Genomic DNA, 144,179 nt, shown 5'->3' with positions numbered 1-144,179 from the left:
AGAAGACAACTTCCTTCTGCAAGTAATAGAGCAGCCAACAAGGAGAGGTGCCATGCTTGACCTGGTGCTCACCAACAGGGAAGGGCTTGTTGGAGATGTGACGCTCCAGGGCAGCCTTGGATGCAGCGATCATGAGATGCTTGAATTTGAGATCCTCAGGACAGTGAGAAGAGCGAGCAGCAAGCTCACTGCCCTGGACTTCAAAAGAGCAGACTTTGGCCTCTTCAGGAACCTGCTTAGTAAGATTCCATAGGATACTGCCCTAGAGGGCAGAGGGGCCCAAGACTGTTGGTTGATATTCAAGGATCACCTGCTGCAAGCTCAGGAGTGTTGCATCCCAACTAGAAAGAAGTGCATCAGGAGGGCCAGGAGACCTCCTTGGATGGATAAGGAGCTCCTGAGGAAAATTCAAATGAAAAAAGAGGCTTATAATAAGTGGAAGTAAGGACAGGTGGCATGGGAAGAGTACAGGGATGTTGTCCGAGAAGCTAGGGACCAGGTTAGGAAAGTTAAGGCCCAGTTAGCTAGAGGTATTAAAGATAACAGGAAGGGATTCTACAAGTACAAAGCAAATAAAAAACAGACTAGGGAGAATGTAGGCCCCCCTCCAGAAGCTCTCAGGAGAACTGGCTACACAGGATTTGGAGAAGGCTGAGATTCTGAATGACTTCTTTGCCTCGGTCTTCACTGGCAAAGGCTCTGACCAAACCACCCAAGTCTTGAAAGGCAGATGCAGGGACTGTGAGAATGAAGACCTTGGGGCCACTGTAGGAGAGGATCTGCTTCAAGACCATTTTAAAAATCTGAACGTGCACAAGTCCATGAGTCCTGATGAAATCCATCTGCGGGTCCTGAAGGAGCTGGCGAATGAAGTTGCGAAGCCACTGTCCATCATATTTGAGAAATCATGGCAGTCAGGTGAAGTTCCCGACTACTGGAAAAAGGGAAATATAACCCCCATTTTCAAAAAGGGGAAAATGGATGACCCCGGGAATTACGGACCAGTCAGCCTCACCTCTGTGCCTGGCAAAATCTTGGAGCAGATTCTCCTGGAAGGCATGCTAAGGCACATGAAAAACAACGAGGTGCTTGGTGACAGCCAGGATGGCTTCACTAAGGGGAAATTCTGCCTCACCAATTTGGTGGTATTCTATGATGGGGCTACAGAACTGATGGACAGGGGTAGAGCAGTTGATGTCATCTACCTGGACTTGTGCAAAGCGTCCAACACTGTCCCATATGACATCCTTGTCTCTAAATTGGAGAGACATCAATTTGATGGATGGACCACTCAGTGGATAAAGAACTGGCTGGATGGCTGCACACAGAGAGTTGTGGTCAATGGCTCAGTGTCCAGCTGGAGACCAGTAACGAGTGGTGCCCCTCAGGGAGCGGTGTTGGGACCAGTCTTGTTTAACATCTTTGTCGCTGACATGGACAGTGGGATTGAGTGCGCCCTCAGCAAATTTGCCAATGACACCAGTCTGTGTTGTTCGGTTGATAACGCTGGAAGGAAGGAATGCCATCCAGAGGGACCTCGACATGCTTGTGAGGTGGGCTGATGCCAACCTCATGAAGTTTAACCATGCCAAGTGCAAGGTCCTACACCTGGGTCGGAGCAATCCCAGGCACAGCTACAGGTTGGGCAGAGAAGACATTCAGAGCAGCCCTGCAGAGAAGGACTTGGGGGTGTTGGTTAATGAGAAAATGAACATGAGCAGGCAGTGTGTGCTTGCAGCCCAGAAAGCCAACCGTATCCTGGGCTGCATCAAAAGGAGCGTGACCAGCAGGTCGAACGAGGTGATCCTGCCCCTCTACTCTGCTCTTGTGAGACCTCACCTGGAGTATTGTGTGCAGTTCTGGTGTCCTCAACATAAAAAGGACACGGAACTGTTGAAACAAGTCTAGAGAAGGGCCACAAGGATGATCAGGGTACTGGAGCACCTTCTGTATGAAGACAGGCTGAGGAAGTTGGGGCTGTTCAGCCTGGAGAAGAGAAGGCTGCGTGGAGACTTCATAGCAGCCTTCCAGTATCTGAAGGGGGCCTATAGGGATGCTGGAGAGGGACTCTTCATTAGGGACTGTAGTGACAGGACAAGGGGTAACGGGTTAAAACTTAAACAGGGGAAGTTTAGATTGGATATAAGAAGGAAATTCTTTCCTGTTAGGGCGGTGAGGCACTGGAATGGGTTGCCCATGGAGGTTGTGAATGCTCCATCCCTGGCAGTGTTCAAGACCAGGTTGTACGAGGCCTTGGGTAATATGATTTAGCGTGAGGTGTCCCTGCCCACGTCAGGGTGGTTGGAACTAGATGATCTTAAGGTCCTTTCCAACCCTAACTATTCTATGATCCAGCTTTGCCATAGTTATTCCCTACTCCACAAGATTCTTCCTCTTTTCTGAAAGCATTGAGACGTATTTTTTTTTTTTTTTAGTACAGCTTCTCAGATAGTCCTTCCCACTGATCTCCCCTTTTAATCTGAATGTATTTATCAGTTTGGAGGCTTCCAGGAATTGTTTCGTGCAGCAGGAGTCTTGGGTCAGCTACTTCATAGCTGCCGGTCCATCTCCATTTAACTGGCTGAAAATGTCCTCTTTCCATTGGCTTTCTGCTTTGCAGTAACCAGCAGAATATGTCTTCTGCCATCTGTGTTCCTAGCTGCCTTCTTGATCCCAAGTACAAATGAAACAATCCACTTTTAAAGCTCATGTAATCTACTACATGTAATCTACTATTTCAGGAGAACATACCTACTTTTATCACTGTACTACTATATATATATTTATTTTTATTTTTTTTTTACTTCAGGCTAATCTAGAGCATTGGTTCTGTCTGGAATTAGCATCAGCTTAAGTAGAGTTGCTCAAATGCAGCCTGGCTATTGCAGGTGACAAGTTTATGAAAGACACTGATACTGAAGTGCTGCAAGTCCAGCTAGTCTAATATGACATTTATTGTGTTTTTATAGATATGACAGAGGATTTGAGGGTGTTCCTAGGTCTTTTGATTTGGGCTGGAATTTCATACAGTATATCTGGAGAATATGGCATCCTACAGATAGTACCATTCATGTGTCATATAGATTTCCAGTGCTGTACATGAATCTGATGAACTTTGTTTCATATTTTTTAACAACCATTGGACCTCTGAAAAGTTCAGCAGCTGCTTACCTTTAGCTGGAGATGAAGCAGTCTTTCTTCTGTAATTTCCCCTTAGAGCTAGTCACTAGTAAGTGAGTAGAACTAAAACAGATGCCAGAAAATTAAAATCAATTGATTTTATGCATAACATTTACAAGGCATTTTATCTTGGCGACAAACAGTGCTATCTTAAGTAAGCTTTCATTTGACGTAGTGGTTTTGATATCGTTGCTATTAATATCCACCTAGAACTCATTAACAAGTCTGCAGCTTTCAGAGATTTAGCTGAATAGTAAACAAAACTAGGTGTGAAAATAAACTGACCTGTAAGCAATAATCCTCTCGGGGAGGAAAGAAACAAACAACCCCCCCCAAACAAACAAACAAAATAACTCCACAAAAACCCCAAAGGAAAATATATTAAAGCTAGTCCAACATAATATAGGAGATTAATAACCTTAGGGGTTTAATGAATACCACCTAATAAATAGAAAATAGATATTAATGATGAAGAGTTTCTAACCGTCCAGTTGTCTCAGATGAGATATTTAGAATAAGTTTATGGAGGTCCTGTTATGTGGCCATAGGAACAAATCAAACAATAAATGGATGACCATAAGAAATGCATAGTTAATGCTGTGCACTGAAATGAACTGTACCAAAGCAGCTTTCATGTTCCCAGAAAACTGAAGGAAGCTATCTAAAAGTAATTAATTTTCAATACAGAGCTGATGAAATAGCATTTGCAAATGTTTCTGCTGTGTTGGAAGGCTGAAAAGATACTAATCAATTCCCCTCTGTTATAAAGTAGGAATTGAAATTATTTCAGTGCCTTCCCCATTTCACCAGCTGTGTACGTAACCTGACATAAGCCCATAAGCTATCTGAACTTCTTCACCTGAAAGTTACTGCAAAAATCTTGTTTGGTCTGTATATCAGATTCACAGCTGTATCAGCAGCCTTGAGTCAGTTTTTATTTACATAACAGGACAGTTTTTTTCTTCTTTCTGCAATATCTCTATTTTAGGCTTTATGTTTTGTTTGGTTTTTTTAATTAACTACAGTAAAATTCAGTAGCTGGATCAATGCTATGTCATTTCAGGTAAACCTACCTTTCAACAGGTTTCTTCATTTCCATTCTTTAGCTTATTATTGTGATGGTACTAGTTGGACAAGGAACATTTTAATTATTGATGCTGTGATCAGTTCTTATGGCACCAGGAAAAGCTAGACCTTTACTTGTGTTTGTGGCATTCTATATGCAAGTAACTCAGCTGTCAGACAAGGAATCTGCATTAGAGTTCATTGGAGAGATCGCTAAGTAAACAGAAGCATTGATATTCTTTTGGTTTTGTTGGTTGGTTGGGGTTTTTGTGAGGGAATAACAGGATGGTTGAGATCTAAGTATTGATTCACAGTCTAATCCTTTTAAGTAACAGTCTGTGGAGAACTTGAAATTAAACAAAGCTGTTAAAATTTTTTAATTTAATGAATGGTAAACAATATTGCATAAGAAGGGTGATTAACCTGATGCCTATTAATGTTGATGGCATGGTCCTTTCAAAGTAAGTGTCAGACTCCCTGTGGTCTGACCAGAGCAGGATTTTTCTGTTTGAAACAGAAAAAACATTCAGTGTTCTTACAAGCAGATCTGATCCAGCTCCACCAAAAGTCATAATTTTTCAGATTCTGTTTAATCTGATTCCTATTCTGTAGCCAGTATTACACTAAAATGGCAATTCTAGTGCTCCTTTAGAGTATAACATCAATGGTCATTGGCATCGATGGACTGAGATTTCTCCTCTGAGGTTTCTCGCCAGATAGTACCTCTATGAACAAACTCTCTGTTATGATATGAAATATAAAACATCAGATAGGCAGGATTGCTGACAGCACTGCAAGATTGAAGACACCTCTCTGATTCATAGATATACATTTGGTTTCACAAAAGCCAGGGAATGTCAGATCACACAAGAATCAGTTCAGACTGCAGAAGTTCAGCACAGTTTTAACTCCAGGGCATCATTTACATCACTCAGTGACATACACATGATCTCTGATCACGTTTGCTTTGAAGAAGCATATATTTGTTGGCTCTTCTTTGTGGAGTACATCTCAAGTCATACAAACTGAACCCTGCAGAATTTGTTAAATTACCAATTCCTCATTATGTTTAGATTATAATAATGCTCAGGGTATTTCTGTGGTCTCTGCTTACGTTTCTGTGGCATTCATGTATGCACATCAGTTACAGCGGAAGTTTGCCAGTTTCAGATAGTTGAAAAATACCTGTATCTGTTTTCGTACCTTAATCTGACAGGTGTTTGTGCCTTCGTTTGAAAGAAGCAGCAGAAGCATAAGACAAATTAGTGTCTGTTTAACTCATTACTGAGTGTGCTGGGCTTCCTTGCAGAAACAACAGTGTAATAAATCTTCTTTGGACCTCATCTTTTGTAAGAGCAATGCTATTTTCCTCTTCAGTGACCATCATCATCTCATTGTGTTGCATCTCATCATGCAACTGTCTCAAAATAACAGAAGAATATTTTTAAAGGCCTGCTGAGTGAAAATAGTTTTAAATACTTGTGTGATCTTTTATAGGCAGGGCTACATACTTGGAAAGCTATGATTCTAGACAAACTTAGGTATGTTTTTGTTTTAAAGGACATAGTAAACAATCGTAGAGCTCATAGAACAGATGACCAAAGATAATAGTGAAAGTGCAGAAAGTAGATACTAAAATTACTGGATAATTATAGGACAGACTATTTCAAAATACTATTTCTTTTTTTAATGAAACTGACACTGGAATTTTTTCCTACTTTTCTGTGAACAGCCGGGAAAAAAGAGGAAGGGGAAGAGTCATTGGAGAATACCTATATTCTAGTGCAATGATTTGGGCTCTTAACAGTGCTTTTATGCCATGCTAATGCTTCCACCTTGAGGAAAAAGACAGGGAAACCACCTTTTAACAGAGAAATGGAGGCCTTCGATCTCATAATTTCAGAGAAAGCTTTCTAAAAGCTCTTTCTAGACAGGATGGAAGAATTTTAAAATTACCATAAAGTGGATCTGTCATCCTTCAATCTGCTTTAAAAGTCACTTTGAGAAAGTAAAATACTCCATGAGATTTGTTACCTTACATTCTAGCAGGTATCCTGAGAAAATCCATCTAGTAACACGGAGTTGGAAGAAAGCTTGTACAGCTAATTTGTAGCCACTCTAAATATCCCCAGGTGAAACACTGCTCTGGTTTAGGAAGATGACTGGTTGACCGTCCCTTTTGAGTAATCATTCACTAGCTGGGTAGCCAGGTTTCTTTTCAATGGCTTACTTCCTACACCTGGAAGTAGCTTCTCCTTTGCAGCAGTTTATTTTTAATGAGATAGAAATACTACTCTGAAATGCTTTCATTATGATAAAATTCTTCTAAATTGCATGGTTTTTATTTGTTTTACATTAGGCTTGTGTGTCCTATAGAGCACTGGGGCTGAACCAATGTCATGCAATAAGAAAGACAGATGTTATTACCGCTTCTGCCTAGACTACTGCAGAATCTGCACAGTGAGTGGAAGAGGAATGTCAGGAATATAGCTAGTTTCATGGTTAAGGCAGTAGAAAGCCTCAGAGAAACAGACTCTCCCTATATCCCATATCAGCTTATGTCACAGCATTCATATGTAATCTAAGCAAGTAATCTGAGCTGTAATTTTCATTTTCTTGACTGCATACTGTTGACTTCTCAGGTGGCCACCTTTAAAGTCAGGGTTATACTTCTGGGAAGTACCAAGCAGAAGATGCATCAGACGAACATTACACCCTAGATACTGGGGCCAGTACTGTAAAATATCTTCATTAATGATTAATGTCCCCTTGGCAAGCTTGCAGAAGGTGTACAGAACTGGGAGGATAGGATGTGCTGCCATGCTGGGGGACCACAGCAGGCTAGAGAGATGGGTTGACAGAAACCTCATAAAGTTCCTCAAAAATGAAATATATTTACAAGCAAGTGAAATCTTGTGAAGTTGAGGAAACAGATCAATATAAGCAGTAAAAAAACCACTGTCAATAGTGGGAAATCTGCTATAATTTTTTTGGAAGGGAAATTCACTGCAAAACTGGTGACTCCTTGAGACCTATCTGAAAGTTGTACTGCAGTATGTATTTTTGCTTTTGACATCCTACATTTTAGATCACACTTTATCATCCAATACTGATAAGCTTTTTGTCCGGTCTTTTCAGGTGCATGTATGAATAATGGTCTTCATTTGATTTCTTTTTGCGTTTCATTAGTTACTATTTTGTCAGGATGGACTGGAAAGTTTTCCTTTTCAGATTTCCAATAGTAGTAGCAATAATCGCATGTGAAATACCTGAAAAGGGGTTACACTGATAACAAGAGGCAGTTGCAGCTCCCATCCCTCATAAGACTCTTGAAATCTATACTAGTGGCTTCCAGAAGAGGCAGACCACGGAGAGGTTGCAAGCATTTCTTCCACTGAGTAGTTTTAAAGAACTAATCAAAAAAATCTCCTTGGATATGAGTTCTTTCTAGATTGTTTTCATCTAGAATAGGAGTGAGTCAGCAAGAAAAAAAAATCTACATAATCTAAAATCTTTACCATATTTTTCAGATCTGCTCCTGGGCAAATAGTCCCACTGTACTGGAGGAAAATGAATAGAAAATGGCCTATTAGTTTCTTTATTTATAGTTCAATACTCAACAACTCAGTGATTTATATTTTCAATTTAATTACACCAACTGATGTAAGAAATAACTGGAAATGCAGGTATGACCTTGCTCAAGCAGACTGTATAAAATTCAATGTAGCAAAGCTTGTATATTGAAAATTGTGCTGTAATAAAATGTTTTCTGCGTTGTGCAGCTTGCCAACTATGTCAATACAATCTAATGGTTTAAGCAAATTGCACAACTAAAGAATTAGAAATGTAACTGGAGAAAGGAAACATAATACTGGGTTTGTGGCAAGAACTCATTTTATGTGATAAAACTAATCTGTAATTTGATCTTTAAAGCAGAACACAAAAAAGTACTGAAGCACTTGAAAAGCAAGGCCTATTATAGAATAAAGGAAGTGTGAAGACAAAGAAATATTCTGACAGCAGCCTGGACAAGGGCAAAGGAACTCCTTTTTGGTCATAGTTAAACATCGTATTCTTAAGAAAATAATTTAGTTATTTGAAATAAGGAGCTGATGAAGTTCTTGGAAAGGAGAACAAGAAATAGTTTAATACAAAGTTCAGGTTTAGAGCTTTCATTTAATTGACTGTATTTTTATCTTCACTTAAATCTTCCTTAATATATTCAGGCAAGAGAGGAAAGGTACTGAACTAGTGGAAGGACAGAAATTCAGCTTAAAAAATATAGTTTGTTATTAAAGAATTTCCTAGGCTCCATGTGTTTATACTGAAAAGGGAAACAAAGGAGTGTGGGCAACTTTGTGCCATAAACGCAGGAAGGTGGGCCCAGTGAATACCCTCCTTGGAACAAACTTCCTGTCTCATGTGGAACATGTGCATGGTCTTCTGTAGGGAAATGAGGCTTTGTTCTGCCTATGCCCTCCACCACATTAGTGCAAGCCAACTCTTAGCTGGAAGTCATGAAAGTAAGTGCTTTAGGTACAGCCTTATGATAACCAAGATTCGAAGCAGGCTTATGTCAAGCTGGCTTGGAGCCCAGGCAAGTTGTGGTTGTACTGCATGGGCATACCTCTGTGCTGCAAGGATGTTATGTATTCCCATTGCATTTGCCTTCATTTCTCTTCTTTCATCCAAGAGTGTTTAGCAGAATAGCTTGGAGTGACGTTGTAGCTCATTCTAATGATTTGTGAAGACTGATGAAGTAGGTGGAGAGCAGTTTCTGATATACTAGTCTACTGCATTATGTTCCCTGTCGGTGAAAGTGTCACTGACCCATCTTGTTGGCCCAGGATGTCTATATGAGGCTTTTGTCTTTAACTCTTGATGAAAGGACTTCTGGTGGGACATTAAGGATTCTACATTTAGTAGAACTGAGTAAAACCTACTCATTCCCTGGAACATGTGAAGGTCATATCCAAATAACTAACTGAAAGTCTCCGAGTAACTAAATGTTTCCACTGGTGTTGAGTACTCTATTAGTAAAAAATAACTTCAGGGATCAAAGGAAGAATGATTGCAGTAGTTTGAGGTATTTCTTACTAGCAACCGTGACTTTTTTTTGCAATCTCCTCATTTACACCTCCATGTTGGGATGAAGAGGACCTAAACCATTCAGTGCAAACATCTTTCATAGAGGTTACATATGTTTTTTCCAAAGGATAATTCCTCTCCTGGTGCATCTCCTCATAAAAATATAAATTCATTAATTTGTTAAAATACCCTAGTGGCCTAGCACAAGTGCAAGAGGGTATGATTATTCCTGAGTTATTAAGGGAAGGCGCATTTAGATGCAAAGTTCACATTGTTTCATTGAAAGATTTTAAAGTGATTGCTGAAATAGGTTTTTGGTCTATTAGGCTCCTCACTGATCTTTTGGGGGACCTCATTAATGTGCTTGAATGATAAAAGGCATAAGGATAGCTTTCATCAAGTGACATTGTTAGTGGTGCATATCATGCATAAGATGCATTATAAGTTATGTTTATGATATGAGAAACCTTGTAATAGCATCTGATGTACTGCATAAATCATTACATTCTTGGGACATGATAAATGCAGAGAAATTTAATTTTGGGGCAGTTCTTAAACAAAAGAAATCAGTCAGTTGTGTACTTTTTTTGGCTTTCTACTTATAAAGTATGAATGGTGTACTCCTTTCCCTTTTCCCACACTACAGATCTTGAATTACAGGGCTTGGGTGAAGAGCAGCAATGTTGAAATGCTTTGGCCTGTGTCCTTCAAGTCAGGCAGAGATAGTTAATCACATGTTAGAAGTGAGCTTTGGGCTATGGTTGATGCCACATGATGAGAATTATCTTTGAAGAAATAGTTTAAGAGAGGGCTCAAGTCTTTTGAAAAAACAAAACAAAACAAAAAAACACGACAGAGATAGCATGCAAGAGTATTTTAAATATCCTGTTTGTTCAACAGATGCCTGATGAGAGAACTCAGCTGAATATGTTTGAAAGAATTATTATTCAGCAAGTGAAACCCTTTCAGATGGACTGTTTTCCCAGTTTGAAATCTGATAATGTATCTTGGAAAGATGAAGAACACTTGGGAGTGCTAAAGATGGCAGGGAATATAGGACATCACAAATTTCTGTTCAAGCATATTTTTCTATATTTATTTCACTTGTGCTTTTATAATGAGCTGACAATTTTAAAAAATCTTTGCTTGTCATTATTTATTTAGAACTAAACTGATGAGGAGAAACCTCTCATAGCAGAGTCCTCAAATTTATTTTTATTTTTTTTTATGTAGGCAAGTATGCTTACAAACCCGAGGTCTGCTCTAACAGCCTATATTTACAGTTCTTACCGATCTAATGAGTAGTCCGTGTGTAAGCTCAACCATTAAATGTCCATAGAAGACGTGTAGAAAGAGGTCTACACAAGCTGCAGGAAAATATTTTAAAAGATTCCATGAAATACGTATGTCTGATAAAACAGTGCAGTGTACTGGGCTTATCTGCATAGACTCCATGTGTTTATTCAAGGATTTACAATTGCTTAAATCTCTTTCATCTCAAAGATAAAACTGCTAATAAGTTTTATTAGCATCATCCCTTGCGTTTGGATGTTCAACCCATAATTCTCATCTAGTCTTGTATGTTCATTGATACAGAGAGATTATGTTAGTGTTGCAAGAGGTAACGTAAAAGCTCTGCTGCTGAAATAAGGAATGCATGCTTTCTAAGCTAGAGTCTAAATTGAATATTTGCCTTAAATATAAATTCCCTCTATGCCAGGAAGTTTGGTTTCTTTTTTTTCATATGAAGAATAATTTTGGTGATTCTCAGACTGTTCTGAAGAATGAATGAATGAAAGTGGGGAGGTAGATTGTATTATCTGTTTGGGGATGATATTACAAACAGGGATAAAGATCTTAACCCTTAGTGAAAAGGCCATAGAGAAAGTAGTAGGATAGTCCAGGAGGAAAGAAGTTTGAGCAAAGTTTGCAATAGTTTCAGTGGTTCTGAAGCTTTTTCCCATGGGCAAGGCTCACTGAGTAGTTTACTTGAAAGTGTTTGTTATGCTTACGGATTGTACTATTCTGTTTAACACGTTTTTCCATTTTTTTCCTGCAATAGTTTTGTTCATTGTGCCATTCAGTGAATGGGACTAGATGTTTGTTACCTGCTTGTGATGTGATCAACAGGCATCTATAATTTATGTCATGGTTAAAACTTAAGAAATAAAAATTTACTTATTTTTTTTTAGTGTGGCTATTACTAAAATTGTTTTGAGCTTGCTTTATAAATGGTGCTGGTCATTTTTTAAAACTAATTTAGAATTCTTTTTTTGTTTGTCCACTTTTTCTAGTCCACCAGAGTGTGTTTGAAACTAGTGTGTAAATAGTAGTTAACAGTAAAATTTATGCAACTTTGACTACTGATATTATAAAACTTGCACAAGGGAAACATGGCATATATTGCCTTCCTCTTTTAGAAGTAGGAAGACTGAAACTACACTATAGCCTTTGAACTCTTGAAGTCCATCAAACTCTTTATAGTTTTACCTTCCCAAAATAGAAAAGAGACAAGCAGCAGAGAAGTACAAACTACTTCCATCTTCAGTTCACCACAAATGTAATTGATAGTCTCCTTCAAAAATAGTAAACCACATGCTTAATTTATGTCAAAACAAAGCTAAGTAGCCTTGGTTCAACATTTCATTTTGTAGATGGAAAAAGATAGATATTGAAATACCATATCTAAGAGTATGAGATCATTAAAAAGTCTATTTACAATACCTTCTTTTGACAGCTCTTACTACTTTTACCCTTGTTCATTGTACATTTGCTATATCAGCTCACATCTCACTGCTGATTTTCCTTTATCATGTTTCTCTAAAAGCTCCCTACCTTTATAGTTCTCAGTAGTTTGAAACAGAAGAAGGAAATATGTTAAATTGAGGGACAATTGCAGGTAACATATTGCAGATCAGAAATATGAGACTAAAGCCCTAATTTCAAGCTCATCGGTCTCTTATATTATTAACATTAACTCTCAGAAATATTTTAATACCAAAGGGACCAAGTCTTTTGATCCCAAATTCATAAAGCTCCATTTATTCCAAAAATGGCAAATAGAACAAGAAAGACTGTAAATGGTCATATGACAGTCGCAGAAGGTGAAATGTGAATTCCAATGCATGAATAAAACACAGCAAGTAAATTGATATGAACATTAAAAGAAATTATAGATATATTGGTAATAACACCTGCACTATTAAAATAAATTTGTGAAACTGTAAAGGTTGGTCCCTGCTTCATATTGATCACTTGTAACGATTCCATTACAATGTACAAAAGTAGGAGGATTTATACCCGCCTGTATAATAAGCAAGAGGCTTAACATGTGAGTGCAATGAATAAATGCTTTAATTAAAATGAATAAGAAGTAAGTCTTTCTTGGTATGTTGCATATTTTATATTGTCTGAGTCTTAGATGTACTTAAGATACTCAGATATTTGTTCAAAGAGAAACAGTCTGTGCCAAAAGAGCATATTTGACTGGTTAGAGGAGAAAAATGATGCTTTTGTTGTGTAATGTCACTGGTGAGGGGTATGTCCTAGTTCTGAGAGAACTGGTGCGTTTCAGAACCCTATAACATTAATTAGATCCTGTTTTTAAAATATAAAACTTACACTAGGAGCCAGAAGAATGGAAATGTTGTAAAAGAACCCAAATGTTCAGAACAAAGCAAGATCTGTGTTATTAAAAATAAATCGTATTTTATTACTGTTGAATTCACTTTAATGTATGTGAAATTGCTGAGGTGAGTAGCTCGAGAGAGGACGCCTTCAACACCGGAGCAAGGCGGGGGAGATCAGCGTCCAGGAGCCCCAACTCAGAGGGGCAAGAGCCACCGAGGGAGCCTCAAGTCCTGGACAGGATCTGCCCGGGAGCCGGCAGCTCAGCTGACGAAAGCGAGCAGCTGACTCACAGGGGGCGGAGCCTGGAGGAGCGGCACCAGCATTGATTGGGTAAAAACCTGCCCCAGGGAGCGCGAGCCACCAGGAGCGCGGCGAACAGAGCGGGTCGGGGCAGTTTGCGCGGCAGTTCGAGCGGGATGGTGAGCACTCGCCGTATGATCAGGGCCCGGTCTGGGAGCTCTGCTCTGGCTGCCCCGGCGGTGGCAGCGTAGGCACCCAGACAGAGCCGGTGAGAGGGGAGGCTGCAGTGCAGAGCTCGGGGTGTAGAGAGTGCCTGCACTGGTCTGGTGAGGGAATGGTGCACAATGGGCAGGGCTGCACTCGGTGCTCCCTGGTGGAGGTCCTCCTGCAGCAGGGGCTGAGCTGCGGGATGCTGTTAATAGACTGCAAGATGTCAGGGAAGCTGAGAGGAAGCAGGAATGCTTGATCCAGGCCCAAACTGTGCAGGGGCCTCGAGCTTCACCTCTAGCTCATGGACGAAAGAAGGAGGCCGTTAATCCAGGAAGCTGAGAAATAGTAAAAAAAAGAAAAAAAAAAAAACAAAAACCACACCCACAACAAAAAATGGAGGAAGCGGACAATTGAAAGCAAGGGGCTTCCTCTTAAGCAAGGGGCTTTCTCCTAAATCTGCCATCCTCACCCAGAACCGCTTTGCTGTCCTGCAGGGGGCTCATGAGGAAACGCACTCACACAATGAACAACCGGCTGGTGCGCTGCTAAAGATCTCTACTGGTGCTGCCAGGAAAAAGTGGCAGGTCGCAGTAGTAGGGGACTCTGAAAGGCACAGAGGCACCCATGTGTTGGCCTGACCCTGTCTCAAGGGAGGTGTATTGCCTACCAGGGGCATGGATCAGGGATGTTGCAGAGAGGCTGCCTGCTCTAGTAAGTCCCACAGACTATTACCCACTTCTGGAGATACATGTGGGTGCTAGGGATATAGATAGCAGTAGCCCGGAGAACATAAAGAAGGACTACAGAGCCCTGGGAGAGGTGGTTAGGGGCTCTGTCTTTTCATCAGTTCTCCAGGATAAAGGGGAGGACCCCAAAAGGCTAGGAGGATTGGCCAGGTTAATAAATGGTTAGAACGGTGCCATAGTCAGGGGTTCAGGTGTCTAGAACATGGGACTCAAATTTTGTAGGCCAGGTCTACTGGGGGCTGTTCTGACGAAGGGGGGGAGCGTGGTTTTGGTAGGAGCCTTGCCAGACTGGTCAAGGATGCTTTAAACTAGATGTGTTGGGGGAGGGGGCATCATTCCATCCCAACATACCCAGTCAGTTGCCAGCACCTATAATAAATGCTCGGAGCAATGTAGAGATATTCCAGCCACTCCAGCCAATGAGCCGGCTTCATTTGGACCTCAGCTCAGATGCCTCTATACAAACGCCCGTGGCATGGGGAGCAAATGAGGAATTAGAGATGTGTGCATGTCTACAAGGGTATGACATAATAGGCATCACAGAAACATGGTGGGATGGCTCCTATGTCTGGAGTGTTGGAATGGAAGGTTACAGGCTCTTAAGAAAAGACAGGCCTGGCAGGCGGGGAGGGGGAGTTGCTATTTATGTTAGGGATAGGCTGGAAAGTATGGAATTCTGTGTGGGGACAGGTGAGCAGTCCACAGAGAGTTTGTGGGTCAGGGTTAAAGGGAGAACAGTGATGGGAGACGTTAGTGTGGGGATCTGTTACAGGCTGCCTGATCAAGAGGAAGCTGCAGATGAAGCAATGAAGCACTCTACAGACAGATAGGAAAAGCCTCAGGCTCACAGGCACTTGTTCTCATGGGGGACTTCAGCCACCCTGACATCTGTTGGAGGGATGGTACAGACCAGCACAAGCAATCCAGGAGGTTCCTTGATTGTTTAGAAGACAAATTCCTTCTGCAAGTAATAGAGCAGCCAACAAGGAGAGGTGCCATGCTTGACCTGGTGCTCACCAACAGGGAAGGGCTCATTGGAAATGTGAAGCTCCAGGGCAGCCTTGGATGCAGCGATCATGAGATGCTTGAATTTGAGATCCTCAGGACAGTGAGAAGAGCATGCAGCAAGCTCACTGCCCTGGACTTCAAGAGAGCAGACTTTGGCCTCTTCAGGAACCTGTTTAGTAAGGTTCCATGGGATATAGCCCTAGAGGGCAGGGGGGCCCAAGACTGTTGGCTGATATTCAAGAATCACCTGCTACAAGCTCAGGAGTGTTGCATCCCAACTAGAAGGAAGTGCAGCAGGGGGGCCAGGAGACCTCCTTGGATGGATAAGGAGCTCCTGAGGAAAATTCAAATGAAAAAAGAGGCTTATAATAGGTAGAAGCAAGTACAGGCAGCCTGGGAAGAATACAGGGATGTTGTCTGGGAAGCTAGGGACCAGGTTAGGAAAGCTAAGGCCCAGTTAGAATTAAACTTGGCTAGGGATGTTTAGGATAACAGGAAGGGATTCTATAGGTATGTAGCGAATAAAAGACAGACTAGGGACAATGTAGGCCCCCTCCGGAAGCTCTCGGGTGAACTGGCTACACAGGATTTGGAGAAGGCTGAGGTTCTGAATGACTTCTTTGCCTCAGTCTTCACTGCCAAAGGCTCTGACCAAACCACCCAAGTCTTGCAAGGCAGATGCAGGGACTGTGAGAATGAAGACCTTGCGCCCACTGTAGGAGAGGATCTGGTTCGAGACCATCTTAAGAATCTGAATGTGCACAAGTCCATGGGACCTGATGAAATCCATCTGCGGGTCCTGTAGAAGCTGGCAAATGAAGTTGTTAAGCCACTGTCCATCATATTTGAGAAATCATAGCAGTCAAGTGAAGTTCCCGACTACTGGAAAAAGGGAAATATAACCCCCATTTTCAAGAAGGGGAAAATGGAAGACAAGGGGAACTCCAGACCAGTCAGTCTCACCTCTGTCCCTTGCAAAATCTTGAAGCAGATTCTCCTGGAAGGCATGCTAAGGCACATGAAAAACAACAAGGTGCTTGGTGACAGCCAGCATGGCTTTCACTAAGGGGAAGTCCTGCCTGACCAATTTGGTGAACTTCTATGATGGTGCCACAGAGCCGATGGACAGGGGCAGAGCAGTTGACATCATCTACCTGGACTTCTGCAAAGCATTCAACGCTGTCCCACATGACATTCTTGTCTCTAAATTGGAGACTCATCAATTTGATGGATGGACCACCTGGTGGATAAAGAACTGGCTGGATGGCCGCACACAGAGAGTTGTGGTCAATGGCTCAATGTCCGGCTGGAGATCAGTAACGAGTGGTGTCCCGCAGGGATTGGTGTTGGGACCGGTCTTGTTCAACATCTTCGTTGCTGACATGGACAGTGGGATTGAGTGCGCCCTCAGCAAGTCTGCCGATGACACCAAGCTGTGTGGTTTGGTTGATACACTGGAGGGAAGGAATGCCATCCAGAGGGACCTTGACACACTTGTGAGGTGGGCTGATGCCAACCTCATGAAGTTTAACCATGCCAAGTGCAAGGTCCTACACCTGGGTCAGAGCAATCCCAGGCACAGCTACAGGTTGGGCAGAGAAGAGATTCAGAGCAGCCCTGCAGAGAAGAACTTGGGGGTGTTGGTCAATGAGAAAATGAATATGAGCCAGCAGTGTGTGCTTGCAAACCGTACCCTGGGCTGCATCAAAAGGAGCGTGGCCAGCAGGTACTCTGCTCTTTGGATACCTCCCCTGGAGTACTGTGTGCAGGTCTGGTGTCTGCAACACAAAAAGGACATGTAACTGTTGGAACAAGTCCAGAGAAGGGCCACGAGGATGATCAGGGGACTGGAGCACCTCCCGTATGAAGACAGGCTGAGAAAGTTGGGGCTGTTCAGCCTGGAGAAGAGAAGGCTGCTTGGAGACCTGTCCTGGGTTCAGCAGTAGCAGTCATTTTTCCCCTTCTTGGTAGCTGGTGCAGTGCAGTGTTTTGACTTTCAGCTCGGGAACAGAGCTGATAGTGATGTTTAGGTTTGGCCAAGGACTTTGTGAGCCTCATGCTCTGCCAGGGAGGAGGGGAAGCCAGGAGGAAGTAGAGACAGGACACCTGACCCAAACTGACCAAAGAGGTATTCCATACCACAGCACGTCATGCCCAGGATGTAACTGGGAGTTAGCCGGAAGGGCTGGGAGACTGCAGGGTTGGAGGAGGTATCGGTCAGAGCTTGGTCGGGCTGGGGGGGCGAGTTATCGGTCGGCTGGTGGTGAGATGATGTATTCTCTTCCCTTGATCATCATTGATGGTAGCAGTAGTGAACTGTGTTATACCTTAGTTACTAAACTGTTCTTATCTCAACCCGTGGGAGTTGCATTCTTTTCGATTCTCCTCTCCGTCCCTCCGAGAGCGAGGGGAGGGCAAGAAAAGGGGGGGGAAGTGAGCGAACGAATTACCTGACTGGGTTTAAACCACGACAAGACCTCATAGCAGCCTTCCAGTATCTGAAGGGGGCCTATAGGGATGCTGGGGAGTGACTCTTCATTAGGGACTGTAGTGATACGACCAGGGGTAATGGGTTAAAACTTAAGCAGGGGAAGTTTAGATTAGATATAAGGAGGAAATTCTTTCCTGTAAGGGTGGTGAGGCACTGGAATGGGTTGCCCAGGGAAGTTGTGAATGCTCCATCCCTGGTGCTGTTTAAGGCCAGGTTGGGCAGAGCCTTGGGTGACATGGTTTAGTGTGAGGTGTCCCTGCCCATGGCAGGGGAGTTGGAACTAGATGATCTTAAGGTCCTTTTCAACCCTAACTGTTCTATGATTCTATGTGTGTTTATATTATTTTGTCTGACTGAAAAGCATTACCTCAGAAGAGACTGAGAACTGGAAGCAAAGCAAAAGCAAGCAATGTATTGAAGCAGTGGGACCGATACACAAAATGCTAAATCCTGAAGTTGAACAATGGGGAGGCTGTTAGATAGCACTGTCTTTTCTTGGGGCAAGATGCATATTCTCATGTGAAAAACTGTCCTGGGTTCAGCAGTAGCAGTCATGTTTCTCCTTCTTGGTAGCTGGTGCAGTGCAGTGTTTTGACTTTCGGCCTGGGTACAGAACTGATAGTGATGTTTTGGTTTGGCCAAGGACTTTGTGAGCCTCATGCTCTGCCAGGGAGGAGGGGAAGCCAGGAGGAAGCAGAGACAGGACACCTGACCCAAACTGACCAAAGAGGTATTCCATACCACAGCACGTCATGCCCAGGAGGTAACTGGGAGTTAGCCGGAAGGGCTGGGAGACTGCAGGGTTGGAGGAGGTATCGGTCTGTGCTTGGTCGGGCTTGGGGGGCGAGTTATCGGTCAGCTGGTGCTGAGGTGTTGTATTCTCTTCCCTTGTTATTTCCTTTATCATTATTATCATTGGTGGTAGCAGTAGTGATTTGTGTTATACCTTAGTTACTAAACTGTTCTTATCTCAACCCGTGGGAGTTGCATTCTTTTCGATTCTCCTCTCCGTCCCTCCGGGAGTAGGGGGAGGGCAAGAAGGGGGGGGGTGAGTGAACGAATTACCTGACTGGGTTTAAACCACGACAAAAACAAAGATTCAGAGGTAATACTTAGGGAGTCCAAGGTAAAAAGGGCCATAAAAAAAAAAAAAAAAAGAGATGTAGAGGCAGTTTCTGTCTATAGCTTTTGACAGAGAAACTGTAGCAAGGTAGTTTCTCAATCAGTTTTGCTGTCCTGATTGTCTGATGTTGCATGTACTAGAAGTGGTGGGAAAGATTACAATTCAAGTGAGGTAATTTTTTTTTTTTCTTTAATCATTATTCTGTGTGCTCTGTATCTTTTGGGTAATAAATAATGCTTTGCTGTTCACTGGTTTTGGGATGCAGTGATCCAGCGTTGTGACAGAGTCCTGGGGAAAAGCTCAGGTAGAATCAAGTGCCTCGGTGTTAACCACTGAAGATTTTAGGAATGCAGAGTCCCTGTTGAAGAGCAGTGACAGTGAGCAGTTCCAAGTAGAGAGAGAGAGGAAGAAACAAATCTGTTTCCAGGAAAATGTATCCAAGTGTTAAAAAAGAAAAAATATACAGCACTGGTAGTGGAAATTCAAAAAACACAGCTGTAGATTTGACGTTCTGTATCATAAAGTGTGCTATCAATTGGGCTATTGCTGGGCTGGGACATGTATACTCAAACCCAAGGTGTTTGGGTTACTACAGGTTAGGAAATATCTCTGCTAATACAAATTTAAAAAGTGTACTTAGGTTTTCTGTGGAATATATGATGAAAAGTGACTTATGTGACAGTGTGTTCTGGGTAGGGCCTCTTTCATGTTTTTATAACTCTTTGGGACAACAGTAATTTTGTTTTCTGAGTTTGAGGTGTTAATAAGACATAAATATTTTGTGCTACATGCCAACGATCTTGCCTTTTATTTCCTTTAAGCTAATAGAAATCACTGTAGACTGAAGATGGTTTCCCATTGCTTATGGCAATCACAGTTTGAAGAGAAATCTCTTAATACTGTTGTTGTTCACGTTTCTGTTCACAGTACTTAGCAAGGAAAATAATACATACAAAAAAACAACTATAACCTCAAAAATGGTTGTGAAGATTTGCAGAGAAAACAATCACCTCTCTGGGTGTTTTCCTCTTGGTCTGAATTTTAGGTGTGAGTATGGTCGGCTTGAGTAAGGTTCTTGTATATGTTAGCTTTTCTTAACTTGTCAGATTAGGAAGATCAAGTCCTGTTAGAGCCAGACATTTCCATTTGAGTTGTGTTCATTTCAGCTGAGCTCTGAGAGGCGTTTGGAAAAAGGCAGGTTCAGTTTGAAAAAACAGCAGCTTCTGTCTTTTGTATAGAGCTCCGTCTGACAAGGAGTGGCACTGTACATGTCTTACCTTCAAAAATCCATTGGGAACACTATCATTTTAGGTTTTTATATGTCTTGACATAGAGTTATCTCTCAGTTTTGCCAGGGGAAATGTATTTATTTCGTGACTGATATCAAAATTTCCTCATGTGTTATCTGCCTGAGGCTGACATGGTATTATTCTTGGGCAGAGGCCTACATGCTAAGGCTTGTAGGACTACTCTCTGGTATTTCTTGGCATAGTGCCTGAAAATTGATTTACCTTGTGGTATTAGCCTCTCATGGCACATCAGCTTTGTGTTAGAAAAGATCAGACCCAGGAGCAGTACAGAAGTAAAAACATTGCTTGTTACTGTTATCTAGGGACAGATAGAGGGTCAAGACAGCAGCCTGAAACTAACTTTCTTACTGCAATGAGCTATTAAAAGCAGCTGCTCATAAAGCTTTAACTGACTCTGCAAACAACAAACTAGTCCCAACCTTCAGTGATTTCAGGTAGGTCCCTCTCAAAAGTCTGTTGGAGCTGCTCAAGATCTTGTTGAATATCTAGTATTTGCTGAAAGAGTAAACATAAATGCTTGTGATGTTTGAGCAGTCACCTAGGAGCACAAACCAAGCAGTTCAGGCCAGACTTTTTGTCAGTACTTGATCATGTATTCACAGGGAGTAGAAGTGATCCCTTTTCTGACAGGCTGGAGCTGGTAAATTCCTGGCCCATGGCAACATTAATTTCTCTAAGATCCAACTCAGATTCCAGCTGGACAATTTTCCATATGCAACTGCCATTATTCCAGAGCTGGTCCAGTGGCCTAAGTACTTTATTAGCTTATCTCTGAGCACACTGTTACCATCATGTTAATGTCAGGCAAGTGGGATTAATTTTCTTTAATTTTTACACATTTACTGCTCAAAAAATATATCCTTTTTTAACAGTTCCCTGTAGTCATTATTCAGCCATCATAATTTCTCCTTCCTCCTGAAAGAGCAGTTAAGCTAACCCTAACTGATTTGGATCTGATGTGTCTAAAGAGCAGACACATGTCCAGCTATTACAGCTCACTTGACACAGAGTAACTTTTTTGCAGTATGGTATGCTGGCCATTTTGTTGAGTTTCCCCTGCCAATAGGACTGCTCTAGGTCCTACTGCTCCCTGGGCAATGAACAGCTTAGAGGAAGAAGAAAAATCCCCATTTGTGTAAAGCAGTGGCTGACTACTTCCTCGAACACGAGATCACACACGTTTTATAAGTGTGAGTGCAGTCACTGAAATGTATAATCCATTTTTAATCTCTTACTCTTCTACTGCAGTGAATTGTCCTGGTTAATTTTCTGTTGCATTAAAATATCCTGTTAATCAGTTTTTAATGTGTTTAAATGTAGCCTCCTGATTTCATTAACTGTATCTTTATCTCTGTATTATGAGAGAGCACTTGATCTACCCAGCCTATACACTTCATTGTTTTTGCTTCTTCAGGCAAATCCTAAATTAGTTAATTACTAATGTGAACTGCATCAGTCTTTCTAATTTTTGTTCATATGGGACTCTCCATTCCCCTAACAGTGCTCACTGAATTCCTTTTAGATTCCTGCTGCTTCTGCTCTTGGAGTTTTGGAAGAATACTTCTGGTTTTATAACATCATTATAATTGTCTCTGTATTCTGTTCTAGTCTTCAGCATTTTTTCACATTCTGACCAGCCTTGCAAATGCATAATTGTTTTTGTAAGATTCTGTTACATTAATACAGCACCGCAAGGAAAACTATTTTGCTTCAGTTTTGCAGGTGGGTGTAGATCTGAATGCTGTCACAACACTAGTGGTTGACTTCTATATTTAGTCTCTGGTTTAGTCTCAAGTCTCCATAGTCACTTCATATATTATTTCATTGACTGGAATCAAAGCTGAACTGAGCCTTTTAATGCAATTATTAGTAAGGATAAAGTAGTTCATACAAGCAGCCTTGTTGAATTCATATTGTCTTGATTTATGATTAATAATCTAGGCACACTCATTTAGACAGACATTTATAAGTATTTGGAGTATTGACAAAATTCTGAAAAAGCAGTTCTCTACACTGAGACTTATGAAAATAATGAAATACAGTTGGTTTAAAAATACAATAGTTTTTAAACTCCTGAGTAAGTAAATATAATAAGAGGATCGGTAGAAATTGCAGCAAGTACTCTATTTCTTCTTTTGTCTGTGGATTGTGTGGTGGTTTAGGCCCAAATATTATTATTTTTCAAAGATTCACAGATTTTAAAAAACACTGACCATATGACATTATATGATAAATTCAATCTAAATCATCTAAATTCTGTGTATGTTAGAACTGTGACAGTCCTATGCCAATCCAATGAAAGACATGAAACAAGCACAGTGAAAATTGTTTTTTAAAAAACTTAAAATATGAAAATCTCTTCACTGTCATGAGGAGAATTGGGGAAGGCAGTATTTTATTAGCATATGTAAATAAATAGGCAATATGTTAAATCTGTAAACTATAGTCATTATTTTGCTGCTGAATACTGCTTTTTTTTGAATGTTGGCTGAACTAACACATTTTTAAGTCAGTTAATGCACACTTAGAATTAGTTCTCCATTTAAAGTCTGAGCAACATGGTCATGCAGAAAAGAGATGATGCTGTAGAGGCTGAGAAGGGCATATAATACTGATATATCTTTTGTTTGAACTCTTGACAACTGAGAGAGAAACATTGCACTTCAGAGAAGTTGACTAGTATTTGTGTGGAACTGTGGTATTTCACAGCTTCACCTGTGAGCCCCAAACTAATTGTTTTGCAGTCCTTCGGAGGAGGACATCCTCACAGAGGAAGAACAGCTGTGAAGCGTCTCTGTGCCTCCGGCAAACTACCCCATTGCAGTTGTGTTTGCATGTCTGCAGCTGGATGCTATGCTGCAAAGTTTCATCTTCCTTTCACAGTATTTATGGCAGCTAACAGCAGTGTGGGGAAATGGGATGTGCTCTGTATAAACACCCTGGAACACAATGACAGGGGAAACAGATTAAGGTCCAAGATTTCTTTGCCAATGCATACTCAATTTAGGGATCCTGATTTCATTTGACCCCAGTGGTTTTGTTTGCAACTGGAAACAATGTTATAATACTCCAGTAACATTGGATCAAAGTGGGCTTTACTGGTAGTGTTTCCAAAACTCGACAGTTTTCTCCTTCTTGTTACTTGTTTCTGTCTTAACAGCATGTTATGCCCTATTTTTCAAACAACATTTTCTCCATTTTTCTTTTGAGTTATTAGTGCTAACTCTTGTTTTAGTCTTACAGCTTTTCTACACCACTTCCTGTACCGCTTCATCAGCTGAATCTCTTGGACAGAGAAAGAACTTAAACTTGAGAAGGAACTTCTTCTCAGTGAGGGTGACGGAACACTGGAACAGGCTGCCCAGGGAGGTTGTTGAGTCTCCTTCCCTGGAGACATTCAAAGCCCGCCTGGACACATTCCTGTGTAACGTTATCTAGGTGTTCCTGCTCTGGCAGGGGGATTGGACTAGATGATCTTTTGAGGTCCCTTCCAATCTCCAGCATACTGTGATACTGTGATACTGTGAATATGTTTCTTTACCCCCCATAATGTGGCTCCAGGCAGCAGAAAGTTTCATACATCCCATATGGAGCTTTATGACTTCAGGTGAGAAAGAAGTAATTAAAGCAGATGAATTTTAAGAGAACTGTTTATATGCAAATCTACTAGTGGAAGTCTTGTGATTCAAATGTCTTTGGGCTAAATTATGGAAAAAGCATTTCTCAGTTAAAAATTTATCATAAAGAACTTTGAAATACATTATGAAATAACTGGTAAAATAAATCTCAAACTACTGTAAAGCAGTTTGAGAGATAACTCTATATTTTGTCATTACAATTATTGTTTTTAATTTTTTAATGATTATTGATTTATATGATGAATTATGTTTTTGTCTTCAGGTCAGTTGTTTTTAGTATCTCCTGGTTTAGCTTTTGCACCAGCTCTTCCAAGGTTTTGGTTGGTTGGTTGATTGGATATTTAAATATCCTAAACCTCATAGGGTATTGCCATGTTTACTTACCAGGAATTTATACTGGATTGGCAATGGATGGAGTGTTTTGAGTCTAAAGGAAAATGTACTCAGCTAATGAGCTCCAGTGATGATTCCTGACCTCCCTGGTTTGTGTTGGATTTTTTTGTTTTGGTTTTCATTTTTTTTTAACCATGGAGCTTCATATCTTGAATGTTGCACTGGTATTTTCTATAGTGGTTTTGAAAATTATGCTAAATTTTCAGCTGATTACATTGCAATGCTTTTTTTTAGATTTTTTTTTTTTTATCACTGCTGGAGAATTACCAAAAAAAGAAAAACTAGACAAGTTGACATCTTTGTTTTTTCTTTATATGCTGCAACACTTGGAAATACTATTGCACATGGGGAGACAGAATACTAACAAGAGCATTGTGTAAAAATGTTGATGGACAGTCTTTCTTTTAAGATTTTGGTGAGTTAGCATGTAGTGTACAAATTACATCATTTCCAAAATAGTTCCTGTTCTGAGCAGTGCATGTTACCTTTTTCCAGAGGTGGTGGTGTTGTTTTTAATAGATGGGAATCTATATCTGCTCAGGTATTTCTCTCTCTCCCTCTATATGTGTATGTAGATATCTGTTTATGTTTACTTGCTTTAGTTAAACTTGCACCTTTTTGTTTTCACTATACTGAAATCTGCTTCACAGCTTTGCCCAGTCATGTCTGTGTAGACTAGCTGTAGAATTGTTTCATCCACAAATGTCAGAGGATTTCCCAATACTGAGAAGCTCCCAGCTGATCTGTGGTTAGCAGATACTTTGCAAAATGCACTTAGTTCATCAACTGTTGTCTGTAAGCCTTTCCTTGAGGGGGTATCATGATATCATATGAATCTGGGGGCAAAGACTGCACAAGGGAGTCTCTTGACTAACATTCAGGAAGACACTGAAAAAACTACTTGATAAAAGACCACTTTAAGAAAAGAAGCAAAAATTATATGTATTTTATTTGTAGATATCACAATGGATGATTTTGGTCCGTTCTGCATTCTGATTCAGTTCAAATAGAACCTGGAAGACTTGTAAACTGTAAATGCTTATAAGGAAAATAGAAATGGAGAGTAATGACTTCAAATACTCAATTATAAAGCAGAAGGCATTGAAACTTATCTGGTTACTCTTAGTAAAAGTCCAGTTAGAACAACAAGGTCATTTGTTTAGTATTTACTGCTGACATTCTACTCTTCCAGTAACCAAGGCCTGAAAGTACAACTCACTGAAATCAGTGAAAATATATCCATTAACTTTGAGGTTACAGATCAGTCTCTGAAACAGTTTTAATGTGATTTGTTACATCTTTCTAGATCTATTTTAGAAAATGATTGATGTAATTTCTTAGAGGAGATAATATACCCGCTTAAGCAGCCACTAATCTTTCAAAACTTATTAAGACCTTTTGTCTCTACTTAGCCAAGAAAGCACAAAATGTAAGGGTAAAATTATCTGTTAAATCTGAGAAAGAATAAGAGGTGCACAATCCTAGTAAATAAAGCTGAGTTCTCAGTAGGCTTCAAATAGTCATCAGAGGTCAGTCACCAAATCCGTTCTCATTGTTAAGCCAGCTTTTGCTGTTCTAAGCCCAAATCAGCCTGAGTAGTATACATTAAACTGAATGCAATGGCTTCATTTGACTATTCTTGTATAAAATTTGGGTAGCAGGATCATTAGTCAACTGATGGTAACTGGTGCTAGTTCCCAGTAAACCAGGAGAGCATTTGAGACTGCAGACTGAGTTACAGTGTAAGTGCATGCCCTTTCTGTGGCACTTAGGGGAACAAATTGTGTGTAAGGAAATTACTATTAAAAAAAATGCTTCTGGAGTTACATAATTCCATAAATCATGGATGGAATCTTGAGATCCAGGATTGATATGACACCACTGAACTCTTGATATTTAGAAGTGTGACAAAAACTTCACATTTTATCCTGATGGTCAGGGTGGCTCCAATGCCTTGTTCTGTTCATTTCAGTTCAAATTAACCCTGTAGCCTGTCCTGAATTAAGTAGTTTATTTGCTGCAAGGCATCTCATGCTTAAAGCATGTGGTAACACTGTCAAGCCAACCACAGAAAATGCTTTGTAGAGGAGCTGTCCATTTTTAAAATGTCAAAATTCAGTTTTATGGCAGTTTAGGATAAAAACTTTGAAATCCTTCTGTCAGAGTGAAGCTCCAACTCAGGCTTTGCTGCAGCAAATGAAACTAAAGATATGAAAAAGAATGAGAATGCTGGGAAGAAATCCCATGAAGGTGGATTGTATCTGGAAGATGCTTCTTTCCAGAGAACTAGGTTTTTAATGCTGTTAAGGTATGGAGTCACAATCTTGAAGGACTTCTAAGAAGGAGAGGTCCCCAGGGCTGATAGTATGTGCTCTTCCCAGGAGCTAGGCTGTTAAGAAGCTAATTAATAAACTCTTCCCTCAAGGCATGAGGAGTAGGGCGGCGGCTTGTGAGCTGTCAGAAGTCTCTAGAGGCCAAGAAATTCAGTTCTCTGTTTTGCACAACAGCTACCAGGTCATAAGGAGACTCTTTTAACAATTTGGTAAACGGAAAAACTCTTGAAGCAGAAGCATTTTCTTGATTTTTGACTTTGCTCTGAAAACAGCTTATTTTTATTTGTTCCTTGCCTTACACTTGGGACTCTTCCATAGTTTTATTAACAAAAATCCATTTTCCCTTGAGAAATAGAACCCACAAAGGGATAATCTTCTTTTATTTTTTAATTCCCTGAGCAAAGCTCTGTTTACGACTCATGTCTCAATTGCTACAACAAATTTCAAAGATCACCATCTCCAGTCATTTAGCACACTTTTTCATTTTAAAAAATAAACATCCTGAAAAACAAAATTCCTGTGCACTATTTTGTTGTCAAAAAAAACGGGAAAATGTAGTTAGTTATTCTGATCTAGGGCTTAGGTTACAAAATTCAAGTCGGAAAGTCAAGCTGGAAATTGGTATATATTGCATCTTATTATATAACCTTAGTTTACCTACTACAAAAATTCTTTTAATTCATGTTATTATTCAAAGAAAGATAACAGTTTAGAACAAAATTTGCCATAATTGTATCTCTTTGCTACAAAGCTTCTCCAGTAACACTGGCATTGCAATGTAATTTCTCATGTTGGTGGTAGATAGGACACCGGTATGCACAGTATAGGGAAAATTGTATGTCAATGGGACAGTGTCTGAAAGCACTGGTCAATCACATGCAGAGTGCTTGACCACTGAACAGCTACATGAACCGCTATGCAGAGAACATAACACTTCCAATAATCTATTTGTAACCAACTTAGTTCCTTTTCTCTTCCTCATGTATCTCTGACTTTCCTGCAATCTATCTTTGTTGTTACAGTTATGTAGTTTATCTGTTACTACTATGTCTTCTTTAATGAGCATTCTTTCTTTGTCAGCTTCCTTTCATTGAGACCATATAGATGCTTACTCTACACCAGATGTGCACGTTATACCTGAACAAATTTCTCTATTTCCAATCTTCTCTAAATTTCACAGGAAAGTGAAAAGGAATGAGTTTTTCACACTTTAAATAAACATGCTGAGTTCTTGTTAAGAAATATCTGCCTTCTACTGAAGCTGCATTGCTTGCAAATGCACTTGGCCTATACGTGCAACTTTGCAAACCTCTGCTCCTGCTGCGGGAGTTTGTTTTGTAGGTTTTTGTTTACCATCTATTTACAAGCACAGATTTGGGATCTTACAAATACCTAACTTCTGGCAAAACCAGAGCTATTCTGCTTAGATAGTTGACTCCAGAATAAACAGACAGTGGTGCAAGATGAGGTCCAAATCCTTCAGAGGTTTATTGGTAATATTATGAATCTTAAAAATAAAGAGTTAAGCCCCATAAATCAAGGACCTTTCTGAGAATGTAAAAATAATGAATGTTGGGTTCTTTAAAGGTCTCTGCTAGTCCTGTTGCAAATTCATTTCTTAACAGGATTTGATAAGTAGATTTAGCAAGATCATATTGGATGGAAAATGTGCATAAAATCCAACTGGACTAGTCAGGTGACCACAAAACCCAAGAAATACGGGATGTCCCACATCAATGTTAGATATATAATCCAGTATTAGATATATAATATACCTAGGAAACTGAGATCTTGAGAAAATACATGCTTGATCTTAAGCTATTTTGATAACTCTGCCTTACAGTATGCTTTGGATAGTGTTTTCCAAGCATCTTTTTTCTTCTCTCTTCCTATTTCTGTATTTTGAAAAATTATGTTCTGACTCTTAACCAGACTACAGTCTCCAGCAACTACATCTCTAAAAGCAGAATATATTTCATTAAGCTTGTAGCATTGAACACTGAGATTTTACTACTGTTACATTAATACAGGCATACAGGTATGATCTTTTGAAAGGTCAAGGCCAACAAGCATATTACATGCTTGTGGATGGTAAAATTTTACATAGATTAAAACCAGTATATGGATAAGGTAGTGGAAGAAAAACATCACTAATAGCAGTTTAAAAAAAAAAAAAAAAGCTTAAATAAATTATCTTATCTCTGAAAGCCTCTAACTGAAATCCATGAGAGAAGTCAGAGAGTAGTAAGTTTGCCAGTGCCAAAGCATCCCTACAGTTTGTAGCACACAGCCCCACTGTATTGTCCCAGCATGCCCTTTAGGCTTGCTTCTGTAAGAAAGACTGCATACAAGTGGTACCAGTCTTCTGCACTCTACATGTACTGACTATTTCTGCCTTTGTTCACTGAACACGCAGTTACCAGTGCAGTGTTTTAAGCTGGTAACTGGCAGTCTGCCCACTGTTTTTGGTTTTCACGTTGAACTAGGTACTTTCTGTGAAGATATTTGAAGAGAGAGTTATTTAATACTAGTCATTAAAAATAACTCAACATCAAAAAGGTTGTAATTGCTACCATGAAAATAAATACTAAATTGCTTGTAAATGTAAAAAGAATTTCATGCAACACTATGATCAAAACCCCATCAATGGATATTAGAAATAAAATGTAATGAAAATGGTAAACAACTATGTTTCTAAAAATCAAGATGAAAATGAACAGTTAATATAAACTGCAGTGCATGAAGAATGACTCTGAAGATGATTACAGTAGTTGTGTTTCATACTTTGAAGTAATAACATCTTGGGTAGTACCTTACTGTTGTTCATAAAAAAACAAAAAAAGATACAGCACAAAATTGGTAGCAACCCCCTACTCACTTGGAAACAAAAAAACCCAAAACATTCAAAATAAGTTTCAGAATAGTATATCTCTGGTCAAATTCTATCAGCAATGTAGCACATAAATTTCTAGGCTAACCTTGAACATTGCCAGCACCAAAACCACTGTCCTTGAGGCTGACTAGTGGCTAATACAAAATTTGGCAGCACTTCTCAAATGAACTGTTGAATTTCTACATGTTTGCAGCTACAAAAGCCTGAGGAAAAATAAAGCTTTACGTGTGGACACTTTTGCTTCCCTGTACGCCTATGTCTGTAACGTATGTTTTATTCTGATAGCTTTCAAATAAAAGAGCAATAAAATTTTAAGCAGCTTCACTTTCTGATAGCTGCTACCTTGGGGCTCATTCCAATGCTCATTGAAAGTCAATAACAAAGATCCTGTTACCGTTAATCATGCAGAATCAGGGCCTTATATGACATGGTCAATCCTGCTGAGTGTTTTTTTCAATAAATACTCACTTGAGTTAGACTGTAATTATGCTTTTGACTGCACTAACTCATTTCTGTATTAGTTCTTCATAAATATTCTTGTTCAGGCATATCAATAACCAGGGATGTCTGTGGAAGCAAAAGTTGTTGAATAAACGTTAGAACAGAGTCTTGAAAACAGGCTTTTAATTTATGAATTTATATATTAAAAAAAAGTCTCTTCCAGAGATGCTACCTTGCGAATCAAAAGCCATAAGTGGGTCATGCAATTAATGGGTTCAGTGATAACCATAAAAGTCTGAAATTTAAACCCCAAATACTTCCAAATAATCGACTGCTCACCTGATATTGTTTGGAACAAAATTAATTGTCAGGCCATTTGCTTACTTGTACTGTCCTGCCATTTACAACAAACAGAAAAAAATAAATCTAACTTTCTAAAAGGTAACATCTTTACTTTGTAACTGTAGATGTGTTTTTGGGGCACAGCCTTTGTCCTTGGAGGTAGCAGATCATGCTTTCTCCTAGTAGAGTCTGCTATATTTTACTCATTTTGATGTTATCCTTCTTAAAACAGCTAAATTATTCAGTCCAAAATGCCTTTACAAGAAATCTACATATGTCACATACATTATTTCATAAGGAAATAGGAAATCAAAGAAAATCCTCAGCAGAATTGCTGCAAAACCATTTTTGTTCTTGGCTTCTTTTTTTTTCCTCTACTGCATTGTGGCAGTAGAACTGAATGCAAATAAGAAAAACAGCCCAATCCCAGACACCAATTTTGTGGGATTTAATTTAGGAATTGAATCTCCAGCTGGAATTTTTTCAAAGAGATTTGCAAGTCAGATTATTTGAAAAATCCAGTCTTTTTTTGTTGTTGTTTTTCCTAAACAGAGGGGCATTTCAGCTTTATCTCCTCTACATTTTTTTTGCAGAAGCTGGTGATAAAAGGCCTCTTGCTTTGGGACTGTTTGTGCAGATGTGACATTATCTCCATTTCTGCCTCCTCTGTGCTGCTGTCTCTCTAGGTTCTAGCAAAGTGCCTTAGAGGTCTAGGGACATCTTGTCCTTTTGATAACATGTTTTCTCTTGTTTTCCTTCTTTTCCTTCTCTGCTTGGTAGAACCTGCCATACAAATACATTACTGCACAAATGAAGGGCATCTTTTGAAATCTGTGCCAATATTTGTACCTTTCATAATTAATTTACAGAAATAATGCTTTCTTGAGGAGAACATCTTTTCACCCTACACTGATAACATTTTATGCTTTAAACAAAAACAACAAAACCTTATATGGGGGATTATTCTAAACCATTACCGGTGTTTGATCATTTCTTCAAGGTGGTTCTCTACATAAGTTTGCATATGCAGCTGTTTCATCTGAAGGGTCCATTAAAATCTTTGCTCAGTTTTCAGCTCTGGGACTGGATGAAATTTTATTCAGGTCTGCTGATCTGGGACAGCTGGGAGGAAGGTGTGCTTTTTAAGTATCTTTCACCAGTAATAGCAGTGAGCTCTGAAAGTATAGAAAAGACATTATCTTAATTTTGTCTAAGTAATCTCCATCATGCAAGTTGATAGCCACTTTTCTTTGTAGCTTTTTATCTGTACTAGACACTATTTACTGGAGTGTGAAAAGCCAGGCTTTCTCATCTGCTGTTTGACAGTAGGCCTGCTCCCACTTCCCTTTCCCTGCTCATTTATTTCTCTATTTTAATGTAAGACCATAAAGTTTCCCTCTAGAAATAATATGGAACCTTCTGTCTGATCCACACACACTTTTTTTGCAATTTTGTTACAGTACCCTCCAGCCAATAATTGATGCAAATATATAATGTGCAAATTGGTTTGGTTTTTATAGAATAAAACCAATTCTACTGTCAATTAAGTGTGAGATTAGGATTATTATAAGGTTCCATGCTAGGAAAAGGTGTTAAATTTTTCAGCAGGGATAAACAAGCACTGAAAAATCTACCTCAGTTGGCTGGGTCCTGTGAAAGCCTGTAAGATACAGGTGAGACAAATCCCTCTCGGGAGTTGTTCCCACTTTTCTGCACAGGGGTGGACCAAATGACATCTAAAGGTTCCTGACAGCTCTAGGCTCTGTTTATTTGATGATGATGACTGTATTTTCATTCATCAACCTGTGGGCTTGTTTATAGGTAAAAGCAACACACACTGAGATAACACAAACCTAGACTTCTGAGCTTTCCTTTCTGAATCAGAGCTAAGATTGGGAATAAACTTCCTTCCCTTTTTAGCTTCCTGGGATGACCTTTATTTTCCCCATCCACACTTACTACCTTTATTAGCTATGCACAGGATAGGATGCCCTCTTTCCCTCCTTCTTATGCACTTGCTTCTTCATGGGCCACCGGCACGTGCAAGCTTGTCCAGTTCTGGCCTAAGAGTAAACAGTGTACTGCTGCACCTGCCCTGCTCATTCCAGCCTCCTTTGCAGCCCTCAGCTTCAGAGGCTTTTGATCTTCTTCAGAAGAGGGAGTGGGTTCTACTTGGACTAATGCTTCATGTGGCTTCTGTGCTCCCCTTCTGTGCTGGTTTATATAAAAATCCCATTTGAAAGGTTGCTTATTCTACCCAGAGTACCTAGAGAAAACAGTCATCTTAGTCTAAAAACATCATCAATAGGTTGGCAAGTATCCTAAAAATACAGATGCATTATAAAAACATTGTCTTGCTTCGTTACCAGATGTTGAAATGTGTTCTATGTTTGTTTTGTTTGGGTGTTTTTTTTTTTTTCCCTGAACAATTTTTAGCATTAAGATCATTATGATCATCACTTAGACTTTCTTTGCACCTCCCAGACACACTGTGTTAGTGTTAGAGTGTTATTAGTGTAGCAGTGGCTCACACAAGGTCCAGAAATTCTCAGACTTGAAATAGTATCTTAGCTGCTGCAGTGATCCCTTTCTGAGTGAAGTACAACTTTAGTTTGCTCATCTAAATTAGACTGCATGCTTATGATATAGGCCTAATTGATAGAATCTGCACTTACGAAACAGTCTTATGAAACTAGTCTGGAGAAAGGAAGTCTCCTCAATTGTATTCTCATTTGGGTTCTTCATACCTCCATCTTTAAGGCAATTTAGTGGGGGTATCTTAAATTTTAGTGTTTAAATTAATCCATTGAGGAAATCCAGAGCCAAATTGTTAGTATAATAAATGTTGAAAGCAGATGATTTTACTCTCTTATTCTATTCCTACAGTGCTATAGAAAGAGTCCTCCTTTGGTTATTGAAGAATTTAGGGCATGGATGGATGTCAGCAGGAGTCCATTGAAATAATTCCATTTACTTCAATTGGATTAGTATCAGTTTCTTATGAAATAATTGTAGGAAATCACTGTGTAGGAACTGCTGCTGAAATGTGTAACTCATAAGAATATCAGACTGAAAGGAATAAATACCAAGGCTGGTTCCTTCTTGTCAGAGACAGGCAAGCTAGGTACCTGCCACAAGCTGATCGAGAAATACTGGGTTTTTTATATAATACATTCAATATAAAAAGCAGCTACTATATTGTTAGCATAATTTCAGATGTGGTGTCTTGGGGAAGAGGAAGTCATCAAAAGTCTCAAGAAATAAGTCATCATTTTTCTTCCCTCTGCCATTCCTTGATGTTTGCCTGCCTCTGGACAGGTTTTTCCATCTTCACATTTGATCTGGTGTAACAAGGCCTCCAAGGAGAGACCTTTTCCCAGTTTCACAGAACCAATGGTCTCATGGTACAGTATCTTCACTGGCTTAGAGAAAACAGTGCCTGTATGCTGAAGCATCACTTCAGTTAAAGGTCTTCTCTCCTTACAGTCTGCTGAATCAATATAGAAATTTTCAAGTTTCCTGTAAAGCTCCTTCTTGGAAATACCCAGACCTTGCAGAAGTTTTTTGGTTTGGTTTGGTTTTTTTCTCAGATGTCTCAAAGGGCTGCTGTGTTCACAGTGCTTGCTGAACTTTTACAGTGGCCCCCAGTATCAGCTGCCCATGTGGCAAAATTTCACTGATTAAAAACCGCAAACCTTGCACAACATTTCCCTCTTGTGGTAAAGATCATCTAGTTCCAACCCCCCCTGTCATGGGCAGGGATAACTTCTACTAGACCAGGTTCCTCAAAGCCCCATCCAGCCTGGCTTTGAACAGTTCCAGGGATGGTGCCTCCACAACTTCTCTGGGCAATGTGTCCTAGTGGCTCACTACCCTCTCAGTAAAGGATTTCTTCCATGTATTTAGTCTAAATCTACCCTTTTTCAGTTTAAAGCCATTCCCCCTTGTCTTGTCACTACATACCCTTGCAAAAAGTCTCTTTATTGCTTTCCTGTAGGTCCCCTTTAGGTACTGCAAGGTGGCTATAAGGTCTCCCTGGAGCCTTCTCCAGGCTGAAAAAGCCAAACTATCTCAGCCTTCATAGGAGAAGAGCTCCAGCCCTCTGAACATCTTCACAGCCCTCTTTTGGACTTGCTCCAATGGGTCCACATCCTTCTTATGCTGGAGGACCCAGAGCTGAATGCAGTACTGCAGGTGGGATCACGTGAGAGCAGAGTAAAGGGGGAGAATCACTGTTTTGAGGGTTATGGTTAAACTTCATTAAGAAGTCAAGTTTCTTCAGGCTGAGTTCTATACTAAAAGCAAGGTTTAATCAGCAATATAGCTCTGCTCAGGCCTGATTGATTGATTCAGCCTTTCATGTACTCCTGAGATGGAGGAAGGAAATAAAAAATGTTCCCTGGAATAAGCAGTGTATGTTCCTTAAACATAAATGGCTGTTATCTCTCCTTCGGGCTAAGCCCCAAGTGCTTATTCATACCATGCTTTATTATTTTACTGCACACTATTTTGTCTCCTAAGACAGGCTCTTGCTTCCCCACATCATCTTAGCGATCGTTCACTTAATATTTTCTAACCCCAATTCCTTTATATTGAATAGTTGAAAACTGAATGGCACGTTCTATTTTAAGTGAGTTTTCTTCTGGTCATGGACAGTGACCTGATCATTATAAACAAAATCTGAGCAACAAGGTTTTGCAAAGTTTCTACACAACAAGGCTCTCAAAACTCAAGCAGGTGAAGTATCAACCCAGCTGTGGATACAGCTTCCTGTACAAGACAGAAATCTTCTAAGATTAACTTGACTTTTTCTGCATGTAACTGAATTCAGCTATGCTTATGCAACCAATTTTTATCCTGAAATATACACATAAACACAATACAGGGAAAAAGACTCTTTCAAAGGGCTTTTGAAGATATGCATAAATTGGTAAGGGCACCCTGAAGATGATACCCACATTATATAAAGGCAAACTGCTAGTTTCCATAACTTTGTATAAAAAGAAATTTTAATGGTTATATTTTGGTTTAGGCTTTAAAATGCAGTTATTAGAAAATGGCATTGCAAATAGAAAGAGGTGTCAGTGAAGTCTACATTAAAAATGTCAGCTGTATGAATCAACATACCTGCTTAATTGGGTTTTCTTTCAAATAAGAGCAATGTTTAAACAAAATATCTTTCATCAGTGCAGACCCATGACAAATCACTACTCATTTTAATGAGGGAGTGTTCTCAGAAAGCCCAAATAAGAAATAAGTTAACCATGAAAATGCTGTATTTCAGAAAGCAAAACTGGGACCTATTTTACTATTGTTTTCCTTTCTGTTTAGGATGCATAGAGTTCTGCATCCTGGGAAGAGGAAATACAGCTTCTGTATTTTGTTCATCTTAACTAGAGAAATACCTCATTTCCACCCTCCCCCCCCAGAATGTCCTGATTATGCCCATGCTTGCACAGTGGATAAGTTCTCTGATTTTCTAACACTTCCCTGACAATGAGGAAAATTCAATGAAGTTTCCAAGTGCCAACAGACACACTTGTTTATTTGCATTGCCTATACCAGAACAAATTGTGACTGAATGTAGCAGGTTGGCATGGAGCCTTGGGCAGGCACAGGTTCCTCCTGAAGAGGTTGCTAATATCCTTGAAGTAAAACGCCTATTCAAAATGTCTTCATGGGGTTGAGAAACAAGTTTCTTTTGGAAAGGTAAGCTTATTTTTTAACCATTTGCTGAGGTATCACTGCTTCCCAAATCTCTCTTGTTAATTGACAAAGCTGGATTTGAGGACAAAAGTTAGTGTTTCAAGTCAGGGATGTTTTCTGTCATCTTATTCCTGACTATTCGTAGAACCTGCAGACATTTTTTTCATATGCAGAAGTTATTCTTTAATAATTTTCTCCTGTATGATACTTTTCTGCAATTTCAAATGTCAGCTATGGATCCTCAGATTCATTTCTAAATTGAATTTTAATGTCTAACTGTTCCTTCTCTTTCTAATTATAGTCTGCTATCTCCAGCACAGAGCCTACAGATACAAGGTATCATGCAAATCCTACTTTTTAATCTGTGTTCATAGTGTCCAATAACATTAAGAAATTCTACATGACTTTAAAAGTACACCTTACATAATCACAGAGTATGTTAAGTTGGTTTTGGGACATTCCTAAACCTTTATTTTTTAGAAGCAAATACTATTCCCCCCCCCCCCAAAAAAAAAAAAATATATATAGACAGGCTGATTATTTCAAATAAAGATACAAGCAACACTGTGTACCTGTGTACACATACATATATATACACACACACGCACTTCTTGTTGGAGCGTATTCAGAACCCTTTCAGTTTCTCCTAACTTTGTGCAAATTTACCTGGTGGGTTGGCATTTTCTTTGTTGGTTGTTAAATAATACTTATATATATATATTTCAGCCAATTTCATGTTTTTCATGAATTGGATGAATAAAAAATAACTTTATAAAAAAATTGGCAGAAATAGGTTCAAGATAATTTACTAAGCTTTAACATTTTCATGTTTTCAATTAGACATATGAAATGTAAGGAGGTGTCAGTTTCCCATATTCATGAAAATATCTGTCCCAATATGGCCAAATTACATTTATAAAAACTGGAGTTTTGCATGCATGATAGAGCGGATTGAAAGCTCTGAGGACTGCCTTTGCTGATCATGCTCCATCCCTCTGTACTTGCAGTGCTGACCAGCTTGTGTGCTATTAACCCACTGAGCAGCACAGCAAGCACTGTCTTCTCATAACTCCTAGGTCTGACTAGATAGCACATATGCTGTGCCCATGTAGTAAATCAAACTTTTCTTGTAATTGCTGTCCCCAGCTGCTCTTGAATATGCCTTATATGCTTTCAGCGACACCCATGCTGGTAATCAAGCTGTGTGGATTTGAGGTTGGCATGTCTAATTTGAATGTAGAGTGGGCTGGAGCCAGACCAAGGACAAAGAAGGAATGTTTTGGAATAACAGTGGTGACACTTGACCCGAGGGGCAGGCAGGAGGGAGAAGAAATAGTAGTTAGTTTGGCAAGTGAGTTTGGCAACTTTGAGCTGAAGTTACAGGAGTAACAGGCAAGGAAGTGGAGCTTTTTGTGTGTTAGAGGAGCTTGGGGTGCAGTAAGCAGTAGACCATGGCTAACAACAAAAACTAGGAGCCAGTGACATGTAGTGGGAGCACACACATTGAACATGATAGTGAGAGGCAACTTTAATTTGGTAAGTACTGTGTAAATGCTACAGATGAAAGTAATAAACAAATTAAAGCAGACATGAGCTTGAGAGAAAGACTGTGATAAGAAGTTGTAAAAAAAAACAAACCAAAATAGACTGGAAGAAGGAGCCAGAGTAGAACAAATGAGGCTGGCATTTTACAGGAGCCCAGAATGGGGAGTGGGGGCAGGCAGCCTTACTTGTCCTCTGCTCTCAGCAACTTTGCAGCTCACCAGTTATGGCAGCTGCCCTCGCATCTCTCAGCAAAGTGGACGAAGAAGTTCATCGCTCTTTAGCCAGCCAGTCTTAATGCTGCTCAGTATTGTGGCTTTGAAGTAGGGTTGAGTTTGGGTTCTTTTCCGTTTTTTTTTTTTTTTTTTTTAATTTATTTTTAAATTCTTGTAGCGCTTGTATTTAACGTTTTTAATATCACATTCTGAAGAACAGAAAGCCAAAATTAGTTCAAGGAAGAGGTGAATCTGTTGAATAGAAAACAATGTTAGATATTTAATATAATAACTTCAGTATGTTTGAGTGGTAGCAAAAGATAGCCAGTCAATGTGTAATAATTATTTTCCTGTTTGTGTTACCACAGCCTTGTACTGTCACAGTTGTAATTAATGTCACTTTTGAGGTGGAATTGTGAAAAGGCTGTGGCAGCCAATTAAAATGGTAATATGGCTTCAGGATCTATTTGTGATCATATTGATTTCTTTAATGGAAAGCTTCTCTCGTGACCTTTTCAAAGCACATACTGTACTTTTACACTTTTATAGGTTAATCTTGTAAACAGTATTTCAAATTGTCGCTTGTCGGATTTTATAAATTGCCTAAAGGATGATAAAAACTATTGTGATTTTGTGGTAGAGCATTAGAGCACTGCTAGCAGATCATGAAAAGTGGCTCTGAAAGTCGTCTGGGAATCCGTATGGCAGAATGAAAATTGCAGTAGAGCAATTAGCAAAAGGAAGATGTCTCTTATTAAGACACAGGTATTTGTTGTGGTAGAAACTTGTTTTTAAAATGTAAAATAGCTATAGCTCAAAGAAAATTTAGGATGTGAAGAAAAGTTCATAAAGTTTGTACTTTATAAGTGTGAGTAAAAAGATTTTTCTGAGATTTGGAAGAAAGCAAGCACTACCGCTGAGTCTGTTACCTCATAAAACATCAGGCATGGGCTTCATTCCTCAGATATTCAGATGTGAGAGATGAAACTAAAGCAAAATTCCAGAGTGGAGTAAAATTCTTCTCAAGCTTTACAAATCTCAGCCTTCAGACAGAAACCAATGAGCAAAGGGTAACGGGACTTGAGTTTTCTGGAGAGAAGAATACTACCTGGGGAGGGGATTGTGTGAGTGGATTTCAGTTGTAATAAAAAAAAGGCTATGTGCCGCTAATTCTACTGAATTGTAAGAGATTTCTTGCCACTTAATGGGAAAATATTAAATCACAATGGACAATTGTTGATGATTGAAAAATTATACTTGATTCAGCCTATTTCAAGAGATAGTTTCCAAACATGTTTATGTTAGCCTTCATATTACATGCCAAAATACGTATGTTGGGTTAGTGATGTGCTGAACCTTGTCAGCTTATAAAAATGAGGAGAAAGCAAAAATAGGCATTGGTCTCATGATTCATTATTAGGGCAAGCAGTGGATTGTATAAAATTTCTCAACTTACTCAGTATGTTTAGACTGCATATCTGTGTAATCCTTTTGCAATTTACTCAAAATCTGTGCTGCTGTCATGTACTCTGTTTATGTAAGTGTGATCTCGCATAAAATTTACAAGTGAGGTCAGCAGTTTTGCTGTGGTATGTGCTAGCTACTGAGACCCTTTTTACTGGCTCTGAGAATCAAAAGGAAGCCTAGGAATGATGCTAACATCTGTTTATAGACATATAAAAGAGGTAAACACAGATGCAGTCCTTAGTGACTACTTGCTTATTTGAGACAGCTCTACCCCTTTTGCAGAAAATAAAAGCAATGTGCACTAATTCCCTAGGTCTTTTTTAATAGGTGATGGGTTTTGCGTTATGCTACCAAAATGGTTTCTAGGTCTCTTGGCCTTTAGACTACTCACACTGCTGTGCACGCTCTTTAACTGTGTAATTCTCAGTCAGATCCTGGATACTACTCAAGACCAAATCAAGGTCATCTCTTCAGAGCTTCCTTAGCAGCTGTTTCTTGAACCAGTTTTTGCTAGTACCTAGCCACTGAGTCTCTTCTTCCCATCCCAGTGACATAATCCATGACCCATCCTGGATGGTGAATGGGTAATATAAATCTAAAGCAAAATTCTTCTGATGAAGGTCTTTGGGTTTATATGGGTTTCATCTTACTTGTTCACTGGGATATTTACTAAATTGATAAAATTCCAAGCTCTCTTAACCATCACAGCCTGCTCAAGCTTTTCTTTGTAATGCCTTGTATCCCTTATCTGCCTATCATCAAATTTCTTTATGTGAAATACACTGATACTAGATAACTGCAGTTAGACCTTCCAGTTCACCACCTTACTGGGTTTGACTATGCTTTGAGTGTTTTTTTAATGATGGAAGTGTTATTCCTGCATGCAGGGGAATAAATGGATACTTAACTGGACAGTATCTGCTGTGAGATTTGTTTGCCCTAGTGTTTCTGCTGCAGGTGCATACTTGCGTGCTCAAGTGGATGGTGATATAAGCCAACCAGGTAGCTGGTTGTTATTTGGAAATGTCCTCAGTGCATTGCTATCCCATTAGTTGGAGAGGCTATGGGAGATTGGTGGTAACATAAGTGGCTCTTCCCTCTGCAGTGCAGCTTTCTGTCATGTCTGATGAGTTGCAAAGACATCAGGCATGTTTTAATACACATTTCTTTTGCAGCAAGGGGACAAAAACCTGACCATAAGGCCTGAATTTTGTCTTGCTCCCCATGGTGAGTGTTTTTTGGGAGAGACTTCATTGGAGGCAACCATTTCCTATACTTTCCTCTTCCTATACCAGGCAGAGGCAAATGAAGAAGCTGCGGTATGTGCCAGCCTGCTTTCCCCAAATAGTAGTACACCTGTCTGGTGCAGCATAGCTTTGTGGAAGCACATTTTCTGTGTGAGTGAATGCCTGAAGGTACACTTCTTGAGTGGCCCACAGAGGCCATTACACTTCTGGCCAAGCTCAAATGGACATAGGACTGCTTTTCTCTGATCTTACTGTAAGATCATATGGGCCTGTGTCAGTGCTCTGAGAAAGGTCAATTTAATTTGCTTTTTGGTGTTGTAGTCTATCATGTAAAATAAAGAGCATGCTGCTGTGCATCAGCGAAAATGGTCTTATAGCTTTGTCAATGTATATTTCATTTGCTGGTGCAGGAAGGTGTGTGTAGACATACAGAAATGTAGGGATTATCAGGATAGGCTTGGGGAGCTGTTCAGCATGGCAGGCACAGAGGCTTATCCCTACCACCCCTGCATAAACTAAATGCTGTGTGGGTTTTGTCACAAAGGGGACTGCAGGGGATGTGGATGATGATAAGACCAGAGCATGGGAGTAAAGAGTAAATCTGAATTAAGCTGATATGGTAGGCACAAACAACTTTTGAAAAAAATCAGAAATATTGGTTCAGTCCAAGGTAAATAAAACTCTCTTAATTGACTGTTCTGCTGGGCTACGTATCTTGGATTTCACTTTACTAGTGGTTCCTTTCAAAGATGCCATCAGATCCACCACTGAAGACTTTCTTCTTCTACTGCTTTCCACCTACTGATTGATTCCAACTGATTTAAACACATGGTAACATGCAGTGGCAACATACAGTACTTCCACACCCTTGCTTTGCATCCAAATGGGAAGCAGGGGAAAGCTAATGAACTGCGTATTATTTTCTAGCAGCTCTCCACCTGTTTGTATGCCCTCTTTACAGTTCTTTCTGCGTCAGTGGTCATTGATGATGGGCAGTTTACCGCAGAGCTAAAGTACTCCAGAGTATCCTGAGTGGACAACAGGTGTACTTTCTGTGGGAGATGTGGTGCGCAGTCTTTGGTTTGGTGATATCATTCCACAGTTATGTGCCTTTGCTTAGCTCAAAAGATCTATTTGAGGCTATCAGACAGAATCTCTAGGTCCACACTACTGTTTTCTTGTGTATGCAACTCATCACTGAAAATTTATGGTAACTTTGTGTAATAACAGAAGCACGAGTTGGCCAGAGACCAGTCTGGTGAGCCACACTTTCAGTCAAGTAGAACTCCATTAAACTATCAGCTTCTGTTTTGAGTATTCCTATATGAAAACAGATTTTCTCTCCAATATTCACAGGTTTGACAGAGAGCAAAATATTTCCATTTCCCCCAGCAAACAGCTTGTCCTCATGTAATGACAGTTTTCCATCTGCAAGAACTGTCTTTCTGATACCACAAACCACCTGAGGTGAAAATGTAACTGACTTGCTTTTCTGTAAACCTGCCAAAACTAAAATTATTTTGCCTGTAGCAAGGACTGTTTTCATGCCACTGTTTTCTCCAACTTTGCTAAAAGTTACATACTTCTGATTTTCTCAGAACGGAAGAATAGCTGTAGTGTATCTCTTGGCAAATTAACCTATTTATTGTGAATCGATGAAGCATTTTTATTTGTGAGTTTGGGTTTCATATTCACTGAAGAAAGCTGGGGTGTGTCTGATTATGCCTTGTCAGTACCTAAGTCTGAGCTTCTAAATCACAGGTATATGTCTAACTGAAAAGCAGACCCATTTCTGGAAATAAAGGGAAATGCAAACACCCATTTCCAGCTCCTTTTGAAGTCAAGGTATTCTGGTTTAGATTTATAAATATAGATTTATGTGCCTAACTTTATGCATTAATTTCAAAACTATTTTGACCTGAAGAGTCACATATTAATTACAAATGTTCCAATCAGAGAGGGGGATATTTCCAGAGGAAGGAAAGGTGACATGGGAGAAAAAAGGATTAAAAAATATGTTTTCTTGAAAAAAAAAGAAAATCTGCATCTTACTGTTGTCATGGTTTAAGCCCAGCTGGTAACTCAGAACCACACAGCTGCTCACTCAGCCCCTTCTTCTTCCCCCCTCTCCCCGGGCAGGATGGGGAGGAGAATCAAAAGAATGTAAAACCCACAGGTTGAGATAAGAACAGTTTAATAACTAAACTAAAGTACAATATAGTTATAATAGAGAGGATACTAACAATAACAGTAATGATAAGAAACAAGAGAAGAAATGCAAGATCAGAAAACACAAGTGATGCACAATACCATTGCACACCAACCACCAACTGATACTCAGCCCAACCCAAGCAGCGATCGATCCCTTCCGGGTGACTCCCCCCAGTTTATATAGTGGGCATGATGTGCTGTGGTATGGAATACCCCTTTGGCTAGTTTGTGTCAGGTGTCCTGTCCCTGCTTCCTTCTGGCTTCCTGTGCCTCTCCTCACTGGCAGAGCATGAGAGACTGAAAAGCCCTTGATCAGAGTAAGCATTACTTAGCAACAACTAAAATATAGGTGTGTGATCAGCATTGTTCTTAGACTAAAGCCAAAACACAGGACTGCACCAGCTACTATGAAGAAAAAGAACTGTTACAGCCAAAACCAGGACAAATGTTTTTATCAACATCATCTTCTGACAGACTCTGAAGCCAATCTCAAGCATAATTATTTATTTTAAAATAATACAGTTTCATAATGTGGTTAAAGTTGACTTCTTGCAGTGACTTACTTTTTTCCACACATTGTGATTGTCCTTATATTGGCAGATATTTAATAAAAAGCATTACTTGTCCCCACCTTGCCAGCATCCCAAAGGACATCTTGCATCATGTGTTACCTAGTCATCCTTTGTGTGTCTGTGCTAAATTTGGATAACAAGGAACTTAACAGAGTAGAATACAAGCCATAGAAACATTCAAGGTCCTTCATACTGTGTGACCTAAACTGATGGCACTGCTAGAGAGTTTTCCTTCCATGCATCTGCAGATTTTGGAGGATGTTGATGTTAGGCATAGCTTCTTCCTTACTGTGCATCCTCTTTATGCAAAGATACTTCTGCTATGATTCCTTTATCCTGAACAACCCTGCCTTTTTCTCCTGTTACCCATGACAGCATCTTAAAGGCTTCTGCTTAGTTCTATTATTTCCCAGGAAGGTTATTATCTTTTAGAAGGCAAAGAGCAATGACTCTGTCCTTTCTGCTGCTGCAAAGCTGCCTGTGCACTTCTTAAGCATACTGAATCCAATTGTATTTATGGTGTGGAAGGTGAGAAGTGCATTCTGTAGTTCTGCCTTTTTTGATAATTCCCAACCTCCTTCATGATCATGGAGGCATTGACAGGAAGAATGGACGTCAAGGAATATTTTATCTAGTTCTTTACTGTTGGAAGGATGGAGATTTCTTTAATGAAGTTTTATGCAGTGTGAAATATAAATTGAGAAAAAGATGAATGCAAGATACCCAAGTATTCATCACAGTTGCTTCCTAGGAGAAAAATGTTTATCCTAGTGAAATCAATATCAATAGCAGTGTGTCTGTTGATTTTTGCAGAGCTAAGAAGAATTTCAAAATGAAATAATAAGCCTTTGCTGGTTCTATTTGCATTCAATCAAGTAATGGACTATCAGCTACAGCACAGTAGAAAAGCCAATCTATATGCTGACCAGCTGTGGACTCAGTAATTTGACAGCTCTTTTAGTTAACATTATTTTAAAATATTTTTAATCACAACAACATAAAAATAGCATAGAGTATTACCCCCCTGGCAAATTAATATAAAAATGTATAGAAGTGGGAGCCAGTTAAAAAAAAAAACTGCTGCTGGAAGAGACTCTCTTTAACAATATGCAATAAAGCTTAACACTTTGACTGTTTAAAAATTGACAGTTGAATAATCTTAAAATAATACAGTCCAAATATAGTCCATCAACAACTGTTTGATACCAATAGCCCTAGAAAAACCACTACAATAACTCAAGTTATAACAGGCATTCAGGATTTCAAGATAAATCAGTGCAGTAGTTTATACATGATAAACATAGACCAATGTCAAATTGTGTCTTGACTTCTATTGAACCAACTAAAATGTTCCAAAAATTAAAACATTTAGAAGAGAATACTGTTTCACAAATTAAAGAGACATATTCCATATATTGTATATTCCATATATATGTATTATATACATAAATCATCTTGAAAGTATTTTTAGTACCACATTGGATATAAGCAAAGAGACAATACATTTGCAGTGTGAAAGAATTATTAGACTGTAGCTGCAGATTGGAACTGTGAATTTTTTTGATTCTGGCAGTAAATCATTTCTATAGAGATGGAACACAAAATGTTTCAAGCCAAACCTTTAGGGAAATGTATAGGCACTGTCATTATAGCCTTAAATATTGTAGGGGAAAAAAAAAAAACAAAACAAAACAAGAAAATTGAAAAACAAAAAGATCCATCATGAAAAGAAGGACAATCTTAATCTAGAATTTCTGCTGGAAATAGATTTGCTAAGGTATTATTACCAAATCTTAAAGTTCACAAGGGTTCTTCATTAGAACTGTAGCTGTTGGTCTAAATGACAGAAAAATGATTCTGCATTTGCCTTGGAAGCTAGTAATACGCAGGAGGAGTTAAATGAAATAAATTTAGTATGATGATCCTTAAAAATTCAGTTGTTTTAAACCGAATGAATTGATGCAGTTCAAGTACACAGCATTTGTATCTCTTGCAGCAGTTGCTTCTCTGCTTCCTCAGTGTTACCTTAAAAAGGCTATGCTTGTTCCAGAATCAGAATTCAGAGGAAGATCAGTGTAGCTGTGAGTCAGAGTTGTGTGTATATTTTCATAAAGGGCACTATTGAAGTGGCACCTTTTTACCATCACAAAGTCTTGCTCTGCCAATCTGTAATACTTGGTAGCAACAGAAGTTTAATGTATTTATCACAGTTCCATCCCAGTCAATAAAAACTCTTCACAAATTGTTATAGCATGCAGTTCCAGATACATGTAGCCAGTGTATTGAGTAGCTTTCCTGCAATACGCAGTTTTGGAAGTGCCTTGTAGAGACATTCTAATTTGTAAGTCCCCCAAAGCATCAGCACTGCAGTTGCACAGTGAAAGTCCACTTGCTCAGTCTTTTCATTCTGGGAAAAATGACAGAATCATCCCTTATCTCTCTCCCTCTGGAAGCAGAAAAAATATGGTTTAAATATTCATAAACGCACATTCTTCCAGGGGACAATCCCCAGTCTCTAGGGAGAGATTTGGATGAAGTTGCTCTTTGGAACCTTCGATCGTGTTCAAAGACTCAAGTCATATTTTGAAACCCTCAGTCCTGTTGCTTTCTCCTTTACCATTCTGTATCCATATATGCTGTTGCAAATCTTTAATTTCTTTAGCCACAGGTTACATCAATACAGACTTTGTAACTCTGAGGTTTACTTGCACATAGTATCTGAAAATCACACAGCATTTTTGTTTTCTTATTACTGTTCTGCAGTTTGCAGGGTAAAGTATCAAGGATCATGATCACTATTTTTCTTTCACTAAGAACTTTCATATTTCAATCCTTTTTTACTAGATAGATTAGAAATACTGAAAACTATGTGCTACAACATCTAAACCCAGACTTTCCTGTAGGCAGCTTGTACTCCACTCTCTGGGCTCCACATGATGTAATGTCAGTTGTATCATGCCTTGCAAAAATCAATCTGATCTTTGTAATCTTTTGTTCAGCGGGGTATCCTATCAGGGTCAATGACTTGAGAACTGAAGTCTGCTATGGGTTATTTCAAATAAATTACAGTCATTTCAAATAAATCAATGCCATGGTAGCTCTAGGGGATCTTTTTTGATCATTAGCACATGATCGTTTCATACAACCTCACTTTTTCGGCATATACCATAAACTTGAAGAAATTTTTAGGATTATCTTTCAAGGATTTTTCAGTATTAATTTTTGTGGCTTACTCTCTATCCACCCCCACACCCTCTTACCATCTTAAAAGCTTTATTTTACTATAGCTAAATAAAAACAAAACTGAAGCTGAATGCTTACTCCCAGACTGTTGAGAAAACCCTGTAAAATTGCTGTTAGAAATTTTACCTCCTTTGTGGTTTTCAGATCTTGTCCTACATTACAGTACTGCAGTCACAGTTTACACTGTGAAAGCCTATCAGTGACCTAAGGAATGTATTAAAGGTTATCTGATGGCTTTTACCGTCTCATTCTCATGTCAAAGGGAAAGATGTCATTGGGACACAGTGATGCTTCCTGCATCCTATATATGCAGGAGGTAATGTTTTTGAGTGCAAACAGCAGCTTTTTGAAATGGATTTTGCAGCTGTGAAGTGACAAGGTACCAAAGTAAAGAACTTCAGTAATTTCATGTTGTTTATTTCATGTAGGTTTCACATGTTACAGAAGGATTATCCGTTAACCAGATAGTCATTACAAGGGTTTAAAACAAAACTCTGTGCATATTCTTTTTACCTACCATTGAAGAGTAGGTAAAGATTTTCATGCATGCAAGTTAGCTCAATATCCCAGTAAGTAAATTAATTTTTTCTTAGTGAGTACACACCTCATAATTTCTGTTTTGGACAAACTGCAAATACGTAGGGCCATCCTCTCAACTGGTGAAAAAAGTATCATTTGTAAGGAATTCACATCCATGAATTACCATGTCCTACTTGTCTATTTGCCCATACTCCCAGAAATCTCAGTATCCAGATGAAAATACTTTCACTGGTACCAATTTGTGTACCTAACAAGAGACTGAAAAATAGAGGTATCTATTTTTCAGGGCCAGAATGAGGAACAATAATAGGGAATGCGAGTTCTCAGGGACCTTAAATATAAGCATCTATTTTCATGCTAATAAAATGTAAGCTCCAGAATAAGCAAAACGTGAATGCTCCAGTATACTTTGTGTTTCCAGTTCAGTTCTGAATATTGGATACATTAATTTACCTGTTAATACGATGGAAATTGCCTAGGAGATGTCTGAGTGTGAGAGTGATAGATACATTAGTATACAAGGATTAAGTGTCTGCCTTCAGATCAAGGTGTAGAGGCCTCACAAGTAGAGGGAGTTTTGCTTTTTTTACAGAATGTCTGAAGATTTATGGTTAACAACATCCAGCTGTTGCTGGTGGTGTTGTATGGACTCAGCATGAGTTGGGCTTCTCAGTTAGCATAAGTAGAGCTTCAGTTAGCATAAGAGAGCTTTTCTATAAGTGGAAAAATACTAGGCCAGAGGGAAGGTTAGCCAGAGATAGCAGTGGAGGAAATGAAATTGCAACGTTAGCGATGAAATTGCAACATTAGTGATGTTAAGAACAGATGTTAAGAACAAAAAACAGGATGTAAAACTGCAGTGTATGGATGTTGAGGTTATAAGTAGCTGTTGTAACTTGTATTAAGCAACCTTGTATAAAGTCCAATCAGGAGCTTGTTGGCAAGGCATGTTAACCAATCAGCATATAATCAATGTGTGGATTTGTGTATAAAAGATCATGTCTGATGCTCAATAAACGGCAATCACTTGATCACATTGATCGTCTCTGCATTGTCCACGACTCCCGCGTCGATATGGTGGCATTCCTTCTTCCTTATTAGATTATAATCAAATAATTAGTTTTCTCCAATTGCTTCTTCTGACTCTAAGCTGTGTAGCTGAGGTCCATGTAGGTGGAAGAGGATGGAGATGGATTATTCTCCCAGAACAGGAAGCTTGCCACAGCGGGAGCTGCCTGCAAATGGGAGTGCCTACCAGAGGAGTTAAAATCAAGAGGTTGTTGGGGAGTGTGGCAGCAAGAGGAGATACAGCTGTGAGGCCTTGCCAGCAGAGAATTATGAGTACCTTTAGACCTGCCAGACAAGAAGCAGTAGAGGACTAATTAAAAAAGACGTCAGGAACTACAGAGAGTCTAAAAACCCATCGGCATGACTAGAGACCCTCATTCCCATACTAACCCTCAAGAAGGATGTCCTAAGTGTCAGACTGGTTGGTGCTACACTGAGAGGGAAGATGCTGCTAAAATGCCATTTCCTGGGCTGGGTTCCTTAACAAAAGTAGCAGATGGGACCTAGAAGGCAGCAGTCAGCTGTTCCCTACATATGCTAGCATACACATTTTTTTTCCATATGATCCAAAAGGTATTTTTCTTTCCGTATAACACCTCTATACCTTTAATGAACAGTAATACATTAATGGACATTAAAGATAGATAACAAGCCCCAAAAACATAAATCTATTCATATTTGTAGCCATGCAGAAGCAGAGGAAAATTCTAGATCTTACAGGAATTTCTCCTGAATTTTGGCAGTTCACAAAACCAATCTTTTTGGCATTTTAACATGCACTTGTGTACATGCCCTGCAAAAGAATTGAGGCAATAAAGAAAATAGCTGTGCTGCAATTCACATCGGGTCTTCAGTGTGCTTTCACCCTACTCTTACTGGTCCCTTACTGAAAGGGACTACAGGAATGTTCACAGTATGATCCCTAATGCTATGAGATAATTTACATTTCTTCGTTAATATAAGTGAAAATCTTTTTTCTATAGCAGTAGCAGTGATATATTTATGACCATAACAGTTCACATTTCATGGTGAACACATCTGGGGTCTTGGCAAGTTCTGCTAAATACAGATATCCTGTAAAAAGGTTCAGCCTTGACTGTAGTCTGTTAAAAAGGAATGTTACAGGAACAGATGGTGTAGGTTTTTATTTTGCTCTTGCTGCTTGAGTGGAAGGTTCAGAAACTGTTTATATTTTGAAGAACTGTACTTTTTGGTGGGAGTGCTAGGTAAGCACTGTGTGCTTGGCTTTTAATACATGAAATGGTATGGAAAAGATGGGCCTATTAGGTAAAATACTATGTCCTTCAGGAGTCTGTCTTTTTATCTCATCTCTTTACTCTTTTTCTGCAAAAAGAATAAATGACAACCACTTAATGATTGTTTTGCTAAATATTTAACTGTTTCTCTCAAGTATACTTAGTACAGCATAATACGAATGTCAACATCCTGGCCTATTTTTAGCATAGGTTGAATTATTGCTTGTTACTTACGTCTTCTGGAAGGTATGGTGTCACACTGTGGATTAAATCAATAATAGGTGCTGTTACAGGATATGGAAGAACCTACTCAAAGTACTGAAAATCTATATTATCAGGAGAAATAGAAGCATCTTCAAACAGAAAAGGAATTGTACTTTTAAGAAATTAATATGAAATACCTTAAATGAATCTCTGTGCAAAACACTGGGTGCATGGTTCCCTGCAGGACTTAACTTCAGGGAAAGAGAAGGGTGATGGGACCTGTATAGGGCTGAAGTATACAGTGAGCACAGGTACATTCCTGAATTAGCAGATCTGTATGAATATCTGAATCACAGGGCTGCAATTAAGCTGTGTTTCTGGGTTGTTTAGCCTGCCTTCTTGTTGGACTCAGCATACAGTTTGAATTGCAGTGTGCTCCAGTTTAGGAATGTGTTAATGCATGTTTTAAATCAGTCATTATTTAGGAGGTTTAAATCCCATTCATTTCAGTGAGAATAAATTATGTGGTTTAGTATTCTTAAAGCCTACAGTTTTAATTATTGAAAATGTTATTAAAGGAGGTTGCATTCCTTATGTTAGCATTATTTTGTGATAAAATGCAATTAAAATCAAGAATTATTGGGATAAATTATTACACTTCAGTGCTACAAGTGAAAGACATGGAATGAGGTGTATTAGCTGAAATTACAAGAGAAAAATGGTAAGTGGAAACGACAAAGTATTTTCATTTTGAAATAGAATTATAAAGAGCAAAGTATGTTTCTCTTATACTTGCTAGCTACCTGCTTTTGAGGGTGTGTATATTTTTTTTTTTAAATCATTTCATAGAGACAGATAGGCAACTATTTTTTTCCTAAATTAGCTATACAGTGTTTTAAGTAGGAAAGTGTGATTTCTATCTCAGTTTTCAAGTTTTGCTCTTGAGATGAAACTGCTTCAGAACAAGGTAATGTTCTAAGCCAAGAAACAAAAGTTTTTTGTTGGTTTTGAGTTTTTTGTTGTTGTTTTTTTTTAATTAATATTAATAACATATACAAATATGGGTGAAATAATATGTGATATTTGCAAAATGCAGTATTCTGTAGTAATCTGAATTTCTGGAAAAGCATTTGGATCTAAGAAAAAATTTTTCGTAGGAGAAGGGCAGGAGGACTAATGGGCTGTTTCACATCATTAATTAAGCACCAGGGTGCATTTAAACACACAATGCTGTTATTTTTCATGTGTGGATATTAAATCAAATTAAAAATAAGTATATTTTAAAAAAATGCATGTATTATTAGAAAAGTTTTCCCCTATACACATGCATCCAGTTTTAGGTTATACTATCTTTGTTGCTTTCAGTGAGTGCTATTCCATGAAAGAAATTCCAGGCACATTGCAATTCAGTTATAATTTTTTTATTTGATTTCAAGGCTCAAATGTTTCTATACATAGTACGATAAAAAAGCTTTGTTCTTCTACCCTAACAGCATGACTTCCATGACAGCAAAGCAGCTCTCAGAATGGATGGTGTTGCCTGCTCTTTCAGTGGAAGAGGTATTTTATTACAAACATTGGTGTAATGTTTGGTAAAATTTCTTACTGAGGTTTCAGTTAAATGGTAAAATATAGGATGTTTTATTCTATTCTTCTACTGATTTGACCCCTGTGTGTGAATATCATGTATACACATGCAGTACAGGTGCAGAAGTAACGCGTTATTTTTTCCCAACAGTCTTCAGCTTTATATGCTAATGAACTATTTAAATTACGTCCTATAACTGTACGTACAAAATGAGGGGAACTGTATGTTGTACAAGAAATGTATTTTTCAGTCCATCCATCTTTTGTGCACATCCTGGTATGCATGAAAAGTGACACTTCATATTTGAGGGAAAAAAAAAAATCCCTTCTCACATTACTTCCTATGCAGCAACCTTTCATGACATGTTAGTGAACTAACACTAGGGTTTCATGGAAATTTGTGTGCAGGCTTGATATGGGTCCCTCTATGTTTACATATGGTGAAGTTTTCTCCCATTTTCCCTAGGTAAAGCACAATTCTGAATCAAAGCTTTTCTGCCATAAAGAAGGTAACCACATCCATTATAGATTGAAAATTTCAAAATGAAAAAACCCTGTTAATTAATGGTTTTTGGATGCTTGACCAGTTGTCTTGAAACTTTGCAGGAAATTTCTCCTTATTCTTCAAAGATTAGCTAGGGTTTTACAAATACAAAGCCAGTCTAAAGGTCATGCAGGGAGAGATACGGAAATTAAAATGTCAGATGCATTTAGCAGTGTGTCTGTAATAAGTCCATTCTCTGATTAAATTCTGAGCAGTCAGAGCTTTGTGTGTTCAACATGCTTTCAGGCCAGATTTATGACATTATGAAAAAAGGACCAGCTTAAGAGCCAAACCTAAGATTGTTAGCTGTACTTTAATTAGTATTTCTTTCTTGAAAGCCCTAGGATACTAGTAAGTGCTTAAATATTCTCAAGACACTCTAGATCTGTAAAACTCAGGCACTGAAGAGAGAAACTAGGAGCCTTTAATGGTCTTTCAAAACTTTATCTAAATCACCAAGCTCGTAACTGAGTGTAAAATATATTTAAGATCCTTGGAGTCTGATCCTGATATTTTAATAACAGAAGTGATTGGCAATAACTGTTTCAGGACTGCTTTGGGGACTGAGCAATCTGCAGTCACTTTGCTGGTGTATAGGGTTGACTGACTTGCAAGTGAAGTTAGGAAATTCTCATTTTCTTTTGATTGCTCAGTATTTACAACCTGGCTTTGGTTTTCCTAGTGATCTTTAATGTTGATCAAAGGATAAGTGTGAATCACGATGCTAAACTGGCTATTTCTTATTTCATGAATGTGAGGTAAAATCTTGTTCTGTGGCAGCTCCTCAGTTCATTGACTTCATTGAAGTGAATGGTGGATATTGCAACATTGGCAGTTTTCAAACACAAGTGACAGAAAATCATCAAGAAAAATCCTGACAAGACTTAAGTTGACAAAAATCAGTAAGATTTTTTTTCTCTTTTCCTTTTGATTTATGAAAGGAAAGATTAATAGGCTACATTCCTTTTTTATTTAACATCCATATCATTGAATTGTGGTTTTGCTTAGTTTTTCTTGTATATGTGCTGCAGTTAAAGGTTTGTATTTCTAGCTGTGAGAAGAGGAAACAAAACAGGCTTTCTAATGGTATTTTTTTCCACCTGTTCTGCAAAAATACTGTTTTTGCATATATACATCTGTGTTTTCCCACACTGCTGTATTTGTAAGTTATGATCACAAAAAAAAATTTTCAATTGCTAAGAAGTTTAGAAGTATCTTTGCTGTTGGACATAAATTATTCATTGCTTTTCATGTCATCTGCTCTTAAGCAGATAAACTAGCACCTTTTAATTCTTGTAATAGCTAACAAAATTCATTAAATGTGAATTACTTTTCTTTAAAATGTTTTCATCCACCCTTTAATTTTTCACTTTTCCTACTTTTTAACTCCAGTTATTTTGGGGTTTAGGGTGTTGCTGGGTTTTTGGGAGGGTTTTTGTGGTTTATTGTTGTTGATTGGTTTTGTTTGGTTTTGTTTTTTTTTTTTCTATTTTTAAAGCAGCTGAACTCAGTTTATGGCATTATATGTCATACTCCATAGCATCTGATTTGCTACAGTATATATAGTGAAGACTACCTTTCCACTGCATGCTTCTACTGCCTAATGTAACAAGGCCCTGAGACATCCAGAGCTCACAGATGCAATGGTAATAAAGTATAATAATAATAATAACAATAATAATAATAATAACTTACAAGAGAAAACTGGCAGTGGATCAAAAATAAAATTGACATAAGATCACTAGTCTTAAATAACAATGCCTGTTGCTCTAAAATACTACTCAGAGCTTTTCTAACCTACCATTTAGTAAGCATATAAGAATAGAAACCATTAATCCACTGAAAACCAGTGATGGAGTTGACAAAAGCAAATGGCAAAGGCTAGGTTGCACCTGCCCTATAATGAAATTGTACTGCTTCTGGAGATGGGAAGAAGCATGTAATCAGTAATCTAGGAAGTATATACTGTAACATGGTATTAAAATGTCATAAAGAGAGGGGTTCTATTTTTAGCATCAGATGTTTGCCACAGTTCTTTGTAAAAATTTTTTTTGTTTGTTTGCTTGCTACTTCTCTCCTTCCCCATAAAGTGCTTTTCCCTTTTTTCTTCTTTCTCACAGAGTTGATTCTCAGTGTTTTCTTGATGATGAACTTTCTGATTTTCTTACTGGGAACTTCCACATTCTCTTGCAAGGCTTGAATTGTATTTAGTTCTGTTTTCTTGCCCCCATATGCTGTAAAGTAGCTGGGCATAACTTTCTAAGTACTCTCTGTTTCAGGGTCACCAGATAACTAATGACTGTTTTGGCAGGGCATTAGGATATTGTGGTTCTTTAAGCACAGACACAACCTGTTCTCCAAATAAATAACTACCTATATGTAGAAACTGTTGGACAAGTACTTAGTTTAGATTCATGTTTAGATTTAGGCTTTCATTTCTTAGGAAAAAAAAAAAAATCTACTGACTGCACAAACAAGAAGACTAATCTTAAAAACCATACTAGTTTTGATAATCTAAAATCCTCTAAGGTCTGATTACAGAGCCTTTATTTTTGGTGATGTTAAAACCAAAACAAAACAGAGACTTATTACCTTGATCTGAATCTCTTATGAAGAATGGGGTTCATTGAAGAATAGGGTTGATTGAAGAATGGGGTTGATTAAAGAACAGTGTTGTAAAAAGGTAACTCAAGAACATTAGGCTTTGTTAGCAACTATAGAAATAAGGAAATGGCTAAGATAAGCATTGTGCAAGAATTGGCCAGGACCAGCCTGGTGATTTCTGACATGACAATGATCCTAAATCAAAGTGATGAAAAGAAAGATGATGAAGAAATAAGCACCAGGGGTCCCAAAGCCCACTACCACATTTTAGTGCGCATGCAAGAGGAATTCTCTAGAAGTATGATTTAATGTATAAGTAACTCGATAAATATGTACATAATCTAATGAGTACGTATAAGGACAATATAATCACAGCCTGGTTGATGCTCAGATGAGACACGCTAGGAGGAGCTATCCCCCGTGTCTCCCAGCACTGCAATAAAGAATACCTGCTTGTCAACTTCAACTTAGTTGGTGAGTTCCTGGAGATTTCTCCAAATCACTTAGAACAGAGCATTAAATACATTGTACAGCATTCTGCTGTGAGTCAGGATAGAACAAATCTTTTGTGGATTACAACCTAATTTCAACACTTTATTCCTATAGCATGAATAGTAGGCTGAATTATGTTTGCTTCCTTATGCTGAAGCTTAGAATTTATTTAATTTTTAACTTTGTGCAATAATAGAATTTTACACTAGTGCTGGTTGTGTATAAATCTTTACTACCCAAAAGTTGTAATGGATAGAGCTACTGTTCATTTTTTAAAATAACAAGACGATATCAGACAGTGTATGCAAAACTAGTACAGAGGAGGGGATTAAGTAATTACTTGGCTTTGGAAAATTAGAACTGTATGGTTTAAAGAATCACTAGTATTTAAAGGAATGTGTTTTGACTGCAGAATATTTTGATTCCAACTGTTCCTGCTAAGCATCCTGTAAAATTCAAATATAAGCGCAATAAAGTGTATTGCAATAAAACCACTTCATAGTTTCCCCTTTCTGTGCAGTGGGCATGGATCACATTGACTGGACAATTGCTTGCAGTGAGTAAAAGCTGATCTCTGAAGTCCAAGTAAATAAATTCAAAGCAGTCATTCATACTGTCCAGCAGTTCCAAGCTTGATTTCAGTAATACTACTTACATGTGTGTCCTGGGTTCAGCAGTAGCAGTCATTTTTCCCCTTCTTGGTAGCTGGTGCAGTGCAGTGTTTTGACTTTCAGCTCGGGAACAGAGCTGATAACAAGGATGTTTTGGTTTGGCCAAGGACTTTGTGAGTCTCATGCTCTGCCAGGGAGGAGGGGGAGCCAGGAGGAAGCAGAGACAGGACACCTGACCCAAACTGACCAAAGAGGTATTCCATACCACAGCATGTCATGCCCAGGAGGTAACTGGGAGTTAGCCGGAAGGGCTGGGAGACTGCAGGGTTGGAGGAGGTATCGGTCGGAGCTTGGTCGGGCTGGGGGGGGCGAGTTATCGGTCGGCTGGTGGTGAGATGATGTATTCTCTTCCCTTGTTATTTCCTTTATCATTATTATCATTGGCGGTAGCAGTAGTGATTTGTGTTATACCTTAGTTACTAAACTGTTCTTATCTCAACCTGTGGGAGTTGCATTCTTTTCAGTTCTCCTCTCCGTCCCTCTGGGAGTAGGGGGAGGGAAAGAAGGGGGGGAGTGAGTGAACGAGTTACCTGACTGGGTTGAAACCATGACAATGTGGCTGATAATTAACATTCTAAGAATCAAAAGAGATAAGCTTATTTCATGAAAACACCACAGAGAATCCTTTAAATCAGTTTATTAGAATTTTCAAGGAAATGAACATAGAACATTTTGGTGTGAAATATAGCTGAAACAATATACTGTTAAAGTAAACATTGGTCAAATCAGGCTTCTGTTGCAGCTGTTTGATCAGTGATATTGAAACTGATAGCCATGAAAAGGGCTCTTGGAACACATCTGGACTTTGCAGACTTGCACATTTTTTTCTCTTTCCTCACAGTTACCTTTCTCTGCTTCATACACAACTTCTGTCAACTGTCTCCATTTGTGGCACTTCTTAAATGGCTGTTGCAGCTACCCCAGTACTGGCTCCATCTTCCCAAAATACTCTTTGCAAGTGAATCTCCAAAGGTAATTCTTTTCCCTGTAAGTGAATTGTTTGTAAACAGATTCTGAATGCTGCAGAGTGTCACCTGTTAATGAATACTTGCCAGGTAGTTTGCACAACCAAAACAGATGTTGAAGTGCACTGCATAATATGCATTTTATGCCTTCTTTGTGAGAAGTCATTTAAGTCAGGGAAGATGTTGAAGAAGCTTTGCTATGACTTACCCATTTTTTTTACATGATACAAACAGAATTTCAGAAAAATTATTTAAAATACCAAGTTATTTATTAGAAAATATTTGCAGAAGAAAGCATGAGAGTAGGTTGCCTGGAAAAGCTGTACAATTTCTAGTATTGGAAATACTTAGGAACACATTAGATACAGATGTGCCAGAATGACTTAAATAGATTTAGGCAGCTGGCAAGGGGATAGGATAAATAACCCCTGTAATATTTTTAGTTTCACATACAGAAATGCAAGCAAAGGTTTACACAAGAAGTGATTGGAAATTTCTGTGCAGTTCCAATGAGATTTTCACTGAGCTGTTTCTTCAGTAGTACTATAAGTTTACAGATTAACTGGGGGGGAGAGGGCGGAGGGGGGAGGGAAGGGGGAAGAGGAGAACAAGAATTGAGATAAATGGAAAAAAAAATAATGGGCTTTGTTAAAATTCAAAATCCACTATTTACTTAGCTAAACTCCATCAAAAATCTCAGTTCCTGGCACTGTTTCATAACTGGCTTACATAACCTGTCTGACTACAGGGAAAAAAATCACGTACAGTGGGTTTTCTTTTCTACTATTCTCCACTTAAAGGGTAATTAATTCATTAAGGAGTTAGGGTGACTGGTAGACTTCCAGTCTGGTTAGATACCTTCTTTGTGGTACCTAGCCTATAAGCATCTATCTGCTGAAATCACAGTCCTGTAATTTTCTTTGCTGGACAGGGTCACAGTGCAGTTCAAATTCACAGGCTACCCTCAGTCAAACCTTGTCACCACCTTCTTTCTGAGAATATGTCTCATAATGCCTTAAAACATAAAGCTATGTTGCAGAATGGCTCCAAGAGCAAGGCCATGGATCCTTAGAGGCCTTGTGCGAGCAAAGCAAAGTGTAGGCCTCACATGTAGCCGGAGACTGGATGTGGAGGAAAATGTAAATGAAACCATTTAGAACTACCCAATGCTGTTGTGACTAGTAGGCATAATTAACACCACGAGGATATAAGCGATGTGCAACACGAATAAAGTAGAAGCTTGCTTATCACTCATATTGGGTTGGCGTGCCTTGCTTCTCCTCGCTGTTGGCAAAGCTCCATCCCAACAGTTCTGAGAGATATAAGTTTATCAAAAGCACATGTTCATAACTCTGTATTGGAATACATTTTTCCCTTAGGGATAGAAACGAAAGGATTCTGAAATAAATGTGAATGTGACTTATTAGTCTCATGATAGCAATCCATTTTCTTACCTGTCTCCTTAGCAACTGTTTGTGGCTCTGTCCCAAAAATGCATGCTTTAAATAACTCAGAGAATGTTATTTCATTTTTAAAGACAAAGTGCTTCTGGTGTCAACCTAAGAAAAGTAGAATCTCTAATGGATATTGTATGAAATGAAAAAGTTACCATTTATTGATGTTCATGCCTCAAACCAATTAATACGGGGCTTCTGGTATGGGTTTCTTGAAAACAAGCTGCTACCAACTGGAAATTACCTGCTAGTTATTTTTTCTCCTCTCAAAACTGGAGCATTTTCCATACCAAGTAACGTGGTAAAGAAACTACTGTATAACTGAAATACGTGTCTGCTAATTACATTTCCACTGGCTGCAGCAACCGCAAGGGTTGCTATTTTGATGTTCTGCTGAGATTATCGTCAGCATTTCAGTCCTTTGAAAATAAATCTTTAGATGATGTAGCCTCATCCATGTATTTTTATTCTTAAGTTTGGCAAAGGCCTTTATGACATTAGTGAAAGTGGTGTTTGTTCATGAAAAAGTTTGTCATGCCCATCATGCTCATGAGAACTTCAGGGATCTTCTTTACCTGGAAAGGAACTGAGCTTTCCTGCTCAAAATGTCCTATTTTCAAAATGTCCTTGAAGGACTTTTCTTACAGGTATAAAATGATATTATTTTGTTCCTGTGCTTGAGTTTGTTCTAAAAAGCACTATGAATGTGTGTTCAGAGGCTAAGAGTTGAACATACGTATGTCCCGGTTTCACCTGGGATAGAGTTAATTTTCTTCCTAGTAGCTACTACAGTGCTGTGTTTTGGCTTTAGTCTGGGAACAGTGCTGATAACACACCAATGTTTTAGTTGCTAAGTAATGCTTACTCTGATCAAAGGACTTTTCAGTCTCTCATGCTCTGCCAGTGAGGAGGGGCACAGGAAGATGGGAGGAAGCAGACAGGACACCTGGCCCAAACTAGCTGAAGGGGTATTCCATACCACTGCTTGTCACGCCCAGTATATAAACTTGGGGGAGTCAACTGGAAGGGACTGATTGCTGCTCAGGTTGGGCTGAGTATCAGCCGGTGGGTGGTGAGCCAATGCATTGTGCATCGTGTTTTGTTTGGTTTTTTTTTCCTTTTCCCTTTTAGTTTTATATTCTTTCATTATTTCTGTTATCATTATTATTTTTACTAGTAGTATTATACTGTGCTTTAGTTATTAAACTGTTCTTATCTTAACCTGTGGGCTTTACAGCCTTTTGATTCTCCTCCCCATCCTGCCTGAAGAGGGCAGGAGAAAGAGGGGGAGGGGGAATGAGCGGCTGCGCGGTACTGAATTATCAGCTGGGTTTAAACCACAGCAACATAAAATCATTTGGTCCGATTTTTCCAAAGTAACCTAAATTTGTGCTTGCATGAATTTCTGCTCTTATGGAATGTTTCCATATTTTTGTACTTGTAGTTAGAGAGGAAATTTCCCTGATGTGTGGAGTAGATGGTTTTATTTCCTAAAATTATAAAGCCTCTGAAAAGACTTCAGTACAAGAGTTTTGCAAAGGAAGATAGGATGGCGATTAGGCTTAATTAACCAATATGGAGAATAATACAGATACTGGTAAGTAATGCGCTCAATTGACAAGGAAAAGACATGAAACATTCACCCCTTTAATTGTTTACACCATACATTTCTGCAAGACTATACTTCATCAGAAATGAAAGAAAGGATTATGGAACTGCATCTTGAAATCAAAGTGGGGTACTGCAGGGTCTAAGTTTTAGGCTTCTAGTCCTTGGAATATAAATTACAGGATCTATACCACAAATTTCAATTTCCTGTGAAGAGGGATGCAGTGTAGAATGACTCAGGAACTGCACAGAAAGCTGCGTAGGGTGAGTGGGCTCAATGCAGACCTGTTTGGGCCTAGCTAAAATGGAAGTAGCTGTAGCTCACGGCTGGTTTTAGCCCTCCCTGTTAAGTGCAGTAATTCAGTCCACAAAAGCAGATGTGGTTGTGAGTCTTCTAGGATGAAAGAGATCTGCAAACAAAATGCCCTTCCCCACACTTTTCAGAGTAGAACAATGCAAATGATGGAGAATTTGTGATTACTGAACTCCCTTTTATACAGCTTTTTAAGTAGTAAATCATTTAGCAAGGCTAAAACCAGATTTGCATTTCCTTTCTCCGTCAGTATATCAAGCCACCTACTGGGGGAAGCCTGAACCATTAATATGGAAACTGGTTTGGAATAAGAAGCATCTACACGTTCTTCTGGAGCCAAAGAAAGTTCATTTGTGTTTGGCTAGGGTAAAAGTCTGAGACCATGCAGGATTTCTCTCAGCTTATTAGAAAAGGAAATGAATGGGGGGGGGTCAGTTCCTTGCTACTGAGACTGCCAAGCATAAACCTTCTGACATCTATTAGTCATCCATAAAATCAATGATGGACTGCTCAGCTTTTAAGATATAGAAACTTCTGCACACAGGTGGGAGCAGAACTGTCTGGAAAGCTTTTAATGCATGTGCAAAGCCTTCAAAGTAAGACAGCAACATTTGAATTTAGGCATCCTGAAGTCATGAGGTTGCTCATTTGGATTCGAGGGGAGGGAGAAGAGGCAGCTGATGATTTCCTCTTTTGATCAGGAGAACCTTTGTATTCCCTAAATCCTTGTCGGGATCTGGCCTATTCTCTTTTAGTTTTATTGTGTGATTGTCATGAAATATTGGAAGGAAATTGGATGTGATCGTGTTATAAAGAGTCTATATATAGCATTACAGTCTTCATTATGATTCCAGTTGTGCCGTAATTATCTCTGCTCCATGTTAAGCAGAGCATGAGTGAGATGAATGAGCTGCTGGGAGAGGAATTCAGTCAGAGGGAAGATGCAATCAGTGGCTACCTAGCTACTATGTAATGTGAAATAAATGTATGGGGCATCCATACACCATAGAATCAACTAGGTTGGAAAAGACTTTTAAGATCAAGTCCAACCATCATCCCCCAGGTATTTACAGGTGCATTTCCAGAGGCAGCTACCCAGCTAAAGCCCCATTATGTAAAAATGCATGAGGGGTGTTCCTCGCTGTTCATTAGTATTCCTATCTGCAAACAGGAAGAGAGAGCTGCCAGTAATTAACAGAAGAAACTGTGTTCCTGTTGCAAGCCAGCAAATACTTGGTGAGTGAGTTTCAGTGAGGTCAGAATCTCATTGCATATCTAGGTTGACAGGGTAATTTGGGTCTTGTATTCTCTAACTCCACCATCCTGTCCAGTCAGGGATTTAGGGATTCTATTTTTTTTTTTTTTTTCCCAGCTGGAAGAATTTAATTTTAGTAATCTTTTCAGTCTTTTGTACAGGTATTTGTACTCACAAAGTATCGGCAACTAAAAACTTCACATTATGTTTGTGATTATATCATCTGATATTTGGTCAAACATTATTTTACCATTCTTGGTGTAATTACATGTTCTACACAGTGAGATAGATGCTGGAATTTTCCTGCTTCCTTCTCCTAAGATGCAGGGAAAGCCCTTCTTGCAAGCTGTGTAGCTAGACTGGCCATGTGTTCTGTACCTTATGTGTAGCTAAATATAATATCCTGCACCTCTGGCTGCAGGACATACAAGAAGACTGAGGAGTACTAAAGAAGTCATAAGCTATTTAAATCCCATGTTCTTTGGGAGGTTTTAAGCTAAAATTTCAAATGGGATAGGTTAAAAAGTCAAATGGAAATGTGATAGGTCAGAAAAACCCCTACAGCTGCTCACAGGTAGCATTTGAATACCTGGACAGTTTTATACCAACACATAAAGAACATCAATAACTACAAGTATATGTATATATAATTCTTCTAAAATAGTATGCTAGGACTTGCAAACTCCCCGTATTTTGAATCTGGAAGGTTAGTTAATATATTAACCCATACAATGATGTTAAAAGAGTGGTTTTATGTGAGGATGGAGGCACGGACCCAGAGGTAGAGTGCAAGCTGGATCATTTATTGCAAAGATTACACGATATTTATATGCTTCCAAGCAATTAGCCAAGCACATCTGTGTTTGCCTTGTGGTTACATCAGGTGAAAGGTCTATCTGATTTTCCTATTAACATCCTCTTTCCCGTTCTGATGTCCTTGTTCCTTGCCAGTTCCAACATCTTCCAAGTACCAGTCAGGGACAGGTCACTCTTAATTGCCAGCTGTAGTTTCTCCTTCCCATGGTCTCTGACAGCTTTGATACATTCCAATCCCCCCAGTTTAACTGCATATTAATTTTAGTCTACATTTCAGTTATGTTTAAACAACTGATGTGTAGGAAGAACTCAATTTGATGCAATGAGAAACACAAGCCACCAGCTGAAAGTGGTTGTATCATTCCTATTTCCTATTAAGGAAAAAAAAAACCCAAAACTCAATGAAGACTAGGTGTTTCTTCATGGTCTGGTTATCTGTCTAGCTTTTGAAGCTACAAAGGACATGGAAAACACTGGAAATGGCTGTGTTCCACAGAGTATCTGTGGCTGCTTCAAGCACGTGGATGACAGCTCTGTTTTCCATAGGTAGTGTTCCCTCATTGCTCCCCTGGCACTGGTACTGTGAGCACCCCTGAGCACAAACGCTTTCCCTGCCAGGGCAGATAGTAAATTTGAACAGACCGGAGTGCTCTCACTCCTGACCTCCCACAGCCAGCCACTCTGCCAGCCGAGGGCGTAAAGCCTAACGCTGCCTCTGGTCACCCCCACAAAACACTGGCTTCGATCGCTCTTGCGCCAGCGCAGGCAGGTGGCGAACAACAGCGAAGCCCTGGCTGGGCACTTGAGCCACCGCCTCTGCGCGCACTTGCCCCGCCCCCACTGCCTGGGCGCGAGGCAGCGGTTGGGTTTTTTCGGAGCGGAAGTTAACGGCTGTTGGTCGCGTGCGGCGCAAAGCGGCTCTTCTCAGGCAGGGAGCGGAAGGCTCCGAGCTGGCTCGAAGGCGTGAGGAAGCGCCAACTCCTCCCAGTAGCTCCGGGTGAGCTCTCGTCACTGAGAAGTGAGGAAGAGATTCGTTCTCTGTTATCTTTGGGGTTTGACTAAATAGAACATGAATCCGCATACTCTTGGGATATAGTGGCTAACGGAGGTAATAAGTCTCATTTAAAGGATAGCTATCTTCCTGTTTTCCTTTTTGTGCTAACCTCCTGGAAAATACCCGAGACAAAACATCTCTGGTATTGCAGAAGGGGTAACATACTGTATTGTTTGTCTGTTTATCACAGATGATATCATTTCCAAATCGGGGCTAAGATTACTTGGCGTAACTCAGTGTGTGAAGCGTTTGGGAAGTGTTTCAGAAAGGTAAGGTGACATCTAAGGTAGCACACTTGTTAAAGGAAGCGGCCCTGCTCTTCCGCAGCTTCCCTTTGTGTGGGGTGGAAAGATTTTTTAAAATATTTGGAGGTGATGACAATAGATGGAAAGGCATTTAATTAACACATAGAAAAATATTTAACTTCATATTTCCACAAAGACATTATTGACAACAAGGAATAAAGCATTTAAAATTTTAGCAGTATTTTCAATTATTGTTACCCTTTTGTCTTGCATAGAATTGTTTCAGTTTGCAGTGTTACACGGAAGTGCTACAGGTTCTCTGAATACTATAATTGTCAAATTCCATATAATTTAGACTTACAAAAGACAATATAGTGTTATTCTAAATTAAAGCTGGTGTTGTTATCAGCTGAATATAATATTGAAACACATCTGTAAAGGCTTTCCTGTGTCACGGGGTGTAAGCTGTTGTTATAAAACAAATAGGATCAGATTGCTTATATGAGCTGTTAATCACTGGTGTATTTTGAAAAGTAAATATGAGGAGAAAGTAATTTTCCAGTTATACAGAAATATTTTTTTTGTGGTTTTGAGACATTTTTGAATTAGAGAATATAAGGGTTGCATAATCAGGTTCTATTTGTATGTCTGATAGGCTTGATGTGGTTTCCTGTTAATTTTCGTACCAGGTGCAGTTACTGACCTAGGGTATAAAAATTCCTCATTTCACCACTGAAGATGTCATGTCATGTTTAAGTCATGCTCTTCTACTGTTGCCTGGCTGGTATCAGAAATTAAGGATATATATATAAGGAAAAGGCCCTTACAATGTTTTTCAAAATGCAGCGTTTTTTAAAACTGCATTTTACCCAAGGAATAGACACTTATCTTGGGATAATTCGAATGATATGCAGTGATTGCTATAGTTCGGGTTATGTGTCCTTAAGTGTGGTTTTATGGTGATAAGGATATATTCTCAAACTGAAAAACGCTTCAAGACTGGGAGACAGAACAGCTTATTGCATCAATAGCTCCAGTACTAACAGTGTTTTACTGCTTTGGCAATCCTGTTCAAGGTTTACTTTTACTTAATGGAACTGCTATTGGAGTACTTAAGAAGTAATGCTGATTAGTCTGATTGTATACTTTGCTATACTTCCTACGTTTTTCAATTAAATGTTAGAAGAAACATCCCCTCATGACTTCTTTTCCTGTGTAGCAGTTCATCACTGTCTCAATACATGGAGTCATTATTAAAAATCCATATAAAGGCCTTCACAATTTGAAGCAGGAGGTAGGAGCTGAGGAAAAGAAAAAATAAAATCCATACTTAGAATTTCTGATTAACTGCAGGATGCCTATACCACTGAAATCCCTTGTTTATAGGGAAATGTTTTAGGTTAGATTTCTTTCCTTTACTTAAACTCAATATGTGATCATAGGATCATACAATCATAGAATAGTTAGGGTTGGAAAGGACCTTAACATCATCTAGTTCCATCTCTGCCATGGGCAGAGACACCTCACACTAAACCATGTCACCCAAGGCTCTGCCCAACCTGCCCTTGAACACCACCAGGGATGGAGCATTGACAACTTCCCTGGGCAACCCATTCCAGTGCCTCACCACCCTTACAGTAAAGAACTTCTTCCTTATATCCAATCTAAACTTCCCCTGTTTAAGTTTTAACCCATTACCCCTTGTCCTATCACTACAGTCCCCAATGAAGAGTCCCTCCCCAGCATCCCTATAGCCCGCCTTCGGATACTGGAAGGCTGCTATGAGGTCTCCACGCAGCATAGTGATAGGCTCTCTGTTGTGCTATTTTATATTATATTGTATTCAGAAAAGCACATCACTACTGTATCTGCACAATTCAGGACTTTTAATAAAGATGATTTATACTATCTTTAACTGCAGTGGAATGCATTTGACAGGTACTGTAGGAATAATACATCAAATATTGATTTCTTATTATACTCTGAAATTTTGATTTATCTTTAGTAGATTGTTTTATTATAATAGGTTAATATAAGTATCTCTCATGATTTTAAACTATTTCTTTTTCACAAAACTTTTATTTTAGAACAAAGGAAATTCTTAAATATATTTGTGAGAAAAGATTTCAGTATTTCTACTTTCTTCTCTTTTTCACTGTCCTGAAGCATTTAAGCTTTCATTTTTCTCCTGTCTGAAATAGAAGTCAGCAGAGCTACTTTGGTGGCTGAATTTAATTAAAAAAAAAAAAAAAAAAAAGTTGCTGTTTGGAATGATTTGATACAATTGATTTGATATGATGTGGGATAATTTTGTATCACACGTGGGCAAAAAAATAATAGTTACAAGTTCATTAACTGTACATAACTGCCCTTTTATTGATGGTGGGCTTGCATGCTCTAGTTTCTTCAAAAGTCCACAGTCACTTGTTCATGCTAGAATGAAATTAGTATAACGTTATCTAGAGTTGTCCAGGTGATAGCCATTTTGAGTCCTTTAAAAGTAAAGGCAGAGGAGAGAAGTTACTTATTTATTAGAACATATTTAGAGCACCTCTGATACATTTTCCTGTAGACTCTGATCCACTACTTGAAAGTGTTTGAAGAATTCAGTGTTTCACAAGTAAGCACAAGACTCAAACCATCTTGGAGAAACTGTAATCTTCAAAATGTATCATGTTATTGAATATTTTTTTCCAGTGGAGTTCCATACTGAATGTCATTAATGAAAGAGGTGCTTCCACTGCCTCTGGGCACTTCAAAAGTATTGCACCTTTGTTACCATGGTTCAAAAATTTATGCATTAACCAAGTCAGGAAGGTTTTGATAACCATGTGTTCTGTTTCGGTTTTATGGAATGCTACTCTGCTATTCTCAAATTCTCTTAGATGTTTCGTAAAGCAAGTACTTTATTCACTATAATTAGTGTGAGAACACCCAAAATAATAATTTAGTGAGGTCGTGGTTTAAGCCCAGTTGGCAACCCAGAACCACGCAGCCGCTCGCTCACTCCCCCTCTCCCTATCCCTGCTCCCGGAGGGATGGGGAGGAGAATCGAAAGAATGTAACTCCCATGGGTTGAGATAAGAACCGTCCAGTAACTAAGGTATAATACAAATCCACTACTGCTACCACCCGTAATAATAATGATAAGGGAAATAACAAGGGAAGAGAATACAACCGCTCACCACCCACCGACTGATACCCAGCAACAGCTGAAAACATCAGTGTTACCAGTGCTGTTCCCAGGCTGATAGTCAAAAACACAGCACTGCACCAGCTACTAAGAAGGAGAAAAATGACTGCTACTGCTGAACCCAGGACAAATGATTATTTTTGTCTCATTAGAATTCTTAGTGCTCCAAAAGGGTGGTTTTGTCTGGAAGCTTTATAACAGCGACTTTAGGAGTGTTTGGATATTTTCTGTATCAGATAATTTCATTAATTATTTAAAATTCTTCAGTTCCAGATTCTGTTGAATATATAGATTGCTATGTGCCAAATGATGATCATGGTTTTCTCAATTTTCTGAAAGAGAAGAAAATGTACTGTAATGAGTATGACACAGTATGGAAGCATTAGATTTTCAGTGGAAAGTTTTCATGTATTAGAACTCCATAGGTAACACCTTTTTTTTCTTTTTTTTCTTTCTTTTTGTATTGAAGGCCTTTGTAGGATATTTTCTTTGTCTTAAGTCAGAAACCTGTTGCCTGTTGCATTTTCCTTCTTGCTTTTTGGAAGGTCTGTTTTTTGACAGTGTCCTGCAGTTTTGTAAACATGTACAGCTTTAATACTTGCAAATAAGATTTTGATGTCATCCACTGTCATTTCCAACAAAACTGAGTAGGAATGCGTATGTGGCTTTACATGATTTATATATCTCTTGCTTGTCCTTATCATTAGGCAGGCTGCTTATATATACTCTGGCTTCAGCACTGTTTTGAACTGAGCTCTACAACCTATTCAGTGGAGCAGAAGTAAAGTCTGCTTTTGTGCCTACTATATAATGAATTACCTGACCACTTAAATCAGAAGCAGATATCACTCAAGGTATTTTATACCTAATCCATTTGCCCTATGAGTGACAGACCTTGATTAAAATGCCAGTGTTGCAGTGTTGTGTAAATTGCCATGCATTTTATCTTCTGCAGGGAGCCCTTAGACTGCACAAGCAGTTCTAATAGCATGGGTATGTTCTGCAAGTGCTGGGTCATTTCTAAGTCAGTGTTGCTGGAAATGGTAAAGGAACTAAAGACCTTTTGACTCTTTAACTGTCTCTTCAGAGGGCTCTTGAAAACATGAGTGTCTTAAAAAGTCTTTGAGATGTGAGAGTCCTTGATAGTCTTAAAAGTGCCGCTCACTCTTCCCCAGCTTCTTGAACACGCAAAAAATCCCCAGTGCCACAGGAGCTCTAGAAGAGGCTGTCAGAAACACATGCTGTTTGAAAGCAGATGTGTAACCTGGATTAGAGTTGTTCAAATATTCTTGCAAACATCATTAACCTCTTCTTACTGATGAGTACTATAGAGTTCTGCCACTTTCAGAAAACATTAAACTGAGTTTGTTGCCTCAATAACTTTATTGAAAAGAAACATCTTTAATAAAGTACATGCATATATATGAATAAGATGTGTCTCTTAATACATAGTTACATGTAACTACAGACTAGTCAGTCTCACCTGTGTGCCCGGCAAGATCATGGAGCAGATTCTCCTGGAAACTACACTAAGGCACATGAAAAGCAATGAGGTGATTGGTGACAGCCAGCGTGACCTCACTAAGGGCAAATAATGCCTGACCAATTTGATGGCCGCCTGTGATGGGGCTATGGAACTGAAAGGGGCGAAGCAATTGATAACATCTACCTGGACTTGTGTAAAGCAGTTGAGACTGTCCTACATTGCATCTGTGTCTCAAAACTGAGAATACATGGATTTGATGGATGGACCATCTTCTGGCTAAAAAATTGGTAGGATGGCTGCAAGCAGAGAGATGTGGTCAATAGCTCAATGTCCACGTGGAGACCAGTGATGGGTGGCGTCCGCCAGGGGTTTGTGTTGGGACTGATCTTGTTCAACATCTTTGTTGGCGACATGGAGAGTGCTATTGAATATGTCCTCAGCAAGTTTGCTTTATATGGTTCAGTTGATAACACTGGAGGGAAAGGATTCCATCCAGAGGGACCTTGACACTCTAGAGAGGCGGGCCAGTGCCAGCTTCATGAAGTTCAACCAAGCCAAGTGCAAGGTCCTGCACCTGGGTCAGGGCAATCCCAGGCAAAGCTACAGGTTGGGCAAAGAAGGGATTAAGAGGAGCCCTGTGGAGAAGGACTTCGGAGTGTTGGTTGATGAAAAACTGAATGTGAGCCAGCAGTGTGCGCTCACAGCCTAGAAAGCCAACTGTCTCCTGGGCTGCATCAAAAGAAGTACGACCAGTGGGTTGAAGGAAGTGATTCTGCCACTCTGCTCTCATGAGACCCCACTTGGACTACTGTGTATAGTTCTGGTGTCCCGTCGTTGTTTAAGCCCAGCCGGCAACCCAGAACAATGCAGCCGCTTCTTACTCACCCCCTTCCTTTTACTCCCCCCCTCCCAGAGGGATGGGGAGGAGAATCGAAAGAATGTAACTCCCATGGGTTGAGATAAGAAAGTCCTGGTCAGAGTAAACATTACTGAGCAACTAAAAACATCGGTGTTATCAGTGCTGTTCCCAGGTTGAAATTCAAAAATACAGCAATGCACCAGCTACTAAGAAGGAGAAAAATAACTGCTACTGCTAAACCCAGGACAGTAGCCACCCCTTTTTCCATGCCATTCACATCATGCTCAGATCTCAGATTTTTCAATATACCATCACTCTTGCCTCATATATATATATTTATACACATATATGTCCACACACACACAAAGAGAGAGCAGTCCAGTAACTAAGGTATAACACAAAACCACTACTGCTACCAGTAATAATAATAATAACGATAAGGGAAATAACAAGGGAAGAGAATACAGCCGCTCACCACCCACTGACCAATACCCAGCCTGACTGAGCAGTGATCTAGCCCTTCTGGGTAACTGCCCCCAGTTTATATACTGGGCGTGACATGCTGTGGTATGGCATACCTCTTTGGTTAGTTTGGGTAGGTGTCCTGTCTCTGCTTCCTCCCGGCTTCCCCTCCTCCCTGGCAGAGCATGAGACTCAGAAAGTCATTTGTCAGAATAAACATTACTGAGCAGCAACTAATCCAATTGGTGTTATCAGTGCTGTTCCGAGGCTGAAAGTCAAAAACGCAGCACTACACCAGCTACTGAGGCAAAAAATGACTGCTACTGCTGAACCCAGGATGTGTCCCCAACATAAGAAGGATATGAAACTTTTGGAGCAAGACCAGAGGAGGGCCATGAGTATGAGCAGGAGGCCTGAGCACCTCCTATGCGAAGACAGGCTAACAAAATTAGGGCTTTTCAGCCTGGAAAAGAGAAGGCTATATGGAGACCTCATAGCAGCCTTCCAGTATCTGAAGGAGGCCTACAAAAATTCCAGAGGAGGATAAGGGATAACGAGTTCAAACTTTAACAGGGGAAATTTAGATTGAATATAAGGAAGAAGTTCTTCACTCTTGAGGGTGGTGAGGCACTGGAACAGGCTGCCCAAAAAGTTGTGAATCCTCCATCCCTGGCAATGTTCAAGGCCAGGTTGGCAGGGCCGTGAGTGACATGGTCTAGTGTGGGGCATCTCTGGCCATGACAGGGGGGTTGGAACTAGATGATCTTAGTTCATTTCCAACCCAAACTATTTTGTGATTCTCTGATAATTATGAAGAAGAACTCAGCAAAAAATATTGCAGTACAGAGGATCATAGAATAGTTTGGGTTGGAAGGGACCTTCAAAGGCCATCTTGTCCAACCCCTCTGCAATGAGCAGGGACATCTTCAAGTAGATCAGTTTGCCCAGAACCATATGCAGCCTCACCTTGAATTTCTCTAGGAATGGCACATCTACCACTCTTCTGAGCAACCACCCTTACTGTAAAAAAATGCTCTTTGTGTCTAGCCTGAATTTCCCCTTTTTTTAGTTTAAAACCATTACTCCTCTTCCAGTTGATGCTTGTGGCACTTAGGGAAACAATGGTAATCCAGTCAGTAGTTCTGAAGTGATAATTTAGATAACTGGGGTAACATGCAAAATACTTCTCTAAGCAAAGGGCATCCATCCAGCTTCTCTGGGTGATGACTCAGAACTGATAATAAGGAGTATCAGTCCCCAACTCTTGGATGACTACCCAGAAGAAATGTTCAGTAATAAGGTAAAAGGTAATTTTGGCTGGGGGCTGCATGACCCACAGACTCAAGAAACCCACTAAATCAAGAGAAAGAATGTGTGCCTGATTAGCATGAGAGATGAGAGGGACCTCTAAAACAATAGGAGGTGGAATACTGATTAATGAACAAATTGCGTAACTCTCAATGGACACCAATTTGTTTGTTTCTCGTGTAAATAGCTTCAAGTTATGATCATCAGTGTGCTTGATTTGTGGAGACTTCCATCAAGCACCCTGCACAGAATAAACAGTGTCTCCTTTCTAAACTAGACTGTATCTTTGTTTAGAAAACTGCAAAACAGCAACAGGCCCAAACATGATTTGCATCTTTACAACTCAGGCAGTCTCAATGAAACTTTTCTGTGTCAAGCACTAGAAGAATGCAAGTTCCTATCATGAATTTTAAGGAAATAGGAAGAATGCAACTTCTGAGGTGTCCAAAAAGTCTGTCTTAAACTGTAAAGAGACTTTTTAACGTTCCTAAGTTGTTTTCCTAAAAAAAGTACTTACAGTAATGCTGTGTTTAAATGGTACAGATTTGCTGAAATACTGCACATGGAGCACAATTGTCTGCCATGCGTATTCAGCTGTTTTAATTTTTGCACAGGAAAGCTTTGGCACATGTTGAGACAAGTAGGCACAAAATGAAATACAAACCTTCGTAAATAAGTAGATTCAGTTCTAAGTAACGTTAAGTTTGATGGCTTTGTAACAGTAGCAATGGAAAATAACTGAGGTACATGTTTCACAGAAGAAAAAAAGTGCAGCTGGAGAACATAATGAGAATACTTGTGTAAGATAAACCATTGTAGTTGACATAGTTTTAGGTCCTTATGACCTTAATACAAAAATGAATGTAAGAAAAACAGGATGTGTAGATAAAGAGTATCTGAAACTAGCAGACGTCCAGGATGGGCTGCAGCTGAACTCACTGGTAAGTAGAAGGACAGGATGATTATGTCTGCAGTGCTACCAAACCAATTAATCTGGTGTAAGCATTATCTACTGCACGTGCTTCAGAGGCTGCCAGAAGTGACAAAGATTGTTGGAAGAAGTAAATGACCCCCAGAGACCACCACCACATTTTTACATGCATGTAGGGAAACTTTCTGGAAGAATGATGTAATACATACGCAGCCTCATGAATATGCATGTTGTACCTAATGAGTACGTATGCATAATGACTATATAATGACAGCTTGTTTAGCAATTCAGAGAGACACGCTAGGAGGAGCTATTCCTTGTGTCTCTTGCTGCCGCATTAATAATGCCTGCTTGTCAACCTAAACTTTGTTGGCGAGTTCCTGGAGATTTTTCCAAATCAATGTGTGCATATTTACTAAATGAGAATCAGAGGAGACATGCTTTATACAATTGGGATTTTGTTTATCATTGTAAGAAGGCTGTTTCAGATGTATCAGAGAAACTACATATGCATATGTTGTTGCAGGCAAGGTTATGGGTACCCGGGTGCACCCACCTGAAGAAGTGGTTTGTATGAGAGTGGTGTGTACGAGGATTGAAAAGAGAAAATGCAGTCTAATTCCAGCCTGCTGTAGGGGTGAGGCCAAAATCTAATTGATTTTGCACTAATAAGAAATTGCAGAATATTTTAGTAGAATTTGGCTGGGAAGTTCACAGACTTTCCATGCACTTTTCTCAGGATCCACCAGTGGTTCTTCCAGGATGAATGTGATGAAGTGCATGCTTTCCCCTCAGCAGTAGTTGAAGAGGCTTGATGTGGAACTCCACGTGTGACCAAGCAGCCAGTTAGAAACTGTGGTATCAGGTGGAGTAGTGCTTTGAGAGGCAGTGTGGGCAGCAGGGGAGTACTCGTGTGATAGTAATGAGAGAAGCTTCAAGAAGAGGAAATACCTAGAGGAAAAGTAGCCATGCAACAATGGGTTGGAACAGTATGGGTAAATGGCAAAGGAAGGAATGTGGTTATTGAACCACAAATGGCTTGTGGCTATTGAGCAACAGAGGAGAGTCCAGAATTAAAGGCTTGCTTTTTCTTTCTCATACGGAAGGGGAAGTGGGAGTTGTAGAGCTGAGGGTCAAAGGATTCCTGTATCTTAAGACTGCAGAGAGACACCGTGTAGTGCACATGACCCCTCTGGTCTTTGGATTATAATTTTAAGCACCACTTTTTTCCCTCCTATTCTCAGGCCCAGCCACTCTGGATGGGAAGACGGGTGATCAAGTGAGATCTGCAGCAAGTCCAGCAGTTCTCATACCAAAGATTCTGCTGTGCTTGATGCCTGACCCTTTCTCAGTGATGCAAATGCAGAATGCACCGAGAAGAGCTTTATACAGGTAAGTGATTCTGAGAATATGGGTCAGCCAATAGAAATATTGCTATTTTGACAGTTATATGGAGAGGTTACTGAGCTAAACAGGTAGTTAGTCTGACTCAGATCTCAGAATTTTGGAGAAGAGCTGAGGAGAAGCTACAAAACTCGTGATTTTACAGATTTCATTTACTTACCCCACCAAATAATACGCACTTGATGCGTACTTCCGCAGTCTCTTGTTTCCCTATGACGTTTACTCTTTTGGTAAGCTTTGTTAGGTATTGTCTTTACACTGTTAAAAGTTCCTCTTTCTTGAGAAAAACATTTGTTATTTATTCAAAACAAGATCATGCTAATTTCCAAGGCTGTAGGTGCAATATCACAGGGGCAAGACTGACAGCAAATTTACGCAGACTATAGCATCAGAAAGTCATAACACTTTATGACTGTGCAAAAGAAAAAGGTGGCAGTTCCCTTCAATTTTTATTCCCAAACCTCCTGGTGGCTGGGAATGTAGTTTATACTGAGTATGCTTTCTGAAAGGATAGATGTGCTGGAGTCATGCTTCACTTTGGAAGAAGTGGTAGCAGTTTCTATGGTTTCAGTAAAGAGTAGGAGGGGTATGGTATTTAACTCATACAAAAAATGTGTAAGGAACTACTATGCTAAAAGTTTGGATTTATGTTTATTGTCTGCTCAGCATTTTGCTACTTGCTTTATGGGTATATTAGTGCTTAAGTGTCTTAGTGTCGTACACACTGTCTTTATAATATATGTTTGGATTTCATGTGTTAGCTTTGTGGTGGACAATAAGTATGCATAATCACCTAATCATTGCTATGTAAATGATAAATCACAAGATAAATGATGTTCAGAGTTTGAAAGAAAATGAAAAATGTATAATATATAAAGGAGATTCTTCTGCTACAGGATATTATGGAGAGGCGTAATACAAAATAAGTGTTCTAATTCCCAGGTATGAGTTTTTTTAAACAGCCTCTTCCGCAATAACTACATTTTCATGTTCATTCAGGGCCCAGTAGTATATATATAATATATATATATATATATATATATATAATATATATATATATATAATGCATTCACATTTCTTTCCCCTCTGTATCAGTGAGTGGAGGTATTTTGAGAAAACGGGACAAAAGGATCCTAAAGAGCTGAGAAATTTATGTGTGTTACCTTTGCCATCATAGACACATTCTGTTAAAGCTCATAAGTATAACTAGCTGAATATAAGTAGATTTTTTAGCCTCTCTAGAGCCCCACTGCCTTCAGCTTGGGCACTGCAGTGTGACCCTAAAGTGGACTTCTGAGCAGAGGCATGGAAATATCACCATCTTTATCCCATTGTTTTGGTGCAAAGTGCATGACTGTGGGAATGAGAAAAGCCAGAGTAAATTAAAGCAATCTAAACAACCACACCAGCAAACTTTTCCTTTATTTAACACACTATTCTACTGTATTTATCGTTCTTTTTTACTCTTCATGTCTTATTACACCTAAACTGAAAGATCAGATAGAAAAAAAAAAAACAACTAAAAAAGGAGGGAGAGATTATTAAGTAAGTTATCTCACTGAAAGGAATTACAAAGTTTCCATTTACTTCTGTGGGTGCATCTTGTGCTTTACTTCAAATCAGGAAGATGCTTTTGAACCAGATTTGATTATCACCACTTACTGTGCTTTGGTTGCTTTGGTTCACATCATGAAGTGATCATAGAGACACAAACTGAGTTCCTTTTGAGTAGACTGAAATTAAGGATGCATTCCAGAAGTCCACTTCGTCAAATGAATGTTCGGACCATGGGATGAGAAAAGGGATAATCTGAAATTAAAATGCTGTGAAATGGATATAATGTGGACATGAAGTTCTGTGCACCACTGTTTCCTTTTGCACCTCTCCTCCTGCTAGGCCACATTATATGCAAATAATAGACATGACCAGTGAATCCAGGATTGGACTGTGTATTCTTTGTTTCGAAAGGAACTGCGCATTTTGGCACTTTAACAACTTCCTTAAAAGTGTTGACTGTTGTGATGGCTTAAAGAAGTGGGGAACAATTCAGTCAATATTTAATATGAAATTGTGAGAAGGAAATATCTGAAATTTATTTGAAACTGTGATTCATCTTCAGAGTTTAAAAATACTGTGGATTGTTAGTTAGAGGGCTTTTGTATGGAGTTGTTATTACCTAGTGCTGTCAACGTGCTTGACTGGTTTAAAACAGAAATGTCTTAGAAAAGATGACATTTTCGGGATGCATGTCTGCAGAACCAACTTACTACCCTCAATTAAGTGCTCTGCTTGGAGTTAAATAGCTGGGCTGTATTTGCATTCTTTCTCATACTGTTGTAATATCTAGTGAAGCTTCATTATTTAGTTTTTGAGGGTTTTTCTAAATGAAAATTTGAAAGGAAAAATTGGATGGTTCTTTTGTGACAGGCAACAGGAACAGATACATGTTACATGGTTTTTTGCATTATGTGCTGTAATACTGCACAAAGTTAATATGACTTTTTAATTGTGAGCACTTTAAAAATATATTATTGGTGATCTGAATTAATTGGAGTAATATCAAGGGCATAAAAAGACATGTCATATAGCATGTGTTTGCTCATTAGATACAACAGTAACTCTGCAGGGGAAATTGATATGTATATTGAAACAAAAATACACAGGAGAGAGAGAGGCTGAGCACTGTTCATTGCCAGCATTAATAATGGGAAAATAAACCAGAAATTAGCATGAGAAGCTGTAATCAATATTAAGCATTCTGTGGCTCAGTAGGTTTCTCCCAGTACCATTTGATTTCCCTGAGACAAATGGTGATTCTGTTAATATTGATATGCTTTAGGCAAGGAAGACTTCATAACTGCTTTTTCCTAGCTACCATTATAGTACAAAATTGGTGCGAGAACTTAGTGCTACAATCTACACAGGCTTTGTGGTGTTTGTGAAAGCAGGATACATATTAAGCATTTACATGAGTTTCTCCATTCAGTTTCTGGTTTTATTTATGGGGTAAGCAGATCTGTGTCACTGTTGCTATTTCTGTGATATTTGTTCTCTCTGGTAGCAAGCCAGCAGTAAGAACTGGGAGGAGGGCAGTGGGCTGTTGTGCCAAGTGTATACTTTGTTGTCATTTAGTTTTTAACTCACTGAATTTAACAGGGCACCAAGATGTGTATTTAAGTTGCATTTCAGAAGTATTTGCAAATCTTTTGACTAGCAGAAGTTTGTCTTTTATCACTATAGTTGGGTAAAGCTGCTTTTCTTTAAATGTGAAATTAATGTTCAGTAGCAGCTAAATAGTTAAGAACATGAACCATACTGTAAATCGGTGATGTGATGCTAACTTTGTTTGGTTACTGCCTGTAGGAAATGCCTCATCTCCACCACTGGGACTCTCCAGTAGGACAGTAAATAGGGACACAGTGTGCTGATACGGTTTCCTATGATTTTCTTCAGTTTCTTTCCTTTGTTCCTACTCCTGTCTTTCTGAAACTTGGATCAGATATAAGGAGCTCTCACTACAAAAGTTCCCATAGTAACATCACTGACGAATTGTGAACAAACTGTATTCTATCAGCAGACCTCTAGTAATGACGCAGCTGTACAGAGTAGTGCCTTTGCTGGCTTAGCTTATGGTAGCTGGGAATTTATGACCTTCTGCTAGACATACCACAGAAAAGGTCTTATGTATGTTTTATCTCCAGCAGAAGAGCCTGTTGCTTTAGCTATGCTACAGTCTTTGTTAGGGATTAAAACTGGATCAGTGCATGAAATCTTCAGAATTTTAAGTGCCTAGGAGTAAGGAAGATTTGTTTTGTTTTGATTTTGTTTTCTTTTTGTTTTTGTTTATTTCTTTGTGTTTATATAGCATCCTCCATGCTAGTACCAAGGAGGTACTAGCTTCTGGGGCTAGCCTCCAGGCTAGTACCTGGCTTCTGGGCTTTGCAGTGATGTTCCTAACACATGCTGGTTACGTGCAAAACATACTGTTTTAGTAATTAATAGAAAAATAACCTTCTGACATTTTTTTCCATGTCAGATAATGGCCCATGACCCAAAATGTCAGAGCAGTTGATCAGAGCTACTACTATTTTCCTGGATATGAAGACCTAAATAAAAACTTGCAAATACCTTTATTCTCTCAGTGTAGCCAAAATTCTTTACCAACAGACTTGTTTTCATTTTTGCTTTTTTGGGTTTGTTCCGAAGGACTGTAGAGAAACTGAATACTTCCTCTAATGTTCATTCTTGCATTCTTCTTCTTGTTTGTTTGTTATTTTTATTTTATTAAAAACAGAACGTGCATTCTTCGCCAGTCACTAGGAAGCAGAGAGCCTTATTTATGTTAATCATAGATAAGACTATTTGAATATTGAATTGAACTCTGATTTATCTTAATCTGCTGTTTTGATTTATCTTAATCTGCTGTTTGAGCTTCTGAATGCTATGACCAGGATGTTTTCATTTCTGTTCAAGGCAAGAAAGTGAAATTAAGCAAACAGCTGAAAATTTCTACAGTGCAAGTGGGATACTTTAGCAGAATAACAAGCTCTGTTACCTGTATCCTCTTTCTAGCAGGTTTGAAGCGGCATGCCTAGCACTAATAGCAAACACATGCATCATGGGCACAGTCCAATTCAAAAAGTTCCTAATTTGTTGTAATTTATGCTGCTGGAATAATAATAGAGTATGCTCTTTGTAATCAAAGGGGTACAGACTGGCTCAAAATTAGTTTCACAGAAATAGCAAGAGTGCTTAGTGTGTGGAAATTTCTACTGTTCTTATGAGGTGGAATACTGACTCATTGACATAACTGGCTTACTAATGGTAAATCTGAGACCCCTTTGATAATGCAGTTGAATACTTCTTAGGAGGGTTTACTTTTGTGGCTTATGAGTAAAGTCATGAGATAATAGATTCATGAATTACATGAAATTGCCCTGCAAGCTCAGAAAGGTCAGCAGGATCCTTATTAGTGCTGTTTGAGGACAGGCTGTAAATTTTGTACACTTAGGGAGAAAATTATTCAGTTTTTTCCTGTTCATATCTTTCTATGAACAGCTGTAATGATCTAACTTACTTAGAATCATAGAATCATAGAATAGTTAGGGTTGGAAAGGACCTTAAGATCATCTAGTTCCAACAACCCTGCCATGGGCAGGGACACCTCACACTAAACAATGTCACCCAAGAATCTGTCCAGCCTGGCCTTGAACACCACCAGGGATGGAGCGTTGACAGCTTCTCTGGGCAACCCATTACAGTGCCTCACCACCCTAACAGGAAAGAACTTCTTCCTTATATCCAATCTAAACTTCCCCTGTTTAAGTTTTAACCCGTTACCCTTTGTCCTGTCACTACAGTCCCCAATGAAGAGTCCCTCCCCAGCATCCCTATAGGCCCCCTTCAGATACTGGAAGGCTGCTGTGAGGTCTCCACGCAGCCTTCTCTTCTCTAGGCTGAACAGCCCCAACTTTCTCAGCTTATCTTCATACGGGAGGTGCTCCAGTCCCCTGATCATCCTCGTGGCCCTCTTCTGGACTTGTTCCAACAGTTCCATGTCCTTTTTATGTTGAGGACACCAGAACTGCACACAATACTCCAGGTGAGGTCTCACAAGAGCAGAGTAGAGGGGCAGGATCACCTCCTTCGTCCTGCTGGTCACGCTCCTTTTGATGCAGCCCAGGATACGGTTGGCTTTCTGGGCTGCGAGCGCACACTGCCAGCTCATGTTCATTTTCTCATCAACCAACACCCCCAAGTGCTTGTCCTCAGGTCTGCTCTGATTCTCTTCTCTGCCCAACCTGTAGCTGTGCCTGGGATTGCTCTGACCCAGTTGTAGGACCTTGCACTTGTCATGGTTAAACTTCACGAGGTTGGCATCAGCCCATCTTACAAGCGTGTCAAGATAGCCTAATAAACTGGAGGAGTTGAAACTTTGCAAAACACTCTTGTTATCTTTTAAACATAATGGAGGGAAATTAAATTTTGTTGTTGCTTATACCAGAGTAGTATTCTGCTTGAGGGGTGGCATTGCTGGTGCACATCCTCAGTGTTAGCTGAAGACAAAACAGGTAGCTCTGCCATTCTCAAAAGTAGCCTGGCAACTCTAAGCCACTATGGTCATTCTCTTGGCAACAGGAGAAGCTATTGTGCAGCTGTGGAGAGCTGCCTTAGGTCTAAATAGATGTAGAGCCTTTTAGATGTCATAATTTTTTGTATTCTTTCATTCAGCAGCCCAACATGTAATAGATCTGTAGAAATTGTCTTGTTGGTGATTACTGTAAGGTAGTTAGTGCCTGTAAAAACAATTAAAATCAAATTAAAATCAAGAATTATCATGGCAAAAAGGGAGCTGTAATAGGGAAAATGTTTGCACATGTGTATATAGAAGTGAGTGTGCATGCTCTCTTTACCTCAATGTATGTAGTGTATGTAGTATTTACCTTATGTATGTAGTGTCTATCAGCTTTGTTATAGCTGCAGGGACTATTTTTTTATTCCATTGATTGCCAGTGTAGAGAGTCCTGTGTAGCATTGCCAAAAGTTATTTCAAAGCAAGCTGTGTGCACTCTGCTTAGATGCTAGTGAGCACTCTTTTCCTAGAGTTTAACTTCTCCAGATGAGCTTGGAATTAACAGAATTGTAGAAAACATTTTTTTGAGATGGCTTGAATTCAGAAGCAAATACTGGTGTACAGGTACTGACCTTGAATTCAAGGAAAACATGATCTTATTAGAGGTAAAAACTGGATGCAACTCCATGTTTTCTAATGAATGAAATCATAAACATGGCTTTCTTCTATCAGAGAGATAATGCGTAAGTCATTTTGGGCAGTGCTCTTAAAATGAACACTAGAGTCTGCAACATTTTATGGAGGTAGTAAAAATTAAGGAAGCATTATAAGTGATGCATATGAATCCATCAGCATCTAGCTGTGATACAGTTGCGTGCTTTTGACAACAGTCTTTCCTACTGGGCTACACTGATCAAGACAATGATTTGGAGCCTGATGGCAGAGGATACATTTGTGCTGTATGAACATTATACTAGTTATCCAATTTGTGTGGGGAATTTAGTTGTAAAAATGCAGAAAATAATGCATTTACAAATCTTTGTAACAGGGGAGAGATTGGTTTTACTTGCTGTGCTGAAATTTTCAAATGTTAAAAGTTAGTAAATGCAAATTGAGCTCTATTTTCCATTTTATTGCAATGCATGCTTATTATTTAATAGAATTTTCTTTAGAGCCATGCAGTATATTTTATTCCTAGAGAGTGGAAGCATATACTACATGTTGTAGTTCAAATATCATAGACACTTAATTTTAGAATAAGCAAGTAAATTCAAAGGTAAATATGGTCATCCTACTTTTGTTGTATGGTACCTTACCAAAGCATTTTTTTTTTAACCCTTAAAAATGGTTTATGATTTAATACATTGGCCTGTGGTAACCAGTGCTATTAATTCAAAAGAAATGACAGCAAATGGAGAGGGAGACATCCCAGCATACTGCAGTGCAGTTGCTACCTAGTGTGTATTCATAGAGGTATATAACACTAATGCAGGTAAATAAAAACTGTAAGATAGCTAATGAGCAGTAGGTGGATGATAGCTAAATGATAAAATTGAGCAAGAAAGACTCATCTATCCAGGAATGTTCTTCAAGACAGTTTAGCAGTCAGATCAGGGCGGGGGAGACACCAGAGCAATAATGGACAAGGGCAGTTAATAATCTTGATGAGAACTGTAATAATGGGGTGTCCTGGGTTCAGTAGTAGCAGTCATTTTTCTCCTTCTTGGTAGCTGGTGCAGTGCAGTGTTTTGACTTTCAGCTCGGGAACAGAGCTGATAACAAGGATGTTTTGGTTTGGCCAAGGACTTTGTGAGCCTCATGCTCTGCCAGGGAGGAGGGGAAGCCAGGGGGAAGCAGAGACAGGACACCTGACCCAAACTGACCAAAGAGGTATTCCATACCACAGCACGTCATGCCCAGGATGTAACTGGGAGTTAGCCGGGAGGGCTGGGAGACTGCAGGGTTGGAGGAGGTATCGGTCGGAGCTTGGTCGGGCTTGGGGGGCGAGTTATCGGTCAGCTGGTGCTGAGGTGTTGTATTCTCTTCCCTTGTTATTTCCTTTATCATTGTTATTATTGGTGGTAGCAGTAGTGATTTGTGTTATACCTTAGTTACCAAACTGTTCTTATCTCAACCTGTGGGAGTTGCATTCTTTTCGATTCTCCTCTCCATCCCTCCGAGAGCAGGGGGAGGGCAAGAAAGGGGGGGAAGTGAGCGAACGAATTACCTGACTGGGTTTAAACCACGACATGGGGTTATGAAATTTCCTCAAAAGAACTTTAGGTTAAAGTAGCAAGGACCTCGTCCAATTATAATGAACAAAAAATCTCTTCTAGCCAAATATCAAAGTCTTTGGATAATTTTACTTCCACTTCTGAGAATGGAGGAGCTTATGCTTAGGGTTAGGATACCAGTCCTTTGCCTTTGCAGCTCGAGGCTCTAACTGTGTCATTGATCATGTGGGCTTCAAATGGACAAAACCATGGTTGGATCTATCTAGCTGAGTTTTGTTAATTTTCCATAATATTATTAATTTCAGTAAAGTACAAAAGAGAGCAATTTACGGCAGAATAAATGTGCGATTATAGAAAACATTTTGCTCTAATTTGAAACATCCTTTTAAAAAGGGGAACGTGAGTAGTGAACTGGCTAGCTACAGGGTAAGTCCTTCTAGGCACAAGGAGCAATACAATCACAGGTACAAGACTGCCTGACACAAATAGTGGGAAATATTTATAGCATAGAGTAAGTAGTCTTGACTGTGTGGAAAGTGTGAAAGCCTGCACAGATGCAGAATGTGAAAGGAAGGACTACTTGAGCATGCTGTATTCCCTCCAAATTTCCTGCTTCCTCATTACTGCCTGGAGCCCCTTGAATCAAAACATAGATCAAAGCAGCCTAAGGTTGAGCTAAGTTCCCATGTGACCCAAAGAGGCATTTGGACGGTATATGGCATTCGATCCATATATGGATCCATGATTGCTTTCTACTTTGTTTCAATCAAGCACAACTCTCGAGAAATAAAGCACCTACAAAATAACTTGTAATGGCATTCTGCCTCGGGATTTACCTCAGCTCTCAGTTATTCAGCTTGAGAAATGTCTACTGGCTGTATATGTTTATATAACATGCTTTGTAAAAGAAAATCTCTGAAGAGGAATTATCAAAGTATAAGTAGACTGCTACTGTGTTAGAAACTGTTTTCTACATTCTGCTGTGTACCAGTGGAGGGCCATGATGAAATATCAAGTGGAGTGTTTTGTCTCTAAAATATATGCCAAAACAGAAGCTGTCCTTCCAAAAATAAGCCAAAAGTACCCTTTAAAGCTGAATTTTTGAAAGCACTTGACCTCACCTCAATGCTAATGCTATTTAAGTTTGTGGGATGTCCTGGGTTCAGCAGTAGCAGTCATTTTTCCCCTTCTTGGTAGCTGGTGCAGTGCAATGTTTTGACTTTCAGCTCGGGAACAGAGCTGATAACAAGCGATGTTTTGGTTTGGCCAAGGACTTTGTGAGCCTCATGCTCTGCCAGGGAGGAGGGGGAGCCAGGAGGAAGCAGAGACAGGACACCTGACCCAAACTGACCAAAGAGGTATTCCATACCACAGCACGTCATGCCCAGGATGCGACTGGGAGTTAGCCGGAAGGGCTGGGGGTCTGCAGGGTTGGAGGAGGTATCGGTCAGAGCTTGGTCGGGCTGGGGGGGCGAGTTATCGGTCGGCTGGTGGTGAGATGACGTATTTCTTCCCTTGTTATTTCCTTTATGATTATTATTATCACTGGTGGTAGCAGTAGTGATTTGTGTTATACCTTAGTTACTAAACTGTTCTTATCTCAACCCGTGGGAGTTGCATTCTTTTCGATTCTCCTCTCCATCCCTCCGGGAGCAGTTTACCTGACTGGGTTTAAACCACGACATGGGAACAGGTCCAGGCCAACAGTGAATACTTCAGAAGGGTTATTTACCTCCACATCCCTACTTTCTAATATTGTGCTATACAGAGAAGTCTTAAGAAGAGTGTTAGGCAGTTCTGATATATCCTGAGATCTTTTTAGAACTTTAATAATAGATAACTATCTCATGCTCTGTCATACATGCTTTCTCCCTCTCTGTCTTTCTGAATTCTGTCTCCCACAGAGCTGTATAAAATCATAAATGCAGTACGAAGAGTTTGGATACCTAATTAAGATTCTCTTCCTTTGCACATGCTTCTTCTAAGACTCACTGCTTTTCTTCCTCCTTTGGCCTAGGTGCCATTTTTACAGCAGTTAAAGCTTTCCAGTGAGTTTTATGGAAATTTGCTTATATAAGGCCTAGTCTATTGTCTCTGTCAGTTTAAATAAATTAGACTTTTAAATTTACAAGATTGCCATTTATTTTTAATATGTAAGATAGTGTGCTTTGTGAAGGAGAAAATAGAGCTTTTAATTCCTTAGTATTTGTTTCATCTTCTCTTAGTCATTACAGCAAATTCTGATGCATCGTAGCATATTTACTTTTATTTTTTACCTTATTTCCTACTTTTGAGTTAGAAATATGTTATTTTGCCTTTTGTGTTGTCATTCTGTAGTTCTCAACCATGTGGTGATCTTGTCAGGATTTTGAATAAAGAGCATAGTCTCTTAAGGAACATAGACTTGTACTGTGTTCTGAAACTTTATCATAACTTTTCAGGAAATATGTAAAAATAATGATGTGAAAGAAAGTTCTTTGGCAGGGTCCTGTTGCACAACTGTCGCAAAGGTGAACAGCGTGGCAAGGTGAACAAATTTTAAATTATGGAGTGCTATGATGTAGTTAGAAATTGAGCTCCAGGGGTATGTGTGACTCAGTCCATGAGTACTCAAGATTTATACAGTCCAGAAAAACCCTCAGCCTACAGAGCAATGCTTGCAGGTTATGTTTCTGTGATAAATTTAGAAAGAATACAGCATAATTTTACATACTAGTAGAGAAGTATGTGTGTATTATTCTTGTGATTCTTTTGGCTGCAGTACAATAGAGGCTGACAAGTGTAGAAAGCTGTAATTTAAAAAACACATTGTTGGAAGCAGTAATATGAAAGCCTGGAACAAACAAACTTGTGCTGGAACTCAGTGAAGCTTGTAGTACTATGTGGTGAGTACTGAATAAACCATTGACAATAGGAAAATTGAGGAGGTTAGTTTAACAGTGCATATGACTTAAGTACTGTGAAGTGACATCAAATAGCAAAAGCCAAAACATATTTTCAGCGAGAACATTGGTACAGTCCTCATGCAATAGCACAGTAGAGATTATGACTAAATAACCTAAGAAGTGCATTGCATAAAGGCTTACTTTTGAGCCCAGTGTTTAAATGCAGACATAGAGCCAAGTCCAGGGCTATACATAGTCTTCTGATTAGAATTATTTTAAATACCTCTCTCAGACTGAACACATATAACAATGCCCAAATTTATGGTAGAGATAAACTGGTGTTAAAAAAGAAAGGAAGCTATTTAGGCCTGATACATAGAGAGTTGCAGTTGTTTTATGCAAATCATAGAGTTGCTTGAAGAAATACCTTTAGGGTTATGGTAAAATACGTGAAGGAAGGTAGGAACAAAGAATTAAAAAGCTTACTTTGGTCATAGAGGTAAAATCTGGCTAATGAAAATATTATTTGAGAGAGCAAATCAAACCAGGACCATAATTTTCAAATTATGTAATTGTTTTGGAATATTAATCTGACTTTCATGAGATTTTATGAGATTTTTACTGGAAGATGCTTCCATTAAGCAGGAATCATGCATGTCAAGTAAGTATTTGTGAGCTATGAGACAGGGAGGTCTGAAAATGGGATATGTCAATATGCTTTCTAAAAATTCCATAGAATCAAACCGAAAGTTGTAAGTAGCACAAGTCAGAGTCCATCATTATTAAAGACAATGTCAAAAGGGAGCCATATGGCTAACATTACCAGAGGAACCAGCAATTGTTAAAAAAATGAATATGTAAATAAAATGAAGAAAACAAATGAATATGATGTCCAGAGAATTGACATATCTTAAAAAACATTATTTACTGCTTTCCCAGTCATAATTAGTGACTATAAACAATAGTGATTTTCTGAGAAGCTGCACTTCCAGAATATATTCCCAACATAACCTGGAGAAGAGTAAGTAACTTTTAGTCCATACCATAGAATGTTGTCCTGAGAATGAGATACTGCTCAGAAAGGTCTTTGGCCTTCAACAACCGTATAGTACATGAATCGTAGGGTATATCAGGGTAAAGCAGAAAAATCATAGACCATTAAAAAATGATTTGTTTGCTAATGACTGCTTGGAGAAAATATTTGGAAAGCAGGATATTGTTCTTTTATTTTATGTTATGACGATATCTTGAAAATTTACAATGTGTATCATACTTGTTTGGTGTCAGTTTATCTAGGGATTTGGCAAGGGAAAATCTGTTTTAAGACGTTATCTTGTAAATAAACATGGAACTGTTACCATTTTAATACAAGGGGTTTGAGATATTCCAGCAAGAGGGACCTAAAATAGAGATCTAAAAGTCCCCTGTAATACTGATAGAAAAAAAATATATTAATTCAGGTTTCTTTCTAACAGAACACTTCAGAAGCCATTACAGATTAGTTAGGAGGAAATGGCTATGTCTGATTATTTAGGATTAAAAAGAAATTATGTTAATTTGGAAACACTGTTAATGATAACTAAATTCCAGGTTCTGAAATTTAAGATAATCTGAGATGGAGAAATTGTAGTGAGTATAGATGCAGCGTTAGAAGGTCTAAATAATTACAGCTTTCAAAAGCTGTTGAGTGTCCTGGGTTCAGCAGTACTAGTCATTTTCCTCCTTCTTAGTAGCTGGTGCGGTGCTGTGTTTTTGAATTTCAGCTTGGGAACAGTGCTGATAACACCGATGTTTTTAGTTGCTGCTCAGTAATGTTTACTCTGACCAAGGACTTTGTGAGTCCTCATGCTCTGCCAGGGAGGGGGGGAAGCCGGGAGGAAGCAGAGACAGAGCACCTGACCCAAACTAGCCAAAGAGGTATTCCATACCACATCACGTCATGCCAACTATACAAACTGGAGGCAGTTACCTGAAGGGCTAGATCATTGCTCAGTCGGGCTGGGTATCGGTCAGCGGATGGTGAAGGGGTGGGGAGTGGGGGTGAGTGAGCGAACGGCTGCGTGGTTTACGTGGTTCTGAGTTACTGGCTGGGCTTAAACCGCAACATAGGGGAAGGCTGCTTTACTTGTTGGCAAAATGGTACTTGCAAATTAAGACTAAATAACAGCAGAAGAAACAACTAACTTCTTTGTTACTGCCTATCCCTAATAATTCTTCCTAGAATCAGGTGGTTTTAAAATTAATATCATACTCTCAGATCTGAATAGCTGCCTCTCCAAGTTTAGCTGAGAGATCAGAATATTGCTTAGAAATAACTACACTAATATTTGCTGTTAAATTTTCTAATTAAGAAAATTTAAGGTACTTTTATGAAATAAATAATGATTGTGGTCGCAGATATGGTAAGAAACAAACTTTGGCAGTGGTTGTAGTAGCAAAACTAGTTAGTCATTTGGAGTCATTAATGCTTTATGTGTATTAGCCCCTCACATGCAGCTATAAAGGGATAGTATATAGCAAGTGCCATTAAATGTTTGAGTTATGGAGGATGTAGCTATTGTGTTAATCCACATATTGCCATTTGCCCAGTGGCTTCAGTCTTTAGGTTATAAAGGCTTCAGTCTTTAGGTTATATATAAAATTGTTTAGAATTTATATCATGCACCGAAGCAAGCAGTAATTGGGTATTCGATCACTTAGTGACACCAGGAGTTTTGAATCCACATAAAGTACTTAGTCATCTGCAGTAAGATCTTCTTGCCTCATCCCACTTATGAATTTAAGTGTTTGCTGCCATGGCTAGTCAGCTTCAGTTTCTTAAGAATATGTGAAGATGGTCAAACTGAGAAAACCACAGCTCTAATAAGAGGCTCAGATGCATGGGACTTGATGTGTGTGCCACAGTCCTGCTGAGCCAGTGTAGTACTGTTGATTTGCGTGTACCCAGCAAATTCATAAGCTGAGCACATCAAGAGTCCTCATCAAGATATCCAGTCTATCCAGGCACCTATTACACACACTGCCTAAATGTTCCTCCTGAGTTTTATTTGTTCCATTAAAAATGATTAGTGCAAAGTCAAAGTTTCGATACCATGCTATAACTGGAGCTTTCTGTTTTTTAAATTTTTCCTACTGCAAATGTAGGGATTACACTTGTTTCTGACTTTGATTTGGATTCTGAACTCCAAAACAACAAATCCTTTGTCCACAACCATGTGTCCAAATCATGTCTCTATTTTAAAATTTAAAAAATTGTGATTTTATTTGAAGTGATCTTTACTTTTGAGGGTCGGATAGCATGCTGGTAGAGATAATTTTCTTTATAGTAGCTAGTGTTGGGCTATGTTGTGGATTTGTCTATGGCTGTTCTTCATAATACTTATTCTGTAAATATCCAAAATATTCATTGGTTGCCACTGGTGAACTATTCTGATTAACAGTGAAATTCGTTAAATAAAAATATGGGAAACAACTCCATCAGGCTGTAGGAAATTAAATGAATATTTGGTAGTGTGTGAATTTGTGATTGCAGTGTAAAACCCATATGAATAGAAAGTGTTTTTAGAAGCATCTGAATCTCATTACCATAGTGTAGCATTTTTACATATTAAGGTTATCAAAATTTATCTTGAGGAAAATGAATCTTTAAAGTACTTTCTCAGTTTGAAAGGAAGGTTAATGTAGAATTACATTGTTCTATAATCAACAAAGAGTAAGTTTACTAAATAGTAGATTCAGGCCTAGGAAAGTGAAGGGACAGGAAAATAGATTAGGAATGGAAAACCTCATACATATTATGGTCCTTGCATACGTAGAGCAGAGGAGTCCTTGTATGTGTAGAGCAGAGGAAGCTGATGAGCATACATAGAGACAGACTAGGAAAATGAAAGTTCTTAGAGGAGAGGCAGGGAATAGCTGTTGACAGAAAGTAAAACCAGAGTTAAGTGCAATGGTAGAAATTAAAATTCTGCTTCAAAGTCCTAGATACTTCTGATAATGTTATATTTCTGTTAAAAGCACATTACCTTTCAGCCTTTAAAAGTCCTATTTTAGGAGGGGTGCCCTATTTCACAGTGCAGACAATACCCAGAAATACAAACTTCAAAGGCAACAAGGTATCTATACTTAGCAGAACCTGTGATAAGTGTACAGTTTGAATTCTCAAATGGGTCCTTGTAACATAACACATTTTGTAATGCAAATCAGTAATTGACATTATCTCTTGCTTTAATTTGTTTAGGTTGAGTTCAAAGGTTCAGTGATAACCTATACTGGAGAGAGAAAGAGATCTTGTATTTTATGGTTGTGCCACATGTAATTAAAACAGGATGTTTCCACATTTCACTGCAACTTTTGGAATTCCAAGAAACTCAGAAAAATCAGGTCTAGGCAATATAGAAATACAACAGCTACTAACAGATACAAAATGGTTTAAATCTAGTGCAATCAGTGATTGCCACAGAGCTTTTATCTGGTTTAGGTTTATGTAAATATTCTTATTTTTGTCTAAGTTGAATTTGGTTAGAAAATGGTGTGCTGTGATAAGTGAATAAGGCAGACTTATTCACTTATTCAGAGTCCGTTACTTTAAAATTGCAATTTTAACATACCTCATTCTTGATCCAGTATAATTAAATTCAGCAGTGTAAAATTTAGAAGAAGGGAGAGAATTCCTTTAATCTGGTAAAACGCTCATGCTCTGATAAGGCTTCTAGTCAAATGCAGCATGTTACAAAAATCCTACATAAAGAATGTTAATAAGAGATTAAAACAGGCAATAGTAAAACATTTGTAAGTTTTCTTTGGTGAGTTATTTTCTCTTTATACAGTTCTGCTGTTGGAAAAAGTGGGAAAGAAATATAGTTGAAATAGAAAACGCTTCTTAAGAACAACAACTGACAGGTAATCAGAGTAAGCCATGTGCTACATTAGCTTGAGTATTTTGTTTGTTTTTATATTTTAAAGCTGCATTAACATTAGTCATTGAGTTTAAGGTTCAAGCATAGCCCAGCTGAAGCTGATACAGTGCTTTCAGTTTTGCCCAGTGGTTAGTTCAGTATCTAGAAGGGTTCCTCATCCTGAAGCAATGTTTCCATAGAATCAGTGTTAATAGTTTTGGGACAGCTCTGTTAGTTGACAGTAGCATTAGTTTCTTCCGGTTTTGACATTCTTACAAGTTTTTTCCTGTTTAGTATTTCTTTCTTGAGTTCTCAGTTCCAATATTAGCCTTTATCTTTTCCACAGTGTTGACTTATTCATTTGTTACAACTTACTATGTTCTTCCAGTCTCTCTTTACTCTTACTCATAATCGTAATTCGTTTTTCTGAATCCATAAATGTTTCCAAGAGACAGGGATTTCTAATAGAGGATGTTTCAGAAGTTCAGATTAATGATTCGGAAGTGTGCAGGTGAATGCCAAATTTCCCAGTTGCAGCTCCAGCATTTCACTCCTCAGATAGGAGATTTCAAACATGTGGGCCCAAAATTTCCAGCAAGATGACTTCATAGGGCCATTTTATTTCTTTATCCATTCCTATTTGTGCAATGGCAAAGTAGTATTATTTTTTCAAATTATTCCTGGTTTTGATGTTGTTGTTTTTTTTTGGGGGGTGTTTCTTTTGTTTGTTTTTTGTTTCTGTTTGTTTTTTTTTGTTGGTTTTGTTTTTTTGTTTAACTGAGTAATCACTGCTTACTGATTATGAGTTAGTTTAGAACTAATTGGTTTTTTTTAAGAGAGGTCTACTTGCACAGTATCACTAGTAAATGCTATAAACCTATAATGAAATGCAGATACTGCTGGACATAAGGCATTACTAAACAAAATTAGAACTCTCGTGTATTTCAGACTAATGTCTGCTAGCTGAGATTTATAGCATGGATGTGTACAGATTTATGCAATTCTTTCTGAAAACCATTGGAGGTGTGGTAACTCTTTGTCATGGAATTTGTTAACGGTGAGAAAGAACTGAAGAGTCCTGTCTTTCAGTAACTCAGTGTTAGAGGTTCTTATTGAATATTGCCACAGAACGACAGTTCCCATTGTCTCTCCCTTAGAACTTACATCTTTGTGTTGGCACAAAAATCACAAAGGAACTAACAAAATGTATCAGGGTAAACCCCAGGATGTTACATAGAGCATATGCTTAGGCAATTCTCAGAAGCATGTCCAAAACATTCTGTAATGTTCACTAGATGAAAGAGCGTTTAATAAAACTTTTTCTTCTTTTTATTTGCATTTTTCAAAATAAAGCAGCCCTGCATTTTAATAAACAAAGGGCAGGTTCCCATTAGCAGAGACTGAGCTAATGTGAATACACAGAGAACATTATCCCTTATAGTAATGTATCACAATTTTTAAGGATAATTATTTGTTTAAAGTTGCAATCAAGTGCATTAGAAATCCTAGTAAAGCACCTGGCTGTATATATAGGTGTCTAAATACCTTCAGCTGGTAGCATAGCAGGCAGTTATTCTATATGGATCATATCTGGTGACAAAGTGAATAGTAAACAATATCCTGTAACAATACAGTAAATTGTACACAAATGCAGTTATTCAATCTGCACTTTTCATAAGGGTCTTCATTGAAAAGCAGGGCAATGAAATTAGAATTTCATGGCTCATAAAGACAGATACGTTTTTAGCAAAACTAGTCAAAAATAAAGCAATTTTTATGATGCTGAATTCAGACAAAAGTACACCAAGAGAAAGTAGCACCACCTGAATTCTCTTGTGGTTTATTCACCGATCAAAAGCTTTGCAAATACTGCTCCTATTATAGATATTAACTGCTCTATATCACTGTGAAGATAATTTTCTGTGATATTCTGATATGTGCACATACCTTGAACATTTCCATAGCTACTTCTTAATTCAGTTGCATTTTTTATGATAAGGCTTTGTACAGGAATCATGCTTCTTAAGGTTAATTCTTACCAACCTTAATTCTTGAAGAAGAATTTGGCAATTAGATGGTCATATACATTTCTAATGTTGAATGGAATGTTGTAGAGCTTATCATTTGAGAAATTTCAGGCAGTGTTATCGCACATATTTATAAGGCTGCAGGCTATTTTCAGTGGGGCATTTCCTTATCTGAGAATCATAAATATTAGTTATGCTCCAGTTTAGTGATATAGCAGGTCCTGAATTTTAAGATTGCGTTTAAGTGCTGTGTAATGAATAAGAAGAGAATGGAGGCTCTATTTTCTGATGAATAAGAAGAGAAAGAGGGCTCCTTTTTTTTTTTTTTGAGATTAGAACATTAGATATGTTTTCTTCAAACTCAAATCCCTTAAACAAGAAAGTATATTCCTGTCTCCGCATAGCTGATTAATAACTGAAGCTATTCAAGTGGGTAGATGTGTAAGAATACACTCATCTGGGACTGAAGTACTGCAGTTGGTGGTCTGGAAGATAAAAAAGAATATTAACTTGTCTGCTACATATTAAGTGGATCTTGATTTCGTATGCAAACTTGTATTTTTCTTGCTTCGTATTTCACATTTTCTTACAGTTTTGTCTGAGGGTTCAGTGCTTTGTGCAGTATTTCTTCACAGCTATCTGGCCTAATTAGCTTAACTAGACAGTACTTTGGAAGATTCCACCTTTGTATAAAATGTTAAAAAATTGAGAAATAGAAATGTTTATTTTTGTCTTGATGGATAAAATGTTAATTGCTGTGCCCGTTCCCTTACAATTTGTTAACAAATTTAATTGTTTAACCAAATTTCTAGAACTTGGATAACTTCTATATCTTTCCCCTCACATGTGCAATACCATGGTATACTGTTATGCTTGAGCCCTTTTGTTAGCACACTGAAATAAAATTCTTCTCCATAAATTTCTTCTTTCAGGAATGTGCATGAACACATGTCATCATTTAAGCTTCCCATTAGTGAACTTTTTTAAAACTGTTAATTATCTGCACTTCTTTATTTGGCATTGGCATGCATCCAGCAACTGTTTTAGAAGCACTCACTGGGTAAAACTCTCATGTATTAGAAAATTCTTAAAAATCTTAGTCAACCCTAGTTGGTTTATACTTTTTGAGCAGTTTACCAAGATGTCTTTTAAGAGATAATAGTAATTTCCTTACTGAATGATGTTTCAAAGTTTTGAAAGTAGAAACAAGTCTACACAGAGTCACAGAGGCAAAAGGATACTGGGGCACGAATTAGCAGGGCTCATTTGGAGAGCTTTAAACTAGACTCGAAGGGGGATGGGGTTGTTGCTGGGCTTGCCCCAGTGGGGCAGCGCTCCAGAATTAATGAAGACTGGGAGGCCTCCTATAATCCTAGGGTGAAATCGGTGTGCTCAGCTCGCTCCCTGAAATGTCTGTACACCAATGCGCGCAGCATGGGAAATAAACAGGAGGAGTTGGAAACCTGTGTTAAGTCAGGAGACTATGATCTGGTGGCAATTACAGAGACGTGGTGGGACAGCTCACATGACTGGAATATAGTCATGGAGGGCTATGTCCTTTTCAGAAAAGACAGGCCAGCCAGGAAGGGTGGTGGGGTTGCTCTTTATGTGCGGGAGGAACTACAATGCACCGAGTTCTGTCCAGGGACAGGTGACGAGCGAGTTGAGAGTCTGTGGGTGAGAATTAAGGGGCAGGCTGGCAGGGGGGATACTGTTGTAGGTGTCTGTTACAGACCACCAGATCAGGGTGAGGAAGTTGACGAGGCCTTCTACAGGCAGCTGAGAGAGGCCTCACAGTCACAGGCCGTGGTCGTCATGGGGGATTTTAACTTCCCTGATGTTTGCTGGAAGGACCACTCGGCAACCCAGCCGCAGTCCAGGAGGTTCCTCCAGTGTGTGGATGATAACTTCCTCCTGCAAATGGTGGATGAGCCGACCAGGAGAGGAGCGCTGCTGGATCTCATCCTCACTAACAAGGAGGATCTGGTTGAAGCAGTAAGGGTAGAGGGCTGCCTTGGTTGCAGCGACCACGAGATGGTGAAGTTCAGGATCTTGTGTGGTAGGACTAGTAGAATACCAAGTAGAATTGCAACCCTGGACTTTAGCAGGGCAAACTTTGGCCTTTTCAAGCAATTGCTAGGGGAAATCCCATGGGCAAGGCTGCTTGAAGGAAAAGGGGCCCAAGATAGTTGGTTGACATTCAAGGACTGCTTTTTCCGTGCTCAAGATCGGAGCATCCCGACACGTAGGAAGTCAAGGAAGAGGGCCAAGAGACCTGTGTGGCTAAATAGGGAATTGCTGGGTATGCTCAAGTGGAAGAGGAGAGTTTACAGGTCATGGAAGGAGGGGCTGGCCACTTGGGAGGAATATAAGGCTGCTGCTAGGGGATGTAGGAAGGCAGCTAGGAGGACTAAGGCTTCCTTAGAATTAAACCTGGCAAGAAGGGTCAAGGACAGCAGAAAGAGCTTTTTCAAGTACATGGCAGACAAAACTAACACCAGAGGCAATGTAGGCCCACTGATGAACGGGATGGGTGCCCTGGTGACAGAAGATGCAGAGATGGCAGAGTTACTGAATGCCTTCTTTGTCTCTGTCTACTCTGCTGCAGGCAGTCCTGAAGAGCCCTGTACCCCTGAGACCTTAGATGAAGTCAGGTCGACGGAGCGACTTGCCTTAGTCGATGAGGAATGGGTTAGAGATCAGTTGAGCAATCTGGACGTCCATAAATCCATGGGTCCAGATGGGATGCACCCGCGGGTGCTGAGGGAACTGGCGGAAGTCATTGCTAGACCACTCGCCATCATCTTTACCAAGTCCTGGGAAACGGGAGAGGTGCCTGAGGACTGGAGGAAGGCAAATGTCACTCCGGTCTTCAAAAAGGGCAAGAAGGAGGACCCGGGTAACTATAGACCGGTCAGCCTCACCTCCATCCCTGGGAAAGTGATGGAACACCTTGTCCTTGGTGCCATCTTAAAGCATATCAAGGATAAGAGGGTTATGAGGGGCAGTCAACATGGCTTCACCAGGGGGAAATCATGTTTGACCAATCTCTTAGCCTTTTATGAGGAAATAACACGGTGGATGGATGATGGCAGAGCGGTGGATGTGGTCTACCTTGACTTCAGCAAAGCCTTTGACACAGTCTCCCACAGCATCCTCACAGCTAAATTGAGGAAGTGTGGACTGGATGATCAGGTAGTGAGGTGGACTGCGAACTGGCTGAAGGAGAGAAGCCAGAGAGTTGTAGTCTATGGGGCGGAGTCTAGTTGGAGGCCTGTAACTAGTGGAGTGCCTCAAGGGTCAGTGCTGGGACCGGTATTATTTAATATATTCATCAATGATTTAGATGAGGGAATTGAGTGTACTATCAGCAAGTTTGCTGATGACACTAAGCTGGGAGGAGTGGCTGACACGCCAGAAGGCTGTGCTGCCATCCAGCGAGACCTGGACAGGCTGGAGAGTTGGGCAGGGAATAACGGGATGAAATATAACAAGGGAAAGTGTAGAGTCCTGCATCTGGGCAGGAACAACCCCAGGTTCCAGTATAGGTTGGGGAACGACCTGCTAGAGAGCAGTGTAGGGGAGAGGGACCTGGGGGTCCTAGTGGACGACAGGATGACCATGAGCCAACACTGTGCCCTTGTGGCTAAGAAGGCCAATGGCATCCTGGGATGTATTAGAAGGGCGGTGGTTAGTAGGTCGAGAGAGGTCCTCCTTCCCCTCTACTCTGCCCTGGTGAGACCCCATCTGGAATATTGTGTCCAGTTCTGGGCCCCTCAGTTCAAGAAGGACAGGGAGCTGCTGGAGAGAGTCCAGCGCAGGGCAACCAAGATGATTAAGGGAGTGGAGCATCTCCCTTATGAGGAAAGACTGAGGGAGCTGGGTCTTTATAGTTTAGAGAAGAGGAGACTGAGGGGTGACCTTATAAGTGTCTATAAATATATAAAGGGGGAGTGTCATGAGGATGGAGCCAGGCTCTACTCAGTGGCAAACAATGATAGGACAAGGGGTAATGGGTGCAAACTGGAACACAAGAGGTTCCACTTAAACTTGAGAAGAAACTTCTTCTCAGTGAGGGTGATGGAACACTGGAACAGGCTGCCCAGGGAGGTTGTGGAGTCTCCTTCCCTGGAGACATTCAAAGCCCGCCTGGACACATTCCTGTGTAACGTTATCTAGGTGTTCCTGCTCTGGCAGGGGGATTGGACTAGATGATCTTTTGAGGTCCCTTCCAATCTCCAGCATACTGTGATACTGTGATACATAGCCATGGCAGTCATACTTCAAGCCCATTTCCTTAAACAAAGTAAGTTTGCATTCAGACTATGCTCATTAAGCCATACACATTTTTTTTTTAATTATTTTTAAATAAATGTAGGCTTTCACTGATAAAATCGTAGAATAGTTAGAGTTGGAAAGGACCTTAAAATCATCTAGCTCCAACCCCCCCTGCCATGGGCAGAGACACCTCACACTAAACCATGTCACCCCAGGCTCTGTCCAGCCTGGCCTTGAATACTGCCAGGGATGAAGCATTAACAGCTTCCCTGGGCAACCCATTCCAGTGCCTCACCACCCTTACAGTAAAGAACTTCTTCCTTATATCCAATCTGAACTTCCCCTGTTTAAGTTTTAATTACAGTCCTGTTTAAGCTGAATCAGTCAGTGCCATCTCCACCAAGGAACAGGGTTTTTTCAGCAGCCATACTCTACTAGGTTGTCATGGCCACTTCAAGTTAATAGTTTTGAAAACTTTTAACTAAACAGTTCTAGGATGCATATTTCCTACTCATTTATTATTGCACAATTGTTTTTTTTTTTAAATTTTGTGGTGAGACTTTTTTGTTGTTTGTGTTTGGGGTTTTCTGTTTGTTTTTTTTTTGGGGGGGTGGTGGGTTTTTTTTTGGAATTATTGCAACATTTGGGTTTTCGAGGCCACTGATGAGACTAAGAAAGTAATGTAAGGAATGTTCTTGCTGAGAATTCCATCTGTAGATCATCTGTTCTTCTACATCTCTTAGCGTGCTGCAGCCAATGTGCCTGAAGGGGGTGAAGATAAAGGTCCAAATAGTGAATTTAAAGTGAAGTAGAGCTTGGGTGTTTTGTAAAGGGCGAGAAATTGTGGCTTCAGGAAGTGGGTTAACCAGTCTGTATACACATACCTTAAACTCTCTCTCTCTCGACTGAAATAAGAATTTTTCCCATTAAAATTGCCCTTTTTTAAATACCACTTTAAAGGAAAATTATTATATGTTCCTGAAAGTGTTCAATCTTTCTGAGGGTTCAGAACTGTCCTCGTTTGGAGGTTGGTGCTTTATGTAATAATGAAGTGTTTTGCTATGAACTATACTTTCAATTTTTTTTCTCATTGCCTTTTGTTCTTTTGTTCTGATAGTCTTATCTGTCCTTGTAGACTAAGGAGGAAGAGAGGACAGCACTGAGTTATGCTTTCGTAAGCTATTTTTGTAATGTCTTGATTCAGCTTCACATTCTGAAACATCTCACTGTCATCAGTTTCGAAGTCATTTAATGGTTCTGCTAGATCTAAATCAAAAGTGATGTTCATATCTTTACTTGGTAGTTGAAAAAGTCTTGAGTCAGCATTGGTTGTGGATGAATGCACATATTATATACAGTGGCTTGAACCTACCTAGGAAATGGTTAACTGCTTTCACTTACGATGAAGAACAGCTTTATTTTCCTCTGCATGCTAGAGGCCAGTGTCAGCATTTAACTGTTAGAGTCTCGATTTTGGCATTTAGTATAGCATTTAGTAATCAGCAGGAGCACTCAGCAAAGCATTTAAACGTGTGCCTCTATGAAAATATATAATGCTATGAATGCTGCTTGTATTATTCAGTGATAACAGACTGTGGTCATTAACTTCGGGGAAAAAAGGGTAAGATTCTGAAAGAAGGCAGTGATACAAAAGGTGAGGAAGTAAATAAGGAAAGAAGAAAGAGCAGGGTAACAGCTAAAGTAACAGGCAAGTAACTTGAGCAAGTTATGCTTCAGAGGAGGAGGTGAGCACAGCAATATATTGAAATAAGAGGTGATGCAGGCTTATGAAAATGGGAATGGAAAGAAGGTAGTAAAGGAAAATCTTGATCATCAGTAAAACCTGAAAAGATGAAATTGGAGTGAAATGACAAACTAAACTAAGTAAAAGCAGTTTTGGACTGTATTATGTGAAAAGAGTAGTGGGTCTGTGCAAGCTGCGGGATCCTTCTCTGCAATAATTTATATTAAGACACTTTTGCACTAATTTGGTTGCAGAAGCTGATAAGTCAGACAGAATATAGAAAACAGGCCAGTAGCAAGAAAAAGCAGTGGCTTTCTTGCTGTGTCTGCAGGTGAGTGGTGTTCCTGCTCAGCACTTCAGGAGGACTCAGGAATTTATCTTTTTCTGTTTTCTCCTTTTCTCCTATTTCCCTCCCCTCTTACAGTTTTGGATTTTTTTTGGTTTTTTTTTTTCCCCTTTCTATGGGGCACAGTTTAGCTTCAGGTCAAGTTGCAACCTGAATTGAATTAATTAGCTGGTCCTGGACCCCCCTCTTTCCTGTCTAATTTTGCTAGGTCCAAGCATTAAGTCTATTCTTAAACTTAATTTTACTGTATTTGTTTCTATCTTTTCCCCCCTTAAAGAGATATTGAAGGTTTACCCTTCGATCTGGTTTCTGACATTATGTGTAGTTTATTAAAGACCAGTGCTGAGGTGATCTGATGTAAAAAAAAAACATGTAAGAATGAAAAAAGAGCAAGTTGCTTAGATTTGCGCATAATGAAAACAGAAGGTGAAACGGGACCCAGAGCCATCCACAGGCTTAGGAAAGTAATTTTTACTCCTTTGGTGTCTGAAATGGGAAGTGTCCTGGTTTCAGCTGGGATAGAGGTAATTTTCTTCCTAGTATCTGGTTGGGTGCTATGTTTTGGCTTTAGTCTGAAAATAATGTTGATCACACATGGATGTTTTAGTTGTTGCTAAGTAGTGCTTACCCTAAGTCAAGGACTTTTCAGTTTCTCATGCTCAGCTGGTGAGTAGGTGCGCAAGAAGTCAGGAGGCAGCACAGGCAGGACAGCTGACCCCAACTATGGAAAGGGATATTCCATACCATAGAATATGATGCTCAGTGTATAAACTAGGGGAAATTGGCCAGAAGCCACTGATTGCTGCTAAAGGACTGGCTGAGCATTGGTCGGTAGGTGGTGAACAATTGTATTGTGCATCACTTGTGTTTCTTGAGTTTTATTCCCCTCTTTCTCTTTTTCATATTAATATTGTTATTATCAATCTTCTCTTTCCTCCTTCTCCTTCTTATTATTATGTTTTATTTTATTTGAATTATTAAAGTGCTCTTTCCCAACCAATGGGTTTTACCTTCTTCCAATTCTTCTCCTCATCCCACTGGGGTGGTGTAGGGAGAGGAGTGTGTGAGAAGCTGCATGGTACTTAATTGCCAGTTAGCATTAAACCATAAAAGGAAGTAATGAGTCCCGTAGAGGATAATTATTATTTCTTTTTTATTGGGTCTGGCTGAAATGAAGTTAATACAGCCCATAGTGGCCCTCATAGTGCTGTGCTTTGTACTGGTAGGAAGAAAGGTGTTGATAACAGTCAACAGGCTGCTGCTGAGCTGTACTTACACAACGTCAAGGCATTCTCTCCAACGTTCCCCCCTCACCAGTAGGCTGGGGGTGGGCAAGGTCTTGGGAGGGGATATAGGCAGGACAGCTGACCCAAACTGACCAAAGGGATATTCCAGACCACATGATGTCTGCTCAGCAATTAAAGCTAAGAGAAAGGAGAAGGAAGGGGGGCCATTCATTATTTACTGCATTGTCTTCCAAAGCAACTGCTACATGTAATGAAGCCCTGCTTCGTGGAAAGTGACCAGACATTGCTTGCTGATGGGGAGCAGAGAATAGAATCTTTATTTTCTTTTGTATTGACCCACAAGTTTTGCTTAATTTTGGAATCATAGAATGGTTAAGGTTGGAAAGGACCTTAAGATCATCTAGTTCTAACCCCCACTGCCATGGGCAGAGACATATCCCAGTAGACCAGGTTGCTCAAAGCCCTGTCCAGCCTGTCCTTGAACAGTGCCAGGGATGGATCATTCACAACTTCCTTAGGCAGCCTGTTGCAGTGCCTTACCACTCTCACAGTAAAGAATTTCTTCTTATTATCTAACCTAAATCTCCCCTGTTTAAACTCATTGCCTCTTGTCCTATTTCTACAGTCCCTGATGAAGAGTCTCTCCTTGTAGGTCCCCTTCAGATACTGGAAGGCTGCTATGAGGTCTCCATGCAGCCTTCTCTTCTCAGGCTGAACAGCCCAATTTTTTTAGACTGTCTTCATATGGGAGGTGCTTGAGCCTCCTTATCGTCCTCATGGCCCTCTGGACTTGCTCCGACAGCTCTATATCCTTCTTATATTGAGGACACCAGAACTGCACACAGTACTCCAAGTGGGGTCTCATGACAGCAGAGTAGAAGGGCAGGATCACCTTCTTCAACCTGGTTACGCTTCTTTTGATGCTTCTTTTGATGACTGATTAGTAAGGGAAGCTGAAGAACAGAAGAGTTTTGATCAAGAACCTACTATAGCTTTGTAAGCATTCACGACTGCACCACTCTGCTCCACAGCTGGATTGCGGTGGATAATCTAATCCTAAATAAAAGCAATCAGGTTTAAGCTCAATTAGAACACACAAATTCTTGCACAGATCAGGAGGACAGTTAAAGTGCTGAGAAGACTATTTCTAGACTTTTATTACATTGTCCGTTGAGAAAGTAGTGATCTAGAAAGGAATAAAGTTGCTAAATCCTAAACATATTTCATTAGAAAAACAAGTTATGGGTAAGAGAAAGAATATTTGTACCTCTATGAATGTACAAATGTATTTCAGTTTCATTTAAAATAGTCGTAAAGGGGACAGACTGGGAGAGAAGATATACTTAAGGTTTTGGGAATTTTAATATAAACATTACAGATTTTTGTGCTGAACAGAGCTTACTGACACACGTGGTCCTTGAGGTAATTGTGAGAATTTTGGTTTAATGCCTGGCCTTGAGCAGCTCTTAAAACTTTGTTTTATCTTCAGTTTGTCTTAAAAGCACTGTAATGTAGACTGATCTTGCAGTTCTCACTGGAACACCTTGGAGAGAAAGATCGTGGGGAGTTACAGCAAGAATAAACAGTCAAATCACCTAGGATTTCAATCTTTTACGTATGTACTGTCTTTATCTTCTTAATGTGAAACCACTTCTTTATTTTAGATTGCTATTATAAGGAGTATTTATTAATACTGACAGGATTTACAGTTCCACAGATACTGATACCAGGCAAAAGTAGAATAAATGGGGGTTTTGCAATTACATGAACAATATATCACAGTTCAGGTTGTGTTTTACTTCAGGGAATATTTTTTTTTATTCATGTTTATATTAATTTCTTTAATATACAGTACTTTTCATCTTTATCACTTAACTCTTGAGAGTGTACTTCTCATCTTTTCACTTGTGAGCTCTGCAATAACTTTACTAGATTAGGTAATGCAACAAATCACTTGAAAATGCAAGCAGATTAGGCAATTCATTAATAACTTGGAAGGTAAAGAAAGAGGAAAAAATGCTGGGTCGTTTTTTTTGTTTGTTTCTATGACATGGCACTTTGTTTTGAGTAATATCTTACAGTATATTCTTGCTGACATTTATGAAAAAAATTGCTGGACCAAAGCCAGATAAAGTGTCCTCTTATGTTTTGGTGTGATTGAGATGCTATAATCACTTGAAATAAATATACAGTGGATTACTACCAAAGGTGATTGTCCTGGCCTTTTTGCTACTGGTATCATGTTGACACTTCTGTGGTTGTGCAGTAACACTGTTCTATTTTGGCTTTAAATCATCATGCACCACAGATCCAACCAAGGAAATACCTAGAGTACAAACAGATTGGGAAGCTGAGGACAGGACTGCCTCATTTGGCAGCAGTCCAAATTTGTGTTGGTTTAACAATATAATGAATCAGCCATCTGAGTTATTTATTTAAGCCTGCAAATAATGTTTCATATACTTTAGATATATTTATAATAATATTAAAAATTATGAGCTTGTTTACATTTGGAGTTTACACGTAAACGTAAGAGTTTGCATCATGGCAGCTTTATTTTGATACCTCTGGGAATTTTAGCAATGCTTACTGTTTTTCAGTTCCATTCAAGACTGAGTGGGTATCGTGCTTTGAAAGGTAACAGAGGTCACTCAGAAGAAAGATCTTGTTTTGATCTTGTTTGGTTGCTGATTTGTGTGTGCCAAGTGCAGTTTTCCACAGCTGAAAGTACTCTTTACACATAAAGCAAGACCAGTTAAATGTACATTTAAAAATAATTTTCTATTATGCTGTAGTCCCATGTAAGCTGTTAAAGTTTTCCTTGAAAATACTGTGTTGTTTGCATAGCAGAAATTGTAAGATTTACATTTGGCTATTTTTAATAACACTAAGTAAGGACAAAACAAAAGTCTTTTTTTTTGTGGTTTTTTTTTTTTTTTGTACTGTCTACTATTTTTTCTAATAAGACGACATCATACGGTCTGAAGCTGTAGAAACAGCCTTTTTTCTTAAACAGATACACCTTCAGACATTATTCCTGTCTTAAAATTGCCCAACTGACATACAGATTTATAAGTATGAAACATGTCAGGTGCACAACAATATATGTGGAAGATCTTACCAATTTTGCACCTTGATGCCCTTTATATTATTTTGAATTTAAGTCTTTGATATAATTGGATTTTTCTTTCTCATAACAGTCGTGTAAAACTCTTGCAGAATTCATGCAAACCCAGCTGGGTACTCTGTTCACAAAAGAGTATTCTTAATGATTCGTTACTGAATTGGAATTAGTCAGGTTTTCCAGGGGGACTGTCCAGAGGTTTGTACAGCTTTGTGTCTTCACTAGTGGTTCAAATAATGGAGTAGAATTATTCTTATTATACTTGACAGCATCATGCAGCTGGGAAGAACAGGGCAGGTTGGAAGGCAGGTTTGTAACTGAAAAAGAGTAATGAAAGTGGAAGAAATGGACTAAAAATCCAAGCCATGGTTCCGTCAAAAGTATAGATTTCAGCTGGAATTTATTGAACACAGAAACAAAAAGAAAAGTACAGGTAGGATTAAGTAGGAAATTTTTTTTTTTTTTTCATCAAAGCATCTGATTGTTGAAGATCCCAAACTGAAGAGGAGTCAAAAATACTGTGCTATTGTGCACTGTGGGGGAGACAGATTATCCATAATAGGCGAGTTTTAAACAGTGAAGACAATGTCTTGTCAATAGCGACCGGAAACTGCTAAACCTTTCTTGACGTCAGGAGATGGCCTAGCCAATAGGGTTCCTTCCTGCTGTATGACCCGTATCAATTTAATGTTCGTGTTTTTCCAAACGTTGCCTTTGCAAATTATTGAAAATATTCATCCTGTCTTCATAAATATTTTAGAATAATTAGCTACTGGATCATGTAAATATTTCAAACCAACAGGTAAATAAGTTAGGGTGACTTGTCATTCCAGTGAAGCTTAGATGTTACCCTGTGAATCATGGATAGATTTTGGTGACCTAGTAAATTTTTCAGGACAGTGCTTTCACCTGAATGGGATTTTCTCAGTATCCTTTTGAACTGTGAACCTAGGAATGGAGAGATGGTCATCCTGTGTTAAAAAATTAATTGCTCTTGTTCCTGTAGTAATAAAAGCAATAAGTCATTATTCTGTTTCAGTTTCTGTTCCATGTTTATTTTTTTTTACATATCCACACCTACTTTTGTAACAGATCCTAGTTATGCTTAGATAGGCCTCTTAAAAGTGTAAGTGCCCATCTGTTTGTATACATCCCTAACCTTTTCTGTATGAAATCCCCCATTTGAGTAATGAGTTCAAATACCACCTATCAAATATAATTTTGATCAGATTTCCACACAACGTGGTCTAAGAACCTACTTTTCAACAGCATGTAATGTAAAGGAATCAAAAAGCCACAGCAGTGATGGTACGTTACACAAATAGGGCCAAAAAGACCAAGGATCTTGTTGATAAGCTAAATCCTCTTCTTCTAGTAGGGAATATGTGCTTTTACTGTCAGGGCAACAAATTGAATAAACTTTTATGCAAATACAAACTGTAAAAAAAGATACTAAAAAGCGTGCATAAGTCAGATGGTATCAATAAATATTATATTAAATTTTATGCTGTTAATAAATGCAGATCTGCATAACCTCATCTCATTAGCTTTCAGAGCAGACTTTATATGGATGTCAGTTCAGGAGACTGCACTGTAGTGCAGTAGATTAGTCCACTACTGTGAAGACAGGCTGCCTTCTCACAGCAGAAGTCTTCATGAACCTCTGTGCATTATCCACCTAGAAATAAGTTGATTTCTCACAAAAGCAAAAAGCATGTGACTCCAGAAGGAATATGATTCATTCCCAGAGAAAGCGTAGGAAATAGAATATTCCCTGCAAAGAAATGACAGCTGAGATCACTTTGTGCAAAATTTCAAGGGAATACTTTTCAGGGCGCCATTTTAAATTCTGTTAAAATAAAAAAAGCCTGCATTGCCTATCCTCTTCTTCCAAATACAAAATGTTTGAAAAAGCAAAGACAGTCCCCAAGCTAACCTGGTTATAAAATTTGTGGCTGCTTGTTTGTTTTCATAAAATGTCTTTATATATAAGAGTGAAGTTTAAGATTGTGTTTAGGTAATGAGAAGCCTTTAGATCACAATTCTTGATACCATACATATACAGAATTATGTCAGTATTGCATAAATGCTTACTTTTAAAATCTTAGGTTGATTTCAATGGAGTTGGTGAAGCATGTGTTTGCTTTCTTTCCTCTGTGGGAACTGCTTTACAAATTCAATGGTATTATGCCACTTATGATGGGCAATGTCCACTTAATAAGAAGCAAGGTGTTTGCAAAGCAAGTTCTGAGGGGCAGAGAGAACAAAATTTTTGTTTTCAAATACTGGTCTGAAATAATTTTCAAGAAGGGTAAAGCAGGGAGTTGGTTTCCCAAGATACATTCTGCAGGCAAACAGTTCATTGGAAACCATTTGCTACACTGGTTTAGCCTTTTATTTTGTTTGCAAACTTTTTTACAACAAACTTCAGATTTTACAGTTGAAGGAAGGGGGGGAAGGAAAGAAAGAGGGAGGAAAAGGGGGGGAGTGAGTGAACGAGCTCTCTGGCTGGGTTTAAACCACGACAGTTATCCTGAGTTATTCATCAAATGTTTAATGAGGACAAACTTTATCTTGTGGATTGTTTAAAAATTGTGGTTTCCGTATATTATGTTCAGCTATTGAAGGATTTCATCACATACTTGAGGACTTTTTTTTCTAGAAATTATTATATGTAGCATAGTGCTGAAAAAAAATACGGAAGCACTAAAATCTTTACTTTCTCTGGGGTGGGATCTTTGAGAGCTTGCTTGCTAAGGATACTTCAGAGTTTTGTTTCAGATACCTTTTGAAAAATATGTCTGTCTTCAGCTTTTCACTCTAAAAACTGTTGTTACTAAAACCAGCCTGATGATGTTATTAGCAGCTTTCATCTGTATGTGGAGCTTACATTTTGTCAGATACAAGCATTCATTTTCATGAAATGATAGCCAACTACTGTGTCCACACACCAGGCAATCTGTTTTATGTTTCGGTCTTGGAGCAGACTTAGAGTCTTCAGATAATATATAATCTTTTCCTTTTTACCTCCTGATTTCAGTTCTGTTCCATTGCTTTTTTGCATACTGAGATTTGCAGTCTTCCTGCTTTCATGCTGACGTACATGCCCTGAGACCCTCAGCTTTTTGGCATCCTGTTTCCAGTATTCATATAGCCAGGGGGTGGTCTGCCAGGGTTCAAGTGTTGTAGATTTATTTTTTTTTTGGTTGATTTTGCTCCCTCCAAGCCCTCCCCCACCCTCAAGTTCTCTGTTATATTTTTTGTTTATATATTAAGTCACCTGCTCATGACCAGAAAATCTCTTCTCCAGTCATTACTTGGCTTTGGGAAAACTAATTGTAGAGGGGTGGGTGATTAGACTGACTCAGCATTTCAAGTAGGCAACATGTTGGTGAATATGGGTATCTTCTAGGAAGCAAAGATTGAATTATGCCTATCATTGAAGAGAAATAGGAGTTTGAAACTATTAATGGTTTTGGAAGCATTACAGTTTCTGCACTGATGAAATCCACTATTTCTTTATGAAACCAGTCTTACAGGATGCACCTAAGCAGTGTGAATGTTTAGAAGTGTGATGCTTATTGATTTCAAAATACAACATGCTCTGCATCCTCTGACTTCCACTCTGTGTTCATTTCTTTGTAATTAAGAGAAAAGAGGAACAGCAAAGCAGGACATGAGTCTACAAGTCTGTCTGTCACACAACATATGAGCTGTTCTTTCCCAAATAAAGTCACTCGTAAAAATTCATTCTTTTCCATATGAATAGAAATCTGCCTTTGTGGAAAAGGATTTTAAGGGAGGTCTGTCTCGAATTTCACCAAAATTTTAAATATGCATATTTTACGTATTGAGTGTACTTCTGAATTGGTATTGCCTGGTCCTCTCTTGTAGTACAAAGAATATTCAAACATATAGACACAGTTTAAACTGATATTATAACGGGAACAACTATAGGAAGTTAGTATTTTTTCTATAATGGAAAAAGTATGATTACTTGAACCCATCAGGTTCCATTTACTCAAGACACACTTAAATAGCTGTAAGTGATACTAGTATCATGACATCACGTCAGCCCAGAATCTTTCTGTACAAGTTAAACTAAAATTTATCTTAGATTTCTGCACAGGAAAACTAAGGACTGAAAGAACTGACTTACAAATTACAAAAGGCAGAAAAGAGGCTGTTTTGGTCAATTATTAGCACCTTTTTCAGAAGAGGCAGATTTTACTTATGTAACTGTGTTACATATATGAAAATAAAGGTTGGATGTCACGCTGGTTTTAATCTAAGCCTAGGAAAAAGCCTCTTCTTTAGTTAAAGAACTAAAATCTGTTCCAAGTGCTGTCTAAATGTCTGTCCAAATTTGATCCATGTAAATCAATAGAACACAGCAGAACTTTGGTAAGGCCCATAATAGCTCAAGGACCTGAAGACTGACCATGTGTGTTTCACTAGTGTTCATTGGTGAAATGTCTGACAGAAATGACAGCTTCTGGAGTGAAGTCATTGATTAGATTGCATCCTTTTCTTCCTCTTCTTAATGACAGCCACCCATGCTAAGCTTATAGGAGCTTAGTAAAATTTTAAGAAAGTGTTTTGTTACAAATGTTGTTTAAGATCGATTATTGACTCCTGGAATATTTAAAAATTTTGTAGAGTTTTTTGTCCCAGTTTTTGGCATGTGTTATTTTTAACACATTGAGTAATTTTCCAGGATGATAAACCTGACTAACTGGACTTTTAACTCTTCTTCCTTGCCATGGCTATGTATAACCCAACCAGTCTTTTTTTTTTTTTTTTTTTTTTTATTTTCTGTTCTAAATGAAAACACGAAACTATGTTCCTTAATCATGGATTTCTATATATTAAGTGGTTATAACTCTTACCACAAACTGCTTATTTGCAGGACCCACATTTTTTGTAGTCAGTAGAATTAAGACTGATTTCCATGGCAAAGCAAATGCAAGCAAAAGAAATTGTGTAGCGAATGTAAAAATGAAAAAGAGGGATTTTAAATTGACCTGTATTAAGAAAATGAAGATACAAACATAATATAATCTTTACATAAGTTTTTACATTACTACATTCAATTTAGTTTAGGTTACCTGAAATTTTTAATGTGCTTCAGAGTTTCTAGCTGACAGTTACTGCTTTCATACAGAGACTATCTAGTGAGATCTGAGGTTTGGGAATTTGTTGAAAGAATAGTTTTGAGATTCAGCAACCCATCTCTGAGAGGATTTGGGATTGTTGGAAGATGCAACTGAAGGTTAAATACTGAAACTATTATGTGTCTGAGTTAGATGGCAAAAAAGCAAGCTCTCTATATGGATCTGAGTTGCTGTACAGTACTTTATTCATGTTCTGAAAGATAATATAGCAATAATTTGCATGTAATCTATCAGAATGCTTTCAACCATTTCACTTAATTGGAAGCCTTTTTCTTGTGGATGTTTATAAATATATATACATGAAAACATAAATGGAAAAAACATGAATGCACTTACACGTGTGGAGACAGTGTTCTCGCAGGAGAATGCATAATTAGTACATAAACTCTGAATAATCCTGAAAGATACAGCAAGGCCATGAGAGGCCCGAAGAAGCTTAAGCAAGCGAGATAAGAAGAAGCTGGAATTCACTGAGTTAATGAGAACTGTGGACTGTTGGCAAGCTTTTGAGGTCAAGTTCTCACACCTGTGTTTAACCAATTATATGTTAGTCACTAAGGGTCTTCAAGACATGTATCCAATCATAATATGCCAAATCACTGTAAGTGCATGTAAGAAACAGTATATAAGGAGTTAAGGCTTTGTAATAAATTTGGCAATCGCTTGATCACATTTATCATCTCTGTGTTGTCCGTGACTCCCGCTTCAACACACATGGACATTCATGTTGAACTTTATACTTATGTAGCAATTTCTGTGGTTAGAGAGTAAAAAAATATGTGTGCTTCTTATGTGTATGGAGCTAAATCATTCCAAAGTCCTGTGGAGAGTCTAGTTTCAATGTTAATAGCAAGCATTCACAAACTGCTGTTTAGCACTACTTCTTCTTCCTTATGTATTTATTTCTTTAAAAATCTCTACACTATGCTAGTCCAGATTTTATGATTTAAGATTACAGGGAATGTTACTTTGTCACCAGAGTGCCAAAGACATGCTTATATTGCCATTTGATGACTGGCTTAAGTGGAGGAATTGGTGTTGGTTCAGCAAGATACCTAAGATAAGTTGTTACCACTTTTTATATAAGTTAGCTCTTCTAAGTGCAGAGAACTGCATTGTCCCTCAGGTCCCAAGCAGTGGGTCAAATGAAGCAGTTTTGTTCCACTTTAACTGCTGGTGTTTTAACTGCTTTGGGACAGCATCTACTAGGTGTCATATGTTAATGAGGAATTTAGCCACTGACTCTGGATCTCTTGGCAATGAGGAAGTGATATCCTCCTCATTGACTATATTATGTTTGCTGTGATTAACAGAGAATTAAAAAAAAAAAACTAGACAAAAAGAACTGGTAAGTGCAAACTTGCTTCTTGAAACAGGCCTGACAGCAATCTGTTAAGGGAAAATGGTTTGGGGGTTTGGTTTTTTTTTGGGGGGGGGGTTTCGTTGTTTTTTTTTTTTTTTTATCTTGAAGGGACTAAGCCCAGCCATACAGCCAGTCATTTTCTCAGGAAAACGTTAATACAAGTCATAGATTAGGCTGTTAATCATAGTCATAGCCCTTTTAAGTTTAAAGGGCAGAAAAAAACCTGCTCTATACTACTATACCAGACATTAATTTCCCTATAACTTAAACTGTCATAACCAATGATGTGCGGGTTGTAAGCAGTTACAACTAAAAATAACTGTAAGCAGTTATTAATAGTAATAACTGTAAGCAGTTATTTTTAGGGAAAATATGGCAAGGAAGTAAAGCAACAGAGTTTATAACTGGTAAAACAAGAGCTGTCAAGCATTAGATCAAGAGATAAAAAAACAAAACCAAAGAACAAAACAAAAAAAACCCCACCAAAACCAACCAAACAAAAACTTGTGGCAAAAGGAGGGATTAAGACAACTAGCCTTAAAAGTACATGTAAAACCACACACGGTATCCACAAAAAACTGCAATAGAGCACCAGGTTGTAAGAAGACCTAAATATGTAAAGGTAAGCTTACACTGATAGCAACATCAGTTTGCTCACTTTATGGGTCACACAGTTATACTATAGCCAAACGAACACATACAAAAATGGAGGGAATGTGCAGTGATAATGATTTCTTGGCATTTTTCTAAATACAGTTCACATCAGAATTGAACTTCCATTACCAGTGAGGGATGGCCATGCCAAAAAGCCAATTTCAATGATTTATGTTTAAATCAACAAACAGAAAAGAAGCAAGGTCTGTGCAGTACAACACAGAGTAATGGAATTTATCTTTACTGGAAGCTTTTTGTGGTTCAGATGAAACAGCTTGATACTGTTAAGGAAAAACAGGTGAAGTATCTCAAGCCATGCTGCATTGTCAGGCTTTTCAGCTGACATCATTTGACTTAGACAACTAAGAGAAACGTGTCAGTGAATTATTTTGTACCTACTTTTCACAATCTAATCTAACAATGTCACAAGCATGGGAGCTGAGGATCTGACTTAGTCCAGGACTTCATTTAAGACTGAATGACAAAATGCCAATTTTCAGACAAAAATAATATTTGTCTTCCAAGACATTATATAAGTTTTTTTCAGGAATGATTTGCAGGAAGAACTCTCTATCAACATTTATATAGGATATGTAGAGAAAAATATTAGGTGATATCCATGGGGAAAAAAAGCTCCTCACACACCAACAAAAAAAAATAATCAAAATGACAACAAAAAAACAAGCCTCAAGACATAAGAAAGACAGCTTTGTGAATATGGGATAGTCACTACAATTGTCATGGTCAGCTGTTCCTCACAAAAAAACCCAAACCAAACTGAAAAAAAAACCCTGCTCATCAGAAGACGCTTTCAGTATAACCACTTAGAGAAAATATTTACTGTGATATCTATGTTACTTGTGTTGTTCTTCCTAAGATATTTCTTTTTTGTCTTGTGATTAAACCATAAGTCAGGTTCAAATCTTGTGTCAGGGAGAGACTTCTGAAGGTTTGGTGGTTTTGGGTTTATTTGTGTTTTTTTTTTTTAAAAAAAAGACTAAACCACAATGTTTAATGAAACTTAATTGTGTCTGTCATTTAGATGCTTAACATTTAGGAAGCTTCCATCATTTTTTTCCGCACACATAAACATCAAGGGGGGAAAAAATGGAAACTGTAGGAGGAATGATCCAAATATTAACATCATGTTCTCAAAAACAAGTAACACAAAGTATGTTTATAACTCCACTTTATTCTTAGTCCATATAAGATGGATAGCTTCACGAAACAAATGTGTCTCGTCTTGGCTTTGGTAATGTTTTCTTGCTGAAAAATCTGGCAACTTTTTATCAGTCAGTGTTGTCTTTGATTTGATTATGTTAGATAATTTGGTGAACCCATCCAGAAGGAAATGTTGAAATTTATAGAATTTTGGGGGAGAAGTTCTGCCTGATTTACAGGAGCTATAGTTTTGGATTAGTTAATTTTGTTTTTTACTGTTTTGGATAAAGTGAAGAAGTGGGTGTAATACTGAACTAGACTGACTTTTGAGTATTCAGACTTGTTCATAGTCAGATCACTGATAGGGCTAGGGTCAGACAAGATCTAGAGCTAGTGCAAGAAATTCAGAAGAAGAATGAAATATGTTCCCGGACACATGGACTCATCCTTGAAGTTTTTTTTATCCAGCTTTCCATAAAGACATTCAGAGATTCAAGATCCAAGAACTCTTCAAGCAGTGGTGTTTCATAGACTTTCTGAGATAGCTGCGATCGCAGACTCCCAGCAGCACTTCCAAGTTCAGAAAATCTTTAATTAAAATGTAGGACATGTATTTCAATTATATTTCAATTTCTGTTTTTGGTTTTTTTTTTACCTTTGAAGAGCCTTATCATAGCTGAAAGACTTTATGGAGCCCTGCAAGCTTATTAAGCGTAAATAAGCAGAATTGCTCATAAAACCTGTTGTAGATGTGGTATTTTTTTATATTTTTTCCTATTAGAGAAAAATGCTGGAAAGAACTTCAAAGAAACAGACAAAAATACAGAGAAAAGAGTGAGCAAGATGCACAGAGAAAGGGTATGGGGGGATGGAAGGATGGGGAGGGGAGCAGATGTGATTTTGAACTGTATCATAACTAATTGCAGACTAAATTTTACAAAAGAGATAAAATACAAGTTCACTTTGTGGTTGCAGATCTGATGGCAGGGTAGCACAGAGATGTCTCCAGTGTCTATAACTGAGGTCAGCCAGGTATTAATTGTCCAGGCAATTATCAGTATGCCCACTGTATACCTTCGGTGGCAAACAGGAGCAAAACCAAGACTCCTGCCATCACAAGATTACTTGGTTCCTACAGCAGTGGCCCAGCCCTGTGTTCCGATACCCTTCCAGCACTGAAATGTGGTTTCCTCACACATTACAGCCTTGACATGTTTCTATGCAGAAGAACCAAGGTTCATGAAAATGGTCAAGCTCTTCTCTCACTCAAAAAAGCAAGCTAAGCATGCACATGCCCTTCCATAAAGAGTTATGCTTGCTCTCTCCTGAAGATGACAAGGGAAAGACAGACTCAAAGGTTCCTTAGGAAGTGTTTTAGATCTAATAATTTAATGATATCAGATGATTCATAGCCAAATGTCTTCAAAGCAGAGGCTGAATCACTAGTATGAAGCTTTTTCTGCCTTTTGTCTTCTAGAGAGTTTCATGGGTGTGTTTTGTTTTCAGTCTTTTTATTTTCATTATTTGGTCTTTAGGAAAGACATAGACTTTGCAATTTATCACAGTTGATTTTTTATCAAGCAGGATTTAGTCTTAGCTGTGAATACATAGAGCTACTCTCCAGGGTGTTTAATTAGCTGTAATTAACAACTCTAAACATACAGAGATGTTTAGATCTCATGAACTTAGGCACAATACATATCAATTACCATTAATTTAATATTTCATATTAAAATATTATTATAATATTATAAAATTAGATTGTTTCTATCTGATAAATATGCCTAAACACCCAGAGAGATATTTGGAGGTTAGACTCTGTGTGAAGGGGGAAAAAAAATGTATTTGCATTGACCCTGGAAACAGTGGTCTTCAATCTGTACATGTCCCTCCCACTTTCATATAGAACTTTCTACTAAATGGTTATCATAATTCTTCAGCAGAGAACAAGTTTTAAGCAATTTTAACTTCCCCTTACATGAGTATGGGTTCCCTAAGTTGTCTTGTAGTAAGTTGATTCCTTTACTAAATAATATATGCATTTCCCTATTGAAAACAAGCTCTCTCTTAGTTCCTCCTTAGAACCCTGTATTTTTAAAATAATTTATTTAGTGGAAATTAATTGGCTTGTTAAAATAGAATTGTATGAGATCTCACTGAAATGTAGTCTGTAAACTCCAAATCTGAGTCGTGTATCCAGTTTTTGCCTCATTTAATCAGACTCTTTGAAATTGTATTAGGCATCACAAAAAAAATTGCTACTGGATGTTTCAGGTCCCTAGAGAAATGTAGGCTGTGTGTCAGAGCTGGTCAGGAATTCTGATTTAACTGGCTTTATCAGAAATTCTGATTCATTAAACCTTAAGCATTGTATAAGAATACAGCTGTTACAGATGAATGGTGTCTCAGCTGTTAAGAGAGGTGGACTCAGAAGATGGTTTTGGTGCTCACCTGCCGGCAAACCATTGTTCAAATTCATGCTTTAATTAATATTCAGTTTACACAGTGGGACAACTCCAACAGGAAAAATTGGGATAAGCATATCTCAAACTAATTCATAGGCTGATTGTGTGGTGGCATTTATTAACATTGTGGGAGAGCCAAATTTGAATCGCAGTTCTTCCAATAAATTACGTGGCTTTAGAATTGCTATGTGTGACTTCGTAGCAGTTAGCATTTTTAGCTCCTATTCTCAAGAGCCAACTTTAAGGATTACATTAAAACATAGTGCAGATTGAATGATGTAATTTGCACAGCCAATAATGGAAGAGAAGCAAATTGCTCATTGAGGGAAAAGATTCAGAAAAGCATACATTGAAAGACAGAGGAGGGCTTCTTCCTATATTCTCTCATGTACTATCTATAATACTTCGTAACTGCTTCAGGCCAGGCGTCCTGCCTGCTCTAAGAAATCCTGCTCCACTTGCTTTGTAGTGCCACTCCTGATTGTGCTGAAAAAAATCTGTTTGCGGGACCTGTACAGGTTACATGGGTCAGAAAAGTTAAAGATCTATAGGAAGCTATATCATATGTAACATATATTTGGTTCAGCCTGATCAGTCCTTAGTCAGCACTTAAGAATTGGCAGGAATGAGCATAAGAGGCTGAGAACACTTTATGCCAGTAGTGAATGGCCCTTGATATACAGTTCAACTAAGGCAATCTTATAAAGCAAATAGATGCTCATTTGGGCACAGTAACTTCATGGCCTCACCAAATTTTGCTCTGTATGCCCAGGGACCAGTTTAGCATTGTCTTCTTAATTACAGAGTGCATTACACATATGGTAGCTACTATTGCTCTCTGCCAGATAGCAGTCCTCATCAATATTCAAAACGGATAGACCTTTTTTAAAGAACTGCAAACAGCTGAATGCTGAGGTAGCTTTTACATCTTAACTTTCTCATTTAACCTAACCACTACTTTATTCAGCATTTGGGAAAAATAGTTGTGCTGTGTCTTTCTGACATTGACATTGAATTACATAGGAACAGAGAGAGAAGGAAAAGGATATTTAAGCAAATGATGAAATGAGTACTGTGTCAGGAGTATAGTTTCATAGCATTTTAAACCTTTATCATAATCTGGATTATAAATTCTCCCTTACCAACACTGTTAAATCATTACCCTTGGCTATAGCGATCCCTAACCTACATTTTGAGGTATTTTCAGGTGTTGGGTTAGAGGTGAGTCCCTCCTGCAGTTTGAACAGCAAACTGAGCAGGCCAAAGTCTAGGGCTAAAACCATATGGTGGGTATATAGCCTTTACTAGATACAGGCAAAGATAGTTCAGATACATGTTATTCATAGACAGAATACTGTCAAAGGATAAATGTCACTTACCTAAATCTGAAGTGATTCCATGGTCCCTCACAGAGAATTCAGTGATCACTGAAAGCTTTATACAGTCATAAATGAGTAAAAAACCTGGTTTAAATTGTGGAGGAGAACTGACCACTGCTGAAAGAAACATTTTCACTAGTTTGTTTTGTTTGGTTTTTTTTTATTTAGAGCACTTACTAGCACTGTTTTCTTCTACTTAACTTTCTCTCATGAAGACAGTTATTAAAATTTTGCTAAAAGCAAGAGTAAAAAACATTTACCTCGAGCACTGCTTTTGAATGCAGGTAATATTTGACATTGTCAGAGCATGAAACAATATCCCACAAGCATGCTTGCCTTTCACTTTTCTATGTTGTTACATTTCAATTAAAGTTTATTAGGCAAGTGTTGTTTTAGTTTAAATATTAATTATTAATAATTACTAAAATATTACCCACATATTATAAAAAACGCTGTCATTCTGTTGGGTTATTTGATTTAGAAAACCAGGACTGATCATGAGTGTTAGAGTGCAAAATATGCACCCTTATGGAGAGTTTGTTCTTACTTTCCCAGTTGTATTTTCTCTTTTCTTCTACAACAGACACCTCTTTCTTTGCCCCAGGCATTTGCTTCAAGCAATTTATCTCAGTGTATTATAATATACTAGTGTATTATTGCATATAAATAATATAGTATATAAAAGTGTACTAGCAAAGCAGAAATCCCTGGAAAGCAAAGAAGTTTCCTTTTCTGGCCAAGACTGATAATTATCATTCTACCTTTCCTAGTTCCCTAGGAAGTTCATCATGGAAATCCCCCCTGATATTTTTTCCCACTCTAGCCAGTGTTACAAAGGTACAAATTAAAACAGAGTTCATCTGTTGACTTCGCTGTTGAATTGTCATTTTTGCATTAAACTTTTGCAGTATTTTGGACTATGGTGTAATTTATTCCAAAGTGCCAAGAAGAATGGCCAGTAACACACAAAGAATCCATGAAACCCATGATGCCTTTCATGGTACTCTCTGCCTGGGACAGACTAACCTGAACGCAAACCTCTTTTATCTTATTGTATATTTCTTAGTTCCCTTTGGTCTTACTATTCTGGGCTTTCCAAGGATTAATTTTCAGGACTCAAAGTTGAGCAAGAACAGAATTTTACAGACCTCTTCAGAAAGAATGCAGAGGAAGAATTAAAGCAAATGAGACAAGAAGGTCTCAGGAAAGGAGAAATATATCAGAGGAGAGCAGGAGAGGAAGGGGATGCATGGGAAATGGAATATCCAACTTAATTCTACAGAAGCTAAGAGTAGAGAGAATTTTGATACAGATCTGTCTGAACAGAGCATTAGGATAATTCCAGTAAATTGGACTGTTGGCATTAACTTTATTTCAGAGTGCCTACTGGTACTGCTTGTCTATCATCTGTGGTGTGGGGACACAAGTTCTTTTCTGCTTCTTTTCTGTTTTAGCCTCACACACCAATGTAGGACTAAAATAATTCTTGATGTGACATTGTACAATTCCCACTAAAAGCTTATGCAAGGGAGAAGTAATTGATGTTGCAGGCTTTCACTGATTTTTTTAAAGAAAAATTTAATCTAAATATTGATTTCCATCCTCCATTAACTGTTCGAACAAGTATTTCTTTGTAGGGCACTGGCACTTTAAGTTGTTTTAAGAGTTTGAGAAAATCTGAAGGCTTATTTCAGTCAATATAATTTTGTGTTTATCTACTGTAAACCTGTATGAAATTCAAATCATCAGTGAATGGGTAAAAGCTATAGTCAAAGTGAGATAAATCAGTTCTTTGTGTTAAAATGGATGAGGTGTCCATGGAAAAGTCATGGCACAAATTAAATGCAAGTCAGATACTCTGTAAAAGCTGTATACCTCATCTGCTTCGAAATTTCATTGTACTTTAAATTCTTTTTGATTTGTTAAGTGACAGAGGCCAGTCACAAAAGTGTATCCCTTCAAGAATATATTTTTGATATGCTTGTCAATAGTAGCTAATAAAAGGATCCAGTCAGTCCTAGTTAATAGTCTTCATTTTGCATTCCTGTCTGAAAATAAAAAAAAAAAAAGGAAAATTGCGAGCATTCTGCATGGGTGGCTAAAGATTTTCCTTTCCACATCTGACCAAGCCCCTCCTTTCTAGAGTTCTTAAGTACAGCAGGAGACTTTAATAGCAAAATAGCCAAAAAGCAATGGCTAGAACTGGAAGCAGTAAGTGCATTGAAACATTTGTATTTAGGTTTTTAATTTAATTCACAGGAATTTCAGAGGTGATGATTCACACACAAGTACTACTTGTGTTAATAGGAATTTCTAGATCCCAGCAACTGTAACATGCTCCTAACATTCTGAATTTCTATTTTATTGTTTCTGTGAGGAGGTACTTATATAAAATAAAGATTTTAACTGTCACAATTCACGGAAGAGAAAGGATGAACTAGACTGGAACTTGAATGTTCAGACTCACCTGAAGGACTCCAGAAAAGATGTTAAATTTGCTATGCTTGGCTTAACCTGAAGCCATTCCTCAGATGTAGTGAGAGCCTTTGCAAATGTGCAGCCAGTGCCTGGGGCCCTAAAAGGCAGCTCCTCATTATCTGTGCAGGTTTACATGCTAATTCATCCACTACCTATCCACTGCACCATTCACTGCATTTCATAGTGGCTGTCCAAACCATAGACACTAGCACTGTTTTGCTCACAGTGGCCTTATTATGAGCAAACTGCTTTCTGGGCCCACAGGCACAGCTCTGTGTCCCGAGACATTTACCATCCCAGAAGAGGTGGCCAGTGCTTCTTTGTCCTGGGTTCAGCAGTAGCAGTCAGTTTTTCTCCGTCTTAGCAGCTGATGCAGTGCTGTGTTTTGACTTTCAGCCTGGGAACAGAGCTGATAACACCGATGGTTTTAGTTGTTGCTAAGTAATGTTTACCCTGGCCAAGGGCTTTGTGTGGCACATGCTCTGCCAGGGAGGAGGGGAGGCCGGGAGGGAGCAGAGACAGGACACCTGACCCAAACTGACGAAAGAGGTATTCCATACCACAGCATGTCATGCCCGGGGGTGTAACTGGGAGTTACCCGGACGGACACGGGGGCTTCTGGGTCAGACTCGTTTTTCGGCTGGTGGTATCGTATTCTCTTCCCTTGTTATTTCTCTTATCATTGTTGTCATTGGTGGTAGCAGTGGTGATTTGTGTTGTACCTTGGTTACTGGACTGTTCTTGTCTTGACCCGTGGGAGTTGCATTCTTTCGGTTCTCCTCCCCATCCCTTTGGGGGGGGGAGGGAAGGAAAGCAAGAGGGGGGGTGGGAGTAGAAACGGTGTGGCCCATTGGGTTTAAACCACCACATTCTTCAATGGAGATTTATTCACATTTTAAGGAATTCTCTGATAGGATGACAGAAGAGGATGCTAAGGATCACAAAGTACAATGGATATGGCTTCTTGTGTAACATTTAATGGCCTTTTTTTTTTCTGCATCTTCATGAGGCTTCACAAACCTGCATATTTTGACTTTTCTTTTTCAAAATAATTGGATAATTATTAATAGAGTCATGATTTGGCTTTCCACTTTGCACTAGGTTCTTTTATAAAGTAATTTACTTTCTTAAATCACTGAAGTATACAATAATAGGGGAAATCAGTTTGTCCAGAGGCAGCCTTTGTTAAATGACAAAGAAGCTCAATCTAATTGTTAACCCAATCTCACTATTTTATATGAAGGGTTTTGGATACATCATTACAGCACTCAAATGTCTAAACAAAATATTACAAATTGATAAACTGAAGGTTGCTTTTTCTGATTACAACTTAAGTTGAGAACTCAAGTCAGTTATTACTTGCAGGAGGTGAAATAATTTTTCAGCAGAAGTGTAACTATAACTGTATCTGTTAATGAGATGCAGCAGAGAAAGAGGAAATTCTGGCTAAGTAGCAGGAAAATTTGTCCAGTAGACATAGGTTTAGAACATTACAGTAGTCTCCCAGAAGAAAATGGCTGAATCCCTTTACCATCTCTGTTGTGATCAAAAATAGGTTAAAGGGAATTATTCTGTAATAGAGGATAGTGAATTTGATAATTTATATATATTCATGAGCTCTGGCTCCTAAAATTTCATCAGTGACTTGTTCATAATGTTTATGTTAGGAGCCCGTACTGAAGCTTGTACAAAGTCAGAAGTGCACTCTAAAGGCCAGGGAGCAGACTTGAGGCTCTGGCTTGTTTAAGTAGCAAATGAATGGCATGACAGTAGCCATTCTTCCCAAGTCTGTCTTTGGTATGGCCTTTATTGGTTTTGATTTATCTCCCTGAGCACTGCAGAGTTTTGCTTTCTGAGCAGTTACATTAATATGATTTTCAATTCCGTCCTGGTCTAGGATGAGATGAGAAATCTCCAAAATGCACTGGCTCAGTGCCTTTACACAGCTACAGGTGTGAGCCATGCTAAATGCATTTGATTGTGGGTGTCATGAATGCTTAAATAATGCTAATGTCTTCAGGTTAAATACTGGACTCTTTTACTAAAATTGTATTTTGCAGCAGTTAGTATTTACTACTAAGTGGCATAAGACAACTTCTTAATCAGAAAATGAAAGGCAAGGAAAGTTTAGGATCACTGTGAAGGGCCTAACTACAGCTGAGAATGGCAAGAAACAGAACAACATCATCTGAATAAAATGAGAGTTAGCCCAATATTGCACTGTAACGGAACTCATTTTTTTACATTACAAAAAAAAGCACAAGGTTTGTTTAGGTTTTGGGGTTTGTTTTTTTTTAGCTGCACCAAGACTTTCTAAATAAGTCTATATCAGCTCTTATTCCTGAACCTGAAATTTCATAAGGAATGATGTTTAAATTGGGGGAAAAAAGCCAACACAGTAATTCAGCATTACTTTTGTACACTGCAGTATGTAAGTAATGGAAAGTAAGTATGGAATTCTGAAAGTTAAGGCTGGATACACGACCACAGCTATAGAATTACAGAATCATTTAAATTGGGAATGACCTTTAAGATCACTGTGTCGAACCATTAACCTGGCACTACCAAGCTGACCACTAAACCATGTCCCTCAGCAACAATATCTACAGGTCTGTTAAATACCCCCAGGGATAGTGACTCCACCACTCCCCTGGGCAGCCTGTTCCAATGCTTGACAACTCTTTTGGTGAAGACATCTTTTCCTAATATCCAATCTAAACTTCCCCTGGTACAACTTAAGGCCATTTCTGCTTGTCCTATCACTTCTTACTTGAGAGAAGAGACTGACACCCAGCTCGCTTAACCTCCTTCCAGACAGCTGTAGAAAGCAATAAGGTCTGCACTCAACCTCTGTTTCTACAGGCTGAACAACCCCAGTTCCTTCAGCCTCTCCACATAAGACTTGTGCTCTAGACCCTTACAGGATCATAGAATAGTTAGGGTTGGAAAGGACCTTAAGATCATCTAGTTCCAACCACCCTGCCATGGGCAGGGACACCTCACACTAAACAATGTCACCCAAGAATCTGTCCAGCCTGGCCTTGAACACCACCAGGGATGGAGCATTCACAACTTCCCTGGGCAACCCATTCCAGTGCCTCACCACCCTCAGAGTAAAGAACTTCCTCCTTATATCCAATCTAAACTTCCCCTGTTTAAGTTTTAACCCATTACCCCTTGTCCTATCACTACAGTCCCTAATGAAGAGTCCCTCCCCAGCATCACTATAAGCCCCCTTCAGATACTGGAAGGCTGCTATAAGGTCTCCATGCAGCCTTCTCTTCTCCAGGCTGAACAGCCCCAACTTTCTCAGCCTATCTTCATATGGGAGGTGCTCCAGTCCCCTGATCATCCTCGTGGCCCTCCTCTGGACTTGTGCCAACAGTTCCATGTCCTTTTTATGTTGAGGACACCAGAACTGCACACAATACTCCAGGTGAGGTCTCACAAGAGCAGAGTAGAGGGGCAGGATCACCTCCTTTGACCTGCTGGTCACACTCCTTTTGATGCAGCCCAGGATGCAGTTGGCTTTCTGGGCTGCAAGAACACACTGCTGCCTCATGTTCAGCTTCTCATTGACCAACACCCCCAAGTCCTTCTCTGCAGGGCTGCTCTGAATCTTTTTTCTGCTGAACCTGTAGCTGTGACTGGGATTGCTCTGACCTAGGTGTAGGACCTTGCACTTGGCATGGTTAAACTTCATGAGGTTGGCATCAGCCCACCTCACAAGCCTGTCAAGGCCCCTCTGGATGGCATTCCTTCCCTCCAGCATATCAACCGAAGCACACAGCTTGGTGTCATCAGCAAACTGCTGAGGGTACTTCTTTGGACATACTCCACCACCTCAGTGTCATTCTCATAGTGCTCTTAATGTAAACATGTATGCTTTTATTGATACACATTTTTAATCAAGCAGGTAGCTATGTGACTGCCTCCTGTTCCTGATTCACTTTCCTACATGAAGGTACCACTTTTTTTTCCTCAAGAAGCCTACAGAATGGTGTGGATATCTTCGAAGTATTTCTTGCGTTTTAAAGCATTTTTTAAAAAAACTGCCTGCATGAAGGGAATGCTTGGGGGGAGTTTGAAAAAGAGACTTCTTCCCTTAGGTAAGTACGTTTTCCAAAATACTGGCTAAACACTATGAAGTAAAAGTTCTGATGTTAAAAGGGCAAAACTTTATTTGCCTTCAGTCAAGGCAAAACATGCTTAATTTCTTTTATCTCTTAACAGAATACCCTTTTGCTCACTGATGTCTCTTCTTCCCTTTGACTGCATTCTGAAATGTGCAGGAATGGAGGAGCAACCTTTTGCTCACTGATGTCTCTTCTTCCCTTTGACTGCATTCTGAAATGTGCAGGAATGGAGGAGCAAGCCTATATGGTCAGTTACTTGCATGTGGCAGATATGACTTTGTTGGTTTACTGCCTTTTTGTCATTTCAATATGTAAAGGAGGCAGTACCAGATAGGAAAATTCATAGAGAACTGGCAAAAGAGGTTTCAGAATTACTGGCAGTCATTCTTTGGGGACTCATTAAAAACATGAGGAGGTAAAGAAGATTGGAAGAGGGCACATATCCAACAGATTAATTTGGTGATCTGTTGCATACATGCAAGACTGCAGTCATAACTGTGTACAGCTCATAAAAAGTGATAGCTTAAAGTAAAAATTTTGCCCCTTTTTCAAGGCGAGGATAAAAAAGAGAGACCTCACAAATTACTGACATACTGAAAATAAAAATGTATTTGAGGAAGTGCTAGGTAGCATTTACATCCCTCAGTGTTCCAGTATACACTGATTGTGATATAACTCACTTGATGAAGTCTGCTTTTATGCACCCGTACTTATCTGAATATTTTCATGTAACAAATCCAGTGAAAATAGGAAATCTAATAGATACACATTTAATGAGATACGTGACTTTCATGAGGTACTAAAGCAATGTGTGCATTAGTTGAAAGACTTGGCAAGGAGATTGCTATGAGAAAATAAAGTAAATGAAGGACAGAATGAAGATTGCACCTATCATATCTGCTGGCAAAAATTAATCTAGGAGGGCTTGCTACCATTTGGAAGTTGGAAATAAAAGGCTGTAGGAAGTAGAGCAGCTAACAGAGTGTCCTGGGTTCAGCAGTACCAGTCATTTTTCTCCTTCTTAGTAGCTGGTGCAGTGCTGTGTTTCTCACTTTCAGCCTGGGAACAGCGCTGATAACACCGATGTTTTTAGTTGCTGATCAGTAATGTTTACTCTGACCAAGGACTTTCTGACTCTCATGCTCTGACAGGGAGGAGGGGAAGCCAGAAGAAATCAGAGACAGGACACCTGACCCAAACTAACCAAAGAGGTATTCCATACCACAGCATGTCATGCCCACTATATAAACTGGGGGCAGTTACCCGGAAGGGCTAGATCACTGCTCAGTCGGGCTGGGTATTGGTCGGCAGGTGGTGATCACTTGTATTCTCTTCCCTTGTTATTTCCCTTACCATTATTATTATTGGCAGTAGCAGTAGTGGTTTTGTGTTATACCTTAGTTACTGGACTGCTCTTATCTCAACCCATGGGAGTTACATCCTCTTGATTCTCTTCCCCATCCCTCCGGGGGGGTGGGGGTGGGAGGGTGGGGAGGAAGGGGGGTGAGTAAGCAAGCGACTACATGGTTCTTAATTACTGACTGGACTTAAACCACAACACAGAGGCAGATGTTAGCAGAGTACACTGTAATCAAGATAAATACAAAGAGGTTCTCAGTGTAAAAACTAACAATGAAAAACAGAAAATGTGGGAATGCTGACTAAGAAACAGTATTAGAGAAGGAGGACCTTGGGAGTGCTAAATTGAACATAAGCATGTAGTACTGTGCTTCCACAAAAATGCAAATATGGGGATAGAAGAGAAAGGGAACTTTTATTTTCTCTTTCTTTGGACTTAAATTATAATTTTCTCAGAGAACATTCTCTGACTGAAGTAGTATCACCAGAATTGTTACAGAAACTGTTGTGCTGGGTCACTGTTTCAAACTGACCCTAACCAATTCCATTAAATAATCTTAGTAGCACTCACTCTTCCTCTCTTCAGATCTGACTTTTCAAAAGGATTGCATTTGTAATTGCTTCTGTGAATTTTTAAACAAAATACTACCATATTTCCCTATGCTTGGCATTATAGAAATTGTCCCTTATAGCCTTTGTTTCTGTCTTTGTTCTCCTTGGAGAACTTTCGATTTACAGTACTCTTCTGCAACCTAACAATGAAAAATTGCTACTGTGTTGTTTGTTCTGTGTAAACTGTTTATCATTGTGTCTCTTCATTGAGTTTTCAACCTCCTCTTCTTTCAGAGCATCCAAGAACAAGTATTTCTTTGGACAGCTGTTTTTCCAATTTTTCCCTGCGCCACTACCATTTTCATCTGACCTTTTGCGCATAGACTTTTGCTACTGAGTACTAAATATGCTACAAAGAACAGAGATGAGAACTTTTTTTTAAGACAGAGGTTTTTGTTCTCTCCTTAGATTAATCATCGGCTTTTCAATTACCACTGAGTTAAAATAAGGCCAGTTATGGAGAACTGTATAAATTGGAATTCAAAGGAGAAGGAAGTTGGGCGTTTCTATTACAGAGATTTCTACTTTCTATAACTTTCATCTGACTTAGCTTTTTGAATTGTCTTTGCAGAGATCTTTCAGTGGCTTCTTTGCTTAATTTCCTTGTTAGCATTTTGCTGATTTATTCCCTCTGTTGCCACCTGAATCTTACTTTATATGGCTTTTGACAGATGCTTATGGGTTTAACTTGCTGCAAGCTGTGGCTGCTAGTTTCATGTTGTATATTTGCATTGGCATTCTCTACTATGGATTGCCCTTTCATATTATTCCTTTTTGGTCTAATACTGCTGAGACATATGTAATTTTAGCTTCAGTGTTACTAACTAGATACATAAAACTCTTTACATGTGCAAACAGTTGCTCTATTTGAAGTAGTGGCTGTTCTTCCTTTAAAGTTGTCTGTATGATAGCATATCTTTTTATGCTTCCAGACTGAATAGCATGTATTACATTGAACAAACTTCTTACAACTCTTTGAACAAACTTCTTACAACATACAGGTGATACGACTGTTACCTCAGCCTGATGTAGTTATTGTTCTAAAGAAACAAAGTTATTCTTTTACTCTCAATGCCTTTCTAATTATTTTTAAAATTATAGCTGTATGCAATGCCATGTACAGTTTTACTTTAATATTGTCTAGACTGTAGTAAGGTAAGATTTGTTTAGTTACCTGAAAAAAAATTTGGAAGTTCTTGGTTCTTCTGAAATAATGAAGAATAGGTTTTTCTCTTCAAATCCTTCAGACCTATGTAAGTTCCTGGGATAACAGCTGATGTTAGATATAACTGCTGAGAAAAAAACAGATAAATCAAAAGCAACTGCCCTTACTGATAATAGCTGTTGGTGATGGAGATTAAGAAAGCTTTTTCAGAATTCCAGACTCAGAGACAAGAGGATCAGGGACAGTGACAACAGATAGTTCTTGAACAGCTGACAAAGACAGCAACATTCCTGTCAGATCACAATTCAGATCAAATATATTTTCCAGGAACTGTGCAAGTAAATTTCCTGCTGTGGTGCATCTAGTTCTTGATGCTTAACTTGAGCAAAGGAAAATGAATGAGAGAGACATTGATAGGTTTGCCAAAAGAATGGGACAAGATTTCTGCTCATGCAACAGTCTGATTTCTTTTTTTTCTACGACAAAGCTATAATGAACTGATCTCACTGGTCTTTGCAAATTGTGTAATTACACAGAGATGACACAAGACAAAATGAAAAAGACACTTAAACATGAAATACATTGCATGCAGTGGTGGACTCGCCAGTAACTTCTGGGGAAGTCAAATCTGCACTTCTTTAGTGAAATGCTATGAATATTAATAAGGGCCGTTTTTATGCTTTGTTCTGGCAGCAATCTGGTCTATAATATTGGAGATTTATTTCATGCACTTTCCTTTAACCTTTATTTTAGGTTTAGGCTGTAAAGTGCTTGGGGCAGGGCTGTCTTCTACTGTGCTACCTACAGAATCTTTAAAATTGAGCTTTGATTATAAAGAAGCCACAAGGTACCAATTCACATTGTTACTGGATGCATAAACACTGGGTAGAAATCAGTGGTATCAGTGCCCTCCTATAGTGAATCATGACTGAGTCATCCTCTCAGCAGCTGAAGAACAGAATACCTCACTTTCAAGAATGTTTTATAAAAATTCCTAACTTAAGTGGATTTAATAATTTATAGTTTTTCCTATTCAGTTCATTATTCTTTAAACATGTGTTTTTATACTTGCATATCTTAGCAAAAATTTAGTTTGTCTAGAAACAGCAATGTAAGAAGGTCATGCTGGCAATTAATAGTTATTTTCAGCCTAAATACCATCTATAATATTATTTTACTGGATTTTACTTAAAAATCATTTACTCTCAATAACTAATGCAAAAATATGTATGTATCTTGCAATCTGATATCTTCTTTTATTAGTTTATTGGGGTTTTTTAATCCATTCTAATACAGAAGGCTGCAGAAGTCTTGGAGAGAATAAAAATGTACATAATATATAATAATTCAATTCTATAATCTTACAAATTGTTATACCCTGTTATTTTAAGAGTATTATTAGACAGTAGTCTTCGTTAAAACTGAATCCTGAAGAAGGAGGCATCAGTGCTTGTTTAATCATTGCCAAAAAGGGCTAATGGAAAGATAACAGTGGTAGTTGATGGAATGTGATTCTAGCAAGTACTCCATGATAATAAATAATTGCATATATAAGTAATCACTCTAAAAAGTAAGTGCTGGAGCAAACGTCAAGAGGGTTGGTATGATGCACTAGTGTATTTGAGCATAAGTTAGTAGAAAGAATATAAGATTTAAGCCACAAATCTGAACTACAAAGAATGTCAAGGTTTCATCCATAATTTGAAAATTAAAATGTGGTGAGAGGTAATGAGGAATTACATATGGGATATTACTTTGCAAGTTAACCATTTTACTAGCTGGATCCAGCTCTTAGCAACAAATAGTTGTAGTAGGAAGTAACTTAAAAAAATTAAATTATGATGACTTTGATTATTCTAACTGAAAATGCATTTTGGAGTATGGTTTTGTGGTGTTGATTTGCATTTTTTTAAAGTTTAAAATTTGCAGGTTATCCTTAAAATTTCAGTTAGCGTATGAAAATAATATTTTGTATTAGGCCAACAAAAACAGATGAGAAAAGAGGCATGCTTTCATCAACACAGGGTTGTCTTTGAATCTGAAGAACCTGTATGTTTGTATGTGACATTGTTACCCTAGTTTGCATTTTGATAAGTATAGTGAAACAGTTCTTTGAGTGCAGGAACTTTCTTGCTTCTTAATGACAATAAGCATATTAAAAAATGCTTACCCAGAGAGCTCACAATTGTGTCACATTTTCTTAAGATTAAATTGACACCATCTAGCAAGATCTGCACAAGCAAGAGCTTTCCAGCTCATTTCACTATCCTCCTGTTCCAGCCAGAATTCCCTCAGCTTCTTTGAGCCCTCATTTTGAGCTATTCCTTTTCTGTTCTGTGTAACTGTATTCTCCATTCTCTATCATTCATGATGATCTGCTCTGTAATCTTCCTTCTTCCTCAGAAGCTCTCTCTTCTAAAGTCCATCCTTTGATCCATATAAAGTGTAAGATCTCACCAAATACCTGCATGACTCTACTGTACCTTTTCCCTTTTCTCTTCTAGATCTTTGTGTTTTCTTTCACCAGGACTATTTTTTTTTCCCTCTTTGATCTCTTCTGGGTTTGTTTTTATTCTCTCTGGTCTAAACAAACTGCCCTAAAGGCAATTTTTCCTCCTGCTCTGCACAATACATTTTTTGACTTGGACACCTTCTTTTTTGCCTTTTTACAGGTATTGCCCTGTTACCTCTCCAGCTATTTCTTTTTCTTCTATGCCACAGGTTTAATATATTTGAAATTGAATTGTGTGTTATGATATTTCTGAAAATAGCATGGCCCAAACCAATCTGTAATGCTTCAGTCTCAGGTGTCTCCTCCCTAGGAGCCATGTGTTTTCTGTTTCTTAGTTTATTATTCTCACAGGGGGAGCACTGCTAAAAGCCCTTTTTCTTTTATTCCCTCATTGTGGTCTTACCTGTGGCATAATAGCTTAATATTAACACTGCGAAAGTTACCATCCAAATTTCAGGTAATTGATTAGTATTTCCTTACAGTTAGCAAGGGAAACTGACATTTCTGTTGACTGATCAGTCTCTCCTCAGTGCCTAGCAAACTCATGGAGCAGATCCTTCTGGAAACTATGCGATGGCACATGGAAAATATGGAGGTGGTTGGTGACAGCCAACATGACTTCACTAAGGACAAATTGTGCCTGGCAAATTTGGTGGCCATCTATGGTGTGGTTATGATGTTGGTAGACAGGGAAAAGCAGCTGACTTCATCTACTTGGACTTGTGCAAAGCATTTGACACTGTCCCACACAACATCCTTGTCTCTATACCAGAGAGGTGTGGATTTGCCAGGTAGACCAAGTGGATAAGGAATAGGCTGGATGGTTGCACGCAGAGAGTTGCAGTCAACAGCTCATTGTCCAAATGGAGACCAGTGATGAGGGGCATCCCTCAGAGGCTGGTACTGGAAACAGCGCAGTTTAATATGTTTGTCAGTAACATGGACAGTGGGATTGAGTGCACCCTCAGGTGGTCTGACACTTGAGCCGTGTTGCGTGGTTGACATGTCAGAGGGAAGAGATGCCATCCAGAGGGACCTTGACAGACCTGAGAGGTGGGCCAGTGCAAACCTCATGAAGTTCATAAAGGCCAAGTGCAAGGTCCTGCCCCTGGGTCAGGACAATCCCAGGCACACCTGTAGGCTGGGCAGAAACTGGACTGACAACAGACCTGAGGAGAAGGACTTGGGGGTGTTGGCTGATAAGAAGCTCAACATGACCCAGCAGTGTGCGTTTGCAGCCAAGAAGGCCAACCGTATCCTGGGCTGCATCAAAAGAAGTGTGACCAGCACATTGAGGGAGGTGATCCTGCCCCTCTACTCTGCTCCTGTAAGGCCCCACTTGGGCCACTGTGTTCAGTTCTGGGGCCCCAAACATAAGGATTACATGGACCTGTTGGAGTGAGTCCAGAGGAGAGCCATGAGGATGATCAGAGGGCTGGAGAATCCCTCCTATGAAGACAGGCTGAAAGAATGGGGCTTGTTCAGCCTGGAGAAGAGAAGGCTCTGGGAATACCTTAGAGCAGCTTCCAGTACCTAAAGGGGACCTATAAGAAATCTTACAGAGAGGGTTTTTTTACAAGGGCATGTAGTGATAGCACAAGAGGGAATGGCTTTAGACTGAAACGGGGTACATTTATATCAGATAGTAGGAAGGTGAGGGTGGTGAGACATTGGAACAGGCTCCCCAGAGAAGCTGTGGCTGCCCCATCCCTGCCAGTGTTCAAGGCCAGGTTGGATGGGACTTTGAGCAACCTGGTCTGGTGGGAGGTGTCCCCGTCCGTGGCAGGGGAGTTGGAACTAGATGATCTTTAAGGTCTCTTCCAACCTAAATCATTTGATGATTCTATGATGCAGTAAATCTTTAAGCGCATACAAATAGTTTAAGCAAGAGAGGCTAATCTCTCACTGCAGGTGTGTGCGACTGTTGACTGTAGAGGGACTCCAGCACACACTGTGTCTGCTTGCTCTGAACTCAGGATCTACTTTTGCTAACATAAATGAATAATCCTCATAATCTGCAGCCTATGTGCAGCGTAACTTCTACTTATTATAGTCTTCTTAGAAGCTGTAAGGTAATATGGAATTAAGGGCATCAGAATTTGGACATGCATAAATTTTCTTTCTTGTGTTGCTTCATGGAGGTCTCATGGATGAGTTCTAATTGTATAGGTAAATATGATTTGTACTCTGAAACTATAATCTTGTCTCACTTGCCCTACTGGAATATATCTGACATCGATTCCCTGTTTCTTTGTTTATTTACATTTGAGCAAAATTTCTCAAAGAAGGCATAAGACTTGAAAAATAAAGACCCTGGTTATCTCAGAGTCATGAACCTAACACCAAATGTAAGCAGGAATTCATCTTTATGTGAACAGCAAATGTCTCTTAATTTATCCATTCTTCTTTTAAGGGAGGAGGAAAGCAAAAGGAAGGGAGGTATAGGACATAATGCTAGTAAATGAAGGACACTTTGTATTGAAGAAGAATGCGTTTTCAAGTTAAATACACAGAAATATACTTTTGTGGGATGTTTACATGCTTAACATGGTGACTGACTATCAAAATACTATATCTTTTGTAAGGTAAAGATTTCTGTTATTAACAGTACTCTGTGATTTGGTTGTATTGTTTTTTTTAATTAAAAATACTAACATAAACCACACAAATCATTTATTTGTAGCTAGAGAATAACATTAAAAGGGCAATCTCCTTTCTGCTAAGAAAAACACACACACAAAAAAATTAAAGCACAGCCTAGCAGTTCTAGTTGCCACAAAATTCTTAGATTCTGGAAGGATTATTTTTTATTTTTTTTTACCTTTAGCTTGCAGAGATCACACCAGGAAGAATCTTAGTCTTGTGAAATGGAGAAGGGGGATGGTAGTTAAGTGAACAGATTTCTTTGCTGCTTAATTCACTCTGGTGTTTGCTTTAAAACATTATTATAGTCTTCTTACAAGGAGCTGCTTTCACATCAGGTGCAGAGATGATTCAGGAGTTGCGTATGCCTGGAAGACACAACACTTGCAGAATAATGGAGATTGCCAGGGGAGAAAGCATCACTGTGACACCATTCTACTGAATTCTCTTTTGAACAATCATTTCCTATATCCAAACTCATCATTGCGGGGACAAAAACTAGGCCTGGACAAGGTGTCAACTATGTCTTATGGGAAAATCGCATTAATTTCAGAACCTGCAAATGGGGTGAAACAGAATTTTTTGTTGGGAAATTACTGAATTTCAATTTCTCCTATCAATCTCCATTTTTGTGGATGCTTACCAACAGCAGGGTTTTTTTGTTTAGGGCTAAAACAGTGATGCTTGAGTTTGACCATCAGTGAAGTGGTACGGAGAAGGATTTGTGCACTGAATGAGATTTTTTTGTGTGTAATAGAATTAGTGTATATGATACGTCCTTGTTGCCTAGCATTTCCTATTAAATTTGTTATCACAACCCTGAGTTACTGTTGCAACGTCTGGCCAGAGGTGTGTCATTTAGCAGTTGGATTGATAAAGATACGATCAGGTTCAAAACAAGACAAGACTGCACATGTTGAAACACACTGTGTGTAATAGAAAACAATAGGTGTTAAGACCATTGTAAGCAGACCAGGAGCTTTAACGCCTGGGATCGGTGTTTCTCTTCATCAGCTGGGAAGGAACTAAAATTTAGCCAAAAGAATAAAAGAAAAACTTCCAGATTTCCAGGAAAAAAAATAAAAAATCCCATGTGAATAATTTATTATTTCGACTTCATTTTCCTGACACAACCAGGGCTTCAGGATGAGAGATATGGAAAAGTTCATCCAGCATTTATCATTCTGTCTTTAAACTAAGGGTTGAATAGCATGCAGTAAATACTGACATGTTAACATGCCTTATAAAGAACAATAAGGATTAAAAGAAATAATACCTGCTGGGTGCTTAATTGGCCAGCATTCTCTCTGAGCAATAACTGAGGGTGGAGTTCTTTGGGAAAAACAGTTGTGATCATGTAATGAAAGATAATTAGAACTCATGCACAAGGGAATGGATTATGTTTGAAGACCAAATGCCAGAATGAAGATTATTTTTGCACCCGTAGCATCTGGTCCTATGAGGAAGCAAATTAGAGTAAATAGACTCTTGATCCTGTACAATGACTTTCCTATACTCTAATGAAATATTTTTAACTGTCACACATGGAATTCTTTCTTCCATGTGAAAAGAGATAATTTTTACATGGAGCATATGCTAGTCATTTAAACATCCAGGCCCACAGAATGTACATGAACAGAAAGTCTCACAACATTTGACTCATAGGATTGTTAACTATAGATCTTAGACCCATCCTTGAAGATATCTTCTCAAGATCAGGATCATTCTGAAATTCTTTTAATGCCTACAAAGATTTATATCAGACCTCTTATTTTCTTAGGGTCAAGGTAATTTACAAGTTGTCTTGCATCTGTCTGCAATTTTACAGTGTTGCATGTGATGAAGTATTTTTCAAAGTTGCTTCCACTGCACTCAGGCCAAAATACTGTTGGATTGAGACTTCTTCCCTGTCAGCAAGAACTCATAGGAGAGCCATCTTTGCTCTTGGTCTTATTTTCTCATACCAGGGGAATATGCAGACCGTTCTTATCCCAGCTCTGCAGGATGATTAGCTGCACAGTAAACAAAGGATTTGCAACCAGGCATTATTTTCTATTCTATTTTAATGCGACTGTGTCCTTAGAGTATACCATTTAAGCTTTAATTAGTTATTAACAGTAGCCATTGCAGTTAAATAATTCCATGAAGAGAAAGGAAAACAAATTACTTGCAACTAATCTGTGTTCCGTTTCAGTGCCCTGAAAATGAAGGGTTGCCAGGAGAGCAGGAGGGAGGAGGAGAGAGAAACACTAGTTGAATACATACTGTTTTTTCCCCCAAATGTCAATAACAGCATATGTGAATTTATTGTCTAGATTTCCAGGACATTAAAACTTTGCACCAGCAAAAAGTACTGTGGTTGTTAGTGGAAGATTTCCCATAAGAGGTTCATGTATATACAGCTAGATGTGGAAAATTATAATAGATGGAAGTTATAGGCTGCAATTACGTAGCAGAAAAACATTCAGTCCAGAAGTTTGGTAAAATCTCCTTTTTTTTTCCTTAGGAATAATATAATGATGAAAGTCTTTTCATGGCATTGATGAGAAATTGCTATCTTACAAAACATAGGTTTATTTTTAGCACTTTCTGAGAGATTAAGAAGCTAACTTTCTGATCCTCACTATAAAAAGTTTCAGATTGTCTTAAATTTCTTTCTGTAAGCATGCTATGAGAAAAAAAATCCTGAAGCCAGCTGGTATTGCATGTACTGGCAAAGAAGTTTTAGTCAGTACTTCCATAAAACTTTGTGATGGAAACTGCCTTTTCACTGCCTTTGTAAACAAAGGCAGATACAAAATTAAGTAGACACCTGTAAAATTAATTAAAACCCAAGAAAGAATAATGTGCAATATTTTTTTGTTTATTGTTCTGGTTATTTTTTAGATGTTTAGACTTTTTAGATCTAGCTGTAGCAAATAGGAAACATCGGACACAGGAAAACTGGTGAAATTTAAACCATCTGAAAATGCAAATGATGAGTGCATTTATCCTGATCATGTAGAGTTATTTGGTGGAATGTCTTAAGGTATTCATTTCTAGTGGCTTAGTGTTCAAATTTTAGGGATACATTATGTGACCTGTAAGCATTAACTATGGACTGTACTGATGTTCCATGCCTCAGTTCTCCACCATTAAAACAGGGTTAATAACTTCTTACTTCTGATTGTTTGTTTGATGTTTTGGATTATTTTTTTTTTTTTACAAATCTTAAATTTTGTGGTCTGGGACTCTCTGAGCTATATATGCTTGGTCAGCAGTGTGGAATCCTTCAGTACTACTATTACTCTCATCATAACAAATAATAACTGTTCATCAGTTACCAGGTTTTCTATTCAACGTTAAGACACTGATGTGTGCATTTTTAATAAAACTCCATAGACATTTTTTCATTACTATTCTGCTCATTCTGAAAAACCATTTCCTGTAGCTACTAGTTTGGGGTTTTATTTGAGTTAAAGCTTACAATAGCTGATGAGACTTAGTAATTTCTTATGTAAATCAGCCTGCCATTAATCACCTAGTTTTATTTTCTCCTGTGATATTCTAACCCTCTCATCTCCCCCAAAATAGAAACAGTAGCATGCTGGCACACTGGCAAATGTATGACACTTTCTCAGGGGAATATTAAATGGTGTTAATTTTCAGAACCATAGAAAAAAAGATGCTTAGAGGTTCCATTGTACAGAGTGTATACAAAGATGGGTTTGTCATCAGCATGCATGCAGTCCTTGGACTGTCAATTATGAAAGTTCAGAGGTAGACAGTAATTTCTGAGCTAACTTACTACTCATTCCTGCTTTCTAGCAGGCAAATAATCAGTGAACTGTTTAAAGGTATGGAAGAAGTACCTGCATAAAAAATAAAATGAATGCTAGTAGTGTGAAATGAAAATGATTTGTTTATGCTCTTTCACAGTAAAATATGTTTTAATTTTTTTCAGCTGCATTGATGCAGTGATTTGAAAGCCAGACCACGGTTACCAGGGGCATTATTACAAAACTGGAATTAAAGCTTAGCCTACTCAATCTATCTGTATCATAAAGCAGTCAAAAATGCTGACGGCTGTTGAACTGTTGACAGTTTATCGAGTTTTATGGACTGATGGAATGTAGATCATTAGTATTTGTGTTAATAGTGACTTTATAGTACTGTTTTTAAACAAGGGCATTGATTAAAGAACAGTCATTGAAGAATATGCCTGTTCTCTAGAAAACATTCTTTCCTTTTTATTCTTTTTTGTTTTTTACATTGAATTCAGAAGCTCTAAGAGAGCTAGTTTACTTACTGAGGAAGAATGTGTCAGTAAGTGTAAATCAGAGAATAGCTAACAAATGTGCTTCCTTTTAATTCCCTCTTGATTGCACAGTTTCAGAAAACTGTGTTGTTACTCCCTTTCCCTCCTTTTGTGTTCATACATATGCATGTACATATCCAGCAAGGTATACTTTGTATAGTATAGCTACATCCTAACAACTTCATCTAAATTGTAGAGCTAATTGTTTTGCAGTTAGATGTCACCGATTTGTCATTTTTGAGAATTTGCAGGCACATTAAGAGCTATTTACATGACAGCCATAACTAGAAGCTAAATGGTGATCATAGACGATAGAATCATAGAATGTCAGGTTGGCAGGCACTTCAAAGATCATGTGGTCCAACCTTTCTACACAAAGCATAACCTAGACTACATGTCCCAGCATACTGTCAAGCTGAATCTTGAAAGTGTCCAGTGTTGGGCAATCCACTAGTTCCCTGGGGAGATTATTCCAGGGATGTAGAAGACCACAACACTACCCTAGAAATTCTTAATTCCAAGTTCAGTATCATCCCTTTTCTACAAAGGTATAATAAAAAGACAAAGTAAATTTTTATTTCTTTTGACTATTTTAATTGAACTGTAGAACAGAACTCTGAAATACGTAGATGACATATTAAGGAATATATCTAAATGTAATACACAGTAGGATTTATTTGCTGCTTGCTTTCAGTCTTGTTTAAATTTTAGAGGTAAATGTTGAAGCTCTCTGTCGTATTTTTAAAAGTATCCAGTGGCAGCAGTTTTCTAACTTGTTTTTTTTTCCTTTGCCATCTTTATAATTGTGCTTGCAATCAAACTGGAGTCATAGAATCATAGAATAGTTGAGGTTGGAAAGGACCTTAAGATCACCTAGTTCCAACCCCCCTGTCATGGGTAGGGACACCTTCCACTAGGTCAGGTTGCACCAGGCTCTGTCCAACCTGTCCTTGAACATTGCCAGGGATGGAGCATTCACAACTCAGAATCATCAGATGATTTTTATGATTAGCTGATGCGACACTGTCATCCTAGTGAAACAAACCCCTTATATTCCAGGGCAGATTGCTGTGCTTTCTGCACTATGTGGTGCTCAAAGGTGCTCTGTAGCTTTAGGGAAGACGAAGAACCATGTGAGGAAGCCAAATGATGGTCTGTAAAACACAGGTAGCTTAAAAGATGTCATATTCTTCAGAAGTGGCTCAAGTGGGAGATCTGCATTATGAATGTATTGTAAACAGGAACAGCTATTTGGTGTTGTAGGAAAAAAGGTTCTCTCATAGCTGTCCTGATAACTACCTTCATGCAGGTACAGCTAAATATGGTACTTTTGTCGGTCAACCTTTAGGACAGGTTCCCAGAGAAGCTATGGGATCATTCCCTGTGGACAAAGCATTAGCCTGGTCTGACCCTACAACTGACCCTGCTCAAAATAGGATGTTGAACTGGAGGCTTCCTGAGGTCCCTTACAAGCTGAGTTATTTGGTATGGTGTAGGAGTTATTTCTCGATAAAAAAGCTCAAAACCCCACGTTGGTGGACATACCCATGCATTTCCATCGGACATATGACATAGCCATAGTAGAGAAATAGGAAATGCCTGCACAGCTCTTGCCTCATCCCAGTAAATGCAAGGACTTCTGAGTGTTTTGCAAATCATTCCTGAAATGATGAGCAGTTGGGACAACGAGCACTGTCAGCAAAGATTAAAAGCCAGCTCTTCCCTCTCCAAGGGAATTCTGAAAACTGACAAGGTTTTATTAATATGGGATATGTGGGATAAATCTCTTACAAGATTTCTTCTGGGCATGGTTAGGAATTGAGGTCTCCATCTTCCCCATGCTGAACTGTGAGGTTAATCACCTTTATTCCTTTGTTCTCTTTCCGGCATAACTAAATCTTGCAAAATGAGCAAGTTTCACTGGAGAGTTTGCCATCCACCTGAAAATTGTCTGTAACATGAATATTCTCACATAATAGATGGAATAGAACCATGTTTGTTTCACACTGTGTAAGCTTAATTTATTAGAATATGGTGATGCTACTACTTCAGGGACTGTGTGAACTGAGACCTATTCTGGTCATATCTAACAGATCATGTAATAGTAGTCAGAGGACTGCCAAGATTTTGATCCTGACAGAACTGAGGACAGAAATGATCAGCAATATCATGTCAGGCAGTTTGGGGCCTATTTGAAAACCAAATTTCATAATTAAAAGCATTTGGTATGTAGAATTTTCAGAAGCCATTCTGATGGTTTCTGAAACATAAGACACATGTCTTGGTTGATACCCGAAGTGAGCAGTATGTAAGGCTGGATCATTTAAATCCTTTCTTCTGTCTGTCACTTTGACAGCTCTGAGTAGAACATTGCTAATAAGCATATAGGTCTGGGCTTATTAACAGTTCATAGGAATCAGTTCTTCTCATATTACTGACACAAAGGAATTTGTTAATACTTTTAGAATTTACAGCTGTGGTTTCTGATATAGCTAGTACCCTTTTATTTTTATTTTTATTTTTTGCTAGGGAGTAAATGTTTGTCATTTTGGTAAACAAACTTTCAGTAACACATAGTTAAAAAAACCTTAACTACAGCATTTTGCTTCATATATCATTTTGCTTTCTTCACTGGAAAGCATTTTCTCATTGTCAAATTTTTCTTTATATTAGTTTTCCTGTGTCCACCTTAGAGTCAACTTTACTGTGAAGTTCTTAATATAATGCGATTTGTTTCTGTTAATAATCCCTTATTAGTGGATGCAGCTTCAAAGCATGTTAACCATGCACTTAAAGAAAACATCTACCTTTGGTACTTCAGAGGAAATAATAATACTAATGACAGTGGTACTAGTACTGTCTAGTTAATTTGTATGCAGTCAAGCATATAGTTTTTATCATTTGGAAGGTCATTACCAGTTTGTATAGTCTTGCATAGAGTTAGCATGGGCTATTTTTACTCCTGTAGTGAAACATGCATACACCTTGGTGTTAAGAAAAAATATTTTTATGCAGAAGCAGGCATCTAAAATTAATCTCAACATAAAGCTAAGCATACAGTTCATCAAATCATAGCATATTTGTCATAGGTGGGCAAAGCTGGCTTGATTCAGTGAATTTTACTTAATTGATTGCCAATTAACACAAACTTAATTACTAATTCATATATTGAGAAAAAAGAAAATACAGTTTAACCCTTAGAGAAATACTCTTCCTTGCCCTTAAGCTAACAGTTTCCCCCCCCTTCCTACCCTTGTTTTTACTATGTATTTTACATCATCCCTCCCGGTTGGAGGGGCTGCTGTTAGATGCTATAAAATCAGTCAAAAGAGTGTTGCTATTGCAGAAAGAGCTTTGCATTCCATTAATTGTTCTAACTTCTGGTGCTGTAAGGATAGAAGTACTGTGGAAGCAAAAAGATGAGACAGAAAGAAAGATGTTTTAAGTGAAATTAACTGTTATTTACTGAAATAGCTCAATGTTATGGAAATCGCCCTGTCTGCTACCCTCTGGTAACAGATACATCTCTCTGTAATCTCACAAGCTGTGGAATAGCTTTTTTTTTTTTTTTTCCCCAATACTTTAAATCCTTGGAGAAAGATAATAAAAGGGGTCAACTTGTAGCTATAAATTACATAAATAACAGGCCATTAATTTAAAGACACATTAAAAGGCAGTATCAGTCAGGTAAAAGATCCCCTCTTTTCATAGCATATGCATTTCGGATGTTTCCTTCATTCTACATTTGTGTTTAGATTCCTATTCATCATCTCCTGCATAAGTCACACATCTGAGAACTGAACCCACTGGCAGAATATGTCTTAATATTTTTATTTCTTCTGTTGGTCACATCTAGAGGAAGGAAATGTAAAATTGATTAGAAAACTCAGTGCAGCCACAACTAACCAAAAATCCTGATCCTTCAGAGTTAGAGGTTTTTTTAATGACTTCAAAGAATGCCTTGTGAGGCTGATGTACAAATGAGACCGAAGTCTCACGATTGTTGATGATATTCCCTAGAAGATTACCTTGTGCAAATACCTGAAAATGAAGCCTGAAATAACTTACTTATGTGATACTTTGTCATTAGTTTAACTTCAAATAAGTAAGTGAAGAGTTAGTACTGCAGAAGTCATTAAGTGCATACACCTATCAAGCGAGACCCCCAAACACCACATTTTGGTGATGGATAATCTAGGAAGTCTTTAACTTTCTCTCTACAAACTCCCTGGATGGTTTGGTGCCTGATCACTGTCAGAAACAGTAGTGCCTAAATCAGTGTGGCCAATTCAGTTGGTACCTGCTAGGACATTTCAATCAGGCTTTTGCCTTTCTCGTTGACTTTCTTAGACCCAGCAGTAGCAATTCTCACGGAACAGGTGGCGGTAAGATGGCTCACTACTTCTACTAATAATAGCCATTCTACCCTACGTGGTATAATAAAATATTGAGCAAGGCATCTGGGAGAATAGAGGGTGCTACTTGTAGGAAAGGGTGCAGATAGGAGATGAAGGGGTCATCTAGGTTGATGGAGGTCCAAATAGAAGGTTGTAAGGGGGTTGGAGTCTAGTACTTGGAAGACATTTTCTCTTTTTGTTTATATTTTTAGTTGGTTTTACTAGCTTAAGAATATGTTCTCAGCCTGTTTGCATATGAAACCTGCAAGGGTCTTGATTATTTCATTTTATGTAGAGTAAGAGTTGTAAGGACTGGTTATGAAAGGGCACTAGAAACCAGGAGTTGGATGAGTTTTCTCAAGGACCGGAGTGATACCTGGGTTGAGAAGACTCTAAGGATCCAGACATTACTGAGTTCTTACAAGTATGGGAATGCTGCCTGTTTGGATTCTAAGTTGCACAGCTAAAGTTGTTTGCCTATAATAACTCAATGATGTTCCCTCACCTTTTATTCCCACCTCAAGCATTGTATGTTTGTTTATATCAAACAGAGAAGTGACTGCACAAGTATTTTAATTTTAGAAATTTAGGGGTTTCATTCTGTACTGCATTTTTATGCTTTTATAAGTTTTTTGTCTTTAGTGTGATCTGTGGACATGAATCAATGAAATGTAGATAATTCAGGTCTGTATTTGACTTTCAAGTTAACAGAAGCATGCTTGTGGTTTATTGATGTACTTCATGTAAGGTACTGAAAATCAATTTCATATGGATTTATTTATGTTTGCTAAGTATTTATCCAGCAGTTTATCCCAAGTTCAGTTCTACCTTTGCACCCGCTTAAGGATAGGTATTTACTTAACAGTAAACATCTGTGAAGCAGCAGCACTGTTAAGCAATGGTTTAGGCTGATACAGTAAAAGAAACATAAAAAATGAGAACCAAGGAAAAAAGATAGAACAAGATAGGAAAAAACAACCTAGAAGTGATGGAAGTATATTTAATGGCAGTTAACTGACATGGTATTTCTACATTAAGTTATAATCAGGCACATCTCAGGAAACGTATGTGTCAACGTTAAGGACTTGTAGATTGTTTTGTTAATATTAAGGAAAGAGACCAGTAAGACTTTAAGGAAAAAGTCCCTAACTACTTAGATGAGCTGCAAAGTTAAAATATCCATTTTAAAGCCACTACTGGTGCAGAATCAGTGTTTGTTCTGTGTGAGCCTACTTTCATATATATCTGGTGAAGAATGGCATCTTTTCTTCCATGCTTGTATTCTTTTTTTTTACGATTATGATCATCATACAGGGCCACAGAATTAAGTGCTTTTTCTACATATATTTTTTTTCCTGGGAAAGGGCTTTCTGTTCATAAGATGCCAAGATGCACTATTGCTTCTTGTTCTGGTGGGGGGAAATCTGTTTTGAAAAATCTTTACTTCGCTATAGCTGCGTAAATGGGAGAGAATTCTTGAAAACCTGGCTATATGAATAATATTTTGTAAAAATAGCAGCACGTGGACTCAGTGCATCTTTCAGCATTTAGTTCTTAGTTGGTATTTAACTGTCTGTGATAAGACAAAAAAGTGATGACTTGTTACTGTCTCTTATATTCAAAATGCTGTTGGTGAAAGAGGAAGCAATTCCCATGTTTCAGTTTTGATTAGTTTAGGGAAAGGCAGGTTGTGCTACTCTGGATAATATCAGTAGTTAAAAATAAATAAATCAGGAACTTCCAAATATGCCAGAAAATGAGCTTTGAAGTTTGCAACACACAAATGCCTTCAAATGTCTTTATGTTTGTGAACACGTTTCTTCGGGGGAAGAAATGCCTCGAAAATTTTAATTACCTTTCATTGCTATTAATGCAAATAGTCTTTCTAAAGAAATGAAGTAGAAACCTTACTTTGATTAATGTAAACTGTAAGACCCTTGCTGTTTAATTTCTAGTATGGGTCAGTCTGTCTAATCATGAATAGTTGTCTATATAAGAAGAATCCATAATTTACTGATTTCTTGAATAAGCGTCCCTTCATCATTAATAACATAAAATAGCAGACTTAATAAATAACATTAAATAACAGATTTGATCAGATTAAGAACTTACCTCCCAGAGTTTTCACTGAGCATGGGCAAATGTGCTGAGGAGCATTGTAAATGTTGAACAATGTAGAGAGCAGGCAGTTAGATGGCAAGTGCACTTCTTATTATAAGAGCTCTAAAAGAGAAAAGGAATTATAATGGGACTCCAAAGAATTATAACCTGCTCTCATAATAACAAGTACCAGTCTCTCTAGAAGTTCTCTTTAAGGTTCTGATTTTCTCTATCAGTAATCTTATACTGAAATTACTTACTTGATGACTTTTTCAGATGCGTGGCTCCAAAAGGAGTGTTACTTGTCATCTCATGGGACCTTTGGGTTTCATGTTGTGATAATAATGGAAAAAGTGGTGCTAGCACAAAACAGAAGTTTCCTTTATGTTTGCTCATTGTAAGAAGCTGCTTGTGGGAGGATAAGACAAAAGGATTCTTCTCCAATTTACTTTCTTCAAAGACATGGCAAAATTTTAGGCTTTGAAACTGCAAATGATTTCCTGCTATTTACTGCTGTACTGAAAAACTCAGTTTGACTTAATGAGCGTGAAGATGAAGATGTCTCTTACTCTGTTCCTCAGACAATCAGGCCAACTAAATTAACCAGTGAAACTGTTTGCAACAAGCCGCACTGTTCAAAGTAATGAAATAACAGCATGATAGACTGTGCTGGAGAAATCTGTGAGGGACAAAGCATGTGCATTACTTCAGGGTCAGTGAAGCCCTGCACATAAAACACTTTATGATTTATAGTGTCTCTATTGTAATTCTTCAATATTCAGAAAAAATTAACTGTATTTATCAAAATTTTCATATATTCAGAATTGAGCAATAAACCGCAATATTTTTTCAAAGTTTTTGTTGTTTTTTTTTTTTTTTTTGAAAAGTCAATAAATGACATGCTTGTATCTCTTTAGTGTTTCTCAGTTTCTTAGCGCTTGAGAAATTAATGGCAGGAAGAATGAGCCCTGTATACAGGAAATGCAGAAGTAAAGCAGTAAGGAGCGCACTCTTTGGAAGTAGTTGCTTCAGCTGACACCTGGTAATGTGAAGAATGACTGAATTATACAATCACCAGCTCTTGGTAAGGCTGAAAGCTCACAGAAACAATAAGGGAACAATTCCTATAAAATTGCTCAAATGATACTTGAGTTGTCAGGGGTGTCTTGCTACATATTACAACATCAATTCTTTTAACCCTAAAAAGCAGGCAAAATAATAATTAAGGATCTTCTCTATTTGATATTTGTATGTAACCTATATTTGATATTGGTATCATTTGTCAGCACTTAGAGTTACATATTATTTAATTGCTTTAGAGACCAGGAAATTAAGATAATTTGTGTATTATGAATTCTCAGAGTTGTCTTACTAATTTGTTCATATATACTTGTTCAAACTTACAGTCTGTGGCAGTAAAACTTTCTTTTGGTACTATGAGTTTATGCAGTACTCTCAGAGCTTTTGTTTGTTAGCAAGTATAATAAATATTTGTTAATAAATAAAATAACATTATTTTTATTTGTAGATACTGGAGAATCCTAATGGAATGCATGGGTTTTTTTGTCTTTCTGCAGGTAAAGAAAATAAGGCACAAAGAGGTAACCTGAACCTGCTCAGCATCACAGAAAGGTCACCAGCAGAACTGGCAATACTGTTGAGTCCTTTTCATTACCAAGGAAGTAGGTCAGCTAGGTGAATAAATATTGTTGTCAAATGCCACAGACTTACTATATTGATGTACCTTGCTCTGTCCCAGAAGAGTCATTATGCTTACAGAGCAAGACTTCAGTCTGTCAGAACAGACCATTCCATGGTCTGGTGACCCATCAAATAGCATGTTGGTTGTTAGATTTATGCTTATGTGGTTTGACTTGAAGAAAGGTAAAAAACTAAGGAATGTTGAATGAATTAAAATGGCTGGGTTTGACTGTAATCTTATGACACAAAGCAAAAGGATTACAAAAGTAAATTATTCAAGTATCTGCCAAAGTCTTGAAACAATGTCTGCCCCTCCTAAAGTTTGTTATGACAAACAGTATGCCATTTGTGTACTTTCCCTTGGAAAAGAAGTTCTGGCCCATAAAATCTCCTAAAATGGCTGACCTAATTTTGGTTTAGCAAGAATAATTTATCTTACTCTGGCTAGCACCAAATATACATACAACCAATGCATATATAACAATAGCCATATACAGTCATGTTAGTTATAACTTGTCAGTTTAATCTGAGGAAATAGATGAAGCTGACTTGCTGTGTGCCTTATTTCTTTGTATCTCCACACACTTTCTAAAAATAAGTCTTGAAATGTGGAATGCCCTGTTGGCTGTATGTATATAAGGCCTTTATGTAACTGATGAACAGACAGATTCATTTTTGTGGTTATATTACCATGAAGTTCCTTATATTTGGCATTATTCCATATACATTATTTTTTTACTCTCCCCTTGTAATTTTTCAGGAAGTAAACTTCTCTTCCACTTTCAATTAAATATTCTTCGCTTTTGAGATTTTCAATGTTTATTTATTATCAGGAATATTTTTTGTTTTTGTTTGTTTAATTCAAGCAGTTTGTATGCTGGTGGCCTCCCACCTTTTTAGAACGTTCTGTGTTTGCTAGATGACCATAAGCAAACATAAAATCTGCATTGACATTGAGAAAATAATGTCAGTAGACACGATACAGGCTGCTACCTCCCCTCTCACAGGCTTTATCTGGTGCCGTCGCTGCCACCGCCGAGCCAGCCAGAGCACGGCAGCCACAGCAGGTCTCCCACACCGGGCCCCGGCCCGAGCCCTGAGGCGGGCACTCCCCATCCCGCTTGCGCTGCCGGCGCCAAGTGCCGCGCCCCACCCTGGTCCTACGCTCCCTGGGGCTGGTTTTACCCGGTGCCGTCCCTCCTGGCACGGCCCCCTGTGAGTCCCTGCTCGCTTCAGAGGAGCTCCGGGTTCCAGGGCAAGGTCTGGCGGGGGTCGGAGGCTCCGCTCGATGGCTCTCGCCGCTTAGAACTGAGGCTCCTGGACGAGGTATTTCTTCCTGCTCCGGGATTGAAGGCTGCTCTATGGAGATACCTCGGCGGATGGCCGTTAGTGGCCGACGATCACCGGTTTGAATCAGGTCAGAGCAGACTGTGACAGTAGTTCCTTCCAGCCCCAGATTGAATGACTCTTTTCTGTTTGACCTGCGATATTGGAAATGGTAACCAGTGTTTGTGGGGTGAGTTTAAATAAAGCTGTTGCCAACAAGCTGTTAAAAAAAATCAAAACCCCCAAAACAAACAAACAAGAAAACAAAAAAACAAACCCAGCTTTGTTTGGGTTTTAGAGACTGAATCTCTTTCAGGAGCATTGAAATTCATGATCACCAAAGGGAAACCGATACTCTCTGGAAGTGGTGTGTGAGGAGAAGGGAAGACATAGAGAGTTATTTTGTTTAATCCCTTCAAGATCAGAATCTTACAACTTAGCGGTCACAGTAAAATGAAGAGAAAATCCATGGAGCTCTCTGACAGTACTTTTACCAGTGAGACTCATGACAGTAAAATACAGGAGAGGTAGAACTTTAGAGAAAAGAAAGGGCTGTTTGAAAGCCAATCGCTGATGTTCTGGGGGAAAAAGTATACTGAGCTTACAACATCCTAGAAGAGCCAATGTAAACAAAATTGGGGGAAAGGAGAAAAGGATGGTAGGTGAATGCCTGCTCCTATGCCTAATAGACCTTGAGAAATACGCCTAGCACTTCTAGTATAGCAGAGAGAATTCATTCATTCATTCATCTTTTAGGTCTGCAAGTTCCTTTAGGGTAATGTGAATAGAAGTGATAGCCCAATTTTAATAGGATGGAAAAGACCAGTGGGTGACATTTTTAGGACAATAATATGGGTAAAGACCAATGTTTATTTAATATTAATTAAATTTTACTGCAGGTCTGCACGGGCAATGTACAGTTTACCTGGTATGTTCCCTACACAGCACTCATGTTTCAGCTTTAACTCCTACTGGGGGAATGGAGCTTATTGGTGGCAAGCTTCCAAAGGTGTAAACAAATCGCACAGAAACAGCATTTGTTACACATCCAGGTAATATGGCACATGGTATTACAGCATAATTTAAAAGAAGACAGTAATAAACAGAAAACTGCCCATCAGAATTTATTCCAGAGGCCTAATTGAGGATAAATGTTTTTCATCACAGAGATCTCACTCCCATTTTGCTGTCAGTTTTTGTATGCAGCAGTTCAGCTAAGGGCAGGACTGAGTTTGTTGGGGTAGAGAAGGGGAGAGTAATTTGAGTTTAAAAAAATATTTAAAGATACTTTGATAGAGCAAACTAACTTCAAATAAATTTACAATCTGAAAACAATCTTTCACAGCAGGAACCTAATTTCAGTAGTATGTTGGGGAACTGTTATTGTACTCCTTGAGGTGACTTAAACACACATTTGTGCTGAAATATATTTTTAAAAAAGTATTGATTGAATAGAGTTCTACCACCATAATTGGCTCTACAGAGAGTCTGCAAAGATACATCACAAGCTGATTCCTTATTTACATTTCCAGTGGCACCAATTCCATGAGCAATGCCTTGGGGTGCCTTAGCCCTGTGTTGGGTCCATACCCCCTTTCCCCCCTCCCCAGATCTGCTGCCCAAAGGTGGGCCCTGAGCACTGACGTTCCGGGATTTCTACAAGACAGTAGAACATCATCTCCTCTGCAAGGTAAACTTCACTCCCTTACAGGGAGTCCTTCTGTCTTTGGTGGTGTTCCAGCTTCCAG

The 144,179-nt window shown here is 38.7% G+C and overlaps 1 long non-coding RNA gene across 1 annotated transcript; it reads left to right on the top strand.

Annotated features, from left to right (window-relative positions):
- Positions 1–72,139: 72,139 nt before the first annotated feature.
- On the top strand, positions 72,140–141,096 carry LOC134171581 (uncharacterized). Its single transcript, XR_009967663.1, has 3 exons — positions 72,140–72,229; positions 72,494–72,641; positions 140,982–141,096. It is a non-coding gene; the product is annotated as an uncharacterized LOC134171581 (long non-coding RNA).
- The last annotated feature ends 3,083 nt before the right edge of the window (positions 141,097–144,179 follow it).

The sequence above is a fragment of the Pezoporus occidentalis genome, unplaced genomic scaffold (assembly GCF_034315485.1).
Source record: "Pezoporus occidentalis ecotype Australia unplaced genomic scaffold, CSIRO_AGI_Poc_V1 ctg41, whole genome shotgun sequence".
Lineage (NCBI taxonomy): Eukaryota > Metazoa > Chordata > Aves > Psittaciformes > Psittacidae > Pezoporus > Pezoporus occidentalis.
The sequence above is the reverse complement of the archived record's forward strand: the minus strand, read 5'-3'. Positions and strand labels throughout refer to the sequence as shown.